The 140197-nt window shown below is 35.7% G+C and overlaps 16 protein-coding genes and 1 non-coding gene across 22 annotated transcripts; 13 read left to right on the forward strand and 4 right to left on the reverse strand.

The window, feature by feature from the left end:
• The first annotated feature begins 4384 nt into the window (after window positions 1–4384).
• Window positions 4385–10266, forward strand: LOC144573031 (RNA demethylase ALKBH10B-like). Its single transcript, XM_078322710.1, has 7 exons — window positions 4385–5150; window positions 8063–8220; window positions 8376–8493; window positions 8601–8702; window positions 8946–9061; window positions 9157–9311; window positions 9412–10266. The coding sequence occupies exons 1-7, from the start codon at window positions 4595–4597 to the stop codon at window positions 9869–9871; spliced, it is 1665 nt and encodes a 554-aa protein (XP_078178836.1). The 5' UTR covers window positions 4385–4594; the 3' UTR covers window positions 9872–10266.
• Window positions 10267–13224: 2958 nt separating this feature from the next.
• PDR2 (phosphate deficiency response 2) lies at window positions 13225–21460 on the reverse strand. Of its 2 annotated transcripts, XM_078322709.1 has the most exons (22): window positions 20856–21460; window positions 20283–20375; window positions 19882–20087; window positions 19705–19777; window positions 19446–19618; window positions 19012–19177; window positions 18577–18681; window positions 18377–18487; window positions 18212–18298; window positions 17896–18078; window positions 17773–17823; window positions 17551–17676; window positions 17381–17460; window positions 17193–17298; window positions 16964–17092; window positions 16628–16693; window positions 16455–16526; window positions 16192–16340; window positions 15952–16063; window positions 15029–15145; window positions 14453–14938; window positions 13225–14165 (listed from the first exon to the last, which is right to left on the reverse strand). In XM_078322709.1, exons 1-22 carry the CDS (start codon window positions 21102–21104, stop codon window positions 13566–13568), a joined length of 3540 nt encoding a protein of 1179 aa, XP_078178835.1. In that variant the 5' UTR covers window positions 21105–21460; the 3' UTR covers window positions 13225–13565. The 2 variants fall into 2 exon arrangements, with proteins under 2 accessions (XP_078178835.1, XP_078178834.1); XM_078322708.1 differs by having other exon boundaries at window positions 14453–15145; window positions 20856–21436.
• A 7048-nt stretch (window positions 21461–28508) lies between these two features.
• On the reverse strand, window positions 28509–30826 carry LOC144573147 (pentatricopeptide repeat-containing protein At1g03540-like). Its single transcript, XM_078322847.1, has one exon. The coding sequence runs from the start codon at window positions 30788–30790 to the stop codon at window positions 28895–28897; it is 1896 nt and encodes a 631-aa protein (XP_078178973.1). The 5' UTR covers window positions 30791–30826; the 3' UTR covers window positions 28509–28894.
• Window positions 30827–33049: 2223 nt separating this feature from the next.
• Window positions 33050–35700, reverse strand: SYP81 (syntaxin of plants 81). The gene is made up of 8 exons (XM_078322848.1): window positions 35489–35700; window positions 35015–35146; window positions 34821–34904; window positions 34528–34632; window positions 34272–34418; window positions 33864–34106; window positions 33612–33743; window positions 33050–33345 (listed from the first exon to the last, which is right to left on the reverse strand). Exons 2-8 carry the CDS (start codon window positions 35090–35092, stop codon window positions 33202–33204), a joined length of 933 nt encoding a protein of 310 aa, XP_078178974.1. The 5' UTR covers window positions 35093–35146; window positions 35489–35700; the 3' UTR covers window positions 33050–33201.
• Window positions 35701–40021: 4321 nt separating this feature from the next.
• Window positions 40022–41659, forward strand: LOC144573208 (large ribosomal subunit protein uL1-like). Its single transcript, XM_078322920.1, has 2 exons — window positions 40022–40375; window positions 41032–41659. The coding sequence occupies exons 1-2, from the start codon at window positions 40151–40153 to the stop codon at window positions 41455–41457; spliced, it is 651 nt and encodes a 216-aa protein (XP_078179046.1). The 5' UTR covers window positions 40022–40150; the 3' UTR covers window positions 41458–41659.
• An 8713-nt stretch (window positions 41660–50372) lies between these two features.
• LOC144573671 (F-box/FBD/LRR-repeat protein At1g13570-like) lies at window positions 50373–51825 on the forward strand. The gene is made up of 3 exons (XM_078323446.1): window positions 50373–51185; window positions 51293–51445; window positions 51559–51825. Exons 1-3 carry the CDS (start codon window positions 50373–50375, stop codon window positions 51823–51825), a joined length of 1233 nt encoding a protein of 410 aa, XP_078179572.1.
• A 3071-nt stretch (window positions 51826–54896) lies between these two features.
• On the forward strand, window positions 54897–59983 carry LOC144573503 (aspartate carbamoyltransferase, chloroplastic-like). Of its 2 annotated transcripts, XM_078323287.1 has the most exons (6): window positions 54897–55032; window positions 55853–56342; window positions 57597–57736; window positions 58760–58933; window positions 59156–59392; window positions 59695–59983. In XM_078323287.1, the coding sequence occupies exons 2-6, from the start codon at window positions 55937–55939 to the stop codon at window positions 59800–59802; spliced, it is 1065 nt and encodes a 354-aa protein (XP_078179413.1). In that variant the 5' UTR covers window positions 54897–55032; window positions 55853–55936; the 3' UTR covers window positions 59803–59983. The 2 variants fall into 2 exon arrangements, with proteins under 2 accessions (XP_078179413.1, XP_078179412.1); XM_078323286.1 differs by lacking the exon at window positions 54897–55032 and having other exon boundaries at window positions 55324–56342.
• Window positions 59984–60963: 980 nt separating this feature from the next.
• On the forward strand, window positions 60964–61034 carry TRNAG-GCC (transfer RNA glycine (anticodon GCC)). Its single transcript has one exon. It is a non-coding gene; the product is annotated as a tRNA-Gly (tRNA).
• Window positions 61035–62646: 1612 nt separating this feature from the next.
• LOC144573385 (AWPM-19-like family protein) lies at window positions 62647–63985 on the forward strand. The gene is made up of 4 exons (XM_078323164.1): window positions 62647–62834; window positions 62978–63197; window positions 63401–63446; window positions 63567–63985. Exons 1-4 carry the CDS (start codon window positions 62708–62710, stop codon window positions 63681–63683), a joined length of 510 nt encoding a protein of 169 aa, XP_078179290.1. The 5' UTR covers window positions 62647–62707; the 3' UTR covers window positions 63684–63985.
• A 436-nt stretch (window positions 63986–64421) lies between these two features.
• On the forward strand, window positions 64422–67722 carry ABCI12 (cobalt ion transmembrane transporter). The gene is made up of 7 exons (XM_078322713.1): window positions 64422–64823; window positions 64917–65033; window positions 65367–65603; window positions 66346–66510; window positions 66957–67032; window positions 67113–67177; window positions 67339–67722. Exons 1-7 carry the CDS (start codon window positions 64455–64457, stop codon window positions 67483–67485), a joined length of 1176 nt encoding a protein of 391 aa, XP_078178839.1. The 5' UTR covers window positions 64422–64454; the 3' UTR covers window positions 67486–67722.
• A 1798-nt stretch (window positions 67723–69520) lies between these two features.
• LOC144573034 (pyruvate dehydrogenase E1 component subunit beta-like) lies at window positions 69521–73115 on the forward strand. The gene is made up of 3 exons (XM_078322712.1): window positions 69521–69851; window positions 69943–69983; window positions 71878–73115. Exons 1-3 carry the CDS (start codon window positions 69645–69647, stop codon window positions 72848–72850), a joined length of 1221 nt encoding a protein of 406 aa, XP_078178838.1. The 5' UTR covers window positions 69521–69644; the 3' UTR covers window positions 72851–73115.
• A 3738-nt stretch (window positions 73116–76853) lies between these two features.
• On the forward strand, window positions 76854–80247 carry LOC144573032 (glutamine synthetase leaf isozyme, chloroplastic-like). Its single transcript, XM_078322711.1, has 13 exons — window positions 76854–77148; window positions 77553–77592; window positions 77720–77823; window positions 78284–78332; window positions 78418–78524; window positions 78649–78736; window positions 78820–78948; window positions 79055–79129; window positions 79224–79277; window positions 79373–79410; window positions 79528–79687; window positions 79779–79839; window positions 79926–80247. The coding sequence occupies exons 1-13, from the start codon at window positions 76898–76900 to the stop codon at window positions 80063–80065; spliced, it is 1296 nt and encodes a 431-aa protein (XP_078178837.1). The 5' UTR covers window positions 76854–76897; the 3' UTR covers window positions 80066–80247.
• A 1894-nt stretch (window positions 80248–82141) lies between these two features.
• LOC144573037 (uncharacterized) lies at window positions 82142–84555 on the reverse strand. The gene has a single exon (XM_078322716.1). The coding sequence runs from the start codon at window positions 84455–84457 to the stop codon at window positions 82421–82423; it is 2037 nt and encodes a 678-aa protein (XP_078178842.1). The 5' UTR covers window positions 84458–84555; the 3' UTR covers window positions 82142–82420.
• A 5494-nt stretch (window positions 84556–90049) lies between these two features.
• On the forward strand, window positions 90050–95006 carry LOC144573038 (uncharacterized protein At5g19025-like). The gene is made up of 2 exons (XM_078322717.1): window positions 90050–90821; window positions 94726–95006. Exons 1-2 carry the CDS (start codon window positions 90151–90153, stop codon window positions 94763–94765), a joined length of 711 nt encoding a protein of 236 aa, XP_078178843.1. The 5' UTR covers window positions 90050–90150; the 3' UTR covers window positions 94766–95006.
• Window positions 95007–99842: 4836 nt separating this feature from the next.
• On the forward strand, window positions 99843–102749 carry LOC144573039 (putative serine/threonine-protein kinase PBL7). The gene is made up of 6 exons (XM_078322718.1): window positions 99843–100190; window positions 100286–100527; window positions 100974–101368; window positions 101448–101580; window positions 102259–102348; window positions 102464–102749. The coding sequence occupies exons 1-6, from the start codon at window positions 99893–99895 to the stop codon at window positions 102611–102613; spliced, it is 1308 nt and encodes a 435-aa protein (XP_078178844.1). The 5' UTR covers window positions 99843–99892; the 3' UTR covers window positions 102614–102749.
• A 3659-nt stretch (window positions 102750–106408) lies between these two features.
• Window positions 106409–113322, forward strand: UVH3 (5'-3' exonuclease family protein). 4 transcript variants are annotated; one of them, XM_078322719.1, is made up of 15 exons: window positions 106409–106664; window positions 107016–107266; window positions 107349–107473; window positions 107808–107919; window positions 108157–108234; window positions 108332–108385; window positions 108474–108658; window positions 108737–110417; window positions 110587–110781; window positions 110898–110983; window positions 111241–111457; window positions 111531–111667; window positions 111742–111826; window positions 112029–112376; window positions 112643–113322. In XM_078322719.1, the coding sequence occupies exons 1-15, from the start codon at window positions 106577–106579 to the stop codon at window positions 113120–113122; spliced, it is 4122 nt and encodes a 1373-aa protein (XP_078178845.1). In that variant the 5' UTR covers window positions 106409–106576; the 3' UTR covers window positions 113123–113322. The 4 variants fall into 4 exon arrangements, with proteins under 4 accessions (XP_078178845.1, XP_078178846.1, XP_078178848.1 ...); XM_078322720.1 differs by having other exon boundaries at window positions 107813–107919; XM_078322722.1 differs by lacking the exon at window positions 106409–106664 and having other exon boundaries at window positions 107081–107266; window positions 107345–107473.
• A 614-nt stretch (window positions 113323–113936) lies between these two features.
• LOC144573041 (putative E3 ubiquitin-protein ligase LUL4) lies at window positions 113937–117363 on the forward strand. Its single transcript, XM_078322723.1, has 3 exons — window positions 113937–114584; window positions 114999–115500; window positions 116982–117363. Exons 1-3 carry the CDS (start codon window positions 114088–114090, stop codon window positions 117093–117095), a joined length of 1113 nt encoding a protein of 370 aa, XP_078178849.1. The 5' UTR covers window positions 113937–114087; the 3' UTR covers window positions 117096–117363.
• The last annotated feature ends 22834 nt before the right edge of the window (window positions 117364–140197 follow it).

Below are 140197 nucleotides of genomic sequence, written 5' to 3' on the forward strand. Positions count from 1 at the left end.
CGAGTATAACTTGAGATGGATGTTTTTTCTAACTATTTGAAGTTTATTATTAATGCAAAGTCAATCAAATCAGAGCTTTCAAGAGCTCAATTTATTAAATTCATCTTTTTTTTTAAATTTCAAGTCAAAGAGCTCTTCTTTAAAGGGCTTAATTTATTTTATTATGTATTTTTATACGTTATTTTAAATCTTTAACCGCTAAAATGTAAATTAGTATCTATTTTAAAATAAATGAAGGTCAATTAAACCTATATGTAGTTAGTATTTCTGTCCTACTCTGTTATAAAAGTCTGAAAAAAAAATATGTATCTAGAGGTGCATTTGAAATTATTTTTGTTTTCTTATTATTTGTTTTTAAGAAACATAAAACAAAAATTATCTCAAATTTATAAATGGAGATATCACGAACGCCTCATATCCAACAAAATTTCCAACGAAATCAAATGATATCATTTAGAGATTTTAAAAACATACAAATATAAAATCTAGTTGAAGCTAGACAATGAATTATTGTAAAAGAGTTGGCCCCATTGCCTACCACATTAACCCATATGAAAACGAACAAGTATCCTCTGCATTAACTTAATCTTTTGAGTTAATGCATTTCGACTGTCCGATATTAAACGAAACTAATCCGACCATCTTATTTTAATACAAGGGCCTTTTAATATTAGTGCGGATCTAGTCTGTACAAATATTAAATTAGATTGGATGGTCTGTATGCAGTAACTCAAAAGATTTCCTTTTGAGTTAATGTAGATGATACAAATTCTATGAAAACAAGAACTAGCATTTGGTCTAGTGGTAAAAATACATGATTTTTATGTGAGAGGTCATGATTTCAAAACTCAAATGAGATAAATCATTTATTGTATTACAAGGGTATTAAATAGTTGGATGACTTGACTTCCAACCTTTACTAAAAAAAAAAATTATAAAAAGTTAAAAACTATATTAAACATCATCTCCAAAATTAAATATAAGAAATTGTCTTTGGTCTAATGGCAAAGACACATAGTTTCTATGTAAAATATCATGGATTCGAAACCTATAGAGTAGAAAATTTCTCTATATTAATACATAGTACTTGAAATGCGTGAATGACTTGACCTTCAACGACATTTCAAAACATCCTACAATCTAAAATAAAAAGAAATGATACCAAAAAATGGGGGTAGATATAAAGATTTGGGATACCAGCTTTGACAAATTTTACAAGTCAACTTTTTTTTCAATTCAAGATAACTTCCTCTGTTAAAGCCAAATTTTCTTTACAGTCAAATTTCATGCAGCTTTGACAAATTTCATGACCAGAAAAACATTCCTCTACAATAAATAAATAAATAACATCCCAGGGTTAATTTCTTATATACCCCTCCAGTGTAAGTGTTTTTCTTATTTCTCCATGTACTCTTCTAAATTTCTTATTTGACATCTAACACTTGTAAATATTTTTTATATACCCATCAAATCATTACTGTAAGTTTAATTACAATTATTCACTCAAACAAATATTATTCAATCTTACATCTAATACGAAATGACAAATATGCCCTCTTATTTCCCTTTACTTCTCAACTGCACTGGATTTGGGCAAAACTTCATTATTTTCTGACTTAGATCTTGCTTATAAATTTTAAAATGTATTAGTTAAGTGTAAGGGTAAATATGAAAGTATTGAAAGAGTTAAGAGGTAAATACAATAAATTAAAGTCTTGAGGGATAAATAAGAAAATTAATAAGAGTTGGAGGGTACATAAAAAATTAACCCTTTTTTTTATGTTTACCTCTCTATCTAATGGACCTTTCCATTTAAATGTGGCCCCCTTAAATTTCTAGTCAACTTGTTTTGCATTGAGAGGAGAAATAAAAGATGGATAGCGCTTTAGGAAAAAGAGCAGAAAAAATCAATCGCTTGTGGGACCATCCGTGGACAGTGACGTGCGTCTGTGTGTGCGGCAAGAAGACTGTTTATTGTTATTATGGGTTAATTTTTTTTTTCTCCTTGAGAGAGACTAGGGTATAGGTAATTTGTTAAGTTTTTAAAATGAGATTGCAGTGATTTCAATTGTTACAATAAAATTTAGTTAGATGTTGATTATCTTAGTAATTGTAAATTTAAACACAAAAATGTACGCCCTATTAATTGTAATGAATAAATTTCTTTCATTAACAGATAAAAAAAATATCTCCCTATTATTGATTATCTTAGTATTTAATGTTGATCGATCGTAACAATTATAATGATTAACTAGCGAATTGATAAATATAGCAAAATTATTGTAAATGTTAGCAATGCAAGATCTTTCTTAAAGATTAGTGCAGATGCACTTACACTATATGGGGAAATTAATTGACCTCATTTTTTTATATAATGGTTTTCTATATAGTTTAGAATAAAATATTATCAGTATAGTAAAATTGATCTCTATTATAGCATGAAAATTTTATATGATTGACTCTCATAACTCGAATGTCCGATTTCGTCCCTACTAAAGATGACATATACTATGAAATAATATCCAAAAATATAAACACAAACTTTCTATTATTGTTCTATTTTATAAGTAGAAAATTTTATAATTATTACACAAGCATTTCTTTTAACAACTAAAAAAAGCTAAAAGATAAAAACAAATTATAGTCAATTAATTGTCGGTATATTGTAATATTTACTTTATTTATCTTTTTCACATATTATTTGCTTACGTACATGGGCTAACTACACTCGCTTCCGCATAGGATCTTAAATAATAACCAATCACCAGAGGGCAGAGGCAACGCCACACGACTTAACGGCGTAGCAGAACCGAGCGCAGGTAACGGGCTTCTCTCAGCAAATAGTTCTCTAGGTTCGTGCCAGGTGACGTCACTCAAACGCCACTGGCCACGGGAACACCAGAACCGCGCCTACCTCCATTTCTTATACAAACCCCCCCCCCCCGGTCACCGCAACAAGACGAAAAACCGGGTCTATATAAAATTCAACCCCCTTCTAATAATAGCACAGTAATGTGTCAAGTAACCCGAGAACAAGACCGTATTATAAATTTATAATTAACCTCAGCTGTAACAGAACACAGATGAATCATTAGTTTATTTGAACATGACACCTTGGACAATGATTCCATCCGTTGGATCCGGTCTCGCGGATCTCTCATCGGTTTGATGAGATGGACCCACCATTCAAAAAGAGCAAATGAAGTTTGCGTCTTGGGTCCCGGTAAATGGACGGCTGCGATCTCTGGTCAAGAGAAGGTCCCGCATTGATGAGAATTGAGAGCGACTGGTGGGCCACGTGGATCGCCACGGGAAATGCCGTATATTCCATGGTTTTATTTAGAGTCCACATTGTCTGAGGTAACAGAATATTTCTGGTTAAATCCAAACCGTCCAATCAGAACCCGGGACAATCTGGCCCAAAACGGAATGCACGGAACTTTTTAAATTCCGTGCGGATTCTGATCCGACGGTCCGAACTGAGCAGAAATATTCTGTTACCTTACATGATATGATATAATTTCTCGCGGGATCGCGGTCCGATCACCTCATGTGAGGTGGTGAATGATTCGGTCTTGTTTCGAGTATTTGCAAAACTGGCACCTTATACTTAAAATTTTTGTAAAAGATTATCTTATTCGAAGAATTCTTAATTGTTCATGTGACGTCGGAGCACCATTTTTATATAGTAAGCAATTATGCATTTGCCTTCTGGACTGAATTTGATTAATGGATGAAAATGCCTGGCTGGTACAACGGATTAATTTGTCAAAGAAGGGGTTGTTGAAAAGCAAATTAATACTTAATTTTGTTAATAATTTATCACATAATGAAAATATGAATTCATATCTATATCTATTAAAACAAAATCAATATACGACCTTTTGCTTTGAAAAAAAAAAACATATATATAATTCATGTAACTTCCCAAAAGATTTCGAAAATCTGTAAAATGTTCTCAAATATGAAATACCATAAATTTATATAGCAAGATCTGTTTGAACTAAGAACTATAACAATATTATAATTGTCCGAACAATATTTTAACGAATCTTTAATGACAGTACAGATTGATTTTGACATTGTTTAAATTTAAAACAGTACAACGTGTATCATAACTTCTGTTTGAGTAGTCAATCAATCCTCACCTGAAAATACATGATTGTGGTTTTTTTTTTTTTAATATGCATTTCAAGAAGGTAAAAATACACGAGTAACCGTGTTCAGTACAGAAGAAAATGTCCCTGGTTAATAGTTGCTCGGAATTCCGATCTCTCTAGAACATTAAAATATATGGTGACAATGAACCTCATTTATTTCATTCTCCTCGGATCCAGTTCGGACTCGGATCTGAAACTCCTCCCGATCCGCACTTCGAGCTCTGTATTTAAACAGATCCCAGGTCTCATTTTGTTTTGAACTCAAAAGTTTAAAGACTCCTAAAAATATGCTCACAGCTACCTAGAAGAGAGAAAAGAGTAAAAAAAGGAAATACTAAACAGAGAGCAGAGAAGAAGAAAATAGCAAAGGACGCGAAGAGAGCTGTGATACGATTCATATCTCATCAAATCTACTATCAAACGCTGAGGCGGTAATGGCAAAAGCGGCTCCACCAGCAGCCCTGCCAGATGTCTTCGCAAGAGACGCGATCATTGCCTGGTACAGGGGCGAATTCGCGGCTGCGAATGCAATAATCGATGCACTCTGTGGCCATTTGTCAGAGATCGGAGCTGGCCGTGGGGTGGAGTATCAGCCCCTGTTCGGGGCCCTCCATCGCCGGCGCCTGAATTGGTTCCCAGTGCTCCATCTCCAGAAGTTCTACTCCATTGCTGAGGTCGCTAATGAGCTCCGTCGAGTTGCTGACGCACACACTGCTGCCGAGGCCGCCATTGCGGCTGCTAATGCATATCAGGAGGAGGTGATGGCTATGGAGATCAAGGAGGTGAAACAGGTGATTGAGGAGGTGCCGGAGGTAGAGGTGATTGAAGAGGTGCCGGAGGAAGAAGTGATCAATCCATTGCCTTCCCCGATGGAAGAGGCTGCTACTAATGGCGGATCAGCAGCGGAAAGAGATGCTGACGTGGATGATTCCTCCGTTGGATCGCCAGATCGCAAATCAGCTGAAGAAGAAGAAGTGACAGCTGATGGAGGTAATTTTTTTATTTCATTTACTTAATTTTAAAATTGCCATCTGATTACTTCTAGGAATTTCGCCAATAATCGCAAATTATTAACTTTTCTGGAGGTTGCCAATTGTTTATTTTATTTATTCAAAAAAGTTATCAATTGTTACCTCTTAATTTTAAAGTTTACTTTTTTCTTGGATCTGGACGTACTGTGAGATCACTCTGTTTCAGTCGAATGTCAAACAACCCCGTTAGGAGCTGGATTTGGTTTTAATTTTCTTTTCACCGATATCTGGCAATCGCCACCTCTAAGCCGTATTTTCCGTGATATCACGTATTATTGTATTGTATCATTAATTAACCAATGATCGGATGGTTGAGACATCTCCACGTTTGCTCTTTTATTTTTCATTAATTCATTTCACCGATCGTGCGATAGAAGGCGGCTGAGCCCCTTAAAAGAGGTCACGGACAGCTTGAAGCTCTCCCGTTAACCTTTTTTAACGACGCTCGTGCAGCACTGCAGCTTGCCTGATTCTGTACGATGCTTCTTTTTCAACAGTCGTGCTCCGTTGGTTGCATTTCGTTGTTTTCTCATTGTTTTTTCTTCGTTCATATAAAAGGATATTGAATTTTAGAAAAAAGTACGGGGTAGCTTTAAATGTTCTAATTAAATATAACTTTTATGCAAAACGTGCCAGACTGCCGGGAGAAACTTCCAATTAGACCATTCTTTTGTGTTGGATTTCCTACTGTCACTTCGCAGCAAGTCAATGTATAGCGGGTTGTTCTGAAAACATTGAACTTTTTGGTTTTCAAAAGTGGCAAGCTTTAATAGAATTGCAGGCCAATAATTATAATTCACCCCACAGCGTACATCACTATATAGTTATAAACAAATACAACTGGTTTGTGTAACTTTAGACCATTTTGGAGGAAGAAACATCATTTTCCTTGGAGTTAACTGGAAAATATCAAAGGTAGTTATGTGGAGTGTAATTGAGTTGAAATATTAATACCGTAGTATCTCTTGAAGAAAGTAAGTAGGGGACACAGGACACCTTTTGCGTTGTTGGGTAAATGGGTACGAATGAGGCTATAAAAGAATGGCTGTCCTCAAAATTTAATAGTGGAGGTTGCGCAATGCTCCAATAGTTTCAACTTTCTGATTTAATTGATGAAATCTAACATGGTATCAAGGGAATTATTCCATTGGTATTTTGTCGTGTGTGAAGCAATATCATCATTTATTTGCGATTTCATTTCCGGAGAAGAAAACAAGTCTAGAACGCCAGGAGAGCACCTGACAAATTTTGTCTATCCGAGACTAAAAACGACAAAACTATTTATCTCAGATGTTGAAATTTTACTCAGTTTTCTAAACGCATACTGTCAGCGATAATAACTAACATGTGTGTTTAATTCAGCAAAAACAAAAAATATAACATAAAAAACTTTTACAAACATGAGAGGAATAGCTGAGAGAAGTGGAGCGACTCTGAACGCACACATTAGGATCAATCTCAAATTCTCAATACATGTGTGTTCCAAAAATACATTATATAGTCTGCTTTCAAAATTCAAATCGTTCTGATTTCTGAACACTTGCACTTTTATTGAATTCAATGCTTATTGTGCATTTAGTACTTTAATTTTTTTTAAACACATGCATTTATACTCGCTTTAATGTTATTACTTGTTTAATTCAAAAAATATTGTTTTATTTTTTAACATTTGAGGTAGACAAATAAAAAATTCGCACTCTACCGTTGAGGTTTAAGCGCCGCCACGTGTCGTTTTCTGAATAACCCTGTTGGAGTAGGTTACAGCAGCTGGCGTAGCTTGGAAGGGCGTGGTCCGCGTGGAAGTCAGTTGTCCGCTGCGGCTTAACATTCCCACCGTCGGATCAAAATCTGCGGTTGTTGGAAAGGGCAGCTAGATATGGCGGCTTTTAAAGGACCTTTAGGTGGCATCTCTCATGTAGGTTCGCCGCTTGTGGTCTATTAGGCCCAAAAACGGGGCCCAATAATTGGGCCCAGTCTGTGCCCGGTGTTGGCATTTGGCATGGCACAAGGCACATGTAATTCTGCTGAGCTGTCGACATGATTGACCCATCCTTTTTGGGATTTTTTTCCCGTCTCCTCAATGAAGATTTTAATATTCAATCTCTAAAATATTGTTCTTAGTTGTCAAATTGATATTTGGTTTGTACTTTGAAGTCTAAGCTAATAATGGAGTTTGCTTCAATGTATACTAAATATATATGGGTATTATTTGCAAGGGTATATTGAATTCTCTCTGTCAGCTTTTGAAGGGGCTGTAGCAAATTGTTCCATTTAAAAAACACCACTTGGCATCTAGAGTGGGGCCTGCTTGCAACTACTTGCTTTTTTTCAACTGAATAATTAAAAAATGGACGGTCAGGAGAAAAGTATTTTCATTTCAAAAAGGTGTTGATTGTGGTATCATGTGCCTCAAATTTTGAACACTATTCGCAGGTGTAGGTAGAGGTAGGTTTATCATTCCCATAAGAGATTAAGCTTCTGGATTTTTTTACTGTAGCTAGAATAGGATTCAATTAACTGAATGGTTCGGCTGAACAATGTTTGTATTTGTCGATTCTAGCCGCCTCTTTGGCTCATTAATTTGACATCTTTTCATAGATTGCAGATTCTTTGCTCTGAAGCATCATATCTATTTCCTCCTGCAATAATTAAAGAAAATAAAACTTAATCGAGGAAATAATCACAGTTTCAGTTAATAAATGGTTGTTATTGAGAAATGTTACTTCTCTTGTCACCTTGAACTTTGCTTGAATTCCAATCAAATCTAATTAAATGAGAGCATTTAAAATGACTCTAATATGATCATATCCTGCCACTATCAAACTTTATAATTATTTTAGTGTAATAACCCCTTTCTTTGTGTTCTTGCAGGATCGCAAGGGGAACACAGTGTGGTTGAATCTCAAGGCGATCAGAGCATGACCGAGAATTTCCACCTCTGTACAGACCATGAGGATTGCATGACCCGTCCAGAGCGCATCAAGATCTTGAAAGGCTTTGTCGCCAAAGAGTCTGTCAAGGGCCACATGGTAATTCAACTTACAATAAGTAATCTAAATTTCAATTGTACCAATTTCCTCTTTCCTTCTTTGAGTTTTTTTTCCTATTTTTGTTGTCTTTATTTAATTGTACCAGCTGGTATGGATTTTGTACAAAATTTTAGTTGTTTTGTTCTTTGAATTAGGTCAATGTCGTGAAAGGCCTGAAAATATACGAGGATATCTTCTTAAGTTCAGAACTTGTAAAGCTTGGCGAATATATCAACGAACTTCGTCAAGCTGGGAGAAGAGGAGAGCTTTCTGGTAATTGAATATGAATTTGGAAAGCAAAACAGCTCTCTTATACAATGCGCATGATCTTATCAATAAATATTATTACAAAAATTTAATCAATATTTTTTGTCTTTCAGGTGAAACCTTCATATTCTTCAATAAACAGATTAAAGGAAACAAGAGAGAGATCATTCAGCTCGGTGTTCCTCTGTTCCAGCCAACCTCAGAGGAGGCTACAAGTACATTCCTCTATACTGAATACAGATTGACAGCTGCTTATATTTAGGTTCTTTATTTTGTGTTGGTTGTTCTAGATTTACTGAACTATATTTCATAAATAAAAGATTATAAAAATACAGTGCTGGAATCCCACAAAGCTCCTTGAAATCATGCTTTTGAACTTTTAAAAACTGATGAAGCACTTCCACTAGGTGAACTATCTCAATTTTGACTAAATTAGGAAACTTTCTTATCTTGTACAGCTAACATAGAACCAATCCCTGGAGCTCTTCAGGATGTCATTGACCACCTTGTACTGTGGCGCTTGATACCAGAGAGCCGTAAACCAAACAGCTGCATCATCAATTTCTTTGATGAGGTACCCACAAATTTTACATATAAGTTGCAAATGATGAATAATCTTAGCAATTAGCATCTAGGCAAAAGTTTAAATCTGAGAATGTTAATTTTCAGGATGAGTCGTCGCAACCCTACTACAAGCCACCACACCTGGACAACCCCATCTCAACTCTCCTTCTTTCAGAAACCAGTATGGCTTTTGGAAGGGCGTTATTCAGTGATCAAAATGGGAATTACAAAGGCCCCCTTTCTCTTGACCTTAAAGAAGGGTACAATCATTTTCTGAAGATACTGACTTGAACATTTTTATAACTATTATGATTTATTTAGTCAATATCTTCATATTGTAACACGATATACTTGATGCAGGTCACTCCTTGTGATGCGTGGGAACAGTGCTGACATGGCGAGGCATGTGGTTTGCCCTTCCTCTAATAGGCGTGTCAGCATCAGCTTTGTCAGAGTCAGGCCACCACCAAGCCTGTCTGATATCTCTCCCATGGTTTCTTCACCAACCAAAGCTATGACACTCTGGCAGCCTGGTACTCCCCCTCCACAGAATATCCCAAACGGAGCAATGATTGCCGGATACGGGCCCCATGCTTTGATACCCTCTCCATATGGGATGGTGCTAAGAGCGGCCCCCCTTGTAATGGTAGCCCCCACAAAGCCAATGGGGCCAGGTCCCAATAGGAGAATGACAAAGGGAGGTACAGGTGTTTTCTTACCCTGGACTGTGGGGCCCAAGAGGTATAACAAGCACCTCCCACCTCGCATCCAGAGGAGGCGCTTTGCCTCTTTGCTGCCCACAATTGAGGCACAGGGCTAGTGATAAGTTACATTTAACAACATTGCTTTCAATTTATGTGTTTTGTTTTGAGTTGTACCCGGCATGATAGAGTTGACATTAGGTGTTCAAAGTGTTTCTTCGGGAGAGAGGCTAGCAGTGTGTTGTGGTTTACAGGCAATTGTCATGAATGCCTTTCTTCAAGAGTTGTGAAGAAGGCGTTGTGTTCGACCTTTCCTTCTGTTAATATGGCCAAGTTTCTTGTCTGGGGAAGTTTAATTAGTTAATGAGTAGAGTTTTTTTTTTCTTCCCTTTTTTTTTCTACTTATTTCGGCAATAGACAGAATTTTGTAATATCTGTCGGTATTTTGTCTGGAAAGTTGTGATTGTGATATACGGGTGCTTGTGCTTCAATGAAGGTTCATCTAATTAACAAATTAAACGTGATAAAGATAATTTCTTTTATCTCTTAATGGTTATATAATCGTATCCCCTGGCAGTTCAACTCCAGTGAATAAAAAAAAATTGCTCTTGCTCTAATACAATAATTCCTCAGATATTTTGGGTAGGAGGAACAATTGTATTAGACGAAAGTGTTATAATAAGGTGCTTTAATATATTATATGAAATTGATAGTGACTTGAGTATCCCAAAGGTGTTTTAATATTTAATATATTAAACGAAAGTACTTTTAAGGTACTTTAAGAGTGAAGTTAAAAGTTTAATTACAAAATTTCTTAACTTCTATCTGCTTTTATCCTTACCACTTCATTTTTTATTATGCTACAGGAGAACATTTTAATTTTTTAATTCAAAATTATTTCATCTACCTTACTATTATCAAACCAATGCTTAAAAAAATGATACTTCATTTTATTCACTTATCAAAGTCAAGGATACGCACTAATGGAAGGATACACAATATTAAAAGCTCGAGATGGGCTATGGTGCATTGCAATGCATGGAGGGGTTTGTGCATTAGACCATAAATCTAAAATTCAAAATCCAAATGACCAATTCAAACTGTTCATCTTGTTCTTCATATTAATATATGCTTGGAGACCAAATTTTACATTTTTCTGAATTTTTTTACTATTTATTAAGTATTTTACAAAATTGTTGATCCAATGGTGGCTTAACAAAACAGTAAAATCAGCAGCCACCGTTGGATCAACAATTTTATAAAATACTTAATAAATAGTAAAAAAAATTCAGAAAAATGTAAAATTTGGTCTCCAAGCACATATTAATATGGAGAACAAGATGAACGGTTTGGATCGGCCATTTGGATTTTGAATTTTAGATTTATGGTCCAATGCACAAACCCCTCCATGCATTGCAATGCATCATAGCCCAAAGCCCAGTTAATCTTCGTTTAGGTCCCAGGTCCCGATCCCCTAAAGTAACCCAATTTTGGAGTTTGCATCCTCACCGTCCAATTAGAATCCGAGTCAATTTGGCACAAAGTGGAATGCATGAGGCTCTTTAAAATTTGTGCCAAACACAGATTAGACGGTCCGGATTCAAACTAAAAAATTGGATTACTTTAGGCGATACGAATTAGTTTATCAGGGGGGTGCCACTAACGGCTTGTATCCCGATCTGCTTGACTAATGAATTATGCTTACAATATATTTAATATACGATCAGAAAATTTCACACCCTCATCATGCTTATTCTTCCTTAACTTTCTTTCTTCCCTCTTTGAGTTAAGTGGTCCATGGGCACTTTTCCATTAACAGGGAATAGTTGCTACATACACTACAAACGAACTTAGTGCCTTCAAAATGCTAAATTCCCCCCATTAAATTATACTTCTCTCCAAGACTCCAACCCCTACCCTACTGGTACCGTTTTAAAAGCATCAATTGTAGCACGATCCGTTCCAACATGCTCAACACGAAAACCAAGGTGAATTAGTAAATTACTAGCTTAACAAAATTTTATGATCCAAAGATATGGTACCCGGAAACAAAGGTAATATTTCTAATAGTAGATTACAGTTTAATTGGCTTTCTATTTTAATCCTGTTGAAAATAGCTAAGCAAAACACCAACGGACATGCACATCTTGAGGACACATATCAAATGCATGCTATGTGAAAATTTTCAAATTATATATTAAGATACGAATTTCCCAATCTCTTAATGTGGTTGAACTTGCTCCATTTACAGAAGCTACTCAACTACTACATAATATTTCCGATAAATACCTCTGTATTATATTGTAAAGTGTGATTCAACAATCAATAAAGAACATAAACTCTTTTTATCAGAATTTTTCAAATCATAAATACTAAATAGTATATTACAGTGTAATTGGCTTTCTGTTCTAAACTTCTAATAACATATTACAGTCTACATTTTAAAAAATATATAATTTTGATCTTAAAACTATCCAGTTGGTATCAAATTTATCCTGCCTTGACATTCATAATGCATAAAAATAACATTTTCATCCCAGTGTCTGTTTATCATTGGAACAAGCATGAATGTAGTCACAGAAATAATAGAAATAACGCAGATATATAGTAATATTACTATCCATATCACGTACTAATTACAGGAATACTAACATCAAATTCTGTGTCATTATAATTAAATTAAATTACGAGGAACCACATGACAATAGTTATTTTGATCAATTTTGACAATAAATTTTGAAAAATAATTAAAAAGTAAATTTACAGATATGTTATTGAATATAAAGATAGCCTAACAATTAAATTTCATGTAATTTAACTATTGTTTGATAATGCACCAACGACCGTCACTTTCAGACACTTGATATTATATTGTTTGTAATTTAAATTGTTTCGATAAAACATAAACCAAATTTGATCATGTTTTATGAACATAATGTTTATATAAAGTATAATATAGTTCATGTCTATAATATTAGATTTCAGATGTAAGCTTCAAAATAAAGGATTATCAATAGATACGTATATCTCCAGATAAACACGAACAAAGATTTTCATCATACTTTTTTATTGGTGCAAATAAGAGTAACTAATGTTTTTTTAAGCTCATCAAAACTCTTAACGAGCTTAACTTCAAAAACAGTTAAATTGACTTCAAACGACAAATCCAAACCATTATTCACATGTGATACATTTACATGCAAAATTTATAAATATTCAAATTAATCTAGTATAAAGTATACAAATTATTTTAATGCATTCATTTTTCTTCATTTTTTTTCTACTGCTTAATACATCACTTGAAAAATAGATTGATTTCAACGATTTACATCCATGTTTTAAAACCAATCCGATTGATGAGCATGAGAACACGCTGGACCAACACCTCATATAAAGTTCAGGATAAATAATATAGGGCCAACATCTCAAATAAAGTTCAGGATAAATAATATAGAGAAAACGACAATTGATCAATATCAAATACAGTTTATTACTGGCTTCACCAAATAATTGGAAATGTAAAATACAACTAATTTGTCAGAATCTCCAAATTGGACACTAAAGTACATGCCATTTTCAAAATGTATAAAAAATTATGCTTTCACAGTTAAATGAAAATTCAAACAAAACTACAACACAAGCCCCACGTGCCTGTCCCCATTATAAAAATTTAGGCTAGTAAAATTAAGAAAAAGGTACAAAAAATTGCTTACCTATATGTTAAGAACAAAATAGCAAAATAGCAAAACACCAAAATTGCTCTGAACCACTAAAGGAAAATGGAAAAGTACCAGTATAACTCTGAAAGAGTGTTTACAATCGCTTCTTATCCAAAGCTGCAACAGCCTGCTTTTGACGCCTTTTCCAAGCCGGCATCTTTCCAGGGAAGGCCCACCGCAACAGTCTTTCCCATCCATAGCAGCCCAAAAACATCAAGAGAGCCCATAACAACAGTTTCCCTCTCATCCCCTCCGGCAGAGGCTCCAGCTTCAAATAGTCATTCAGTCCCCGAAACACGTCAGATGTGATCACCACAAAGAAAGCCACCGCCCCATACAGCGCAATCTTGAACGGCCTATTTTCGGAGATGCTCATGTTGAACGGATGTCCCATGTAGTTGACGGCAAATGTAGCCACCTGGATCATCATGTTGACCATGTATGAGACAGTGTTGACCAGGTTTGGGTGGAACGCCGAGTCAGGCTCAATGCACTCCTCTGGCATGTATTTTGAGGCCTCATTCACAGATGTAACTAGAAAGCAGATGTGCATTGCAAACTGGCCGAGGAGGGAGAGTAACACATAGGCACAGAAAATATTAGGGTGGGGTCGCTCAGCGGAGAGTGTTTGGAGAGGCCGTGCATGGGAAATGAAGAGGAAGAAAGATGCGGTGAAGATTCCACTAATGGTTGCCTGCACAGAAAGATAAAAACAGATTTGACGTAAGATTGCACGCGGTAAGCATTTTTACACAAATTCTTTCAGCTCTAATTTCAGTTTGATTAGCACTTTTGCTGTAAGTTACAGTATAATGAAACTTATTTCATCAATCTGAAGTAACATTCACAAATTTTCAACTAGAAACTTTTACTACAGCTAAGTTAGTCCAAGGTCATTTTAGCTCAAATGAAGATTTTAATGTTAGATTTGATAGCTTACTTCAATAAAACATCATCAATTTAATGTTAGTTTGCCAGTACCTGCACATCACCGAGCTTGACACCATCCAAATACATAACACTTAGAACATAAGCAGTTGCAAGGCAGTTGAGACCAAGGATCTTAAACATCTGAAGGGTTGTCACAAGAGTGCTCCGTCCCTGACGAATGATATCAAGAGTGGGTGCCACTGAGGCGTGCTTGGCTGTAAAAGGGGATGCCATGGAGGCATCGCCAAGCTTCACAACTGGCGCAGAACGTCCATCACCCTCATCATTATTCATCTCCTCCAGCATTTTCTTCAGCTTCTCACGCTGCTTGTCAGCTGCTGTCATGCGGCGGTTGGTCGATGGCCCGGCGGCTGAGCTGTTGGCTGTTGGTGGCAGCAGTGGCTGAGATGATGACTCGCCAGCTTTTGGCTTCTTTGACTTTCCTGCCTTGCTTTCAGATTTGGAGTCTTTAGATGCCTCATCGTCCTTTTTCTGAGTTGTGGGTTCCGCGTTCAGAAGAGCTATGCCCACATGAGCCTGAGTAGTAATTACGAACATGTACAGAACGTAAGTTTTATTACTAGAATAAATTACAGAGATGGAGAGAGAGTGCGGAGGTTGCTTCACCTGTTTAAGTGCACCAACATCATTAGTCCCATCTCCGCACATTAGTGTCATCCTTCCAACAGTTTTAAATGTGGTAAGGACAAGTTCTTTCTGATCAGGAGCAACACGTGCAAAGACCTGAAACAAATTACACACATAAAGACTTAAGCTTGAAAACAAATAAATCGTGTGTGAGAGTAAAGGATTAGAATTGCATATATTACAGTCATACAGGTCACAGCATGTTTTGTCTGTATGTAAATTAGCACTCGTATCAGCAATTGATGTAAAAGGGTAAACTTCTTTTAGGTTTAACTTTATTTATCTTAGGTCCTTAGTTGAAATGAAAATATGACTTTGTTAGTCAATGAAGTCCACCCCAATTGAGGCAATTCCTCAACCATCGAACACAAAAGTGAGTTTACAAAGTAACCAACTGGAGTGGAAGTGCATATGAGAAACTAATTTCAATCTGAGGATTTGATCTCATTCTTCCCTTCCTTTCGCTTTAAACATAGAGTCGAGAGAGCTCCAACCCCCCAATGACCAAATCTTGAGTTCCGACAAGGGACCCACAACTTCTCCTCTATTCTTCCTCTTCCTTTCTGGTGCCTTCATATCAGCATCACCCTTTCTTTCTTTCTCCATGAGACACTTGAAGTTTCAGTGAAAGTGCCAATAAATTCTTATAAATTGTTGATGGTTTTCAATTAACTGCTAATGAATTCCATCCACAAATTTAGACTTTTCAGTCGAGCAATTTCAGCTTCAAACCATTTAAATTCAAATATCTTTCTAGCAATACCATTGGAATCTTACGAGAATAGTTTCCGATCAGAGTGTTCACCTTCTGCCACCGATATATATAGGGCATCAAGCTCCCAATAGTTTGTAGTTTATAACATCTGTCCTTTTACATTAAAATAAAAAAAGGGCACTGGTACCTTCACATAAGGAACAACACATATAACAGCCTCAGTCCTCAGCAGCATTTCAAAGCAGTCACCGCCAACGCAAAGGTCGTTAGATTCTGCTAAATCTTCCACCTCTTGCGCACTGACAAAAACAAAAATGATTAGTTTTAAAAAAAAAAATTAAGGTCAAACTCATGGTGCAGACAGCAAACTAATTTTATGAAGAATGGAAATGATCTGGAACTCTGGATAAATTAAATTACAAATTACCTAAAAGGGACTCTCTCTGATTCATCAGGAGAAAGCCAATCAAAGCCTCCAGTGCTGGAGCGCGTCAGAATCAAAGCAGGTTTGGAAATGATATGCACTTGGCTCGCAACATGACAAGCAGTCAGTGCCTGGTCACCTGTAATCATCACCTAACCCCACAAGAGCAATCAATGTAAAATACACCAATTTTGAATCCTCCAAAATTCAGATTAAGCAATAACAAAATGTATGCAACTTAAGAGAAATAAAGGCAGATAACTTACCAAATCATGAGATGAAGCTTTCAATTCAAGTAAAGCAGGACCAGAGTCGTGCCTGATAGGGCAATTAAATACCTGCAAAGAAGAAACTTAAATACCTAAATAAAGACAATAGAGTTTGTAAATTGTTATTTTATATATATAATTATATATAAACTTTTGAAGTTGTTAATTACCGCAAAACCAGCAAAGATCAAGTCAGCCTCAACGAAGTCCCTGTCAAGGCTCCTAGCTTCACTAACCTGAAATAAGCCCACAATCAACTCATGTAATCATGCAAAACAAGAACACCAGACTATAAGATCGAATATGGTCATACATGCTATCATGTAGGCCTATAAACTGACATAGATGATTAATAAAGCAATATTACATCTCAGTGATTCATAAACAAGCTAAAAGCAAATTCTACCATGAGAACACAAGTATGATGAAGTATAAAACACTATAGTAGGAGAATGCACCCTATGTCACTAGGGAGGAAAAAGAGAAAGTAACTCGATATCACTTACAGCCATATCTGGAAGTGACTTGTAGGCAAGAGCCAAGACACGAGAACCTTGGCGTGTATATTTCTTGTATGTATCCACATAAGTTGGAGGCAAATCAACCAATCTCTCTTGGATAGTTTCAGGTGCACCCTGTACAGATGAGTTACTAAAAATTAAAAGTTCTTACAATAATTGGCCAAAAATCAAAGTGAATGTCAACACAAATCCACCTTTAGCGGGCATAATTTACCTTAGCAAATACTAGAAACTTCTCTTGAACCCGTACAATGACACTCATCCTTTTCAAGTGAGAAGCAAAATGGTATCTGTGTACAATCTGCACAGCATTTCCAGACCTGGAAAACAATTTCATAACTAAAAAAATTTGCAAAGCATTTATTTTTATGAAACACATTGCACCACAAAAGACTAATATACCTTTTTGGCATGGCCTTATCATCAGCTGTGTAGTTCCAGTCAATTCCTTTGAGCGCTGCTCTTTCAAGAGGATCACCGACCTGAAAATGAAATGTTGTTTATGATGTTACTTGCGAATTAACAGCTCATTCCAAGCTGATCATCCGAAGCTCAGATAAAGTAAATATTACCAGCTTGTTTTCAACAAAAACCAACGCATGGCAGGAGGCTAGCACTTGAACAGTTCGCTCAGGCAACTTGGTTGTATCAGATACCAAATCTTCACTCTCATGCAAACCAACTACACCTTGGAACTCCTAAAATACAAAGATAATTTATTACAATGAACAATCACTAAGAATGAGGGGCTATAGACAAACACTTTCCATTTTGCAAAATCCAAATATTCATACCATGTCATCTGAAGTGAGAGTTCCAGTTTTGTCGAAGCAACATATGTCAACCTGTACATTGCAAAAGTTTGTGACCAAAACATAATTGGTAAAGGAGAAACTATCCTATGAAATGACATTCACCTTCCCAGCAAATGGTATCCTAAAGGGCTCTGTGCAGAAGATACCACGGCGAGCCAATGCAATAAGGGAGGTGTTAACGGCTATAGAAAGCTCCATTGGCAGTTCAGGAGGTATAACAGAGGTGATAATCAATGAACAGCTCAACATGAGCTTGTATCTGCTCCTTGTAGGGTCCTCCAGTCCCTATAGAACAAAGTGAAAACAAGATATCACTAAACAAGAAACTAGTCAAATGAATGCAATAAAATCATTCCATGGGGTACTTGTCAAATGAATGTAATAAAATCATTCCATGGGTTTATATCAGAAAAAATACCTTAACTAGCACATAACCAGCTGCAATTATGGCAAAGAAAACCAAGAAGAGAATAAAGAAACCGCTCTCCCTACTATTGGCTGTAACCTGTTAGAACAAAGAACATGTGACATGATGCCATGAAAAAGGCCTATCTGCCTAGAACTAAATCACAACAGAGCTTACCCTCTCAGTTGAAAACAATATTGTTCTCATTAGTTTGCCTTGACTTGTCTCAAATCCCGTCCTTAGCACATAAGCAACACATCCTCCATCAGGTGCTCTCAGATTGAACGACTATATTCAAGGGGTAAACAAGTTAGATAAATCATGCACAAAGAACGTACCAAGTCTACCACTCACTGTTTATGCATCATCAGTAGTACCTTATCAGGAGTGTGTTGCAGTATCTTGGTTCCACCAAAAAGGATGTGATTCTTGTCACGCTTGGTAGATAATCTATCATCAAGAGATCGCCCAGCAATTGAGACCTGCACACAGAAAACAGCAATTTACAACTAGAATGCAAAATTCATCACCCCTGGTTCTAAGTCTTCCTATGATACATCAGTTTAACTTGTTTCTTCAAACAACACGAACAAAAAGTAAAAACCAGACACAAACACATTAATCCAATTGGAAGTGGTTTTGTGAGCATAGTAACATGCATTTTAACTGCTTAACTCGGTGAGATGTAGTCTGACCAAAATCTTTAAATTGGAGGTTACAACGAAACCAACAGTCACTAGTCCTTACTGGCACGGTCAAGCACTCAATTCCTATATTTGTAGGCATATGAAAAGATGGAGAAAACATAAAACCTTCCACTGAGGAGTAGACTCGCCGGTAAGAATGGCTTCATTGACGATTGCACTTCCTGCTAGTAAAAGCATGTCAGCTGGTATGGATTTGTCTTCACCACCAGATGAGCGGCCGACAGATACTATGTCTCCTGGAAGAAGCTCTGTTCCTGGAACTTTCACCCATCTGACAGCCAAAGTTTTTGCTCATGTAAAATTCTATTTCTTACCTTAGTAGAGACATATAAATTTTATTGTATCAAAAAGAGAACATTACAATATAATAATTACAAAAGTTCATGGAGACTACTTATCCAAATTGACGGTTCCAAGCCTATGATAAAAGTTTATATACTTTGAAACTCGAAGTACCAAAAAATGAGTTGGCTAAAACACAAAACTCGAGGATGATTATGTAACAGCGACCTAAAAAAAAACAAAGACAGGATTCATACTTTCCACAGCGGTGCACCAGCCAGATTTGGTTGTCAACTCTAACACGTCTAAGCTCAGTCAGAGTCCTCAACCTATTTTTGGCCATAGTTGACTCAAAAAGGAATAGCATAAATAGTGTAAACAAGCTGTAGTACCAGAATTCGTCCAAGCACCACAGGCCCACACAGAAAACCTAGATATGTGGAGGCACAAAAAATCAGGAAAGACGAACAACATCATTTGGCTCAAATTCAGATAAATATTTGAAAATCTACTAACCTGAAACACGAAAAATGGCTCCATAATTTGCTCCTTCATTAACTTCTGAAATGTGGGTTGTGGATAGTCAAACCTAGAAATACAAATAAAGAAAATTATTAAAAGATTCAAACCATGAGATCGTTAAAATAATTTTTAAGCAATATAACATTCTTGGAAAAAGTAACAAGAACTTACGCATTTCTTCCCCATTTATCAATGGCGGCAGTCACTTTGGCTTCTGTACCATGACCACTGCTCTTGAGGTATTGGGCAAAAGATTCTTTTGTAGGATAAGAGAGCTTCCTGAATGTATCGTCAGCCTCCGAGAAAAGAAATCGTTGCTTCCTAAAGTCAAAATAAATCTCCTCTATTTCACTACTTGACGACGAAGAAACTCCAATCTGCATAAAGAAAAGAAAAAGGTCAAATCAAAATAGATCTCTTTTAACCATGTATGATGCCATTTCATGTACTCAGTCAGTTAATTCTTCTGAAAGTTACTTTATAATGTTACAATGTAGAAATGAAAGTAGCATTGCAAGAATTTATACTAATATGACACTTATCATGAACCGGTAATAATATAACAAACTCACAGTTCTGCGAAAATGAAGTGGCACTATTTCTTTTGATCCAGAGAACTTGGCAGGAGTTATCTTACATGCAGATGCAGAGTGTATATCTTTCACCTATCAAATAAAGTTGTCAGAAAGAAACTTCCAAAGTATAAAGCAAGACAACTAATTATATCAGTAACATGGTACCGTTCTTTTATTGAACCCATCCCTGGATATTCACATTGATCCCTTCATTTTGAACAATTCCAGTTTCAATAATAATAGTCAAACTAGTAGAAACAAGACCATTAGCATTATAATTTTCAGCGAACTAGTGAAATTGTCAACAATTCTTCTTCCTGTAAGGTGATCGCTACGATGTTCAAAAACTGGTTTAATCTGTTACAAGACATTAGCACTTACAAAAACATAGAAAGGATTATCCGACTTCAAATACTGAAAATAATAGGCAACGATCAATTATCCATTCCAACTTCATATTCCTTCTGCTTTCTCATTCTTTCACTATATAACATTCAGCTGTTTTCGAGTTCAACATTCGTCACAACTAAAATTCTAAAGGTTGTTGACGAGTCAAGAACAGAAACACACCTTACTGAACTGCACGAAGGCCCCAAAATCGACAGACCAGGCAGTGAAGAGAAGCTCGAGGATGTGGGCCACCGCCAGCCCGGCAAGCACAATCAAGGCGTCGGTGAAGTCGAGACTAGGCACGACGAGCAACAACCAGAGCGCGTATATGATGGCGAAAGGCCAGACGTCAAGTCGCCACGGCCAGTGCCGCCGACGGAGCAGGTCCACCCCTTGCACCACCTTCCCGTTCATATCGAATCGCGCCATTCCAGCTCTGGTGCGCCAATTTGGCCGATCCGACAGCGGGGGATCGAGAGGGGCTTAGATCGAACGGATGGGAGGGATGGAGGAGGTAAACGGTGGATCTGGGAAAGCTTCGTTTTGGTTTTTGCGAAGTGCGACTGATGAGAAGGTGATAGAGCGCGCAAGGTTCAGGCGCCAGTCGCCGTGGTTTCTTGGTCTACGACTCTACAAGAGCAGGGAGTAGAGATTTGCGAACTCACAAGTCGGACCGACTTTTCCTTCTTCTTCTTTTTTTTTCTTTTTTTTTTCTTTTGAGAGAACTTCGCTTTGGGCTTTGGCCAACGAACTGATTGTAAGTGTGTGGGTTTTGAGGGTCTTAACTGAAAAATAGAAGTAATTCAGGGCTAGGTTGACTCTTCTTGTTTTAGTAATTTTTTTTTTTTTTTTTTTTTTTTTTGGATAGATTGCGCCCTTTGGCAAAATTTTCTTACACAGAGGGTAAAGATAAAAACTCAGGACCTATACAATATTTGTCTAATCTGGCCCTATTAAAGATACTGAAAAAACCCTCTTGAGAAAAAAGAAAAACAAAAAGCAGTATAGAACCTTTCATTCTATCCTATGCTAGGCATCCCTAGTATCTAAAAAGATTGGGTAGGTAGTCCCCTTGCAACTTCATCCTTCCATACGTCCCTTCTTTGTCAGATGGTCAGCCATAGCATTATGGCTTCTACTGATGTGAATGCATTGGAACATATGGTTATGCTTGACCATTCTCCAAATGTCGAATACCTCCTTGTAAGCCTTCCAGTCCGCCTCTAGGGGGCGGTCCCAAATCCATGCTCACCTTTACCAGCATCTCGTTGTCTGAGTAGAAAGTGCATGACTGTATCCCCAAATCTATTGTCGCATGTAAAGCCTCCATGAGTGCCCAAGCTTCAGCCTGCAGTGGGCTGCAAATCATCACCCTACCAGATCCAAACAACACTAATTGTCCCATTTTGTGTATAATGTAACCTGTACCTCCATTCCATTGATTTGCCCATGAGCTATCTGAGTGACATTCGTATTCTGTCTGCATTACCTCTTGCAACTGCGCACGCTGGCCTTTTAGCCCCAGCTTGTAGGATGCTTTCATAGCAGTTTCTGTGTTAATATTATGTAAAAACAGGCTGAAGTTTTTGTACTCTGGTTTGACCCCCGCATAGGCCATGCTGTTGCGACACCTCCAGATTCCCCATAAGCAGTTTGCCATCAAATCCCAATACGATTCAAGTGCAGTTTGTATTATGTATTCCATCAATTGTTTGATACTTTGGAATCCTTCCACATTGATTCCCATCTCATAGGTCAGCCAGCATAACCTAGCAAACGGGCACTTCATCGTCATGTGTAGAACATCCTCATTCAACCCTCCACAATTAGCACATTCCCCACTTCCTCTTCGTAACCTTGCTGCCATAACTCCCCCCAATGGTAAACCATTCTGCAGAAGCTTCCACATGAACAATCTAACTTGAGGCATGACATTCCCCCTTTTCCACACGCATTCCCAAATTTTTGTTTGACCGGCGTCTCCCAGCTGCAAGTGCCCCGCCAAGTGCTTATACATGTTGCTGACCGAATAGGCCCCATTCGGAGATAGCTGGAAGCGGAGGCTGTCCTGCCCAACACCCAGAGAAGGCGGCTTGACGTGGCTGATTATGGTGATGCTTGCTTGATGTCCGAAACACTCAATTAGCTTATTGACATCCCATCCCTGTGCCCCTTCAAGCAGAAGGTCTGTCAATTTCATGGTAGAGTTTTTCCTTGATTGATGGAAGAACTCCTCCGCACCCGGAAACCATGGCTGATTAAAAACCTGGCATTTCTCACCATTTCCCACACTCCAACACAGTACTGACAAGAGTTTGGACCTAACTCTCATCATGCTTCTCCAGAAAATGGTACTGTTTGCCACTCGTTTCGTTAACCACAAATCTCCCCTTGGAAAATACTTGGCCTTAATGACCTGCACCCACAAAGCTTGCGAACCAGCCGCCATATACCAAAGGTATCTCATGAGCATAGCATCATTAACCAGTGACAGATCTCGCAGCCCAAGTCCACCTGACCTGATTGGTGCCAGTATCTTGTTCCAGGCTATGAGCGCCATGTATCTGTCTTGATCCACTTTTCCCTAAAAGAATTTCCTAATGCACTTAGTGATCTCCTCAATTACTTGCCTCGGTATAGTGGTGGTGGACATGAAATAAATGGGCAGTGTTTGTAAAACTGATCTAATCAAGACCACCCGAGCTGCTTGTGACAATAGGTTACACTTTCATGCCTGAATTTTGTCGGATACCCTGTCGATCAGGAAATTGTAGGCCTCCCTGGTTGGTGCAATCGGAACTCCAAGATAGGTTTTGGACTGCTGTTGAAGGGGTACCTGCAAAATAGAAGCAATAGTTAGTCTGTCTTGGTGGGGGGTGTGCTCCGAGAACCAGATAGTGCTCTTTTCGGGACCAATGCATTGTCCTGATGCTGATGAGAATTCCTGTAAATTGAAATTATTAAATTCATCGATTGCAATTTTTTTAGTTAATAAGCATATTTTTATTGATCAGAACAAAAATCAATTGTATCTATCCGTTCGTACTGGTACATAAACATACATATAGCAATCATATCAGTACATTTAATTTAACGGCTGAATTCTTTTCTACAGTGTTCTAAATAGCGCACTATAGCGGCGCTGATATCTCGCATATTTAGCCTATATTTGACTTGATTTCATACCAAATTCACGTTCTAAATTGTCAAAATCATGTGCATTTCATTGATATATCCTTAGAATTTGGTACTGCTGAGAGTTTGTTTGTTTTCTGCAGGATTGGAGCAAAATACACGAATAAACGGTGTTTTTGGACTCCCTGGTACGACCCTTACCAGGCTTGGTACGGGCCGTACCAGACTTGTACGGCCTAACCGTACCACCTTGGTACGGGCCGTACATAGATGCCGCCTGACAGAATTCAAATCTTGGCAGAGGCTATTTAAAGCGAGGGATCTCTCCATTTTCGAGGATTCCATTCCATTCCAGATTGAGAGCTCAGAGAAAGAGAGAAAGAGAGCAAAGGAGCAAGGAGAGAAGAAGAAGGAAGAGGAAGAGGCGAAAATCGACGGATCAACCCCTTCTCCACTCCCGATCTTCGATCTAGTTCTATCATGCCTCTCTTTATCTCTTTATTTGTATTTCTGGACAGATCTATGACTTGTGAGTAGTTGATCATTGTTTCTAGGGTTTGTAGATGGATTTTCTTGATTTGTGTTGCTTTTCTTGATTTGGATCTTGTATGAACTCTTTTGCTTGTCTTGATTGTGTATTTGCTTGTCTTGATTGCTTTGTCTTGCTGTGATTGCATGTGGTGTACCTATAGTGGTAGATCAACCCTAACAAGGTCATGTGACCATTGCCTTCTCTCAACCAAACCAATCTCTTTAGGTAGACTTGTTCGAATTGAAGCCGAAAGGTTGAATTCTCCCCTAATTGACATATTAGAGGATACCTTAGATCTCCAATCAATCAACTAGAGGATCTGGACCAAAACACGAGAGTTGAGGTTTAGAAACCCTAGAAGGTGAAGAATTGACTCCCAAACCTAGATCTTGAACCAACAAACGAGAGTTGAGGTTTAGGAACCTTAGGTATGGTCAATTGAACCTTTCTCAAGAGTTTAATACGAGGTACCAGCAAGAAATGCATCAACTCGAACTTGTAAGCTCTGTTCTGGTAAATCAGTACGGGTCTTACAAGAGTGGTGCGGCCTACCCGTACCAAGCCCCACACGGCTTGGTCGGACCAGGTTGGTGCGGCCTAGCCGTACCAACTTGGTAAGACCCGTACAACTAGAGGCAAATCAGAGATGAAGTCTGAAACCCTTGAAACATCTTTTATCCTAAATCAAAACACAGTTTATACCTTTCCTTGCACAGTCACTATTCTATTGCATTGTTTGATTGCTTGAATTGATTCTTTAGGAATATTAAATACCAAAACTCCTTCTTTCTCACTTCTAGTCTTTAGTCAAGATAAGTAGATTCTAGACAAGGAAACCGTCACTGTGGATCGATACCCGATTATACTCCTCGATAGGGTTGTGCACTTGCAACCCTAATCGGAAGGTGTAACCGCGGTTTTAAAAGGTACGCTCCCAAGCGTACCGAAACTTGCGTTGCGCTTTCACGCGAACAGGCGCTATAGCGTTTTTGGACTCTAAACGCTACGCTATGGTATCAAAACGCGCTATTTGAGCTACGGGCGCTATAGCGGTAATAGCGGTCTGCTATAGCGCATAGCGTGTAGCGGAAATAACGAGCGCTATGCAACATGAGCTGTTTTTTTTTTCTTTTCAATTTATATGAGTTTTAAATAAAGGCTCAGATTGAATTTTAACCGTGATTTTTTTTTTTTGCAATTGACGTACTAAGTTTTATAGTAAACTATTAATTATTAAATGAGAGATCCATCAAACGAAATCAAATAAGAAAGCTACAGCGCGATATGCAAAAAATAGACAACAAAAAACCACATGGTTGTCTCTTAGAAGAGATATTGATAAACTCGTGGGTGTTATACAGAATCCCTCGATACACACTGTTATTTTCTATTTCCTGATACATGTGTTAAATACTGTCAGGGGCACCCTGTGCTGATGCATCTGACAAACTATTTGGCTGAGTTGGCACTGCTAGAGTACAGCTTCCTCAAATTCTTGCCATCAGTGATTGCGTCAGGTGTTGTTTTTCTTGCTCAGTGGACCCTTGACCAGTCTACTCATCCCTGGGTAATTTCCTTCGCCTCCCCACCCCTCTCTCTCTCTCTCCAAACTTTTTTTCTTTGCAAATTTACTGCCTCTTTTGTTTGCATTTTCTTCTCTTCTTTATGTGCTTGAATTTTGCCATATCTCCCCCCTTACAAGGCTGCAATTTGTTGTTTTTTCTTTCTTTTCATGCTCACCTTTTAGTCCTCTATACTTACGGTTCGATGGGTGGGGACCGGTGTACAGATATAGGAGGGTTTAATGGGTGGGGGAAACAGGTGTACAGATATAGGAGGATTCGATGGGTGGGGACTGGCGTACAAATATAAGAGGGTTTGATGGGTGGGTTCTTGCGGTAGTCCTGCTGGCTCTCCCTCACATGTGCCTTTTTCATGTGAGGGGGTTGCATTCTTGTGATCTGTTTGCCTCTTAATTTTATTCACTTTTGCAGTTTATTTATTTATTTTTTGCTAAGTTCATCTTACAATGATACATTTGTTATAGAATAGAACTAGGGTGTTCCTAAGTTCACCAAGCTTTTTTTGTGAACTCAACTCTAAAATCTATCGGATTGACTTTAAATGACAAATTCAAACCATTGAAACCCGTCTACCTTACAAGTGATGCGTCTACATGCAAAAAAAAAAATACCTTCAAATTAATTTAGTATAAAGTCAAGCGATCGAAATTAGAATGTTTATAAATTAATTTTAATGCATTCTTGTGTTTAACGTCTTTTGACCACTTGACTCTATAACAAATTAATTTGAAAATATAATTTTTTTGCATGTAGATGCATCACTCGTAAGATAGACGAGTTTCAACGGTTCGGATTCATCATTTGAAGTCAATTCAATAAGGTTTTAGAAAATAAATTTACCTTATTAATAAATTTAACTCTTGAAGATATTTTCACTTGGCAACCTAAGGATTGTTTTTCTTTTCTGTGTACTGCAAATAATACTCGGCATTTCATGTACATGCACTGAGCACTGAACTTTTGGTGTACCTTTGTATTTACAAATTTGACCCTTTAATCTAAATATTTCCAACAAGCTTCCTTCTATTTTTTTTTTTCATTTGCCAATAATGAATCACTAAATTCCAGGAAATTACATTTCTTACTCCTGTCAAGAGGGACCAGTATACATTTCTTAGTTCACAGTTAGATTCAATTTTGTTAGGGTTATTCACATGTAACATTCCACAACTCAACCTAAGGTTTTATCAGGCATAAAGCTAATAAGTTTCTTGTTAATCTATGTATTACTCAGTGTGTTATCGTTCTTCCCTTTTGTTATCTGATAGTAGTAGGATATTTTACTTAAAACATTTTTATTTGGTTTTTATATATGCAGAACAATACTCTGCAGCACTATACTGGCTACAAGAGCAGTGAGATAAAGAACTGTATTCTCAGACTGAGAGATTTGCAAGTCAACACCAAAAATTGCACTTAGAGAGGAATTGTGTACAAGTATCGGCAGGATAAGGTAGGTGCATATGCATCAAAAATCTACCAGTAAATTCAGTGGTGTTGCGTAAAATAATGAATTAATCGACTTTCATTTTTTTTTATGTACAATTTTCCTCTGTGGCGTTCCTCACCTCACCAGAGCTTCCTGACTACTTATTCTGCTAGTGGATGGTAGATGCATACAACCTCCGAAATTGACTCTGACAAGTTTTAGTTTATTTTCTATATACCTTCCAATTGTTTGTGTTAGAAACATCAAATTTATTAGAAGTGATGGTGTTATGATTTTTGTCAGTATGTATTTTCTTTATTTTCTTCCTGTGTTTTATCAAGCCATCTGATTGGCGAAACAGATGCTTGTTTTATTTATCAAGCCATGTGTACAAATGCTTGGTAAATTTGTTCAATCCCTTTTTCGTCAGCATGTCGGGATACATTTTTGGATTAGATAGACCGTATTAATTCTTTTCAAGTAATCTCAACCTCTGAAATTAGAGGGAGCAATCCAGGCTCATTTCGAACAGCTTTAGATCATTCGATGTCTACTTGGTTGTAGTACCAGTTGGGAAGTCCGGTATATCAAAAGTTGTAGTACCAGTTGGGAAGTCCGGTATATCAAAAGTTGTAGTACCAGTTGGTATTACGAATACTTCTTTCCAAATTCCTAATCCCACCGAAACCTAAGTGTGCTTTGAAGTCTGATTCTTTGGTTTGAGGATACTTTTGTTTTTCCAGGGCTGTAAATAAAAGATTGCTTGTATAGTAGTATTTGATGTAAAACAGGTTGTTTCAACTTTAATAAAACAATTGGTTCTCTATACCCCCTTTTAATTTTTTCTCTTAAAAAATAAAAATGAGTTGCGTAACTTGAACAATAGGTAATTAAATCTGATCTTAAAATCCTCACCAAGAGATTTTCTTCTAAATAATACTCTAGTAAAAACAGCAACCGCGGTACTACAACATTCCAAGTGCCATGTTTATACAACCATTAGTCACAACTATTGGCAGTCGATAAAAGACCGCCTCCGAATTCAGTACAAGTACAGGCAGGTATCTTATGCACTGCAGCAGCTTATTCCAATATTTGAGACAGTAACAACCTTTCTCAAAATCTGAACTAAAAACTAGCAAATAAGTTTGTAGTATAAGATGATATGTTTAATTCAATGTCTAATAACTAGCAAATAAGTTTGTAGGATGACAAATTTGTTTACCATATTGTTAAGTTCAATAACAGCAAGAATTAACTAGGATGAATACAAGCTAAATGACCCAGTAATGGTCTACAATTGAGAAGAAACAGGTATATAGGTTTTATCAACACAATTGAAAGTATCATACAATACTTACAATTAGAATCATTTGTGAGCACAGAAAGGTAGAGACTGGCAACATCAAAGAAGCCTATGACATGATAATTTTCTCAAATATCACTGAAAGACACACATGCTCGTCACGTTCGTATATGAAGTTCACCAGTAAACTGTTGAGTTCTTGCTTCAACCTTCCATTGCAGAATTTAAGATAAGCTAGCAAATAACAACACAATCTGAAGGACCCTTTTCGGTACTTGAAATTCCAAAACCTTCTTGTTCAAATTTATGTGAAACAAAAGAACTTTCAGGCTGTTCAACTCCAACCCAACTTGTTCCAGTTGTTTTTTTAACACTCCTATCTCTCATCACTTTTCTAATCTCCATAGCTTCTTTCCACCTGCCAACCTTCTTATAGATATTACCCAATAGAACATAACTAAGGTGGTAATCTGGGTCTAAAACCATAATTTTCGATGCAACCCGCTCTGCAGTGTCCGGGTCCAAGTGGGTCACACATGCTCCTAAAAGAGCAGCCCAAAGGGAAAGATTATCCCTGAAACCTGACCCGTTAATCAAGTCTTCGGCCTCTTTGAGTAGCCCAACCCGACCCAATAAGTCAACCATGCAACTGTAATGTTCTAAACGTGGCAAAATCCCATAATTGCTTTCCATAAGCTTGAAAAGTTTCTTCCCTTGCTTGACCATCCCCGTATGGCTACACGCAAAAAGAGCGCCAATGAAGGTAATATAATCTGGTGCAGTCCCTTCTTTGGACATTGTCTTAAATAGCTTAATAGCCTCATCTCCCAGTCCATTTTGTGCAAAGCCACAAATCATGGAATTCCATGTTATTGTATTTCTCACCGGCATTCTAACAAACACCCGACGGGCATACTCTATGAGCCCACATTTTGAATATAAATCAACTAGTGCCGATTCAACTGCCACATGGTGTAAACCACCTGCGGTCTTGAGAACCCTAGAATGAACCTCCTTTCCGGGCTTTACAGCAGCTAATCCAGAACATGCACGAACTACCGTGCCTAGGATATACACATCGAGTGCATTATCACCCATACCTCTAAACAAACTTAAGACTGTCTTATAAAATCCTAGATTGCAGTATCCCCCAAGTAAGGCACACCAGGAGACTGCATTTTTCACAGCCATCCCGTCAAAAGTCCTTCTAGAATCATCCATGGCTTGACACTTGGCATACATGTCAACTATGCTACTTTCCACTATTATATTGCCGCAACAAATACCACTTATTATGGCCATAGCATGGAACTCTCTGCCTTGCTTGAGCCTACCCAAGTTACCTAAAGATGTCATCACACTCCCGTAAGTGTGTCCATCAAGTGCTAGTTTAGATCTACTCTTCAACATAAGAAAGAAATGTTTCAAGGCATCTTCATACTTATCATTTCTTGTTAAAGCAGAGATAATAGATGTCCAACAGATTGAGTCTCTTTCAGGCATTTCGTCAAACACCTTCTGTGCATCATTGACTAATGAACATCTTCCATACATATCTATAAGCGCACTCGACACCACAAAGTTTTTAGATAATCCACATTTCAAAACCACTGCATGTACGGACCCACCAACTCTTGGGTCAGCCAAGGCAGAGCAAGCCTTGGCTGCAGCTGAGAGCGTGAATGCATTGGGCTCTATTGCAAACCTAGGCATAACAGCAAACAGTTTGAGTCCCTCTTCAGGCTGGGACGCGTGGATGTAACTAGACAGCATGGAAGTCCAAGACACAACATCGCAAAGAGGACGCAGTTCATCGAACAAAGGTCGTGCGCTCATCGGTCGGCGAGGATATAATCTGAGATAAAACGAGAGGAGGCTGTTCACAACTAGGGGCCAAGAAAGGAGACCGGACTTGATGACGTGGCAATGGATGAGGAGGCCGAAGGAGGGATGAGCTGACGGGGCAGGGAGAGCCTGGAGAAGACAAGAATAAAGGAGAGGCTCAGTAGACCGAGCGGTGGCGGGTCCCACGTTGAGGTGGCTGAGAGCGGCGGAGATGGAGAGTTTGCCACACTTGAACAAAGAAAGGATTTGGGACAAAGGGAGGCGGTGAGCGGCAGCCAATGCCATTGCGCGAACACTATTCGCGTCCTCCGGAAATATTACGTACAACTATTTTTGTGGGTCCGGGCCATCCGGCTACTTGCAAAAGAATTCTGATTTACACGAATTCGCATCCTCTGAGTTATCTCATATTTTGCATGTTATTTTGGAAATTATCAACTGTTCAAATATGGTCTGCACGAATCACAAAGAATAATAACACTGGCCCCCACTCTATCTTCTAATAGGCACTGGACACGTCGGTCACGCAAATATTGAGGTATCTCAGAGGATACGCACTCGATTTACACTTGTTTCAGCAGTCTTAAGCTTAATTCCCTTTTTCTTATGGCATTTCTTCCCTTGAGTTCTGACTTCTGATAGTAATTTAGTAGTTCAAAAGTTCGGAACAATCCAAGATTGGGTTAATTTCTTATCTCTGTATAATCTGTATAAGAGAGTTTGAGAGTCGCTCAACTTCTTATTTATTTCTAAGCACTTAAATATATTCAATTTGTTTCTTAGTTTTTAAATTCTTTTTTTTTATTTATTACATAATAATTTTGAAGTTAATCGTAATTAAATCTCTGGTTAAAATAATAAAAGATAAAAATACTCTTTCTTGTTAAAAAGTTAGAATAGTTGATTGTTCTCCGTATTTTCCCACACTCTCATGCGCTCTTTTTTATTTTTCCTCTTTGTTCCTTATTTTTCTTCTACTGTGTTCTCTCATTCTTGCCTGCTCCAGCAGTTTCCAGCAATTTCCCGTTCTTATTAGATACTTTTTACTTTCCGTTACTAAAATTTTCATTTCATTGGATCTCTTGTGACCTTATTTACATTTTCTAGTGTATTTTTTCTTGAATAAAGATTAGAGGTTAAGTCATCCAACTATTTAATATCAACATTTTTTTTTCTGGATTTCGAGCTTACGACTTTTTTTTTTTCATTGAGGGGTCAATAAAACCTTGAATTGATCGCTTCCTTCCGAGAAAAGTACATACTACAAAATTAACCAACTGCAATTGTCATGTTTATATGTTGGATCGGATCATTGAAATAAAATGAAGTCAATTTGTCTTTAATTTCTAGTGTACCTTTCCTTGTGTAACTTTTATTTTATTTTGCAAATAACTAACAACTCACTTCTTAAACCCAAATCAGATGGCACCTTTTGGGCAATTCTCAACTAATGTGTACATATCTAATTCGATTTAACACCCAGTTTACAGCGAGTACAGACTGAGACGTCATGTGCAGAAATTGATATGACCGGTAAACACAACAATGAGAATGAGATGTAAGAGAGAGAGGTGTTATCTTCTAGTGAGTTCCTTAAATCTTCACTAAAAACAAGTTGATTCTTGAAATTCACTTATTTACACAACACAATTTCACTACGGGTAATAGGTTCATATATATGACCGACACAACTCTCAATAGTCTATTCTTTCCCAGCACTCTGATTAGCAAGATAAAGAGGCCAGAATCATTCTTGGTTTGGTTGAAAGCATGAAGTGTTGGTTTGATATGTTGGAAAATAGTTGAAATAAGAAAAGGTACAACGGAAAAATATATATTTTGACAATGAATAATTAATTCTAGAAGTAAATAGAAAATATACAGAGTTAAAGAGATATATTGAATATAATAATAATTTCAAGGAAAAATAAAAAATTGAATAAATTATTAAGTAGACGTTGCTGTTGATTTAACAAAAGTACTAACTATGATTGCTACCATATATAACAGGAAAATTGAACAAGAAGAATTAATCTGTTGCTTTAAAGGATCCCTATATTTCAATTTAGATTAAATTAAAACTAATACCCCACATCGAATTTAACAGGCGAGTGAAAGGTGTAAATGTTTTTTAATTCTTCATTTTTGTTATTTTCAAGACGGGTGGTCGCTTGAAGGGCACACCCTAACCAATTTCCATATTTTCTTTCGAACCTTCATATCTCTCAAGCCCATTCATCTTGAATTTCGACACAGAAGTACATATCTCGACCACACCAATCAACCAAATAACAAATCAGAATATTGGATCACACAAAACACTTGCGACATTTTTAAGAAGATAAATGACACAAAAAAATTAGGGGCTGCCTCACCTCACGCAACTCCGAGTCCTGAAAGGTTTCTTATATCTAGGAATAGACTGATGTACATAACTGGGATTGTGTAAAGATCTGATTTCGTAACTATAATCAGACATAAATTACAATGTACAAACCAACACTGGTAATTAATTATTTAAAACCATTTGAACACAGCCAAACACTCAGCACATAGATGCAAGATAAAAAAATTCGGACCTCCTTATAAATGGGAAGATAAGAAAAAAAAAATAAGCCACAAATATATCTATAAATACAAAAAATTATCATTCTCAGGAATAACTAATTAGGGTTTTGAGGTATAGGGTTTGGGCTCTAACTGTACCAGTCAAGAAAGAGAACAGAGAAAGTAAGAACAATAAAGAAGAGCAAAAGAAAAGTTCTACTGCTGCTATTCCGTTGGATTGCCTGCGACAGCTCCTTGTTACCCTTCTCCACATTATTTGTCGCCTCCACTGCCTAAATAACCAATAAATTCGAACTTCAGCAATAATTCATAATAACAAATATCACAATTGTAAAGCCGTCGCACTGATTGAAGAACAAATAGATACCCAAAAGCATCTAATTTAAATTTTTTTCAGTAGGCACAAAGTTGTAAAATTTCACAGATAACAACTGAGGAACTGATGTAGAAGTTGGAACTTCAGAAAATTTGCAGTTGCACTAGTAAGCAACCCAACTCATAAGAGAGTGGCCAAGATTTAAGGGGTAAGGTCATAAACCTGAAGATACAGCTGTTCAATCTGTTGAGTTTGCTGTTGGACATGTGTCGAAATCAGATGATTCAACGCTGACATCTCCATCATCTTTCTCTCAGTTTCCTCAACAGCATCCAGCATGCTTGACAACTCTATCTGATATGTGAGTAAAGCATTATTAACTCAATAACCAATCAATTAATAATTTAATATATTACTCCATAAGCAAGATCAATTCCATTTCAACAAAGAAAGAAAAAAAGAAAGAAAAGGTACCTGAAGACTGCGGGTCTCATCATCCAAGAGTTGTTCCTGAACTCTGACAGTTGCCCTAGTGGATGTCTCAGCCTCAGCAATTTGTGGCAATTCATCCACAGACAGTTCCACAGGTTTCGCCTCAATTTTCCTCTGAACCTTTCTCCTAGGCATTGCTCTGTTGATTGCATCTTGAAAGCGCTCTGATCGAAGCCTATCAAATTGTGATGTAACTGAATTCAGCCGCTCGCTCAAAATTAAAACCTGTAACAGTAAAAAACGAAAGCAACTACATCACGCAAGGCAAATTTCAAGGACAGTTGTGACAGAAATTACCTAATGTTCTATCTCCTGAGTTGAGTGAATAACTGAGAGAATTCCACAAAAGATTTGAAAAAACAAATTAAATTTGAGATCAAGTGCAAATACCACGCCATGCTTGTGAGCAACCAGATCAACATGAGAAGAATTACTCAAGCGAAACCATGTTTTTGTATTCCTATTCTCCTCTTCTTCATGTATTCTATTCTGCAAAATATCTATCTGCTCCTTGCATGCCTTGACAAAAATCCCAACCTGGGAAAACATTGATACATAACAAGAGATCATTCAGCAATGAATTAAGCATTCTACACGTTTATTTCAATAGAATAGACCAAGGAAGTACATTTCAAGCTGAATTTACCTCGTGTTCAATGTTGTCTCTTTCCTGTTCTGTAGTTCGATGCAAATCCTTGTAATCTTTCTTATGCTTAACAAGGAAGCTTTCTAGCTCCTTGATACTTTCAAGCTGAAATAAATGGACAGGCTCAAACTTATATTCATTAAACAAAGAATTTCTTCTTAATCAAAATTACTGTAATATTCAAGAGTATATGCAACGTCTCAGGCAAAATATAAACTTATTTTATTTATTTATTTATTAATTTTTTTTTTTTGTGGGGGAAGGGGGGGGGGGGGGGGGGGGGGGGGGTTTACCGTTTTGATTGCAGATTTTATAAATGCCGACTTTGGCAATGACTTATGCATGATGAACGAAGTCATCAGAGCCGCCAATTGGGCCTGTTTTCCAGTGTACAACCAAATATAAGTAAAGATTTGAGATTTCATAAGAAAATGAGAATGAATTTGTGTGACTGGAATGAACTAAACCAAAAGCTTAAAAGATGAACCTCAGAATAACCATTGGAAAGAGCTGCAACACGAGAAGCTTCTTTGAAGTCTTCAGTTCTATCCCTTACTCGTGCCATCGTAAAGTGAATACCTCTCACTCAGTGCTATATCTCCCTGTAATGTCCTACAGACTACAATGAAGAGAGAAAATTATTCCCCCCATTATATAATACAAAGGGGAGATAAATATATTAAATTAAGAAGAGATGCCGAGACCAGGAGCTGAACTTGCCATGGTAAGCAACACAACACACTATTATACCAAGCCTATACAATTTTTTATTTCCTTTACAAATTTCTTTTCTTCAAAATTTTTAATAAAAACGTGCAAATCAGTGGCTTGCTACTGCTTTTATGGCACTTCTCTAATCGCCATTAAATTAGTATCGTTAAATTGAACTACAAAAACAAAATTGTCAAGAATAAGTGTTTACAATTTACAATTCAGTGACGGTGATCCAAATTGACTCTACCTGAAATGCGGGAGGGTCCGATGGAGCGAGGCAGCCAGCGCTGTAGCGAAGTATGTCCCTGACGAGATAAATGGTAGAGCACACGTCGGTACCAATGACGCGCACGAGCGGAGGCAGCGGGTAATGGATCTGCGAATTAGTCAAGGTCGGAGACAATCTCGACCGGAAGTGAGTGCCGCACGCGCGAGGCGGGGTTTTGGTTGAGAGAGAGGAGAGAACGGGTTTGAGATCGCTGTTACGAACCATTTCGTATCCTCTGCATTAACAGAACGTACATTAACAGATCTAGTCTGTCCGATTGAGATCCGCACTAATATTTAAGGGTCCCGTGCGTCATAGGCGTGGGCCGGATTGGCTCCGATCCTGATCAGACGGTCAATATTTATTAAACTCAAAAAGTTCTCTTTTGAGTTACCGCAGAAGATGCGGACTAGTTACGAACTGGAAGCAGATAGGAAAGCGTTTCGTTTCGTGACTTCCGTAAAATAACTTCCGACCAAATCCGTCCGACATGCTTCAAGATTGTGGGAATTAATTTAGAATTCAATAAATTTAAACGACTTTGTGAATCTAAACTGTTTATGAAAATTATAACATGGATCGGACGGTTTAGATCCGGATTTATACAAGGCTTTCTGAAAAGCTTTTGGGAAGAAAAGAAAAAAAAAATAGAAGAATAACTATTCAGTTTAGATTTGAATTTTGTTTAGGATAGTTTAGATCTACATTTTTTTAGGTTTGATATTTGGTAGTGGCGTAGTGCTTAATAGCAAAATGTCAATGTGGAGCCAAGAATTTTCCGATTGTGTTATTTTTATTGTTGCCTGTTGGTACATACAGGAGTAAGGCCTTTGGATTTTTAGATATTACATAAGATTGGACTGAATTTTTCAAAAAAAAATCCTAGGTCTGTTCGGATGGCCCAATTTGACTTTTTTTTTTAAATAGAACTTTTTTTAATCCTTACATGGGATTGTTATAAAAATAGTCTCCATCTATCCTAGAAATCGGTTGAGCAAGAAAACTATTTTCTCCACCGATTTTTAGGATCAGTGAAGCTATTTTTATAATAAATTTCACATTTATCCCTAGAATCGGGTGCAAAAATGACTTCATCATGAATCTCTAGGATCGGTGGAGAAAATGGTTTTCTTGTTATACCTATCTAGGATTGGTGGAAGCTATTTTTTCGAAAATCCCGCATAAGGTGCTTGTTCCGTTAAAATGATTAAAAAGAGTTTTATTTTTAAAAAAATCACCCAATTCATTGCAAAAATTACTTATAAAAACCTCCAAATACCATTCTATTTCAGTGTAAAATTTTGGGCTCTAATTTCCGAGGATTCTATTTCAGTGTCAACTGTAAAAATTTATACTGGCAGTAGAATACAATTCTGTTTGTGGAAATGAGAGCCTAAAATGTGTTCTAACACATTCATGTTTGTGGGAATTTTTTGTGTTCTCTAAATGGTAAATCCAATACAATGCAAACAAATATACTGGAATTTAATATACACTAATATTTATTAGACCAATTTGAAATGTATAGATATATTTTTATTCAGCGTAATCTCTTTGGTAATGCATTTATACAATCTGTTGTGTGCATCATAGATATTTTTTTTTATTAATTCTAGAATCATTTCAAGTAATTAAATTATCAAAACTGAAATTTATACTCCAAATGTAACCCAAGCCATGTACAAATGCGTTGTGACTGCCGATTGTCATTTTGAGTCACATTTTAGATCATAAAATCACCAAAAATATACATATAAGGTCCAACTTTTTTTTGTGACACTTGAATAAATATATTGGTGTTAATTCCAACAGATATATCGTATATTATGCTTCAAGTTAAGATAAAAATACATTTAGTGCATGGCGAATGCCTTTTATGTTTTAAATTAGTTTGGTTCATGTTTATAATCCTCAAATTAATATAATCGACAGATAGTCTCTACTTTAGTGGTTGTTGTTTGAAACCCTTACTTTTCTAAAAGAATGACTGAATGAGGGTCCGACCCTTATTCCATTTTAGATCAAATTAATATTTGCAACAAATTTTCTACCCGCATTTATCCCTCCGATTAATAGCTAATTGTTCTCCATGCATAAATTTGTATGTATTAGATCAAATAAGTACATAAAAACCTATGAGTGAGACTATGGTACTATGCATAGCACGGATTGGTCCTTATTATGAATGAATATTTTGTTTTCAATATCCTAATAATTGATTCAAACGGTTCAACATGATTTCTATATAAATAAGTACTTGTAAACTAAATTCTATATTTTAAAAAAAAAATTTACTATTTTTTTAAATGAGTAGAAAATCATTTAATCTGAAAATTCTGGACCATCCAAAAACAGTGATTTTGTACTCATCTAAAAAGTTAGTAAAAAAATCTAAAAAGATAAAATTTAGTTTATAAGTACATAGTCATATATGAATATAGAGAATTGAAAATTATATTGAACTGTTCGGATTGATTGTTAAAACTTTCAAATCAAATATTTGAGTTCATAACGCAGACCAGCGTTATACATATTACCATAGCCTCACTAAAAAACTGTACATAGAATTTAGTTATGCATAAAGTTATGTTACAGATATTTTTTCAGAGGAATTTATTTAGCTAGCAAAGAGTTTACGTGTTACAGATCCGCAAAATTTTCATGCTCCTCTCCAGGGAACGCTATCCTTTGCGGAGTTTTTAATCTGGTCCGTTTGTTTTGATCAAACAGATCAGATCTCAAAATTTGGACCTCTTTGATCTGTCCGATCAAAATAAACGGACCAGATTAAAGGCTCCGCACAGCTCCGCAGAGAATACTCCGCAGATGATACTCTCCCCCTCTCCAGGAGCATCGCAAAATTCCCTCGGCTGCTTGATATTTTGGACCGATACTTTCAATTCCAAATTTCCAATACAACCCCTCAAGGAGAATTTGGACTGATATTTTCCACCCTGGACCGGCCCAATTTTTACATAGGGAGCTCTAACCTAGGGGTGTCAGTTCGGTTTAAACCAAACTAAAATAATCAAACCAAACTTATTTTCGGTTTTTGAAAATCCAATCGAACCGACCGAACTAAAGTACCAAACTGAATGGCCTTTGTGATTTATTTTCGGTTTTTGGAAATATAGCCTTTGTGATTTATTAAGAGCGACGACGACATCGTGCAGAGGCCAGAGAGGTGGTTCAGCGATTTGACAGGAGTAATTCGGCGATTAGACATCAAATTCAGAGGGTGCGTATTAGAGTAGAATGGATAGTCTAGGTTTAAGCATGCCGCACCGCATGCGTACTGAGTAGGCGTGAAGGACAAGAAAGGAGCAAGTGAAGGCACCGATTCAATCAGTATTCACGGTGACGATTAATGAACCAAAATAATACTCAAAGTCTCAACCTATCAATAAAACTGGTCGGTTCGATTTAATTGGTTTTGAGAAATCAAAACCAGACCGAACCATTTAAATCGAACTAAGTCATAAAATCAACTGAACTGAACCAATTCAACCGAACAACCGAATCATTTAAACCAAAATTTTATGGTTCGGTTAAAAATCAAATAAACCGAACCATTTAAACATCCCTACTCTAACCCACCTTCTCGTTGGGTCAGTTCACGAGTCCAGATTCTCTAAAGTAACTCAAATTTTGAGTTTAGATTCGGACGTTTCGATCAGAATTCGAGGCAATCTGGTGCGCGCTAGAAGACACAAGGCTCTTTTAACATTCGTGCTAAAGCAGATCAGACGGTGCATTTTTATTTTTTTTAGGATAAACCCGAATGTAACGACGGTGCACTTTTAAAATCAAAATCAGAGTTAACTTAGGTGGGACGTGGCTACGGTGCTATGGGTAGCTAAGAGGCTTCCGTACTACGGCTCGGATTTCGAGTTTTCAAAATTCTAACGGTCGATCCGAACCGTTCATCTTGTTCTCCATATTAATATGTGCTTGGAGACCAAATTTTACATTTTTCTGAATTTTTTTACTATTTATTAAGCCACTTTGAAAACCCCTGATCCAATGGTGGCTTAACCCAACAGTAAAACCAGAAACTACCGTTGGATCAGCGGTTTTCAAAGTGGCTTAATAAATAGTAAAAAAATTCAGAAAAATGTAAAATTTGGTCTCCAAGCACATATTAATATAGAGAACAAGATGAACGGTTCGGATCGACCGTTAGGATTTTGAAAACTCGAAATCCGAGCCGTAGCACGGAGGCCTCTTAGCTACCCGTAGCATATTAGCCAAAACCAACTCAGGTGATATGACTTCCCATTGGATGGTCCACAGAGATCTTACCTCAGGGCTCAGGTGATAATGATATGAATTCACATTGCTTTCTAAAAATAAATAAAAAAAAGAATTCACATTGGATGGTCCACAGAGATCTCGAATTTCCTAAGATCGAACGGTTCAAATAAAATCTAACATGATAAGTCGAGACTGTTCTATCGAAAAGGACGGCTTAGATCTGAAATGATATTATGGAGAAATCCTTGCGATCGGAGGAGACTAGGGTTTTGCATTATTTTTAGTTTCTTCAGTCCCAGCTCGTCAAATAGGGTTCTGCGCCGCCGCCTTTTCTTTCGCGCTTGAAGGATCCCTGACGAGAGGTGAGAGGAGCCTCCGATATTAGCCATGAGCAAGCTACAGGTGGAAGCTCTGAAGGAGGCCATCTCTGGAATCATGAACGATTCCAGAGAGAAGAAGAGGAACTTCGTGGAGACAATCGAACTTCAGATCGGGTTGAAGAACTACGACCCGCAAAAGGACAAGCGTTTCAGTGGCTCAGTTAAGTTGCCTCATATTCCCCGCCCAAAGATGAAGGTGTGCATGCTTGGTGATGCTCAGCATGTCGAAGAGGTATCCCTTTTTTTTGGGTCTGATTAATTGCTTCTAATACAGAACTGGTGGTTGTTGCTTCAGTGAAAGTGGTCAACTGGTCATGTATTTCTTAGGCATGGTAGTAACGGTTTTTGTTCATATTAGAAATGTTGCAGTAACATGGAAAAAGCATACTGAAGTAAATTTACTTGCCCTATAGTGTACATGTTGATATTTGCATAAATTGGTTTGATTAATGTGCTGTGGAGCGTATATAACCTTATGGGTTAAATGGTTTGATATTTTAATGCCCGTATGCATAGTGTTTTTATTCTGGTCTTTTATCTACTGATGATGGTTTGGTTGAAGTATGTATTGTTTTTAATCTACTAACAGTGCTGTATCATTTTAATCAAGAACAGTTATTCAATTCTGACGCATACTGCAATGTCTTGTTTTTTTAATTTAGTGTTAACTTTTGTAGTTAAGTTACTAAAGGCAGCATAGAATTACTTATTTATATGCTTGTTGAGTGCATAAATTTGCTAAATATGTGTTGACATGTAGTAGTCAGACTGCTGTAGTTATTCTTTCACTAAATATGTGTCTGATAATTGCATAAATTTGCCAATACTATGCACATCTACAACTGTATTTTATGTTGATGAAAATTTTGGTTCATTGACACACCACAGGCTGAGAAGATGGGGCTGGAATATATGGACGTGGAGTCGTTGAAAAAAATGAACAAGAACAAGAAGCTGGTGAAGAAGCTGGCAAAGAAGTACCAGGCCTTCCTTGCCTCTGAGGCCATCATAAAGCAGATACCACGTCTGCTCGGTCCTGGCCTCAACAAGGCTGGTAAGTTCCCGACACTAGTGACCCACCAAGAGACGCTCGAGTCAAAGGTCAATGAGGTCAAGGCAACTGTGAAGTTCCAGCTTAAGAAGGTGCTCTGCATGGGAGTTGCTGTCGGCAACTGTGCCATGGAGGAGAAACAGATACAACAAAATGTGCAGATGTCTGTCAATTTCCTTGTGTCACTTCTTAAAAAGAACTGGCAGAATGTTAGGTGCTTGTACCTAAAGAGCACCATGGGCAAGGTTTACAGAGTTTTCTAGGCTTGTCTTTTGTTACCTACCAATTTTATTTACTACCGTTTAGGAAACCTTTTTTTTTTGCCGGTTTGGGGACCTTTTCTTTTTAGCATTGGCTGTCGTGTGTTTTGTCAGTTGAGCTGTTTGGTACCTTATATATGGAGAAATATGTTTTGCCACTTTGTCAGAAAATGAATCGTTGAAATTCATGTTATATTTCAGTTCTTGTGTTCGTGTTACACCTTTACTAGATGAAATTTACTTTTGTAAACTGCTAAATTCTCAGATGTACTTGGTATGTGCTATGTTCTGTCATGGCAACTAGCAGCTCTCAGTTTCATTCTTTACTTCAGCCCGTTTTTACGGGCGCAGAGTTAGTCTTAACGGTTTTGGACCATTACTTGGCCAAATAGCTACTTCACCGTATGATGTTTTTTTTCATTTCTGATATCATAAAAGCGTATTAAACCTGTTCAAATTGAGAAAAGGAAGTACATTGAATACATAGCCACTGGATTCAGTACCTAAGCAAACAGAGATCTCCATTATCTCTTTCCGAAAGTATTTTATAACTTTTCATAATAATCTCCTCCCCTCAGCTTTGTTGTTTTCTTAACCAAATTCAAAAGAACATTTAAACCATTATTAATCTTTTATATATTTGTTTCAAAGGAGATATAAATGTTCCACTCCTGAGAAAAAAAACGCCACCCTTCAAGCAGAAAGAGATTTTTTTTTTTTTTAAATAGAACTGTTTTTTATTTTTTTTAACGGAACAAATACTGTTTGCGATAAAGTTATAAAAAAAAAAATCCATCGATTCTAGGATCGGTGGAGGTAAAAAATCATTTTCTCCACCGATAGTGTTGATTTTAGATAAATGTGAAATCTTAGAAATTATAATTAAAGGTTATGATAGGATTTTGGTTCTTATATTATATTTTATTTCCTCGATAAAAAATTGAGAAAGTGATCTCGGCCTCTCGGGCATTAATGCAGTTTCATTGATATTTATTTTTTTCCAGAAAAATAATTTATAAATATAATTATTTGAATAAGAGTAATAATAAGATTCTGAATTTTATTAATAACACTCAGAATATAAAAATAACAAATATTATTTTATGGAACTGCAGTAGTCCTAGTTAATACACCATGCACCCTGTACGTAGATGTAACATTGGCCGTGTTCAGCAAGTTGGATTAAGAGAGTGAGGCTTAAACATTTAGGGCCTGTTCGGCCAGATCACTATTCACGTGGGGAAAAAAAAATTCAGTTCAACTGAATTTTTTTTTTCCCACGGGAACAGTGTTTTTCAGTTCAAATCCCGTGCCCGCGCCCATTCCCATTTGTCGGCCGAACAGGCCCTTAAGCTCTACTAAGGAGCACATGTTAAGTGTGAATAAAAAATTATTATAGTATTATAAAAGAAGTAAAAGACTATATTACCCATCACATGAATTGTCACATAAGAAGATAATTAATCAAAGAAGTATACTACTGTACCAGCACATATTCAATGGAAATTTTCATTAATTTTAAAAAAGAAAATTAAAGTAAAACATTGATAGTATATATTACACATTATAACCAGCAATGAATACCAGTAAATAGTTGCACTGGCTGAGACTCAAAACTCCCTATTAATTGTTAATTCTGAGTGATCCGAAACCTACTGACAGCCTCACTGGTAATTTCCATCTGCAGTGCCCTCACTGATTTAGCCTCTTCCTTGAACACACATCTACACGGCTACACCTCTCCCTCCATTTGGAAGCGTATCCTCTGCGGAGTTGTTTCGTGCGGAGTTTTTAATCTGATCCGTTCGTTTCGGATCGGACGGACGAGATTAAAAACTCTGCAAATTTTGAGAATTTTTTTTTTCAATTCGGGCACGATCTGATCTGTTCCGTCCGATCCAAAACGAATGGACCAGATTAAAAGCTCCGCACGAAACGACTCCGCAGAGGATACTATTTCCCCTCCATCTGCCGTGTCTTCACTGATTTCGTTATGGTCCATCCTTACCTATAAAATTACATTAATTGATACTTGAAATTAACTTTAGCCATGCTTTCAGTAAATCACAATAATTGATTGCATACCCAACTTTATGGTTTCGATCAAAACCCCAAAATCCAAACAAATGATGTCATAAATTTCTCAAAACCAATCATCATTAATCAAAACTCATTGATGAATATGCCAGATTTCAAATTTTCATTTCCTTAATTAATAGGAAATCGAACTATTGTCTCAAAATGCAAGGTCCATAAATCAGATTGAAGTCAAATATGGATCCTGCTCGACACATTTTCAAAGTTACTAAAGAATAAAAATTCAACATTCATTTTATTTGAATTAAAGGAAAAAAAGAGAGTAGATTTTCTAGAAAAATGAAAATCATGTTGTCCTACAGAAAAAAAAAACTCCATTTTCCTAAATAAAATTCGAATGAAGAAAAAAAACACAGCAATCGCGAGTCATCTAAACAACATATATAACAAAGAGAACCAACTAGAATAGAACAAAGAAAACCTCAACAATGAATTTTATCGTTTCTCCCCCCACCGAGGCACCGATGCAGTAATAGAAAAGGTGTCAAGACTGATGATCAGTACATGAAACGGTGCATATACAATTTTAACTAGATTCTGATGTAGATATAAACATTAATTCAGTAGAGTTATATATATTCCAATGGAATTGTAAATTAATTTTGAATTAATGAAGGCATCTCCTGGATGAAACCATCATCGTATATATATACATATATAGAGTTAGGCTGGGGTGCTATGGATAGCATAGTGGCCTCCCGTGCTATGGCTCAATATTCAAGTTTTCAAAATCCAAACGGTCGATCCGAACCGTTCATCTTATTTTCCATATTAATATCTGCTTGGAGACCAAATTTTATAATTTTCTGAATTTTTTTACTATTTATTAAACCACTTTGAAAATCGCTAATCCAACGGTTTTACTGTTTTGTGCAGCCACCGTTGGATCAACAATTTTGTAAAATACTTAATAAATAGTAAAAAAATTCAGAAAAATGTAAAATTTGGTCTCCAAGCAGATATTAATATGGAGAATAAGATGAACGGTTCGGATCGACCGTTTGGATTTTGAAAACTCGAATATTGAGCCGTAGCATAGAGGCCTCTATGCTATCCATAGCACCCAAGCCTTACTCTACATATATATATATATATATAGAGTGTGACTAATATGCATTCGGTAGCACTTCGACCGAAGTGTTACCGGTCCAAATTTCAAAATCCAAAAAGTCAATCTGAACCGTTAGATGTGATCTCTATATTGAAATGTGCTTGGAGACCAAATTTTAAAATTTTCTGAATTTTTTTACTATTTATTAAGCCATTTTGAAAATCGCTAATTCAATGGTGGCTTCTGATTTTACTGTTTTGTTAAGCCACCGTTGGATCAGTAATTTTCAAAATGGCTTAATAAATAGTAAAAAAAAATTCAAAAAAAAAATGTAAAGTTTGGTCTCCAAGCACATTTCAATATAGAGATCATATCTAACGGTTCAGATCGACTTTTTGGATTTTGAAATTTAGACCAGTAGCACTTCAGTCGAAGTGCTACTAAATGCATATTAGTAACACACACACTCTCTCTCTTTCTATATATATATATATATATATATATATATATATATATAACAAATTAGTTAATATATAAACCACCATATCAGGTATACAACCATTAATTGAATTGATTTTCAGATACAATTTTAATTATATGTGATATATACATCAACGTGTCAACTTGAATAGTTTGTTTATTATTCTGATCTTTAATTAATCACCGATCAGAATTTTTGAAAATCAAAATGATAGTCTATAAAATTACTATCCGAATTATGGAATTACGCTTAAGATAGAATGAAGATAGATTTTCAAAATATATTGGATAGTTAAATAAATTTTACAAAAAATAAATCAAGTTGAAAATTAAGATAATATCCGGATCGTATACGAGACATTATCCTTAAGCGTATTCCGTCTCTATCGTGTAATACTTGAAATTGCCACCAAAATGATCCAGAGATATTACTCCTTAGGGCCTGACTATAGAAGCGACCGACTAAATTAATTAATTGAGATAAATGAAATAATATATGTGGGAAAAAAATAAGGAAATAAAATATTGTCCTTTTTTTTGTCGGAAATTAGGAAATTACGAGTATGTATATATAACCACCGGCTAAAAGAAGTGAAAGGATGCATTATCAAAAAGTGCAACGGTATCAAAACTGAGTTGTTTAATTATAGTTCATTAACAACCGATTACCAATTCATTAAATGTTTAATTAATTAGAAAATTTTCAGTTTAGACCTTAATTAAATTAACCAATGTTACAAATGAAGATTTTATGTAAATATATTGAACTGTAAATTTTGAGTTTTCAATATAAAGTTCCAACAAGTAGTACTTTATATATATGCTCGCTGAGTGCATAAATTTGCTATATATGTGTTTACATGCATGTAGTAATCGGACTGTTGTACTTGTTCTTTTGCTAAGCTAAATGTGACAGATGTCTTGGCAGAATGTTAGGTGCGTGTACCTAATTAAAGAGCACCATGGGCAAGGTTTACAGAGTTGCATTTGCTGTCGTGTACATGTTTAATTTGTCATGATCAGTTGAGCTTTGGTATCTTATATTTTTGAGAAATATTGTTGGGCCATTTGTCGGAAAATGAGGCATTGAAATTCATGTTATATTTCAGTTCTTGTGTTTGTGTTACAGTTTTAGCCTTTTAATTAGGAGATGAAATTTACTTTTGGAAACTGCTAAATTACACTACTACAAAAATGGTCATTGTATACTGCACATTGTACACGAATTTGATAATTTTACCTAAAAACCGTGGAGAAATTGTAATTTTTTGGAAGCCCGAAATATCTGTGGGATCTCTACACGGATGTTTATTAAAGAATCAGTGTAAAAAGCCTTGAGAGAGCTACACGGACTTTTATTAGGAATTGTACACGGATTATTATTTAAATAACAGTGTAGAAAGCTTTAAGAGAGCTACACGGATATTTATTAAAGAACCGTGTAGAAAAGGTAAGAATTGTACACGGATGTTTGTTTAAATAGCAGTGTAGAAAACTTGAGAGGGCAACACGGACGTTTAATAAAGAGCCGTGTAGAAAGGTGAAAATTCTACACCGTTTTTTGTTTAAATAACAGTATAGAAAGCCTTGAGAGAGCTACACGGATTTTTAAGTAAAAAATCCGTGTAGAAAGGTTATTCTAGGGTTTTGGTTATATAAAAGACCTCTTTCTAGCAGCGCCGTTTTGATCAATTAATACTCTCTCTCTCTCTCCTTCCAGAAGTGTCATTCTGATTGCTGTGCACAAAGAGCTAGGATCTGAGATCTTTGAAGTTAATTTGTATTTCTCCTCTCTATCTTGCTAAGCTTAGTCATGTATATATATATATTTCTCTTTTCTGTTACTAGCTTATTATTGCTTATTTAGGTCAATTATTAATTAATGCATGCATGCTTGATTTGTTAAGATAATGTAAATAATTAGTGTAATGTGGACCATTTTTTGAAAGTGAGAAGTAAAGAAAACGCCTAAGGTCTCCATCATCAGATCTGAGAAAAACCGTTGAAGATCAGTACTAACGCTTCCGCCTAAAGATGTCTGCACTTCAGAACTGTAAGATTTAAATTACTTTGCTATTTTATTTTGAATTTACAGATTCTGGATTGCTTGTGTTTTTTTAATTGCAAAACACGTCATGAATTATTAAGACTATCATTTGGTATCAGAGCCATCGTAAATTCATATAAGATGCAATAATTTTTTTTTACGAAATTGATTTTCAATGGTTCGTATAAAAGCTAGACAGATTCAACTAATTTTATATATAAACATTTTCTTATAATTTTGGATGAAAATTTTAAAGGAGAATTTTTATTCCCTATTATGTATGCACATATATGTTGATCAATGGATTCTTATTGGAGATGCAATATGTTGGAGACCTTTAACCAAGAGGCATCATGTCATGGATCACATGGGAGCTCCTTTTTTGATATGTTGGATCTAATACGCCTTAGTTTGTATGAAATTTCGGTCCAAACTAGATCATAACCAAGAGTTTTGGCAATTTGAGCCCAACTTGACGAATTTTGGGCCAAAGCTTGATCATGTGATTACTAAGTGGTAAGGATATAACTTTTATACAAACATTGTATTGGATCCTGAGGAGTATATGTTATGTTTTATCACATGAGATTGCATGTACAAAAGACTTTGTATATATATATGTTGCATGAATTGTAATCTTCTACCTTTTCTTGTTACTAACTAATACCAAATTATAATTGTAGTATGGACCAGAGCAAAAGTGTTACATCAAGGAGCAAATTGACGATGTCAGATGTATGTGGACAAGGCAGTTTCAATTTAAATTTTGTAATGCTCAATATGGATTTGTATAATTTTGTATAATTTAGTGTACATAAATTATTTATACTGTTGTATAGTTTTGGAATTATGAGTTTAAAAGACCTCTGTTTAATGTTTCTCTGTTTTGGAATTCTAATTTTAAATGGCTAACAAAATTGGAAGCTAGCCACAAAAAAAAATGGGAAAAAAAGAACAATTCTACATGAACATTTAACTAAAGTCCGTGTAGAAAGGTATTTAAACATTAAAAAAAATTGAAAAAAAAACAATTCTACACGGACATTTAACTAAAGTCCGTGTAGAAAGGTATTTAAACATATAAAAAAAAAATAAGAGAGCTACACGGACATTTAGCTAAATATCCGTGTAGAAAGAGTAATTGTACACGGACATTTAGCTAAATGTCCGTGTAGAAAGGTATTTAAACATATAAAAAAAAATAAGAGAGCTACACGGACATTTAGCTAAATATCCGTGTAGAAAGAGTAATCGTACATGTACATTTAGCTAAATGTCCGCGTAGAAAGAGTAATCATACACGGTTGTTTATGTAAATATCCGTGTAGCTTGGTTATTTTGAGAGCGACGCTGGCAAGCGTTTGTACACGGTTGTTTATGTAATAATCCGTGTAGCTCTCGATAATCGCACACGGGTAAATATCCGTGTGTAAATATTCAGGGATTTCTAAACCCTCACATTCCACACGGTAGGAAATCCGTACGTGTAGCTCTCCTATTTATGTCCGTGTACAATCACTTATTCTGTAGTAGTGTTAATTGTCAGATATATTTGGAATATATATATATATATATATATATATATATATATATATAGGCTGTGGCTAATTTGCTGCCGGCAGCATTTCTGCCGGCGGTGCTGCCACTGTTTTTTCTATTTTTTGATGTTCAAACGACAAATCTAAACCGTTAGATGTTTAATCTATATTATAATCTACTTGGAGACCAAATTTTACATTTTTTGGAATTTTTTTACTATATATTAAGCTGGTTTGAAAACCGCTGATTTCAATGCTGCAGAAATTTACTGAAATCAGCGGTTTTCAAACCAGCTTAATATATAGTAAAAAAATTCCAAAAAATGTAAAATTTGGTCTCCAAGTATATTATAATATAGATTAAACATCTAACGGTTTGGATTTGTTGTTTGGACATCACACGGCTAAATATAGCCCCGACAGCACCTCTGCCGAAATGCTGCCAGCAGCAATTTAGACAGACCCTATATATATATATATATATATATACTATGTTATTTTCTGTCATGGCAACTAGCAGCTCTCAGTTTCATTATATATTTACTTTAGCCTGTTTTCACCTCGATCCCTGTTACATGATTAAGCAATGTTCCAGGTTCCAAAACATTATGATATATACCTATATATAAATGGTATTAGAAGCATCATGCATATATATGCTTAATTATGTGCAAAATGTATAACTATTCTAAAATGAATTACATATAGCACCAGGAAGCAAATTAAGCATAATCTCCACTTTTTTTTATGCCATAAAAAGAACCGTTGTTTTTATACTTAGATTAAAATACATAAATCTGATTGATTGGATATTTCAATACATTTAAATTGCACATCAGAAATAAATGATCAAAATTAAACAAGGCAGTATATTTTTCAAGAGTTTTCGTTAATTTTTATATTTATTTATTTTTAGATTATTTGTTGTGAAACTTGCACATACACCTCCATAAAAAATACGAAATACACTACTATATATCTATAATAGATCTATAGTTCGAATACGAATCATATATTTTGTCGATTGAGTTCTTAAATTAGACGTGGCTAAATTAATCAGCTGGTGACCTGACAAAAGTTTTCTATGTATGGTTGTCTTTCTATTTTTATTTTTTCATTTTCTATTGTTGGACGTTGGTTCCTAATAAAATAATATCGTCTACAATTAAACTTCGCTCGACTTCGCAGCTTCTGTGAAGGTTTTAAAAAAAAAAAATTAAACTTTGCTCCCTCTCCATCATTCGTTCTCCTTTGCTCTAGCCTATAAATTAAATTATATATACTTTCCTAGCTTTTAGCCCTCAACCGTCTACAAACTTCGTTTAGTGTTAGCTCAAGGTATGTTTTAATTTTCACTATATCCATTTCATTCCCAACAAGCATACATAATCCTAACCCATTGTTATGTACCTTCTTAAGAAATTTGCATTCTCTTCTACGATATCGCTTTTAATAACTATATAATCTCATGTGATATATTGTGTATTTGTGACAGATCGAGTCTAATACTGAGTCCTGTCGTTCTCCCTATCGAAAGAAACAAAAACTATTTGGGACATATTATGCATGGAGTAGAAGCCTAATCTTGTTTTTCTAAATTTTTTTCTCTCTGTAAAGTATATTAATTTGTAGTAATTTTGCATTTTATGTGACTCAAATATGTTGGCAGAATCAATAATTAAGAACTGCAACTCGGGCGTCAACGATGGATGATTCTCAGCCTAAAAAAGAATGTGATTCTAGTTTTGATGTATTCAACAACCTTCCAGAATGCATGAAGGAGAAAATCCTTGAATATTTGCCAACAAAAGAGGCAGTAAGAACATGCATCTTATCAAAAGAATGGGAGCACACGTGGTGTAAAATACATAATTTATATATAGATATTGAAAATAAAAGCTCAAATTCTCATGCAATGATAGTACCGACCCATGAAGAGGATTTAAAGAGCATTAGATTTATTGATCAAGTTCTTAATCTTCATAATGGCGATGTCCATACTTTAAGGATTACCGGTGCAAAACCTGACGAAGAGGATTTCGAACGATGGATGCTTAAATTATCACAAATGCAAATAAGGAAACTCATTTTAAAATTGGATTGTAAGAGAAGATGGTCAATGCACCCATGTAATGTCAGCGGTCTTTGTGCGATCAAGCTACCTGAAGATTTTAACGGCCTTAAGCTACTACAAACGCTCCATTTTATCGGTGAATGTAAAATCAACGAGACTGACATGACAAAGCTAATCTCGAGTTGCCCTCTCTTGAAGGAACTCAGGTTACATGGATTTTCTTATTGTGTTCTTAAAATTAATGCCTTGAACCTTCAAAGAATGGAGATTACGGGTCATTTGGGAGATTTGTATCTACAAACTCCTAAGTTGGTGGCAGCTTCGATTGTTATCCACGATTTGACGACCGTCGCTACCTCAAAAGTGGTAATTGGACGCAATCTTGTCCAAGCTCTCAGTTCCATATCTCACATTCACTACCTCTCTATATACTGTCAACGTCCGGTAAGAAGGCAACAATTAATTAGCTAACTTGCATTTTCTTATTAAACCATCTTATTTTACTATGAATTTTATGAAAGATTTATCTTTCTTTGTCCTTTTATATGTAGGATTATTTGGTTGAATCTTTGCCGACGAAGAATCTTCTGTTATTTAGGAACTTAACTGATATGTGCATATATTTACCACTATTTGATGCGAAGTTGAAATTTACGCTTTTCTTGCTTCGGAATTCTCCAAAACTACAAAAACTCACAATATGGGTTAGTATATATAAAATTAAACATTTTTATCTTTTCAATTTTGTAAGTATAATGTACTTTGTAACCATATAAATATCCACTTTTATTTGACTTCTAAAAATTTGCCGTCCCAGTCACTTTTATCTTCATGTGCTTTTGGCGTTTATGAGGTACTTGAAAGCAGGCAACATGAATTGTTTTCTTGCCTTCGAGATGTTCAACTTAAACTTGATCATCCGAGTTTAGATTGGTCAGATATATTTGCAAAATTCATACTAAACAATGCACCTGTGCTTGAAAGGCTGACAATATGGGACAAGAATAAAGACTGCAAAACTTCAAGGTCACGCAAGCTTAAAAGACTCTCAGTTACAGCTGAAATAATATTCAAACAAATTTAGTTACAATGCAAGAGGTGTAATGGAACATTATTCTCATTTTAAATTTGCTTAATAAATGCTATTAGAGTGTGTGGTAATTTATTGATTTTATTTTCTTGATAATAATTTTGCTTAGAATTCTAATTGCTGCCTTTCTTAATTTATAATGGAGTGGTATTAATTAAATGCTAAGCTCAATTTTAGTTGTACTGGGCCAAGCTTTTTTTCTTTTTTTTTGAAGGTTGTCAAGCAAAGCCCATCCAACGAATTTATTAAAAAAGTGAAAGTTATTTACATCCCCACACACTGAGTCTTAATTCATATCACAAGTCATAAATTATAATGTAAACAAGAAATATATAAATTCCATGAAAATCGATTCACGGAGGCGCCTTCTCGTAATCTCTTGCGGTTGTCTATACATTTTGCTACAAGTTGCATGTTGTCCCAGCAACGTATATGGTTAAGCGGTTGTCTATACATTATGATATAACTAGGGCTGACAAAAAATTTATAGTTCGTAATTTGATTGACTTCGATTTGAAAAATATGTAGTTTGCAATTAATTTGATTCGAAATTAGTTTGATTCAAAACAAATCAAATCCAGTTCGGTTCAAATATCTTATTCAAACTCAAACTCAAACTAGAGTAAGTTCGATTCGGTTTGATTCGTTGACACCCCTCATATGTCTTTTTTTTTTTGAGAAAAATGGCAGAAGTTGCCACCTGATCAATTATATATATATAGCACCAAAAAAAGGTTTGTTGTACAAGAAATTAAATTAAGTGAAGCAAAACTGCATACAGAGTATTAAAACAAAGCAGCATGGATACGTAGTTAACAGATGTTGGTAAACTAGAGGCTAAAGAGGTTCCAGAGCATTTCCTTGTATGTCGGTATGGTCATTTCACTATGCCTTTTATTCGAGTGCTTGTCTGGATGCTTTGTGTTGTGTCTTAGCAATGATTCATAACCTCATCCCATCAATTATCCTAGAAGCTAGCAGTGGTGCAGGTAATCCCTGATTTCGAAAAATAATGCAATTCTTGTTTTTCCATATGTTCCATATGGTACATACGAATCTGGATACCCAATCCTTTTTACTCATGCCTCCCAGAGATTTCACCATCTCCCATAAATTTTGCCAAATTAATGTTACTGTGCCTGCCACCTTCATGATATGTCTTTTTAGAGATGCTGCGACATGGAACTATACCTCAACTGCAAATGGGCAAAGGAAAATTAGGTGGACTAGTGATTCAACTGAGCAGTTAGAGCAACATACGCACATCATGGGTGTTTGCATTCCTTTGCTCCTCAACCTTTCTCTTGTCATGATCCTATCTCGTAGTGCCAGATATGCAAAGATTTTTGCCGAAGGTGTAATTTTCGCAGACCATACATAATTGAAAGCGCATTTGGTTTTCCCTCCCATACACAGTATCTCATACACCTTTACTATCCCATTTCCATGAGATGCGATCTTCACCATCTGAAAATTGGATGAGTGACAGTCTTGATTCATTCGGGTTAATAGCATCCAATCGTGGCCATGCCTCTTGGAGAGATATGTTTGGTTCATGAACCAAATTCAGTGTTGCTCTTGGATATTCATTCCACACGTCAAACCAATATGAAATCTTTCTGCCATCTCCAATCAACCATTGGGTACACCATGTGAAGCCTTACTTTTCCCATTATAACACTACAAGCCCTTGAAATGATCGTTTCGGATCACGTCCCTTTAATCTTGACATGCAAAAACAATGCCCGCAACCGAAAAATTTCAAACTGGAAACATTTTGGTTCTAGTATGAAATGCCCAGACATATGGTAGAATTATTATGGAATGCACCACTCTCTGATCCCTAAGAATATATATCCCAATTCCAAACAAAAACTGAAATCCTTCATAGAGCACTGACAGCATTAAATTATTGCAAGATGGCAATTCTATTTTTTGATAAGATTGATGAAAAAAGAAACCTGGCCACCCCTCATATGTCTTGATTCTATTTTGCAGTGCCACCCAGATAAAAACAATTACCTTCATAGGTGACCTTAGCTTCCATAGTGCCCTTTGGTGATTAATTAATTACCTTCATCTATTTTGCAGGGTCAAGCTTTTTAAACTGACCTTCTTGAGAATTAGTTTTTTATTTATTAATTGTAGATTTTGTTTCTACATACTTTAAACTTTAAGAGAGAGAAACAAAAGCTTTGACTTTATGTTAAATATTGTAGGATAAATGTTCTATTGTAAATTTATAATGAAAGCCAAAATATATATGCAGACATCTCTCACGTGATAATATTATATGAAGGGACGATTAGTTTAGGAGTGTAAACGGAGCGAATTCGGAGCAGATAATACTAATACGAAATTCGTATCTGTCTTGACCCGAAATCAAATCCGCCTAAATGATTCGGATACGGAACGTTGCGCTAAATTCATATTTCATTTTATTTTGCCACATTCTGATTAAATTTTAAGGGCGCGTCCGGCTTCCAGGTGAGAATTGGAATAGGTTTGGGTTCGGATTCAATTTGAATGACTGAAATACCTTGTACGGTGGGGGAAAAAAATTACTCTTATTGAATTTTTTTTTCCGCAAAAACAGTTGCATGTTGAACATGGCATATCGCTCTTGAATTAATATGTCCAATTTAAGGGTATTTTTGGTATTTGTGGACCTTTCTGAAATCGAGTTCAACAAAAAATGAGTTTCGCTAGTATAATATATTAGAATTAATGATTCATAAATCTTAAAATTATACTGCTATAAAGTGTTCAGATGCATTATAAAATATTTTTCTATTTTTTTATATTAGACACTATTATTGTAGATCTAAATTTTTATGTAACTATATATCATAAAAATTAACAGTGTGTTATAAACTAAACTGCAGTTACTTACAACTTACATATATTATAAACCAAGATTTAGAGACAAAAAATATTAAATGATGGAATTCATTGCAAAATTTTAAAATTTGTTGGAAAAACACAAGTACTGATCAATGAGTCGCGTAAATTATCGGAGCTATCTGAAACGAATTTAATTTAGAGATTCAGAATTTCAAACCCGATTACTGATTTAACCCACACCGACTTCTTACCTCCTCTCACTCTCTCTCGCCGCGTCGCCTGCTCCCTTCTCTCTCCCGAGCGCACAACTCCGCGGTCTCTCTCTCTCTCTCTCTAGCACCGCACGACTCACTTCAGGTTCGCAACCTAGAAATCGATATGTTTCTTATGCTTCTCTCCTTTTTCTCTTCGATTTTCTAATATTTCTGGTTCTTTTTATTTTACATTTGGGAGTTGTACGCAATAAGGCAATATCAAGGTTTTAAGCGGCCATCTCAGGGGCTGCTCGTCAGTGGTTCTATTCCAAGCAGGATAGAAATTGAGTGCCCTTGACAACTGTACCAGTCTTACTGTAATTCCATTTGTGTTTGGAAGATGGATTAGAGAACACTTTTGCATTGAAAATCTCACCCCCCCCCCCCCCCCCCCCCCGAAACCACAAAATTGTAGAGCTATAGCTCAGTACTTGATAATGCAATTGATATAGAGAACTTATCAAATCTGAAATTGATTATTGAAGACTGCAATAGTATGCATGAAGCATAACATACAATACCTCTATCCTCATAACTGAAACTGATACCAGCTGGTCCACTACCAAACCCATGGTGCAATACAACCTTCTGCTCAAAGCATATTTCAGTGATACACATTTTTCCTTAATCCTAACTTTCTTGACCAAATCCACATTTTGCACTAATCATCCCAGTGATACACACTCATACATAGTAAATATGTTCTTTTCTATGCTCTTTTTATTAGCATATTAGATTGTATCTTCATTGTCTTTCTGAGTGTTTGTATATATGCTGATGATTACAGAAAGTAAAAATTAGCTAACTCCAAATAATTAACTCCTATAGAGCACGAAAGTCATGAAAAAAACACATTATAAATTTATAGGAAAATTTTATAGAAAAAGATTTAAGTGATGTTTCAGCTTCCATTGCTACAATAGGTCCACAAGATATCTAATTCACTCCACTAAAACCCCTCAATTGCTTTACCTCAATTACCAAACCCTCTCTGCATACATATTTCAATGGCGCTTCGCTCATTCGCTTCTCCAGCCTCTTTTGTTAAACCCTACAAACAGATCCAACTCAACAAACCATTTTTCTTTGTCCCCTTTTCTGCTCTTAAATGCCATGCCCACCCCATCAAGACCAGCTTCCAGCTTGAAGATGTAATTGAATCTCAACAGTTCAATCGAGACCTCTTGAATGGAATTTTCGAAGTGGCGCAGGATATGGAGGAAATTGAAAGAAATGCAAGCTCTCCTGGGAGTAACATGCTTAAAGGGTACTTAATGGCCACTCTATTCTATGAGCCTTCCACAAGAACAAGGCTTTCGTTCGAGTCTGCCATGAAAAGGCTCGGTGGAGAGGTACTTACAACTGAAAATGCAAGAGAGTTCTCTTCAGCTGCCAAGGGTGAAACCCTAGAAGGTAGGTACATTTTGTTAGCTCCTAGTATTTTGAGTAGTTGAAAACTAGAAATATTTGTAGGAAACTTCAATTTAGTGTTTGCAAATGTGAATTATATTTGGAGTGTTGTAAAATAAGAAAAAAAAAATTATATCTGTTTAAAATGGGGCTGCCACGAAGGGAGAACCAGAAGAATAATTTGCCTTTCTTTTTTAAGGCCCCAGAATAAAAATGGGCTGGTTGATTTTCTTTTTCAGTCCCCAGGTTGTCTTTGTTTTTCATTTTAGCCTTCCCAAAATTACAAAGCGGGTAGTAGGATGAACTTGTATGCAAGATGCTATCTTTGCCAATATAAACTTCAATTGCTGTGTATACTCTGCGAAATGAGAAAAATGCAACCTCATGAAGAGACTTAATAGGAACAGGCATTTATGTGTAGTGACTAAAGTACCTGTACTAACTTTTATTTAATATTGCTCTTCAAACCATTCCAAACATCTTTCTCATTTTTGGTTATTTATGTGTAGTAACTTAATAGGTGCAGGCATATGAATATTTTGAACAACTTCAGGAAATATGCATTGAACTATCTAATTTAAGACAATTTCACAACAGGTGTTAACTTAAGTTTTCACAATACAAAGGATCACTTGTGCTGTGAAAATGTGCATTATGGATAAAATGAAGTCAGTGCATAAGTACTTTTGTATAATAGCTAATTAGGTATTTACAATTAATCTAGAACCCCCCTAGAAATTTTGCCTATTCATTGTGGGGTGGCATGTTTGGTACTCAACATTTTTATGGCATATGTGGTATCTTGGCAATTTATTGGTTCAAGATGAAACTGTCTTTTCTTTAAAATGTCTTAAGCGTCCAATACAACCAGTGTTTTTAAATGTGGTAAAGTTCATGCATGCAGAAGGCCACCACATCCGCTTATGCGGATTTTAATTCGGAAGTACATATGCGGTTTTACTATGATTTGTTAAAAGAATATACATAAAATAAAACTAATTTATAATATAATGGTGTTCTAGCCTAGACATTTTCGGATTTGGGAGGAGCCGCTTGGATCGCGTATGCGGCCCGTATGTCCACCTATACAGTCGACATATCCGCTTATGCGGTCCGCATATCCGCATATGCGGATCGCATATTTAGAACTGCATAAGAGGGACTGCATGGAATTCTAGATGCGGCCGCATTTAAAAACACTAAATACAGCACATCACATTAATTTGTTTCGGGTACTTATGTATGGCCATTTTGTAGATACAATAAGGACAGTAGAAGGATACTCTGATATAATTGTTCTGAGACATTTTGAGGGTGGTGCTGCTAAGAGAGCTGCAGCTACTGCAAAAATACCTATAATTAACGCTGGAGATGGACCCGGTCAACATCCCACACAGGTAAATAATCAAATTACATTTTGCATTGTATATTTCATTTGAGTTTTGTAATTGATTCTTCTCTTCGCTTAAAAGAGGTTAGGCTTGTATGAGATTCCTCCGGTGTCTTTTTTGTTGTATAGTACATGCTACTGATATGAATTATCCTGGTACTTTTTAATAAATTGGCAAAATCTACCCATGCCATCTTTACCAATCAAAAGATAATGAGGTAGTCTTGCGGTAGTAATTAAAGTCCTCACTACTTGGTCATGTGAGACTGGAAGATAAATCCTTAAATTACTGGAAGATAAATCCTTAAATTACTGGAGGATTTAGGATAATCATAACACTAACTAGGGTTTCTTTTCGAAACCAGTTGTACACAGAATAACTGTGAATTTATTTGGTCATGTGAAATTGAAAATTATTGCTTACATTATGAGAAAATTACAAAAAGCTCCCAAATAAATCGACTTAAAACTTGTTTTAAGACAATTCTTTTTAAAGCTCAAAAAGCTAGCATGGTATCTGTTTGCGGCAAATTCTTCACGTTAATTTGGGTACATGCTCCTAATTTAGCTAATAATTTCAAAACTACTACTCACCTTGGTATGAAGTTCAAAACTTGTGTCAGTGTAGTTAATTATTTGCAACACAGATTAGTTGATTTGAATAACTTTGTATTAGAATGATGAAATTGCCTTGATTAAACTTGGTTTTTGACTATACAAATTTCGATTAAAATTTAAACAGAAACAAACTTAATTGTTGTTTTAGTAAGAACTATATCTCATTTTGTCAATTAATCTTTGTTCTATGATTGAAGAGTATTGGTCGGTGCTGCAAGAGCAGCTTACTGCATGGGCTTAATATTTGATATATGCACGCGGTATGCTATATTTACAAATAATAGTTTTGTGCTGGGGGGTGTCTATTCTGCAATTTCTTAATAATGGGGAGACTTTTGTGAACTTTCAGTCTATGCATTGCAATTATGTCTTAAAATCACCTCTTTTTTTATCTTTTGTTATTTTGTTTCAGGCTTTATTGGATGTGTACACAATAAAAAGAGAACTAGGAAGATTAGATGGGATTAAACTGGGATTAGTAGGGGACCTTGCCAACGGACGAACCGTTCGATCCCTTGCTTACTTAATTGCCATGTACCAGGATATTAAGATCTATTTTGTCTCTCCCGATGTGGTCAAAATGAAGGTACAATTGTTCAATACCACATCTTTGTGTTTCCATTTTGCATTTCCTAAATATCAAATTTACATGTATGCCTCATGCCTGTCCTTAATATTCGGTAGAAAGGAATCAGAATTTAGGGTTCATTGAAATTCTTCTAGTATGTTTGCAACCTTTGATGTACCATCAAGGACAGAAATAGTTACTACAATTAATGTGCTTTTAATTTTTTTTTAATTTTTTTAGGATGATATAAAGGACTATTTAACAAGGAGTGGGGTTGAATGGGAAGAGAGCGCTGATTTATTGGAGGTGGCCTCTATGTGTGACATAGTTTATCAGACTCGGATCCAAAAGGAGAGATTTGGAGAGAGAATAGACTTATATGAAGCGGCTCGAGGGAAATATATAGTTGATACAAAGGTGCTAAATGTTATGCAAAAGCATGCGGTGGTAATGCATCCGCTTCCTCGGCTAGATGAGGTAATTCATTTGTTAATATTAGTATTTTCCTATATTAGACGATCAATGTGTTTCCAAGGAATATTTTTTTGCATGTTACATAGTGGCATGAGTATACGTATTGGTAAAGGTACTTGGTATTTTTTTTTGTTTTATTATGATTAGCCTTTATTCGAACCATAGGTGTAGTTCAAATGGTGATAGACCTCACACAGTAAAATATTAAAGCAAAATTATATAGAAGATTGAAACTTAAACCAAATTAATAATGACCTATTGCACTTCTTTACTTTTTGAAATTGACACTGTTCCTATACTTATAGATAACTGTGGAAGTGGATAATGATCCAAGAGCGGCATATTTCAGACAGGCAAAGAATGGTCTTTATGTTCGTATGGCCTTGTTGAAGCTTCTGCTATTGGGTTGGTAGAAATTTTGCAAGTAGAAAACTTATAATGGATCCAGTTTTGACATTTTAGAGAGCAAATAATTACTATGGATTTAGATTTTAGACATTTCAGCCTGTAATTTCTAGCTGACAAGGTAAATCAGACAGAGGACAAAACTATGTTCCTGTCAAAACAGAAGGCATCGAAGATTTGTTGCTTTTGCAAGTCGCTTGTGTTACTATTAGTTTTTACGTTTTAGATCAAAATTTCACAAGCCATTATAGCATGCTTGGTGTTTGTCTCTCATTATTTATTAACCTTAGGTGGTAGAAGTTGGGTAAAATTTGAATTTATTAGTTTCTTGGGGATGAATTCCATGGTAAAAGTTTTAAAAGTCTGAGGTAGACTAGATGATTGTATGTCTTGTGGGGCTGATATGGGTGCAAACCTAAAGTGTATTCTTTGCTAATCTGATGGATACTGACACGTTGATTCACATGAACAAATTTGATGAGTGTAAATTTGTTAATTAAATTAATCCATTTTTCATAGACAGTTGAGGAGTTCGGTCCTATGGACCCTTTCCTCTCTGTGAAAACAGATGGATGTCACCTGAGCATTTAGAAATAGTCTACTTTGATTGTCCACGTCTGTATATTTTTTATAAAATATTGCCTAGTGATGAAAAACTTTGATAATTTGAGGACCTATTATAAAAAGAAGTAAAGAAAAACACAAACACATACTACATTTTATCCGAGAAACAGGAGTCATTTGAGAGAGGCTCTGTAGAAGATAGAGGCGTTGTACAGACTATGGACTTTTTCTCGTTGCGGAGAGCATCTCCATCCATAAAATTCATTACCAATTTTAAATAGTTGTTAGAGAGTAAAGAAAAATTAATTTTAAATTTAATTTTACAACTCCTACATCTATACAATTAATTAGCAATTGTTTTTAACGTTTGAACAATGAATTTGATTGATTGTGAAAGAGTGAAAGCGGAGATGAAAGCTTTTAATTAGTTTTCTCACTGACCTTCGATGAGTTTTTGTTTTCACTGTCATTCCGAATCCAGGTTATAGACTCTGTTACATTATGAAAAGCTCCACGTTAGATCACTCGAATTTGTTAGATAACTGAGGTGATGATTATCTGTACTGTTCATTAATTAATATAACATTATTACTGAAGAACACAAGGCACCAGTGGTCTAGTGGTAGAATAGTACCCTGCCACGGTACAGACCCGGGTTCGATTCCCGGCTGGTGCAAATATTTTGAAAAGCTCGAGACAGATTATTAAAATAGAACTGACAGCCCAGACTCTTCCAGACTCTAATTAACAAAAATATATGTTGGTTTTATGTAAAATGAAAACAGATAAACATATTTAAACGTATTCCATGCTCTCTTTTTTTTTTTATAATTTCCCGTAGGAAAACGATACACTTCTAAAAAAATGATATGGCGGAAAATAAAATACATATATATGTATATTATAAAAATCAAGAGGAAAAACCACAAAGGGATTGAATATTTTCAATAATTGAATCAATGTGAGAGTGAGATTTGAAAATGAATATACTACACGTGGTCTTATTTAATTTGAAAGAGAAAATCAAGTAGTTTTAGATTGAGTGAAAGAAATATATATATATTTTTTTGACTTGGAGGTAAATTGGGAGGAGTTATCACTATTAAGACTAATTAAAAGAAATGATAAAACACTATTAAGACTAATTAAAAGAAATGATAAAACACTATTAAGATTTGTTGATTTTCTTTAATCTGATCGGTGTTGACTTTTTTAAATACGGTAAGCGTCAGAAGTTGCCTAACCGTTAAAGTCTTTGATTGTTAGAGTTGGAAGACTGTTATCACGTCTCTTTTTTTTTAGCTGAAATCTCTGTCTTAAATAACGTTTAGACTGAACGGCATACCGATTAGATGTCTTCTCATTTTAAAAAATATCAAAATTCACTGTATTATGCTCCGGATAATATCTCTTAACTTACAGAAACCATCGTAAAAGTATTTATTACGCCAAAAATAAGAGCAGTATGTATGGCATTCCCAGCATGTTAATATTCGTAATAGATACTTTCTTTAGATTAATTCTGGGATAATACGAAGTGATTGAACCTTGAAAATTGATCGTCAAACCTCAAATAAATGCACTAATTTTTACGAAAAAAAATGATAGTAAAACGTTTTACTTGAAAATGCAAGCTTAAAATATGATTACGCTAATTAATTTTAGAGTCATTTCAAGTAATTAAAACATCAAAATTAACAACTATACTGCAAATTACTATTGGAACAATTATAAAATAATACACTCAATTTTGTGCAAACTTTTTTTTTTTTTGAATAATAGTGGATAAATCTACTGATTTCTATTAAAGCCACATCCTACTGTACGAAAGTCCCTGAAAATAGTTCTTGCATATCATAGCCTTGCTTTTAGAATAAAATAAAAAAAAAGAAAGGAAGAAAACCCAGCTGCTCTTTGAGAAGAAAAGAATCTACTAGTTGTTGCTTTTCCAATTTTACGAAAAGGGAGCAACCGACTTAATTTAGCCCACTAATTTAACCGTCTCTTCTTGATTAATGGATCGGATTTTGGTATGGTCGATATGAAGCTCCGGATTGTTTGCAGTTCACCAACCGATAAATTTATAATAATCTATAAATCAATTTCTAGCCAGCGCACGAAGGAAGGAATTGGACTACATTTGTTCTAAACCAACTTAATTGTCACATCTAGAATGAAGGATAACTGTATAGTTAAGCAAGGAATAACAGCAATTCAAAACCCTCAATTGGAGTTTTCCTCTCCACCTTTTTCAAATATATAAAGAGCAACATGAGTTGCTCAAGCTTCAGACCAAAGGATTTTTTCTTCTTCCTTTGTTAAATCAAAGTTCTCTCTTCTCTATCCGTAATGGCATCTAAGGGCCCACAATCTGCTGCTACTTTTCTTCTATTTGTGAATTTAATTATGTATGTTGCCGTGGCGGTGATTGCCGGCTGGGCCATCAATTACAGCATCGACAAGACACCTTCTTCTTGTAAGTATATTTTCCAAGGAAATCTAAACCCTCCTAATTTAATTAATTGAATTAATTTTGAAGCTTTTGAAATATAATACGGGATCATTAGCACCCGATTTTAGCAAATATACTGTTTGTTTATTATTTTATACAATGAATAGTGTCAGGACTTCAAGCGCCGGCTCGGATATTTCCAATATACTTTCCAATCGGCAACCTTGCAACGGGATTTTTTGTGATATTTTCGCTGTTTGCTGGGGTAGTAGGAGTGATGACCTCGCTCACAGGATTGCAAGAAGTTATGCAAGCGAGGCCGGCCAGCATTTTGTCGGCTGCTGCCTCTTCGATCATCACTTGGGCTCTCACAGTTCTTGCCATGGGGTAACCTCATTGAGACTTTTTTTTTTTTTTGACATATAGCTTTCAAATTGAACAGTAAAATTTAACAATCTGTTTTAGCAAAGCACTACACTGATATGACTATTTGGTCTTCTATATATGAGCATGAATTTGTCGTCGAGCCAAAGTGATATCATTTGAAGTTCATATATTCCAATTGATTCTTAATTAAGCTTCAAATGCAGGTTGGCATGTAAAGAAATAAGCATAGGTTGGAGGCCAGCAAGCCTAGTAAGAATTTATTTCATTTTATTTTAATCTCATTATCTCTGTTTCAAATCCAAATTCATTATTTAAAATTCCAAATGACTATTAAGTAAATTAATGCATTATGTTTGTTAATTATCACAGAGAGCTTTGGAGACATTGACGATCATTCTAACTGGAACTCAACTCTTTTGCGCCGGATCCATCCACGCCACTGCACCTTCAACCCTAACTGGATCCACCCTCATCGGAAGGGTATAAATTGAATCTACACGCGTGCACACACCCGCACAGATATTCCATTTATCAGCTGTAAAATCTGCTACATGTTGTGATTATTTTGTACAAATGGTGAATGTGAACGGATTGATTTCTTATGCCATGCTGGTCTTTCCTATTCACTGTTCTTGTATTCTTTCATTGTTAAAGTGTGTTGTTTGATTGTAATTAATTTGTAATTATGATTGGTGAAGAATGAAGATAATTAGATGCTGGTAATTGGTCATAAAAGTAATTTCAACTGTTTGTTTCCGTTCTTTGAGTGAAATTTGTTCATATTTGTGTAATTAATTTAGCTTGAAAATTTGTTTAATAAATAATAAGCCCTATTAGTTACCTAGCGTTCTCTTGCCTATGAAAAAAGCATGGTTTTGCCATGGTGAGGCACTAAGAATCCCCTTTTTAAAAGAAAATAGTAGAGATACCATTACCACCTGTTTCATTTATTCATGATACAACCTTTACAACATCATCCCTACCAGTGGCACCATCAATCCCCTTAATAAAACATTCAATCAATGATAAAGTGAAAAAAGAAATTGTAATAAGAGAAATATGAACCTGCTATCACTATGACAAATTATAAAAAGAGAAATCATCACTATCCTAATAAAAAAGATAGCATCTGGGCTGGAATACCCGTTTTAAGCTTGCAATGCAGCTGACTGGAGATTGGGCCCATGGGCTTCCCACCAAAAGAGACGAACAGTGAGCATCTGAGTCTCTCAGAGGTGACTCGCATTTTCTCCATCCATGACTAGCCACCTACTCTACCTCTCCAGTTCGCCTTTTATCTCTACCAGTGCCACTCTCCTCTGCTCCCGACCACCGCGCCACCTCATTCCTTCCCCTTCTCTACTCTCCAATTCTTCCCCTAACAAACCGACCCGACCACTCAAAGTAACTGGACGAAGATGCACTTTGCTGGTAAGCTGTTCGGCCTCTCGCAGCTCCGGCGATGGCAGAGAAGCGCCGAAATGGATGTCTTGGATCCCTCTCGGCGTCGGTTTCTCCCCAGAGAAAATTTTTAGGCTAATCTCTGGAGCCACTTCGGGCCCCATTTGTCAGTTCATTGACGCACCTCGCACCTTTCTCCATTCCCTCGACCCTCGTGTCAAATTGGTAAAGATTAAATTTTTATTTTGTGATTCTTCATGTTACGTATCGTATGTTTGGCGTAATTGGAACATTTTGAAATGATATGCATTTGTGTAGGTATGGCTTTTGGGTCTTGTCCTCATACCAGCTAGGTCACATTTCTACATGCGCCTTGCTTTGGTGTTGTTTCTTTCTCTACTGTCAATTTGGACTCTTCCAAGCGATGTCTGGAAGGTAAGATGTGATTTTTATTTGTGCTATCTGTTAATTTTCTTTTAATATTGATATTCTATTCAAATTTTGGTTTATTTCCTTTTAAATTTTACTAGAGTAAGCATTTTACGGATTAGCTCCTATTTTCTTTGTTTAGCAATAAGAGACAACTGCCTGAGTTGTATCATTTTCTCTCTCATCTTTAATTTTGATAAATTTAATCACAAAATGAGGCTTCAACTGTGTGCATATTAAATAACATGAATGAAACATAAAGGAATGTACCAAAACAGTGTTCCAATATTAATACCAAACCAATATAAGGCTAACTCTGAAACCTTCAATGTGATTTAGGATCAACTGGGAAGGGTTGCATTGCTATCGGGGATACTGTTCATTATGCTGGGATTAGGGTCTGACAGTGTGGCCCCAATGGTCCAGACAAGAACTCCCCCTTCATCTCTTACAGGATTGCCAAACCTTCCTTCCTCCATTCAAGGTTACTCTTACTCCATTTTTAAGTTGGGACCGCTAAAGTTTACCAGGAAAGGCCTATCAGTGGCGACTACTTCTGCATGCTTGACCTTTACAGTATGTTCTCTGTTTTTTTTTTTTTTTCCTTTATATGGATAGTACAATTTATTTTGAAGATTATGTTGTATGTTAAAGTAAATTTGTTTAGATAATCCACTCCCTTAAATGGTTAAAGAATGAACCTTAAAAAAAATGGTTAAAGAATGAAGGGAACGAGATTGTTCTTGTGGTTTTGCATATAAGCATGCGTTTTGCCATCAGAACCGGGGTCAGATGCCTGATCGGAGCCGTTTGATCCGCTTTGAGATTCGCGCAGACGATTTATTTTTAAAATCCGCCCCTTGAATCTAAATGAATACACTAATCTTAACGCTGATCGGACGGCTCTGATCGGACATTGGACCGCCCCCTTTCCTTTTGCCATCACGTCACAATATTTTGTTCTAGTTACATCTTTGGTTTTTATTCACTCAATGAGATTTCTGGAGATGATTCAGGTAGTCATTGCATGGTCTTGATGCTTTATCTAACAACACTATTCTGTGGCCTAGGTCCTAGAACATAAAACATTAGTTTACTTTGATTCTGACTTTCTGAGAACAAGATAGGTATGTCTATTCCATAAAATTTCACATCAGCACATAATGTAAGGCATCAGTACTACTTGTACTTAATTTTTGAGACTTCAACCAAAGAGCAACTACATCAAAAGATATAGTTCCTTTTGACTGATACAATACTGAGCTTGAAATTAAATCTCTCTCTGTTCCTCTCTCTAATTAAGACACTTTTGGTGCAGATATTCCAAAGTGCCAGTTTATGCTTGTCAACAACTCCTCCTGAGATGTTTGCTTTTGCACTATGGTGGTTCATGGCTCCTTTGAGGAATGTTGGTGTACCAGTTTCTGAAATAACACTAACTCTTCTTCTTTCTTTGAGATTTATCAGTCTAGTATTTGATGAGGTGAGTTTTTGTATGCAAGCCACTAAAATCCAACATTTTTTGGTTAGACATGAAAAAAATGTGTTCTGTTAGTTGTGGAGAAATTTTGTCTTTTCCCTGATAAGGTTTCTCTTCTTGCACATTCTAATTGAATCGAAACTTCAAAATCAATATAGCATTTGGACCGACAAATTTTGGTTTTGAAGATGCATCAACCAATTGGGAAGCAATTTTATCTGAGTTGAAATGAGGAAGGACAATTTGGACAATTTTATCTCAAACCTCTATATTAGTGTTGCCTATTATTTGCAAATAACTAAAAAATGTTGGCTCTCGGATGCAAACATGGAAAATGTTATTTGTGTGGGTGTGATGTAAACTATTATGTAATTTCAGAACCCCAAATTGGTAATATTATTTAAAGGATAAAGTATTATGAATTTGATTTTTTGACAATTTAAATTTAGGTAAGAGATGCTGCCGTAGCAATAGTGGCACGGCGTATAAATTGGAGTCGGTTGTCAAATTTGGAGACATTAGATAGTGAGTGCTAGATAATTTGATTTTCAATTGGCACTTGTTGTGGAAATTCAGAAACAATTGACTGTGTTTGATTCATGCAGTTTTCGTATCCTATATCCGAAGGATATTTGCAAATATTTTTAACCACTCGGAGCAGATTTCCCAGGTGAGTTGTTTGATATGTTACTTTTGAAGTTCTCCAAATTTTGTTTTAGACAGCAGTATTTGATTTTGACATTAGATATCTAACAATAGGTAGATTCCGGGCCAAACTCATACTAGTGTATATAGTGCTTGTATCCTATGACAATGTATTTTTCCTGGCAGGCGATGATTGCCAGAGGATTTGATGGTGAGTGTGACAATCACAAATTTTACTTCCAAGAGCCTTCAGTTGGTGCTAGAGACTTTGTTTCTTTGTCATGCTTCTTTGCTTTACTTGGTGCTGCCGCCATATCAGATAGGTTTATGTGAAAGGTGAGAGTTAACTGATACCTTTGATGCACCAGTGTTCATAAGCCGGTGCTTTTTGTTCAACTTCAACTCTTTTAGAGTCTCAAGGTTCTTTGATTTTGTCATGCTAACGTAGATTAGTAGATACGAGTATAACAGACACACAGGTTATGATTGTACTGAATACCGGTGGAAGGAAACATCACAGAATTGACAACATTATTGTCGTAATAAGGTCTTTTTAAGAGAAAAAAGAAACTGGTGGAGCATAATGTCCCACTTTTGTTCAAAAAAGTCTAAAGTGGCATGATACTTTAAAATTAGCTATTTGGTGGTAGTGTAGAATTGTAGATTCTGCCGTAAAGGGAGATTCTTTGATAATCACTGGTATCAAACCCGGGCCCGAATTGATTCCGGTTTGGTTCATTAGTAAGATCGGATATATGTATATCAACTGGAAAAATCTAATTAATCCGGCCTGTTTAATTTCAAAAACCGGACCGAGTGAACCATAAACCCACGGTTATATTGGCATAACTTTCCTATTTGAGCAACGAAATGAAAGCAAATTTAAAGAATCAAATAAGAAAGGAAGTGCACAAAATCTGCCAATATAATTTAATTTAGATTTTTTTCTTCATATATAGATTCTATGAATTTGAAAGACACAAAAAATTATGAACGTTATCTATTCAAATGGAAAGTCATTGATTTTGATTATACCTAGTTTCTATTCCTTTTAGATAAAAGTTGATTCATTTTAATATACTATGCTTAACATATAAATTGAAATGTTTAATGAACGTACAGTACTATAAATTTAGTTTTTAAAATATGAGTATTTTTCAATGGAAGCATAGGATATATTTTTATTTGATATAAATCTTAGGTTTTTTTTTAATTCTACTGATTAACGATGACAAGTGACCCTTGTCTTTTAAGTATGCTAAAGCTATAAAGCTATATGTATCAATATTATCACAGCTTGTAATTATAAAATTGTAGTAAAAATAATATATTTTTTGTTATTGGAAAGACAACGGTCCAACCGATTAATGTACCGGTCTGATAGGTTTAATTGATAAACCAGTGATCTGAGGCTCAACCGGATTGATGTCCGATCCAATTATTATAACATTGGATATACCTAGTCCCATTAATGTACTAAAAACAGTAACACACCGTCTATAGATCCGTAAACAGCCGAGATTGACCTTCTTTTAAAACCCAGTCAACTATTTTTTGCTTGTGGTTTGTTAATCTTTTCTAATGTCGAGGCTCAACGAGATGAGAACTCCTTGCTTCACTGGTGCTGATATGCAAAATAAGCCCGCAAATGCTGCCTTTTATTGCTTTTTATGGGCCAGTTCGAATCCTTGAAGGACAAGTATTTAGGTTACAGATTTCAATTTTGCCTTCTAATATCAAGTGGAGCATGGTCACTATCATATTAGTGTTATTTTAGTCTATATAACATTAATTTTAGAATTTTTTAAATCAATGATGAATCTAAACGATTCAAATCAATTTATTTTATTAGTTGTACATTTAAATGTAATTTTATTAATTTTTCGAATTTATTTATAACTAAATTAAGCGGTTAAATGTGAGTATTTTTAAATTAATTTTAATACATTTATTTTTTAATATTTTTTACTGTTTGACTTGATAATAAAATAAATTAAAATTATAAAAAAATTATATGTCAAGTAAATCAGTTTAAATAATTTGAATTTGTCATCCGAAATCTATCTCAATCGGACTCTATCAACTGCCAATTTTGATTTATGTAAAATTCGTAATTTGATTTTCTTCTTTTGATTATAAAATGTTTCTGTAGCCATCAAGCGCTGAATTCGCATCCTCTGAGATATCTCATATTTTGCGTGACTTTTTGGAAAATCTCAACCGTTGCAATACGTTCTGCGCGAATCTCAAAGCTCAAATAATACTGGCCCCCTACGTCACCCCCGAATAGGCACCGGACACGTCGGTCACGCAAAATAAGAGATATCTCGGAGGATACGCACTTCTCAAGAGCTCTCCAATTCCAGTGAAACGGAGAAACTATCCTAGTACAGCTCGCCTCACACGGCAGTTCTACCTCGTAAAATCCGTCCCCCCCTCTCGTTAAAACCAACTCTGTTAAATCCCCTTGGCGGATTTGATCTTGACAAAGCATGGCGTCTCTCCAAATGGCAGCTCTCCTATCCGCTCCGTCGACTCCGGTAGCGTGCGATCGGGTTGGGGTTCGGGTAGGAACTGTGAGGCTTGCCGCTTCGCCCAGTACCGCGAGAAACGGAGGCGCACTGGTTGTGCGATCTGAAGCGACGGTTCATGGCGGACTGCCCGCTAGAGGCGTGAATTTGATTACTCATGCGGTTGCGGTAAGTGAAAGGCGTGAATTTGATTAGTGGAGTTAGCATTTTGCTTTGTCTTTCGTTTTGATGTACAATCTCTTATATTTTCTTATTGTAGGAGAAGGCTGCTGCTACAAATGCTACAGATTCGAAGCCTGGGTAAGTAAAACCTTGCTCAATTTTGTATTGATCAGCTTCATTTCTTTGCCAAATATGCCAAGTTAATGTCTATTCAGTATTAACAAAATTGCTCATCCAATTTCATTGACTAGCTGCACAGTTGTTCTTAATTGCACATGATTTTATTGGATATTCCATTTTATGAAATGAGCATGGCTGTTGAAATTGGGTAACAAGAAGAGAAATTAACAGATTGCGTTGATATTTAGATTTATATTTCTTTTCCTTAGGAGGTTTGGCTGAAATCAGTTAGTACTTTTTTTGAAGGTCTAAGGAAAGGTAGTAAAATTTAATAGAAGGTAAAATATGGCCTGACAATTTTTTTTTTTTTTTTCCAGTCTTATATTTATGCTTTTTTTCTGTTTCTGGATAAGATGTTCTTTTACGGCATTCTTACAGGAGCCAAAATGTTACATACTAGTTTAGTATACAAAATGTGCTTAATCATCAAAGCTGTTCAAATTTGATTTGCTGCACAGAGCTGCATGTCTGTAGTTTTGCCTTTCTGATTAGGTTATCATTGTTGCATCTATTTGTATAAATATGCACTCTTTTGTAAAGGGTAATTATTAGCTTATAGAGCCTTTTCCCATCAACGGTTATAACCATTGAAGTAGCATTAGATATTTAGATTATTCAGACACGAGCCTGAAATTATAGCTTGTCTCATATGTGGTCAACTAAAATCAGAAAGCATCTTTTCTCGCTTGCCACGTTAGTACTTGACTTATTAAATCGCAATTTTCCCAAGGACCCAACTCAGTCCAGAATAATTGATTGAGATCTAAGCTAAGCACATATTGACTATAGTAAGTTGGTCATCTTCCAAATTTTACTTTTAGTAACTAGATAATTAAGCAGTACTCTTTCTGGTATTCTTTTGGGCACTTCATCACCATATTAGCTGTGGCTTGCTTAAAGCAAATAAAGATAGTAAAGTTGTCATTACAGTATTACAAATTTATGAGAGGATTTAAGTTTTAATAAGGAAATATTAATCTTAGTGAAATTTATTTAAAAGAGATAAACAACAACAAATGGTATCGTTTGCCTTTGTCCATGTTTCCACTCTTCACCAGACCATCTTGTTAGAGCATATAACCTCAAGTAGTCCCATTGGAAGCAACACAGTATCAAACACAGGCAAGCCAAAAATTAAATGGAAATATCACATAAGTCCATTATATCATTTCACCAAAATATATATTGAAGTGTTGGAGTTGGGAGAAATTGCAAATGATTTTGTATGTTAATACAAGTACTCGGCTTATAGTTAAAAGCAAGAACTCAGATCCATGCTAATCTAGTGGTGGTCTTATCTGGCAGCAACAATTAGCTTTGCCTTGCTAAAATTTTCTGAAATGGATATGGGCAACCTAAAAATTAATGATTGCAGTTGCCATTATGATGGTCTGTCCATTCATTACCAAACTCTGAAATATACTTAACTATTTTTGTTGTTTATTTATATTAATAGATTATGTTTTAGTTTTTCTTATCAGCACAGAAGTTGTATTAATTTTGTATTACAACTTAGATTTAGCATTTTTTTCACACCCATCCAAACATGATACTTTTTGCTCCTGTTTACTGTGAAAGTTCTGTTACATTTTCACTTTTTGAGAATTCTTTTCCTAAAAAATGCCACCGCTGTCATACTGGATCAGCATTTGTTATTAAGCTTATGACATAGTCAATAGTGCACATTAAGCTTGTTTCATGCATCGTTGTGTTGCAATGGGTTATCTGCACATAAACCCTTATTCTCAGATGACATATGCATAAGATAAATTTGGTTAGACATACATACAAAGCCCATGCAAACTTTATTGAACAACTAATCTAACTCCCGCATATCCTGCTCATGTGCCAGGCATGAGGTACTACTTTTTGAGGCGCTCATGGAAGGCCTGGATGAGGAGATGGAGCGGGATCCGACTGTGTGCGTGATAGGTGAGGATGTGGGCCACTATGGTGGGTCTTACAAGGTGACCAAGGGCCTTGCCACGAAATACGGTGACCTGCGTGTTCTCGACACGCCAATCGCTGAGAACTCCTTTACTGGGATGGGCATAGGTGCTGCCATGACAGGCCTCCGGCCCGTTGTTGAGGGCATGAACATGGGTTTCTTGCTTCTCGCCTACAATCAAATCTCCAACAATTGCGGGATGCTCCACTACACTTCCGGTGGCCAGTTCAAGATTCCAATTGTCATCCGTGGGCCTGGTGGCGTTGGCCGCCAGCTCGGTGCGGAGCATTCGCAGCGTCTGGAATCCTACTTCCAGTCTATCCCAGGTATACAGATGGTTGCATGCTCGACCCCATACAATGCCAAGGGTCTCATGAAGGCGGCCATAAGAAGTGAAAACCCTGTTGTCCTTTTTGAACATGTGCTGCTATATAACCTCAAAGAAAGGATTCCTGATGAGGAGTATGTGCTTTCCCTTGAGGAGGCTGAGATGGTGCGACCTGGCGAACATGTCACAATTCTGACGTATTCCCGCATGAGGTACCATGTCATGCAAGCTGCCAAAACCTTAGTTAATAAGGGGTATGATCCTGAAGTGATCGACATAAGGTCGCTTAAGCCATTTGACCTGCACACGATTGGCAACTCGATTAAGAAGACACACCGTGTGCTGATTGTGGAGGAGTGTATGCGTACCGGTGGCATCGGTGCGAGTCTCAGAGCAGCAATCATTGACAATTTCTGGGACTACTTGGATGGGCCAATCATTTGTTTGTCATCTCAGGATGTACCAACACCATATGCGGGCACGCTTGAGGACTGGACTGTTGTGCAGCCTGCACAGATAGTTGCTGCAGTTGAGCAGCTGTGCAAGTAAGAGTAGATAATGCACTCTTATAACCATCTTTTTAAAAGAAAAATTATTGTCATATTTTATGGTGAGGTGTTCTATTTTGAGATAGGATCTTGTGGGGTTTCTGTATGGGAATTCTTGGTGTTGCTCTCTTACTGTTGTTAGATTTTATAACTGCAGATATATTTTTTTTTATTTGGGGATCATTTTACTTTTTGTTGCTTCTGAGACACGGAAGGCTGTTCTCCGGAATAAAATCGAGTCACTGAGGGTTTAGGCACTTGAGTAATAGAGGAACTTCTAAAAGCATAGCTTTTGGAGAGGTCTGGGCACTGTATCTTAAAGGGCTCTTGTTTTTTATGATTTACAACAATCCTAAGTTTGGTGCCCCGGTCTATGTAGAAGCTTACATAAATTTACTATTGTTTTGGCCGTTAAGTATGAAAGTTGAAAATTTGGAAAAGCTGTCAATGACAGCTGGAATCATATTTGGTAAATTTTGTTTCAATGCCGAGGGATAATTTGTAGAATGTCTTTTGCTTCTCTCTTCAGAACACTCTGATGCTACGATTGATGTGTGGTGTCACCTGTGAAATCTGACTCTTTGTAAGGGTCTAAATAAAGCTTGTCACTGTTTTATTTTTAGAAAATATTCTCTCAAGAGCCGCTAGGTCCTGTTCCTCTCTCTCTCTCTCTCAAGAATCCCGTTGTTCATTACTACCATCATGTATTGATTTGCTGAGGTACTTGAAGTTTCATTATTAATTACTACTGGCGTGTACTAAGAAAACATGCAAGAGAAGGTTTGTGAGGGCTTGGATTGCTTTCCAATTGTGAAATAATTAGATAATTAAGAAAGATCTGCAAAATATAGTTATCCATATTCTCTTAATTTCTTACCAATGCCAACATTGCCTTAAAAAGTTATTTTGAAAAAAAAGAAAGACTGTAAACAAAGGTTCTGGTGCCTGCTGGCTGCTAGTATTTGGGTTATCGGACTGATATTTAGAAATGGCTTACTTGTTGGCATTACCAATTAGGCAATTACTGAATGTAATACAGATTAAAGTACAGACTTATTCCAGAACATATTTGAACGGTTTTGATTTCTCAAAAGGTCACGCAAAATATGAGATATCTCAGAGGATGCGAATTCCAACTCGATCACCTTATCACTTTACGTTAATGGAAGAATCTCAACATGCAAAGTGATGTTTTTTTTTCAGACAACAATTACTTATTTTATACATTTTATTAGACAAGACTTGTACAAAATGGGATATAGTGTTTTAAAATGCGGTTTTGTCCATGCATGCGGAAGGCCACTGCATACCGCATAAGCGGTATGTGGACACATATGCGGATTTTAATGCGGATTTAAAAATAAAAATTCACGTATATATATATTCATATTCATATAGTTGAATTTATTTCCACATAACCAACATGAAATGTGTCTTATTGTATATAAAAAATATAATAATTTGGGATGGGATGGTAAAACTCCGCATAATGCATATGAACTTTTAATTATATGCGCTGCATATTACGTTTTTAATCCGCATATCCGCATATTCGGACTGCATATGCTCAAAACCGCATGGGAGGGACTGCATGGCATTCTGAGCATAGCTGCCGACTGCATAAGCATATGCTGTCGCATTTTAAAACACTGGTTTTAACAGTTGCATGTTTGATATTTAGTCAGAATTTTTTTTTTTTTTGTATATATTTATAGTTTAGAGACCTGACTCAATTATATCTCAAAAAAAAAAAAAAAACTGTTTAAAAGCAATTTCCAAGACTATAAAATCAAGGTCGAGAGAAAACAGGGAATGCGGCAAGGGCCTTCTTTTTTTTTGTCTGACATGCGGATGGTATATTTTAAGCTTACAATTCCACATTAATGATAACTGCTAATTATGACGGTGAATTAATTTTACCCAATTAAGTAGCTATCTTTTTAATTTGGGAGAGTAAGTGTGAATAAATAATTCTAATATTTAATAACAAGTAAATTGATTTAGTAAATTAGTCTAATTAAATAATACAGAGAATAAACAATATGAAATGTTTTTTATTAGTTTGGGTGGAGAATTATTACCATGTAAGTTGGATTGAGAAATGAACGCGCAATTTTGTTTTGATTCAGAAATAAGAAATGGAGAAAACTTTGATAGGTAAGCGGGTATTTGTCCGGAAACAAAAACATATTTGGTCCATGTTTTCCTAATCACTTCTTGTCCAATTATTGACTAGAATGTGACAACATCCAAGCAATCCATTATCTTTTTTGGAAGGCTGCTGTCTGTCGCTCACAAATTTTCTCAAATTTCAATCCAAACCCAAATTAAAAAATATATACAATTTTTCTGTCGGAAACATTTGTCAATATATACAAATAAGTTTTAGGGGGTAGTAATTAGGTACATTTTCAATTGAACCCGTACAGATCTTACAAATAACTAGTACATTTTCAATTGAACCTGTAAAGATCTTACAAATATCAATCCAAACCACATTCTTTTAACAAATAAATTTGAAGCAAATTTATTGCGGCAATAAACCACATAGTAAGATTTGTACACTTCAACTTGGCAGAATCATACACTACAAATTAGGTACATTTTCACCGAAAATTGTAAGATAGCATAGTAAGTTCACTGAATTAATCTCGTAAGTCGTAAGAGAAATTTGCATATGAGTGATCTTTTATCCGTTTTTTTATGTTTACACTTCATGATAAAAGTATTCACATCTTATCCGTCTCTTATGTGCATTATAGATATGCTTATACTTTATAATAAAAGTATTTATATCTTAGTTATCACATTTTATCCGCATTCTCGATATGTTTGTACTTCATGATAAAAGTACTTGCATTTCATTTTATTAGAACTAAAAAATTTAAAAGCTGCATTTTTCCTTATTCAACAAAAATTTTAAACTTGAATTTTTTTATAGTCATTCAAAGAAAAGTAATAAACATAAATATTTTAGGATTCAGATATATAAATATAAATACTTTTAGACAAATAAATAGTGCGTCACATGAAATTTTAAAACGAAAGAAAATTTAGGTGCATGTAGCCTTTTCCCTTCATGTAATGTTAAACTAAAGAAAACTAATACATGAAATTTTATGTTGCGGATAATTTTATTATATAAGATGAGGCGAAGAGAAACCATATCTGTTTTATGTGCCAAATCGTTAGTCTTAAAGGACGAATGCCCTCCACTCAATTCCAACCCTATCCCGTTACCAAAAGGCAACACAATTTCGGCCTTTATTAAATCTCTCTTATTTTTATATAAATATTACTCTTTTAAAATATTAAGCCTTTGTTTGGGCCTCTCTCTCTCTCTCTCTCTCTCTCTCTGTGCCTCTTTTGTTTCGTCTCTTTGACTGTCTCTCTCTCAGCCGCTGGTAGAGATACTCCAGGCGACGATCTCCGCACTGGTTAGTTGACTTACAGTAGCCTGAATCTAGTTTTGTGTTTGTAGTACTGAGAATACAGACCTACACTACCGAGTCCTTTTTGCTGAGCCCCAATTTTTGATCTACGATCAAAGTTTAGATGTCCGGGTTTATTTAGTGAATATGAAAATGTGGCGGACATTTTAGTTTTTTTCTTTTCCTCAACTTGATATGATTTTAGTACCTTTTTGTTGTTTGCAACTATAATCACTTAAAGTGAATATGGGGATTTTCAGAAGGTGGCACATGTTTCTTTTTTGAGAAAGGAAAAAAAAAAATGAATATGATGGTTGGTTCTCAATTTTAGAATCTAGTTGGGAACTAATTTTAGCTGATATATGAAACTATTATGGAAGTCATCTTTGCTCACCATAGAATTAGATTTTAATAACCTCCAGGTTTTTCTCAAAAATTCGTCTCAGTTGTAAGTTGGAGAAAGGGGGGTCTCATAAGGCAAATGTAATAAATTTTGGCATGCAATTTGCAAAACACTTTTGAACATTACACATGAATGTACACTACTTACAAACTATTTACGACTTCGTGCAGATTTTATAGAGAGTTAGAGAGGAGGTATACTATCTCCTCCTATTATGGCTCAGACACTGGTGCCATCCTTACATTGCCCAAAGGGAGTTGTATGCAACTCAAGGCGCATGGTTAGCACCAAATTATGGAATTCTCTATTGGTACCCCCTCAAGGACCAAGATCAAGGAAAGTTGGCAATGCTTTCAAGGTGTTGGCTGCAAAGACTGACAGTTCTGGTGTGGTCTCTAGGCTTGAAGACTTGCTAAATTTGGATACCAAACCATACACTGACAAAATTATTGCCGAGTACATTTGGTAAGGAAGATTCAAATTTTGTTTCATGACAACGCCCTTCACTTTGATGTATTTCAAATGGACTGATTGAAAAACTAAATTTTGTTACACAATGCAACATTTTGTGCTACCTAATAATTAATTCTTTTATAGAGCTCAAATGAAGCCAAAACTAGACCAAGCATGTTTCTGGGATTATGTTTTTTTTTTCTTGATTGACCTTTGTTTTGAATTGGGGTTTTATCAGAACTTTATCTGTAATTTGCTGTTAATTGTAAGTACAATAATTGTTGGTTCTCATGTGCAACTATAGCGAGACATGGAGGGCAATTTGCAGAAACTCAACTTGTGTAACTATTTAGATTTCATTGTTATGTTTCAGATTTCCCTTTCAAAATTTTGAAGCATTCTTTTGTCATTTATAGGATTGGAGGAACTGGCATTGATATCCGAAGCAAATCAAGGGTATACATTTTGATTGATTTTTTATCATATATTGAAATGATAAAAGGTCAAACAGATTTTGTGGATTTATTATCTTACACTTGTTTTAACTTAAGAATTTTTATTTTTTTATTTTTGGTGACATCAGACAATTTCCAAGCCTGTTGAACACCCATCAGAGCTGCCAAAATGGAACTATGACGGATCCAGCACTGGACAAGCCCCTGGAGAAGATAGTGAAGTTATCTTATAGTAAGATATTTACAATGTTTTTTTTTTTTATAAAACTGTCGCAGAAAGCTACAAAGTCATGAGGGGGAATCGAACTCTCGACCTTTGGGTAACCAACAATCCAAGGACTTTTCTCCTAGCCAACTGCGCTACCTCCCCTTTCAAGATATTTACAATGTCAATGTCCTTTTTCAAAATATGTATTACATACATATTGCATACTGGTGTGATGCACTTGTGCAGACTTATTTCAGAACTATACCGCTTCAAGTTATCCCTTTTTTTGTTGTTGATGGTATCATGCTAATAGTAAGAAAAGTCAACAACTAATACGTGTGCTTCAAAATAATTGTGATCTTTTTTTTTTCTTTTGTAGTCAAGCAATTTATAAGGATCCACATGGTACCACGCTAATAGTAAGAAAAGTCAACAACTAATACTTGTGCTTCAAAATAATTGTGATCTTTTTTTTCTTTTGTAGTCCTCAAGCAATTTATAAGGATCCTTTTCGTGGAGGCAATCATATATTGGTTAGCACTTCTCTACTTCTCATTTCTGTTTATACCTTTCTTTTGTTTAATATCTCTGATGGGAATTTTTATACCTATGTTGAAGGTAATATGTGATTGTTATACACCAGCTGGCGAGCCAATTCCCACCAACAAAAGAGCCAGAGCTGCTCAAATATTCAGCAATCAAAAGGTCATTGATGAAGTACCATGGTAAGTTTTCACACCTGTCCTTGAAGTATATTATTTTTATTCATAAGATTTGCACTTGGTCGTTCATAATCATATCTGAAGATTCTGAACTGATGGTAGCTTCCTCACTCAATATATTTTGTAGGTATGGAATTGAGCAGGAATATACCTTACTTCAAACTGATGTTAAGTGGCCTCTTGGTTGGCCAGTTGGTGGTTATCCTGGTCCCCAGGTAATTAATAAGCATTTTTCATGTATATGTTTGTAAATTTGTTCATATTTGCCCTTTCTTTTATTAACTCCACAATTTTTTAGGGGCCTTACTACTGTGCAGTAGGGGCAGATAAGTCTTTTGGTCGTGACATATCCGATGCTCATTATAAGGCATGCTTATATGCTGGAATTAACATCAGTGGAACAAATGGAGAGGTTATGCCTGGGCAGGTAATACTCTTTAACTTCTCATTGTTCTTTTGATGGATAGCATAAAGACAAAAACTCAAATGATAATTGTTAATTGGTTAATTTTTTTTTAAATAAAAAAAAATAGTGGGAGTATCAAGTTGGACCAAGTGTTGGAATTGAGGCAGGAGATGATATTTGGTGTTCTAGATACCTTCTTGAGGTATTGTAAATATGTCAATTTATTAGATTTATTTGACATCTGCTTTAAAGTCATTATTGTTTTTATTTTTTTCTCTTGTATTGGTCTTTTACAGAGAATCACAGAGCAAGCTGATGTGGTGCTCACTCTGGATCCAAAACCAATTGAGGTACTTATTGCATGTAATTTCAGCTAGAAACATAAGCGTACTTGAATTCTTACGTATGGAACCCTGGAAATTGATTAGCAACTTTGCATTGTTAGGGTGACTGGAATGGTGCAGGTTGTCACACAAATTACAGGTTCCCCTTGAATTTCTTTTTTCAGTCAATCTTCTAAAAAGCGCTTTGTTTGGCCATTGAATTTTCAATGTTGCAACCTTACTATATTATAAATTAACCACCTTACTGTTATTTCAGTACCAAGAGTATGCGTGAAGATGGTGGCTTTGATGTAATAAAAAAGGCCATCCTTAATCTTTCGCTTCGCCACCCCGAGCACATCAGTGCTTATGGAGAAGGTAACGAGCGGAGGCTGACAGGGAAGCATGAGACAGCCAGCATTAACACCTTCTCTTGGGTATAATTCAAACTAAATGACATACCTCTGTTTCTCTTAACCCTAAAACTTGATGGATGAAGTAAAACCAAATTTGTTTTCTCACTTGCAGGGTGTAGCAAATCGCGGGTGCTCAGTTCGTGTTGGACGAGAAACTGAGCAGAAAGGAAAAGGTGATCATTCAGCCATGACTTATATTTGCGGTGTTCTCTAGTTGTAAATTGAAGATGTCTGACATATTCTTTTTTCTTTTTTCTAGGTTACTTGGAAGATCGTAGACCGGCTTCAAACATGGACCCCTATGTTGTAACCTCTCTACTTGCCGAAACTACACTTCTGTGGCAGCCAACGCTTGAATCTGAGGCTCTGGCTGCTCACAAGCTCCAATTGCAGGTGTGAAAATTTGGGCTTGCTTGAGAAGGTGAATTCAGGAAGGCACCACATTGCTTCAGGATCGCTTCTGTTTATATCAATGGGACTAGATTGATTTTTCAACATTTTTCTGTGTGGTACATTGTTTTTCTTTTCTTTTGTTTATAATCGGACCATGCATCTGGAATTGTAAGGGAAGTTTGCTTGCATGTTTCACTTGATTTTTTATATATACTATATTACATGTTTAACAGCCAATGAATCTCAGTTTCACCTGAAGATAGGAGCCTAATTTTCAGGGGCACGTTATAGTCAAAATGGATTCTGATTCTTCTTCATTTTATAAATGAAATATAATGACAAAAAAAAAAGCCAGAAAAAGGTAAGAAGAAAAGGATGAAAACTTTAGTCCGATCGGCGATACTAATGACTTCTGGTGCTCCCACCCGAATAAACTATGAGGTTTCCACATTATCTCAGATATATGATAGGAAAAAAAAAACTTGCAGTTTGTAGCTTGTTTGGGATGGCTCGTTCTGTTGTGAGTAGTTAAATTTTGCTCAGGTTAACTATGAGTTGGTAGTTGGTTATAAGAAGATGAAACTCTTTCTTGATACTTTCTTTTCCTCTCTTTTTGTCCACCATGAAAGCATTCTTTCAAGCTCTCAGCAATCCGTTTCACTTCAGTTACCTCTTCAACTATCCGATCTATTCTCTCTTCATCTTCGCCTCTTCTCTGTCCAGAAAGCCTCTGACTCGGGCATTCGTTCAAACCCCCGATTTTGACAGTTCTGATTACACCTTTATGTAAGGTTCCTTCTTACCCTCTTCTTAATCAAACTCTAGATTGGACTCATACTAGTGAGAGCTGATGAACCTCTATTCGGTATTTCGGTAAGAAAATTTAATTCCTGTTGCAACAACAAGAAGAAGAAAGAGATACAAGACATTGGAGGAAGGGGGACAGGGCCACAACAGCAGAGTGGGAAGCCGCACCGACATCAGTACATCACGGGCTTCATATATGATTGTGATCAAGTCTCTCTACCTAACTCCCCACAATACTGGTTTCTCATACCAGATCTGGTACCAGTTGTAACTCTTTGCACTGTTGTGCCACACAAACATCCTAACAGTCTGCAAAATACTGAAAAGCAAACAAGGAAAATAAGCAACCCCCTAGTTTTCATTGAAATCCTGTACTTTGTACCAGATTTTCTCTAATGTTTACGTCTTGGTCAAGCTGCTGTCATGGTGGCCCCCACCATGTCAGTAGACATCCCCTTGCTTCCATGATCTGCACTTTTTCCCAGTCCTCTCCTATAACATTTATGTTTTATTTGCATTTCTAAGTAGTAATTCTAGATCACTAAGTGACAGGTGAAGAAATATTATTTTTCTTTTGTCATCAGGAGGGAAAAGAATGAGGCAATGACGCAGCATTGAAGTGATCATCAATTCTAAATAAGCAACAATTTATGAGCATTTATGCAAAATTGTTATCAGTACAGCAACTGTTCTCAGGACATAAAAAAATAGTTGGTAAAATTACAAAATTAGCCCACCCCCTCCAATTCCACGCAAAAATAAAAGGATTAAGAAAATAAAAATAATGGAAAACAATAGAATTCATAGACACTGATATTTGTTGTCCCTAAGGATTTTAGGTTATTAAAAGTGAATCTAAAAAACCTGAAACCATTTGTCCTGGTTTCAATTATTGTCTCATACTGATGTACTAGATGCCGGTTGCAATAGCGCTGATGCTTTTCCTAGAAGATCAGCAACAGTATATGAATGCTGAGATAATCCGACGCTGCCAGAGAAAAGATGGAAGTTTTCTAGCTCTGTTGTAGTCTCAGCCACTGTTTCAAGCATTTTTTCCATGTCAAATTTCTTAAATAGCTCAATGTGGCCATCTGAAGCATTCATCATCCAGATCGAGAGTTCGATCACATATCTTCTCAGTCTAGGAACTTTGATGTCTGGGTACCTGTATTCTTCTAGTATGTCGATTAATCTCTTTACAATCATAGTAAGGTCAATCTCAGTCTGTGCCAGTTCCTCGTGAAACCTTGTATGATTCATGAGCTTGCATATCGCTACGAGCAATCCAACTGACACCTCCAGTAGCTTCCCCTTCTCAGCGATGGTTCTCTTAAGTATCTACATTGATAATTGCAGGGGAGAGATGTTAATTAGAGAGGAAATTGATGACAATGTATTTAGATATCATTTTGATATTTTGGTTCTATTGATAATTGCACTGGAGGATTTTGATTTTTGACTCTGGGATTGAAATTATTATTTGTCAGAATACATTTGCTTTCACTTTTGTCCTGTGATCCACCAGTGTTACTGATATTAATTCAATTAGGGTACCTAATTAAAGTCTGAGAGAGTACTTACAATAGGAAAGACTTCTTTAATAGCCTCATCAAGGCAGCTGTCATTGCACAGGGTAGCATAAACACAGACATTACGCAATATCCTAGAAGCATAGGGACCCTGTAGCTTTTCTTTCACCATTCCAGCTAGCTGCACCAAGACCTTGCACTCCTGCAATATCATATTGCAACTCTTCTTACTCTTAATTGTCAGCATCGACAATGCCTCGCCAGCTTCATCACTAACTGACGTCTCCTCTGAAACCCCGGGTTGGAAAAATATCTTCAGTAAGAGATTGATGACTCCACCGGTGCTGGCAATCCTCTCTGTCGCTTCTTCATCCATTGCCAGGTATGTCAGTATCTCAATGGATATTTTCTGTATAATCATGTGTGTCTTGCCATGCTTCAGTATCTTCCTTATGTAACCCACAATAAAAACATTCTTGGATATCTGTTGGCGTAGTGCATTCCCGGTATCCCCTTTGCTACTTGCTAGTAACCAAACCACCTGCAAAGCCCGTCTAACTAACTTGATCTGAGAATCCACTGGATGTTCATCCAGTAGGAGGTTCGGGCTAGTGCCTGTGGACTCAATGCTCTGGAGGTTTGGGTTAGTGTCGGTGAACTCTATGATCTTTGAAATGAGGCCTGGGGACTTCCTGATCTTTTCGCAATTTTGATGTTCGCTAGAGAGATTTCTAAGGATTAGTAGCCCTAGGAGGTTCAACTCAAGGCCTGATTCATTGTTGTGGTTTCCAGTGTGGAGCAGTGAAGCTATCGCCTCAAGGGAGCCAGGTATTTTGGCAATGCGGATTGAGCTTTTCCTCTTCCCTGATATCTTGGATACTACCTGGGCAGCCAACTTGCGGATTTGTTTGTCGGCTTCATTTTTCCAGCTCAGCATCTCGACCAGCCTCTCCATTGTCTTCCCTGAGGTCCCAACCTTACGGATTGTATCGAAGGAAAATTGCTCATGATTAACAAACCGCAATAAGATTTGTGCACCCATAAGATTCTTATCTGGCTCTGCGGATTCAAGTAGTTTTTCTGCATAGCTGACTAAATCCTTCTTCAAGCCACCAAATATGCTTTCGTTGATACACACAGAGTACACATCATAGAAGAAGCGGTTCAACAAATCTGTCGTCGCTTTGCTAGATTTGAATCCGCACTTCGTGCTGACACTCTCTAGCAACTTGGCTTGATTAATTTTCCAAGACCAATACAGCTTCTCCATCAGGAAAAGCAGGTCATTGGCTAAAGCTAGTGCATAGAACAGGTTGAGTGCTATATCTCGGTTCTCAATTTTAGTATCCGCCAGGTGGCCAAAATTTTGACGTGCAAGTTGGTGAAGTGAGAGAGCCATGGAGCCGAGGGCAAAGCTCACTTGTAGCCAGACGAGAACTTCACCAATATTCTTTAGCAAGAAGACACGGCCCCAAAATGAAAGCAGCGGAATCTCATGAAAATTCCATGTCCTCGAGCTTTTGTCAAATCGACCCGGGGCGGCTTGCATTTGATCCCGGCCTTCAACTTGTCGATCTCCCTCGATTGCCGAGGTAGGGTTGAAGAAAGCACTGACTCTACGCAGAAGCCCCGCGTTACCTTGAGGGCCATTGGCAAATGTCCATGTTGACTGATGCTGCCACTCGATCTCGCCACTGCGGCTGTAAATGCGGGCACCCTCGATGACAAGGATTACGGTGACGAACCAAAAGTCTTGTCGTGACAACACAATTGCGAAACCACCAAGGAGGACGACAGTGGCCCAGACGAAGGCAAGCGTGCCAAGCCCGCTTGCCAACTGCTCCAAAATTGCGAGGCGTAGCGCAAAGAGGGTCAGTTCTTTCTCTGGCGCTTCTGCATTTGGATTATTTTGATTAGAGCTCCCATGCCCACTTGACTTGTCGCTCTCCATCGGGTCAGCTTCCCAAATTGTCAGGTTTGGGCTGCCCATTGTGCTGCTTCCACGCGGGGATCCATGGATGATGTCGACGCTGTGTTCATCCCTATCTCTCGTCTCACTCATTTTATTTAACTACTTAAGCACAATTGAATCTCTTCTCACTTTGATTGTATCTTAAATTTACAATGATAGGGTATATATATGTGTCTGACTCTCTGAGTCTAATTAAGCTCAATAATAACTTTGGAACTTACGACCTGAAACCACGTTCGAATGTTTAAATTTGGAATGTAAGTAGTTGAGATGCACTAATGTACTTCCAAATGTTTGTATATCCTGAAAAGATCTGTATGCCCAACTGCCCAAGTAGTAGTCGTGTATAGCTGGTTGTGAGACAATTTGAATAGGAAATTGCATGTAAATTAGAGAAAAGTACATTCTATCAAGGATATCTTCACATGCCCAATGATATGTTGAATATGGTTTACTTTGTTAAATTGTCCAGCCAGCTGGTCCTTTTAAATAATGTTTGACAGTTTGAGGCATTTATTTTCATTTCTCCTCCAAAAAGAAACAAAAAACAAGAAGAAATCCAGCCGTTATTTGATTCGGCATCTAGTGCTCATCCTCCAGTTTGGCCAACATCCATTATACAATTATGGATATGTCTAGGTAGTTTTGGTAATAGCTCACTGGATGTTAATCTTAACTAGCTAATATATAGTTGAATGGATCAGTATATTCGTAAATAATATTGCAGCTTACAATTTATAACTTTACAATTATAAAAAAGTAAAAAATAAAAATCATACTATTAAATATTAATAATAAATAGTTCTATATTTGTAGGTAGTACATATTTGTTAACCAAACGCTCACATAATTATATATTAGTGAAAACATCATATTTGATTATACTAGAAAAAAAGTTTATTCCAATGAATTTTGACAAACAACAGACCCAAAAGAGGCTAAAATTGTTTTTTCATCAAATTGCCTAGGAGCAATGATATGTCCAAGTATATGATGTTTGTAAAACACATTAGTAATTATATTTTCAGTTATAAAATTTAAACATTGTATAGTTGACAAATATGTTCATCCCATTAACAATTAGTTAATTATTAATTAGCTCTTAACATTTAACTACCCAGCTACAATGAAAAACAATTGAGATATCCAGAGGGTGCGTAGAAGAAATGATGACCGAAAGGATATGAATAACCAAAGCTTAATGTTCGCTTACAAAAGTATGCTACAAAGTTTCAGGTACAGCTAACTGTACCAGTTTAAAACCTTGAGTTACTCTCGATTAAGGCTGCAAGTGCACAGCCCTGCTCGTATAGTAAAATTAGGTATCGATCATCAGGGATGGTACAATTCGAGTCTAAATCACTACTTATCCTAGTTAAGTACTAGAAGTGTGAAAAGTTGGGTTTGGTTTGTTTATATTTCCTAATTTCGAGCGACAATTCAATTAACAGTAAATGAAAGCGATTAAAGGTTTTGGTTTTGAACAATGATAAAAGGCATTCCCAGGGTCTCAGGTTTCATCCCAAACTTTGCCTTCTCTGGACCTATCATGCGACTCGCATCATCTCTGATGCGACCCGTATGATGCGACTCGCATCATCTCTGATGCGGGTCGCATGGCCCTCGAGCAGAGCTGACATGTGTTCGTATCTAAGTTGATTTCTTGTGCGAGGCTTCAACCTGTAGCTCTCACCTACTGGGATCTAACCTAAATTGATTGTCTGGTTTGCTAGAAGTATCCACAACCTTTCGATAATGGAAAGTTCACCTCTCGGCTACTATTGATCATAAATCTACTTCAAATACTCAATCACAATTGCAAGAAACATCAATGTCAAATTACTAGAAGAGATGCTATAGACATCTAACAGTAGACAATCAAGAATCAATCAAGCAATCAAAATCAAGCAATCAAAGAATACTCAAACAAAGAATCACACAAGTTCAAACTTAGATCAAAACAACATGCAACTCAAAGACAAAGTTTAGAGACTACATCCTAACCCTAGGAACTAAAGATCTACTCAAACATGATAAAAGAAAGCATAAAAGAGAGAGAGAATAGGCAGATCATAATGAAGCTCGAAGATCCAAGGTGGATTGGAGAGGATCTTGCAATCTTCTCTTCTCTTCTTCTTCAAGCAAGCTCCAATCTCCTTCTTCTCTCTTGATCTCTGCTCTCTAAGTGTTCTGGAATGTAAATGGGGAAAAAAAGCTCTCGAAATTCTGGCATAGGACCTGCTTATATAGGCAACGGATCTGACTTGGGGCTTTGCTGTCTGCTCTGGAAGCTCGCGATGCGACCCTCATCAGGTCTGATGCCACCTGCATCGACTCTGATGAGGGTCGCGTCAGATGTGATGAGGGTCGCGTCAGATGTGATGAGGGTCGCGTCAGATGTGATGAGGGTCGCATCAGATGTCTCAGAATTCAGTAACTTCCCTGATTTCGCCCGCTTTCTGCAAAATAAGAATGAAATCGCAGCAGTACCACATTCTATGGATATTCAATGTAAAATACGCGATTTGGTGGTTTAAAACGCAGATTTTGGTACAAGAATTGGTCGGAACAATAGATCAAATATGGAGATATCACTTAATAAGCAACAAAAATTAATTAAAGAAAATTATTGGGGGTCCCTTAATACGTCACGGTATATTGATGCATGCATGTGTTGGCATCAACAAAATAACAGTTACAACAAGTTGCATGCTTAGTCTCTAAACTAGTACATGTACATGTCTAACAGTCGAGTGACAATGACCTATATTAATTAGTCTCACATTATACTAAACATGCCACTTGTTGGGAAAGTGACAACATGAGATTAAGATATATATGGTTAATATGCTAATAAGTAACAAAAAAAGTTATAACATGTAAAGCGTTAGGTGACAAAAATGTTAAGTGACATGATTAAATTTGTGTTAGTCTAAACATTATATTTTTCGAACCTATATAAGAAGGTAGGAGATCTTTCAAATCACCGTGCAAAAATAACAGCTAAAAACAAGTAGCATGTTTAGTCTCTAATCAAGTTGACAGCTAAATGATCATATATGTTTAACGTGTCAATAAATGACATGACAAAATTAAAATTAGAAGCATCAAGTGACAAAATGAAGAATGATATGATTGAACTTGTGTAATTAGTAAAACCATACCAATTCAAGAATCTATACAAGAAGGTCGGATAACTCTGAAATCAGCATGAAAACCATATTAGACCGTATATTAATTAAGCACTTTGTCATCAATTCATATAGTCAAACCATTTATAAACATGCCACTTGTGTATATATTATTTCAGTGACTTGTATATGTTGTCCACACATTTTAAAAACATTTTGGGACCTGACAAGTGGTAATTATGCTTGGAATTCCAATGTCTTAACAGGTTGGCTCTTTAATTATTTGCCCTTGAAAATGAAATGAAAACTACTTAATTTTACATATTGGTAAGAACTGATCAGTGAATTAAACCTGGGTTTGTCTTTCAAAGTGAACTGCTACCATCAGTCTCATGCGGAACCGAATCGTCTGCCCTGGCTGCCCCCAGAGTCACTGCAGAGTGGGTACCTATTAAAACCTAAACCCAAAACTATTTTAACCCTAAAGCCTTTAACAGTAACTGGGTCCACCCCGCAGTGACTCTGGGGGCAGGAATTTCCTGCACCCCAGGGGGCAGAAGATCTGATTCCGTCTCATGCGTGTTCCTGCCAACCAGCTGGCAATCTGTACTGGGACTGGGAAGTACATGAAATTTACAGGAAGGGGCATTTTATTTTATTTTATGCTATTTTTGTTTTTGTAGTAGTAGGCAAAGTGACTGCTAATGATTCATTAAGCAGGGACTGTCATTTTAGCTCTAATTAATAGTTGAGACTTTAAGAGGACGCATTTTCTCGATTTCGATGATTCCAGCTGTTTTCAAACCGCTTGAGTGCTCGAAGAGATTTTTTTTTTTTTTTATCACTAGTGCTCGAGATTCGAGAAGAGATTGAATCTCTGAGCAGCGTCTCTGATTTGGAACTAGCCGTAGCGGATTTTGACCAGGTCAAGCGATCGTACGGAGAAGGAGAAAGAACGGTCTGTTTGGGCAAACTAATCGGGCAGCAGACATTAGAGACAAACTCTGCGCTCGGGACCCGCTTAATTAAACTGACCGAAGGCAGTAAAACTCTGCTAATCCGGAAGCCTCGGTGTCGTCACGTGAATTGATCGGTAAATATTTTAACAGAGAAGTTTTTACTTCATGCAGCACAGAAACTATATGTAACGCTGTTTTGATTCTATAGTTCGTGCGCTGCGTGAAGCCAAAATTACTCTCTTAAATTTTTACCCAAATTGATCAATAGGATTGAAAATTAATGGGAATTTTTGTAAACACATCGCCTATAAATAGGCAACAATGATAGCCATAGGTTACCGGACTAAGTTCCAAACATATAAACAAATTTGTGTTTAATGTAAAAAAAAAATTTGTTGACAATCAAATAAAATAATTAGCCAATAATATTTGTATGTTCTTTTGACTATATTTTTTGGAACATGGCATAGTTGTCCAAGTGTGACAAAAGCATACAAATTCAATAAATCAAAAGTTTTGAAGTTTTAAATTTGTGATGCCTTTTTGAAGGAACCAAGATTTCTTATAAATTTTCCTAATCACATCCTTTTTTAAGGTTAGCTAGCTAGCAATAATTAGCCAATAATATTTTTTTTTAAAAGAAGTGTTACAACTTACAAACATATTTACATTACCACATGAAATTATATAGCGCACATTATTGTTCATAATTTTTTGTTCTAATGAGCATAAACTAATTCCTATCATATTCAAGAACAAAAATGGGTTGGGCAAAGAACCCTTTCCCATTTACCTTTTTTATTAAAGGATTCCGATACGCTTCAGTATTTTTTTAAATGTTATTTTAAAAAAAATTGAACTTGTATCAACGAAAATTTATGTCAGTACAAAAATTGAACCTTTATTTTTGAAAAGTTAATCTGTGCCGATAAAAATTCATGTCAGTGTAATAAGCCCGCAATTTTTTTCCATTTACCATCTAGACACAAATTGTAATAACTTCGCTCAAAATTCACTGAATTAGGGAGTCTTAAGTGCAAGTGCATTTTGCCCATATTTATCGGTCATTTTTAACGTTGTATACATTACTATAACATCTAATTTATATATATATTTCGTGCCGCCTACCTCTTTTCGATATCAAAGCTAACTGCAGCGACGAGGTTTGAGATCCTCAAAGAATCTCAACAACGTTAGCTGGAGATACATGGAATTATTATTCATTTAGGCATAATTAAATGTCATAAGTCATATCGAATGGAATATTGATTTAGGTATACAATAATAATGATAACAATTAAGTATAACAAGCAAGTCATATGATGAGAAGTTTGTGCAATATAACTCGAAGACGACCCAGAAGTCTGTATGGACCAAAGCCCACTAAGGATCAGGCCCAAATATGCCTTTTGATTTTGGGCCGGACTTAGTTTCTACTAAGACTGAACCGGATAACAAAAGGAACTCAGTCAGACGAGTCATCAGTCATTAAAAAATAAAAAGTTTAGCATCCAATCAGTGACCAACAGTAATCCGCCACGTATAACAAAAAACGCAATGTGAAAAAGAATAATCAAAAGCGAAACTTCCGATTACCGGTTGTGGAAGTAAGCTTTTTTGCTTGGTTCGTTTGGTCTCATCTCCTCTCCAGTCCGAGTCTCCTTCCAAAGAGGCTCTGAGCAGGAGCATCGTCATGCTCCGTCGCTTCTCTCTCCCCTCCTCAATCATGCCTCTCCGCTCCTCCTCCTCCTCCTACTCCAAGCGGATCCACTCTCACAAATCCAACCCGTATTCGTACCCGTATCCTCCTTCCATCTCCTTCTCCGCCTCCTCCTGTAAGCATCCTCCCTCCGCCACTCTCGATCTCCTCATCCTCATCCTTGTTCTCTTCTCCTCCGCTTTCCTCGTCGCCTCCTCCCTCTCCCATATCGCTCGCTCTGTCTATCCTTTCATTTCCCCTCTCCTTCATTCCCTCCGCTCCATTCCTCTCCACTACCTCACCCCCATGCTCATGTCCTTTCCCTTTTCCTTCACCATCTGCCTCCTCTGCTGCAACCTCCCCCGCCGCAAGTGCCGCAACCCCCGCTGCCGCGGCCTCAAGAAAGCCCTTGAGTTCGACGTCCAGCTTCAGACTGACGAACCCATCAGCGATCCCGTGGCGGCTGCCATGTGGAAGGATATTGATGCACTTCCATGGAAGGGAGGACAGGGTGGGAACAATCCTGATTATGAGTGCCTCCGTGCTGAGCTCCGCAAGATGGCCCCACCTAATGGGCGCGCGGTGCTCCTCTTTCGATCTCGGTGTGGCTGCCCCCTAGCTAAGCTTGAGGCCTGGGGACCCAAGCGTGGCCGTCGTCACAAGAAGTGAGACTCTTCATCTATCTCAATTTTCGTTTTATTTGTTTTGATCTGATTAAAACTTGATCTATGGATGTTCTTTTCTATTGATTTATGGCGAGTCTCAAGGGTTAGTACCTCACTTGGAATATGAGTTTTGACTAGATGGAAAGTACTAGTGCGTGGCGTTTAGATCAGGCATGAGAGGAAAACAGTGTTTAGAGGCACAAAAGGGAGAATGGGGTGGGAATAGAGAGGAGGAGGGAGAGTCAGCTAACTACCAGTTAATTTCTACTAATTCACCAAAATTAGCCAATTTGACTGCATTTTCTTAACAGTGTATAGGATTAATTGCCCCTTAAATCATATTGTGCCTGCCTAAATATAGTTTTTTATTTTTTTTATTTTATAAAATCTCATTGTCAACCATAAGAGCGCCACAGACTCCATTTAGAGACGACGAAGATTGTTTCTATTTGGTGGCGGGGTCTGGGTAAATCCATTTAGAGACGACGAAGTTGATATCTTGATTTTTTTAGGTCAATTTATCCTGAGGTCCACTCTTTGGTATTGATTCTAAATTGTTCTTTACATCTTCTACCGGGTTGTTGGAGACTAGTAGTGTCTACTGTCCTTACTCTGGGAGCTACTATATGCTTTATATAGGTTGTATGGACAAAAATTGACTGCCATTCTGAAAATTCTCAAGTGAATAAGAACATTACAATAAATAAAACTATAGTTTATTGAGTACTTGTGTGATTTATCACATGATCATCCTTTCATTTGTTTTTGTTCTATTTCAAAGACTATGCTCTCCCTCTTGGTGCTCTTCATTTATGCATATGATCCATTCTAAAGGTTATGTTGGGTCATTTTTCTTCAATGAGCTGAATAACTTAGACAATTTTACACTCGAAAGCAATTTATATGTCTTGCTCGGAATTTAATCAACTTAGAGCATATTCTCCTGTTTCAGCAAAATGTTCAGGCATGACCTAAGTCCTATTAGTCGTGTAAAATAGATGTTTGGGGTGGGGGTGGGGGGGGGGGGGGAATGACGACGACTGGGCAGTTAGCCTAATCTTTCTGATGCTTACTGTTTATGCACATCTGAGATTTTTTTGCCTTTTTAATGTTGTTTATAGAGTGAATTTAAAAGTGTGATGTCCTCTCCAGTGGGGAAACATCTCTTCCAACAAAATGGAAAATAAATAAAATCAATTTGAAAAAACTGTTCTTTGTTCACTTAGCTTGGTTTTTGTTTGTTCTATTAGTGTGAACAAAAAGGTAAATAACCATAAGCTCCGCAAATTTCCAGTAATTGAATGCCTTCGAGTTCGGGCTATGGGGTTCAGAACTGTGTATTATGCTTACCGTAAACTGTAAATTTCACAATTTTCTACAAGGGCTCTACGTTGTCAACTTGTTGTCTATTGACCTATTCTTGTGCCAATTTTTTTTTTTTTAAAAAGAAAAGTATCAGCATTGTTGCCCACCTGTTTCTATTAACAACAAAAAAAAACTGTTCAATACAACAATAAACCTAGGATGGGAACATAAAACCATAACACAAATGCAAGACCCCTCATTTCTTCCTCAAGCTGCCTTTAGCCTTTTATAGGAATACCAGTACCAGCCTGGTACGGCACTCCCTGTAACCACCCCTCCCACCCCACTTAATAAACTCAAATAGAGCTGCAATCGTGTCTATATCCTAAACAGTGGGCTATATGAGCACATTTGCATCTAGATACCTGGAATGGATAGGAATTGCATCAATTAATCTGTCGGCCACAGCTCCAGTACATCTTAGAACTCAGTTCCACCTCCAATCTGCAAAGGCAGACCTTCTGTGTTTTATATGATATCAGTTTTTTGTTGCAATTAATCTATTGATCTCCTAGTTGGTCATCCAAAATTTAATGCCTGCAATCTTTTCAAACATTTTGCTTAGTGGCATGCAGTGTCATATCCAGACATTTTCCCTTTATACTCTGAAAATTATTCCTAATATGCCAGATCTCATTAACAGAAGAAAATTTTAAAGAGTTAATATGCTATTGACTGCCAACTATAAGGACAGTGGACAATGAGGCTCAGAGACGACACGTGGAAGAAGGGGGGGTGGGGATGGGGTCTTTAACATATCATTAGTATTCATTAGCTACTCTGTGTTGGATAATTTCCCTCTCTTGTAGCATATATTTAGGTCAATGTGCTTTGCCATAATGTGGTAACTCTTTTGGTTGCAATCCCAATTAGGACAAAAAGTTCTCTACAAGGTCAAAGTTGCATGCTCGTAGACTCATAGTTGAAGCAAAGGTTTATTGTGCTAAATTGGTACTAGTTCAATACTAATGCTTCTTTTCTGGTAATTAATCAGTGTGGTCTGTGAAATGTATCTTCTATTGTATATCCTTAATTATTTACTTTGTCATATTAATTTTATTTTTTTTACTTGTATTACGTGTTAGGATGCAGTTAAATACTTTCCTTTATTTTTTTTGTTGTATTACATTTTTTTTTTAAATGATAAAAATGGGTGGTATGGTAAAGGGGACAAACTGAATGGTACAATTTAAAATTTCAAAGTCTCAGTGCGAGTCTCTTTTGGGTTCAGTTGAGTTGGGTAACTAATATACAAATATCATTCAACTCCTTTCAGATCTGTTATGGAACTGATAGTCTTGAGCTATTTTTTATGCCCATTTGTTATCAAAAATCAACTTTGGCAAGGAAAGTTCTTTTGTATTTTGCTTAATTGCAAATTTCTAATTTTAGGTACTTCATGATTTCCAATTTAAAAATCTATCTAAGAATTGAGAGCCAACTACTATGAATTAAAAGAAAAGGACGGTTCTGCTGCACCTCTCGAAACATTACAACAACAATAACCAAACCTTTAGTCCCAAACAAGTTGGGGTAGGCTAGAAATGAAACCCAGCCGGAGTCACTTCGGGAGGGTTTCATTTCCATAAAGAGGCTGTATTTTACGTTGGCTCGCCATGCCTATCACACCTCTCGAAACATTATCATTTTTAAATCTAAAACCAAATGAACAGTCAAACCATTGATCCTGTTCTTTTTCCAAGTGATTTGTTCAAATTAAAAACTGAAATTTTGATTCGAGTATTATTTGATTCATTCGTTTTTGGGCCGCCTGATTTTGTACCAATTGAGCTGTAAAAATGTACGAATTTTCTGTACGCATTTGGTGTGAATAAGATAAGGATCAAAGGTCTGGATTTTATTTGTGGAATTTCTGATTTTGAATACTAATGCGAAAGAAAGACTGTGGCTGATTGACTTAGCAACAACCTGAAATGTTCCCAACCTGACAAACATGACTTATTTAAATAAAACAAATAGTAACCAGTGAAAACCTAATCGCACACGAATATTAGTTAACTCAAATTACCTGCAGCACAAGTCCCAGCTTTGTGTAATCATGATAGAACTATGGACTTGCTTAAAAGACAGTCTCAAATACAAACCAGACAAATAGGAGAGAGTACAAAATTACCATGTAGCAAAACCAGTGATAGTAGAGGGGATGACACCTGAATCACAATTGGTTTGCAAACAAAGCAAGGAGCTACCTTTAGAGTTGAGTAAGTGACTTAGGGAAAGGTGTAATGTCAATAGAATGATCATGTCCTGAACATGCGATTTATCTGGCCTGAAGCAAAACTGGGTTCTAGTGTACCTAAATTTGAAATTGGCATGAACCAATGTTAGGTGACTCAAATTCTAGACTTGTTACTAATTTAAGTATGGACCTTGATGCATTTCATTTTCTGTATTCAACTTTGTGTGCATGTGGTGTAAGTATATCTTAAGGTTATCAGATATGTAATTTATTTAATGATGTCAGTTATGTTGCTGTTTTATAAATTCAAGACGTTTCTGTTCTCCCGTTGGGTTGCAGGGGCACACAATATTTGGCACTGGATGGTGGAGTACGATAAATTCCTGCGGGCCCCAATTTTTTGTTTGCTTCACTCAAACTTTGATTTGTAATCTGAATAATGTCATCTGAAGGACACTGTATGCTCTGTATCAGAGATGGCATGGTGAGGTTGGCACCTGGATCATGCCAAGTAATCTTTCTGTGACGATAGTGATATTGTTTATTCTCCTTTGATAGACACACGTCAGACATTGTAAACTCAGTAAATTGGTGAAATAAAATATTATGTTCAGTTCAAACCCTATGTCTATATTCATCACATTATACTTTTTTAAAATAAATATTTCATAGTTGATATGAAAATATCTTATTTCGCTTGTTGAGCATGTGTTACTGGTAAATTGTAGCTTACAGAGAAAAGCCTGGTACATACTGTGCATGATGCGAGACAAATAGTTGTCCTATTTTGGGTCAGAAAGGTCAAAGAATGTACCCATACAGTGCTGGTGGTTCTGGTGGGAACAGTAATTTTAGTACCTTAATTTTCATTTCATTTAATTTTTTATTAATTTAACTATTGGGGAATAGGATAAGTGCTGCCCAGCATTGTTGACTTGGTTTCCATTAGCATGGTGGATTGGCTGGTCCTCGGTAGTTACTGATTCACATGTGAGTGCCCTATTGGCTATCAGCTATTCTCCACTTGGCCTATAGAGCTCAGGAGCGACAAGTCAAATTATTGTGGTATTATTAGATCCGGAATTGTGCTTGTGGTTCACTCAAGAACAAAGGATGCTTTGTTGGTTTGTTAGGCCGAGCACTCTTTACTTGGTTGGATAAGGCTCTGGAGTTCCAGAGTTTAGATCAAAGAGATTCTCTTTTATTAAATGTTGTCTTTTACAAAATAATATATATTGACATTAGATTTAACATGATAGCTTTGCCAATCTTACAAAATAACTTGAAATTTTAAAATCTAACTTTGAGATGAAATTCATTCAAATTATATTGTTCATTATTTAAGTACTTGAAATTTACAAATGATGCATATATAATGATTTTTAATGAGTTTTAATTCGTAAGACCCGCAACACGTCTATAGATTTCTTTTTTTCTACTTTTTTTAATTTTCTTAACTTGATTGGAAAAAAAAATACTAACCCTTTATTAAAAATGCAATTAAAATAGTTTAATCAAATTAGACCGGATTGTTTTAAGACCCATAATTCTCTCCTTGTGCTTGCGGATAAGATTTGCCCAAGTAAAAGGACTCCGAAATCTGGTAACCATTTGATTAACGCATGAACAGTTATGTATTAGTCATTCAACTTTGAGATTGGAATTGTAGTCTTAACTTTTTCATGTTCTATTGGCCAATTTGGACCAGTATTTTAAGTAACTAATTATAAGAGTTTTTAATCTGACGTGACAGTTTCTATTTCAATTTCAGGGATATGGGAGAGTTTTTTTATTTAAAAACTTGCAGTAAAGTTTTTTTTATTAAGAAACTGTTTATGATTAGCTCAAATTATTTATCATTTTTAATTTATTGCTGATGTGATTCAATAAATTTTTTAAAATTAATTTTAGAGATATGAGAGTTAGAAACCTAATAGACTTTAATTTCTAAAAATTGGTTAAAAGTTATTTAGAAACTTATTTGAGTTGATAGGATGTAGGTGCTCTAAAAGTAATATCTGAGATTGCTAAAACAAAATATTGTAACATAACATTTGAAACCTGAATATCAATTCGATGTTAAGGCATCATGACTGACTCGAAATTTGGAAAACAGTTTTATTTATTTTTTAGTAAAGAAAACAGTTTTATTAAAATTAAGAATCAACTACTTAAGAGATGAACAAATTTTATTTAATTACAATGAATTTATGTTCTCGTCATAGTTATAGTGCTGTGACTGCTGTCTCACATTTAAAATTTGGTAAATGTTGGGTGATTCTTATAAAAGATGTTCTCATCATACACAGCAAAAGTGTGTCAATTGGATGCACTGAAAATTTGAAATGCGGATTACAATGGATAAGCTGTAACACAAAAGACATGCATCCAAATATTTCCTTTTAATAATAGCGGTTTCCTTTGACACATTTTGTTATGACAATTATCTCAGCCAGAGAGGTACCTAAAGCAATTTCATCATGACATTAATAAAATTGGTTGGACAGGTAACGGGAGCAACCGCTGTCTATTCATATTAGAAAAAAAGTAAAATGGATTGCTAGCTAAAAGCCTAAAAGAGAGAGAGAATAAAAAGAAGATATTATCATGGCATTATTTCCGGTGAAGGGAAAGCAGCAGATCAGGAATTTGCTCACGAGATTTGGCGGAGAAAGTGGGCACCAAGCACGTGAAGCTTCTTGGATTCATGTGGCCGTTTCTCTTTCTGGACAAGGGACCACAGGTTGACCCCTCCAAGGGTCCCACCTGTAAGTCTGAATATTCTGCGGCGCGTACGGTGCAAATTTTGGTGTGGCGTTTATCTGACATGTGATAATTTTTTTAAGATAGGTTATTCTGGGAATTTAGTTATTTGATTGCTAGGTGTCAGTGACATGCCACACGGAGTTGTGTATGCATAGTGGCTAGAAGATCTGGGTTCCTGACCGTTCTGGGATACTGTCCCCGTCTCACCAAAATTTTAAGGTAACTCTGGAAGGAGAGCAGACTTCATTAATAATGTATAAAATATTAAATATGTAATATAAAAAAAATAAGAAAATTGATGTCAAAAAAGGTTGGGTATGCAAGCAAAAAGTCCTTCAAATTTCACCAAATATTCTTGTTTCCATCTGCATGTAATTATATGTACTCTTATAATTATTAATTGGTGAGGATATATATTGCGTAGCCTTTATCAGGACTTGTTGTTGTTGATGCAAAAATATCATAATTTGGTGAGGCTGAAGTTGTTATCTTTTAGAGAAATTATTGGTTGTATATCCTGATCCATGTGTCAGTGACTATGGGGACTGAACATGAAATATGAGCATTTGATAACTCTGTTTTGTCCGCCGTAAAAGGACATCTGCGCACCATTACAGTCAAATAATTTATTCTTTCAATTTTTTGACAAGAACAGAAATTGAAATTATGTAAAATGTAAATGTCAGACTTTCCATTTAACTTCTTTATTAAGAAACATTGATAACTCAAATTATACAACTTTAGAATGTGAACGACACTGACAAATTAGAGCATGCTAGAAATGAAACCCAACCGGAATCAGCAACACAGAAACTTCCCAAGAGGTTACCCATCCTAGTACTACTCCTGTCCCAATTCGTGAAGGTTTCATTTTCATAAAGTGATTGTTTTTTTTTACCGCTGGCTTGCCAAGCCTATCACGAATCATCCTCCATTTTCCTAACTTGAAACAGACTGGGTAGAAACTACATAGTTGGAGTTGAGCACATCACATGGTAGTGAGAAAAAAGAGACTAAAACCTCCCTATAAATTAAAAAATTATAATTTTGTTCAAAAACTTCATACTATTTTGTATGTGTTAATGTTTTTTCTTTTAGCTTATTATAAAAATAAAATTACATTATATTAAATTATTCAGTTCCCTCAATCTCAATTTTCTAACTATGCTATGTAAATAACTAAAGACAACGTTCTTCGAATAGAAACGCCAGTTTACACCCGACTTAAAGGTCGTGTGACGACTCTGATCTAAGATTATTTTTTTTCCTTTTTGGTGTCAAAAGAAAATAGATGTTGATGAACTAAGTCCGACCTTTATGTTTATCAAATTCCCAACATATATTCAAAAGTTTTAATTTCGGAATTAAACTTGATTATTATTTCCGTATAAAAGATGGAATTATTTAGTGAAGGTCAAAATATTGACAACAACCTCCGTTTCATTGTTAGTAACAATATATTTGTGAATAAGAAACAAAATATCTTAATAATATAGAATTGAGTGAGGCTATTACGTATTCAAAACTTCATTTTCAAAATTTAAACATTAATTCGAATTTCTTAACATAATCTCCATATAAAAATTACTTAAAATTAAATTTTACACTTTTAAAAAACATATTAATTTTTAAATAGATAGAAAAACACTTGATTTAAAGATTCTAAGATTTTGAAACATTCAAAAGTAGTGATTATCTAGAAAATAGTTAACAATTCTAAAAAAAAATATAAAATTTTATTTCTACATACATTTATATATAAGATCATGTAAAACAGTTCGAATTGACTTTTTAAATTATAAAAGAAAAAAAAATCTAAACCTACATTAATAAAAAAATATTAGTACTTCGATATGGTTGCCGACTCCCGTACAATCTTGCACACAATTAAATGAATTAATCCATAAAAATTTCAGCGAAATAAAATAAAGGGGGAATTTCACGTATACCCCTCAAAAACTTCAAAATTACGTATTCCCCCCTCTAAACTTCAAAAACTTTAAAATTACGTATTCCCCCCTCTAAACTTCAAAAACTCACAAATTTATCCATTTTATTGTATTTTATATTAAAACTCATTCTAAAATCTTAAAATATCCATTTTACCCTTTATTAAAAGCATATAAAGCTCATCAAACTCAAATTTAAATCTAAAAAGTTCCTCTACCGTTTGATCCGTATACATCGCATTAAGATATGTGCATAGTGCTTCAATTTCGTGTTGATCTAGCATGCACGGATCTTAAAGCAATATTGATTGGTGCACATCGCATTAAGATATGTGCATGTCACATCAATATACGTGCGTGTTCGCATCAAGGTTCGTGCTGATCTTGCGCACGCATATTTAAAAGCAGTTTGGATGGTAAAAAAAATGTTCAGATTCAATTTTGAGTTTGATGGGCTTTATATGCTTTTAATAAAAGGGTAAAATGAGTATTTTATAAATTTAGAATGAGTTTTAATATAAAAAGACAATAAAATGGGTAAATTTCTGAGTATTTGAAGTTTAGAGGGGAAATATGTAATTTTAAACTTTAGAGGGGAAAAAAATATGTAATTTTGAAGTTTTTGAGGGGTATACGTGAAATTCCCCCTAAAATAAATTATGAGGGATGGGTCCACAATTATTGTTTTATACAAAGGGTAGTGATATAATAGGCCACCTCTACTGCCTCCTCTTCAAAACAGAATCAGAACCATCTTTGGTAGCGCCACTACAAGTCTAATCAGAAAACAAATGGCAGTTAATTTCTTGTCTCCACCTCCCCTGCTCCTCCACCAAAGCTACGCGCCTCCCGATACCGGAGGCAGCTTTATCGCCTCCAATCCAATGCTAATTATAGCCCCGGCTGTTATAGCACTCCTATTGCTCATCTTCATTGCTTGTCTCTTGGTGTACTGTCGAGAGAAACCGAGGAACGACATAGAAATAAGCAACAAAAGTCTACATGACAGATTTGGAGAAGTTAGCTTTGGCACTAAAGGGCTCTCCAAATGCGGCAGTGATGTCACCTCCAGCACCGTATACAGTCCCGGTAATAAATGTTAATTATAAACATTAACAAATCTCTAGCTCTGAACAAATTGTGTTAAATAATTATATTGGTACCTTTCTTTTATCATGATGTAGATGTAAGGAGTTGCATATATGGTGGGAAATTGGGGTTCTCACTTCAAGCGAGAAACAGAGGCGCGCAGGTTTTTACGTATAAGGAGCTCGAGTTGGCCACAGATGGTTTTAGCACGAGCAATGTGATCGGCAATGGAGGGTTTGGTATCGTCTTTCGAGGAACACTTAATGATGGTACCGTGGCCGCAATCAAGAAGTTGCATAGGGATGGGAAGCAGGGGGAGAGAGAATTTAGATTAGAGGTAAAAACACATACTTTTGTTTAAATTTAATTTTATGTTTGCTTGCATTTCTCTCTTTGATAAATTGAGGTATGTGTATAACAAAAAATGGTTAGAGAGAAAAGATATTGATAATTCAAATGTGTAATTTCAGGCTGGGTAAAATTGAATAATTGGCAGCTATATATGGTCCATGGTCAAGGAAATTCTTCTCATTCTATAAATGTATAATAGTTAACAAAAGCATGGAAAATAATTATGAATTTTTTTTAATGCACAACTTGTTTTCATTCTATTTTAACAAAAATATCACGCCATGTTTCTTCTAACAGTATCATGTGCTCTGATAATTAGTTCACAGTACATAATTTCTAGATGGTTAAAATATTACTGGCAAAAACTAAAATATGCAATTATCTTTGACTTTTTGTAACCAACACATTTTTTTTTTAATTTATGTCAATCAGGTCGATCTCTTGAGTGAAATGCACTCTCCCCAACTAGTAGGATTACTCGGCTATTGTGCCGATCAGCACCACCGCCTCCTTGTGTTTGAGTTCATGCCAAACGGCAACCTACAACAGCATCTCCATCAAATTCCACAATATGGCGAAGTGTATCAACCCCTTGACTGGTGGACCCGGCTCAGGATAGCCTTAGATTGCGCTCGGGCACTCGAGTTTCTTCATGAGCATTCTTCACCATCCATAATTCATAGAGATTTCAAACCTAGTAACGTGCTATTGGATCACAATTTCCGTGCCAAAGTATCAGATTTTGGCATGGCTAAAGTTGGGTCTGATAAGCTTAATGGTCAGGTCTTAACTCGAGTTCTTGGTACCACTGGATATCTCGCACCCGAGTGAGAACCTGTTCTTTCCACAATATTTCCCCTCATTTTTTATATTCAACACTTTCTTATTAGGAATATCATGATGTAGGTACGCCTCGACGGGTAAGTTGACTACCAAATCTGATGTTTATAGCTATGGTATGGTACTTCTGGAGCTTCTGACAGGTCGGGTACCAGTTGACTCCAAAAGGCCTTCAGGAGAGCATGTCCTTGTATCATGGGTAAACTCCTTAATTAATTAAGTCCTATATAATGTTTTGCACATCCATTCCTTTTAGTATTAGTTGCTAACACTCACTTGTACAATGTTAATTAAATAGGTTAATTTCATCTGACATGTTTTGTTCTTACTAGTAGAATTAATTAAGGGCAAACTTCAATCAGTAAGACTAATTAAATAAACAGGAAAGAACAAAATGCTTCCAAATAATATATTTTATTCTGAGTTATTCACTCAGGCAAGTACACATGTAACAGTAATTTATGTCTAGGAACCCTCCATAAAAAAAGTTCTATGTAGCAAATGGAACTGAACAAAAAGAAAAAACTGTACTCTTCTGTATACAATGTAGCAATTTTTGTGGACCCAAAATTTGAAACAAATTGTACTCTTCTCTTACTCTGGCTGTCTGGTCCAATTGGAATTCATGGTCCCAATTAAACCCAAATTTCTACAGGCTAAGATTAAGGCCATGTGATTTTCATAATTCAAGGGTTTGCCAGGCATGCGTGTGAAATTGGTATCAAACTGTAGAACACAGCAAAAAAATTAATGATATTTGGAATTATGAAAATGGCTCAAAAAAGATTTCCGTAATATCTTTTAAACCGATATTGATCATTTGGGATTTCCTCTGTTCTGGGAACTATATAATTAAAATTGCTTTGGTGTATTACAGGCACTTCCGCGTCTCACGAACCGTGAAAAGGTTGAGGAAATGGTTGATCCAGTACTGAAGGGCCAATTTTCAAAGAAAGATCTTATTCAGGTTTGTTAACAGTACACTGAAATATGAACGCAATTTTCTTTTTGACAGAATTTATGCAAACACAAAAACAATGAAAATGGACTTGAAGTTGATTCATTATATAATCATTGGACAGGTTGCTGCAATTGCTGCCGTCTGTGTGCAAGCTGAAGCCGATTATCGGCCGCTCATGACTGATGTCGTACAATCTCTTATCCCTTTGGTTCTTAAAACGCCGGGAGGTTCTCTACCGGCTACTCCTGTTAGAAATTATGACTCATTCTAACTTAGAAGTTTCAGAAAGAGAAGAAAAAAAGGATGAGTTTTGAGGTGAAGAGACGGCTCAGAAACATAGTTTTTTTGCACATAAAGCCATGTAAAAAGCCTATGTAATTTATTCAGAATTTAATCACATTGCTTGGTTGCTGTAAATTGAGTTCCTCGTCAGATTATTTAAAATTGATGCATTATAACTAAGGTTCTAAATAGCGTTTATAGTGGCATAGCGGGGAGACAAAAAAAAAAATTAGCGAATAGCGTAGCTATAGCAAAAACTATCGTACATAGCGTTTTTCTTTTCTTTTCAAATATTATATTTTATATTTCTATTAATAATAAATATTATCTAAAGTATCATAGAAAAAAAAACACCAAATTGATTAAGAAGTTCTAATATTATCTCAAGGACTAGATTTTGCTTTAATTTCTGGAGAATCCAACGCACAATGCATGATACAAATAATTTAATTGATATAGCCCGACGCACAATGTTCAAATTTAATGATATAACTTCTTAAAAAAAATTTAAGAAAAAACCCATGTAATTTAATTTCAGTATGAACTTTAAAACCCATTTAAATTGCAAAATAATAATAATAAGTCCATGTAACATAGCTGATCGTTATTACCACTATAGTGGCCGTAGCTCGATTAGCTCAATTTTACTCCGTAGCTTAGTTTTTAGGTCCAAAATCACTATAACTAACTATTCAGAAGAATGATTATAACAATAATAAAGACAAACTAGAACCTTGTGTTATATTAAAAGTGTTGCTTTTTAAATTGTGGAATGTACCGTCGACTTACACCAAAAGCAAATAGCTTGAATAGTCCAAAAATCAGACCGTAGGACCGTAGGCTTGGCTACTGTCTAGCTATATAGAAATTATCGGAATATTCCCAATGATTTGGATCATCCGATGCAGATCAAACGGTCTAACTTAGGATCTAGCTAGTGGAAAAAACGTGTTGTGCCGTGCCGTGACAAACACGTCATGACTTTGGTCTCGTGCCATGCCGAGCTGTGACCAAGTGAACAATGATCTGTGCTATGCCGTGACCAAAATGTCAAAGGGTGGTCACGGCACGCGAGTCACGCCGTGACTATTCACGTGTCGTGTCCAAACGTAACTAGTCACGTTTTTCACGTTTAACTATTTTTTCATAATTTAAATTAGTTTCTTTAAGATTCACCATTTGATTAAAGACCTAACGGTCCTAATTACACGTGACTTGCGTGCCGTGCCATGACCCGCGTGATTATGTGCCGTGACCAAAATGTCAAGAAGTGGTCACGGCACGGAACAGTAACACGTGCCGTGCCGTTCCGTACCGTTACCGTGTCATTCCGTGACGGAGCCGGCTCCGCCGTGCCATTTTTCCCACACTAGATCTAGCTCTAATGGTTGGAATCTGGTTGGGATGACAGCTGCGGAATAACCATTTGGTCAAGCCTACCTACCTTAATCTTAAATGACGATATATATTTGCATGTGACATTTTGTAATTCAGATTAATTGCCATTTGGTCTAACCGGATTGTGCTTGTTGCATGTGAATGTGATTTGTCAATCACATATTCACATTCTTTGGATACTCTTGCTTTCTCATTTTACTGGTACTTTTAAGCCAACAAATAACAAAAAGATAAAACACGGAATAAGAAGTGCTAAACTTGGTTGGTTGGCATGTATTGTTTGACTGTTAAATTATGTTAAATTCAAAGATTTAGTGTTTTTATTTTTAGTTAAAGTTGCTTTTTATTATGTATTATTTAGAACTTTCGCCTTTAAAAAATTTAAATTGTTTAAAATTTAAATATTAATTAGTCTTAAGTCTTAACAAGTTACGAGTCAATTCGATATTATCTTCTCAATTCAAATTGATTCGCTCATTAACTTAATAAATCTAACACAAACATACCCCAACTCGTTCAAACTTGCTTCATTAATAGTCATAGCCCGGTCAGATAAATGAATAATTATATGAAACATTCCACTTCCATCCCCCCATCTCTTAAATAGATTTTAACTTCTATAAACTAACTTAACTAACTAGTTTAATTAAATTTATTCAAAACACTGTAGTATTTCAAGTTTAATTAAATTCATAGGTATAAATCAAGGTTCTAAATAGCGATTATAGCGGCATAGCGGGGAGACCAAAAAAAAAAAGCTATTGCGAATAGCGGAAGCTATCACACATAGCGATTTTCCCTTTTCAAACTTTATATTATATATTTTTACTAATTATCAACATAATCAATATTAGAGAATTGATGTAATAACTAAATGACAACTAATTTAAGTCTATATTTTTTATCAATTACGCAAATAAGAAGGAAAAAAAATCTAAAAAGTAACATTATTTAATAGTTTATACTTCATGGTATTACATATTATAATAGACAAAAAGCAATTAATTTTATAAGGTAAATGAAGTCAATATACATATTTAAACATTTTATAATTATAATAATAATCAAAATCAGCTTTCAATTGAAACGAACGATAATAATTTTGCAAATGAATACTATAAAAATATTTCTCGATATAGAATGATAGTATAAATCACAAATAAAAATAGAAGCATATAGTTTGGTTTAGTATTTATCGTAGAAGACCATGTAGCATTCGAAATAAGAATAGAAGTACAGAAGTCCATATAAATTGTAAAAAAAAAACCATGTAGCATAGCGGTAGCTATAGCGGGTCTCATATAACGGTAATAGCGGTCAGCTATTATAGCTATAGCGGTCGTAGCTGAGTTAGCGCAATTTTATCTCATAGTTTAGCGTTTACGGTCCGGAAAAGCTATAGCGCCGCTATAGTTAGCTATTTAGAACCCTGGTATAAATACTTGTAAGATAATAAATTAATACTTGTAAACTAAGATATTAATACTTGCATATCTAACTTGATATGACTATATGGGGGATCACTCAAACTACATGGGGGAGAAGAATCATACACGTTTTTAGAAGTGAGTTTTTTTCTTTTTCTTTTTTCAATGTCATCCACATTTCTCACGATCTATAATGAATTTTGCGAATCTAAAACCACGAACGTACTCTACGCAATTTTATCTTTCAAATGAGATCCATGATGACATACTTCCAGGCTCATTGTCACATAAGTATTTATACCTCATCGTGCAAGTATTTATACCTACACTTGTAAGTATTTATCCCTAATTGTGGACCCCGCATCACCGCATCAACCTTCCCCAATCGTCATTGCGTCAACCTTTCTCTAATAAAAATAGTTGACCACATAGGTATAAATACTTCAGTGCATAGGTATAAATACTCGTAATACTTGATATTAATACTTTTAAATGTAAGCAGTGTCATATGTAGAAAATATTAGGTATAAATACTTAAATGACGAGGTATAAATACTTGTGTGACGACGAGCTCGAAAATGTGTCATCATGGATCTCATTTGAAAGATAAAATTGCGTAAAAGACGTTCGTGGTTTTAAATTCAAAAATTTCTTATAATGAGAAATGTGGACGAGATTGGACAAATAAAATTAGAGCAATAATGGAGGAATGAAAGTGGAGGCACAATTATCAGGCCCAATAAATAACACATGTTAATAGCACATATTAAATCTCACCGAACAGGCCCTCATTTGATGATTTGGTTTACCCGCAAAGAAAAATGTATGGCACCCTTAAAAATGGTGAGGATTAATCTACCCCTGCCTGGGTTAGCAGCCCGTCAGATATCTGGCCCATAAAGCCCACATTAGCTTAGTAGTTTGACTACCCATTTTAGTCATTAAAAAAATGTCCCGCGGGAAGGGAGAGACCAGTGGACCACCTCTCGACTCGATGCCTCTTTGCTCCCTCGCAACTGGCAACGAAATCTCCGGCGAATGAAAAGAAACAAAAAAAAAAGGGTATAATATTGCGCCTAATCAAATTGGACTGAATACTAGCTTTAGCTTTATCACTAGCATTAGCCATGGGTGTACATGGTCTTTGGGAACTGCTAGCTCCGGTCGGCCGCCGCGTCTCTGTCGAGACCCTCGCCGGGAAAAGGCTCGCTATCGGTCCGATCCTCCTCCCCCTCCCTCTCTTTCTCTATTTCTAAATTATATTGTTTTTTCAAGGATTAGATTTGGTTGGGAACTCAGTAGGGTTGATTTAAGAAGCATAGATAGAAGTGATAGAGAGAATGGAGAAAATAGAGAATCAATCAAGTTAATATTTCATTTCATTTGACTGGCCATGAAATTAAAATTTTGTTTTTGCCTAAGAATCACAAAAGCGAGTTGTCGTCTGACTATTCTTTGCAATTATATATGATATCAAAACTCAAAAGCCGATATTCTGTTCGTTCATTAAAGTACATGTTTTGAAAACCTAATTGATGTCTGTTGTGATAAATTTTGACGAGGCAGATGCGAGCATATGGATGGTGCAATTCATGAAGGCGATGCGGGATGAGAAGGGGGAGATGGTGCGCAATGCTCACCTGCTTGGGTTCTTCAGGCGCATATGCAAGCTCCTATTCTTGCGCACCAAACCTGTGTTTGTTTTTGACGGTGCCACTCCCGCACTCAAGCGCCGCACATTGGCCTCCCGGCGCCGCCATCGGGACGCCGCTCGTGCAAAGATTCGCAAGACTGCTGAGAAGCTCCTTCTTTCTCATGTAAGTTTCTGCATGTTTTGAGGATAGGTATCGGATTTTTAGCTAGTTCTAAGCTTATTGCATTTGTGTGAAATGGAGGCAGCTCAAGGTAAGGAAGCTTGAGGAATTGGCAGCAGAATTGAAGAAGAGTAGTGAGAGGAAGGAAGATTTTAAGGGTAAGAAGGTTGAGAGCGCAAGTCCTGCAGACCATGAAAAATTGGATGAGCTGTAAGTTCTTTCTCAATGGTAGTTATTCTCAAGGATTGCGATCCTGTATATGCACTCCAAATGAACCTGACAAGTAACTAGTAGACTTCAGTAGAAAATTATTTATCCCAAGATAATTGAATAGCTGGGAAAAAAGAAGCAAAGTTAAAGTCAATAAAATAGGAAAACATTAGCAAACAAAAGTGTATTTAGTTGTGAGGCAGCCCATATGACATGACAGTGTATGTACCAGCTTTGATTGGTAACTAAGAATAAAATTTGCAATTTGTTCTTGATAATTTTTGTAAATTTTGGTATATAGTTTCTTGCTTCATGTTGTAAATTTATAAAAAAGGTTAGCTGCATCCCTTGCTGCTGAGGAAGAGATGGACGTGGCTGGGGGGGCATCAACAAGTGCTGCTTTTGAGGAAGAGATGGAAGATGATGAGGAGGAAGAAATGATTCTTGTGAGTTTTGTTGTCTTTTGTGATGATTGAAAGTGACATTTGGTTAACATCTAACTATACAATTGAAGAACTTCACAGCTTAATTTATATGAGAACTCACATGAAGAATTTGTTAGAAGTGGAGTTTAATGCAAACACATGATAATATTTTAGAGCTACTATGGATTTTCCTTTTGTCATATGTCATATAAGATATCTGAAACTAGAATGCATTAAACTAATTAGAAATTTTTGCAGCCCTTAACAAAAGATAATATCGATCCTGCAGTTTTAGCTTCTCTTCCTCCATCTATGCAATTGGATCTTCTTGTCCAGGTAGATATAACTTGTGTGTTTATAATTATGTTCTAGTTTAGTCAATCTTTCTTAATGTAGAAGTAACATTTTCACTTTTTTAATAATCCTTATGTAGATGAGAGAACGAATGATGGCTGAGAACAGACAGAAATACCAGAAAATTAAGAAGGTAAGTTTAACAGTATTTGCTTATTGACAATTGTTTATTATTAAAGTGCAAATTGCTGAACAAATTTAGTTATGCTCTAAATTTGCAGTCTCCTGCAAAGTTTTCGGAGCTACAAATCCAATCTTATCTCAAAACCGTCGCTTTTAGACGTGAAATAGACGAAGTGCATAAATGTGCTTCTGGCAAGGGTTTAGGAGGTGTGCAAACATCAAGAATCGCTTCAGAAACCAATAGAGAATTTATTTTTTCATCTTCATTCACTGGCGATAAACAGTAAGCATCATTTTTTCAACTTTTTTTCATTTTATTATTAATTATTGAGGTAATTATTTTCTTTTTTGGCCGGTGCAGGGTGCTAGCAAAGCAAGTAGGGAGTAATGGAAATGCAGACAGTAACATAGTGAAAAAGTACACACCTGTAGACCCCAGTATATTAACTGCTGCAACTACATCTAGTACTGCTACAGTTGCTCCGATCAAAGAGCTTGAAAGCAATTTTGGTTCCGAGATTGAGACATATAAAGACGAAAGAGGGCGTGTTAGGGTAAGTCGATCGAGAGGGTTGGGTATTCGTATGACTCGTGACATACAGAGAAATTTAGACTTTATTAAAGAGTATGAACAGGAGGGTAATATGGGAGAAGATTCTTCAGCCATGGAAGATACCCCTTCAGTAGAAGCAAGTGATCTAACAACTGATATTTCTTTATCTAGAAATGAGGCGTTGGAGATCTCTTTTTTAGAAGATCCAGAAGAGAAGGATTCAATTGATGACATATTTTTGCATATAGCTGCTGGAGTTTCACCCAATAAAGAACCAGTGGTTTCAGATGACTCTGAGGGCATATGGGAGGATGGTATTGTTGGAGAGACTGGTGCAGTTGGAAAGGAAAGAGATGGTAAAAAGGAGAATGATATTGTATGGATAGATAATAGCTCTGAAAGAGATGATGTGGACTGGGAGGATGGTGCTAGTGAAATGCATGCAACTGTTTCTAATAGCCGATCTGAATCGGCTAAGGTATCAAAAGGAGCTATAGAAGAGGAGGCCCTTGTGCAAGAAGCAATAAGGAGAAGTCTGGAGGAAAGTGTTGTTAGAGAACCAAGAGTTGGTAAATGTGACGATAAAATTGGCAGTAATATGCCAGAAGAAAAAGACAGTGACAAAGAAGAGGTGGATTGGGAAGAAGGCACTTGCCATAGTCCCATTAATGCTACAATAAGTCTACATGAAGAACAGGATACCCTTATGCAGGAAGCAATAGCGAGAAGTTTAGAGGATTTGGGTAGAGAGAAATCCTCTACTGAAATGGCAGCAAGTACAGATGCTGTAACACCTGGCCAGATTTGTATTGATACTGATATTGGTCCTGTAGAAAGTAGAGGTGGCACTTATAGTGAAGAACGTTATAATGAAGAAATTATAGTGGAGGGCACACCTAATGTTTCTGATTTCTCTGTCGACTGGAAGTTATCTGAACCAAACATCGAGAAACTTCAAGGGTGGGCTGTGGGTCCCAGATCAAATGAAGTAAGTCCTGAATTTTTGAAACAACAACAGGCTGATGAACTTGGTAATATGAAAGGTCCGATTGCTTCCTCTGATCTGGGTCCTATATCTGAGATAGGAGTAAGTTTTGATTCAAATCAATTTGATAAAAGTTCTCAAGGTCCAGTTGCTTCCTCTGATCTGGCTTCTACATCTGACAGAGGAGTACATGAATTTAACAGGACTTCTGATTTGAATCAGTCATTTGTGGGTTTAAATGGCAACAATAATATTGTCAAGGAGAATGCAGAGATCAATCTAGTGTCTGGCATGGCTATAGATGGTCATGCAGGTGTATCAAATCCAACCATGGTGGATGCAGCAGATGAAAATCTCATGGATGACCTTAATACCATTTCTGATGCCAATTTACAAGAAGAAATATCTCTTCTAAGACAAGAACAGGCAGAACTTGGACATGAGAGGAGAAAGCTAGAGAGCCATGCTGAAGCTGTCAGCAGCGAGATGTTTGCCGAATGCCAGGTTGTGTTCTGCACCTAAGTTATATCATACTTTATCGAACTTTATTTACCATTTTACTCTAATATTAATATTCGAATCCCAAATAATCAGAATTCTGCCCTTGCGACCTAAGGAGACTGAGCAAGTTTTTGAAAGAGCTCTGTCTCAGTTTTATTTTGATGTCTTGTAGGAGTTGCTTCAGATGTTTGGTTTGCCATATATAATTGCACCGACGGAAGCGGAGGCACAGTGTGCGTTCATGGAGATGAACAATTTGGTTGATGGTGTGGTGACAGATGACTCTGATGTTTTCTTATTTGGGGCTCGAAGTGTCTATAAAAACATATTTGATGATAGAAAATATGTTGAAACTTACTTCATGAAGGTCCATTCTCACTTCCTTGTAGTTTACTTCTTAAACTGTGAAATAATGTTGCATAAGCTCTTATGAAAAGTTGAAATGAATTTGGGCTGTGTTCATAATTTAGTTTCATGTATTAGGACATTGAAAGTGAACTCGGGTTAAATAGAGAGAACTTAATTCGCATGGCCATGCTTCTTGGAAGTGACTACACTGAAGGAGTCAGGTATCCTTGTTACATAATTACCTCTTGATTATTAAAGTTTGTCAGAGCTGTATTAATCTTAGTGTGTAGCCAAAAGAAATTATTGGGAACTTGAAGATTCTAAAAATTGTTGTCTTATAAATATTAAGTAATCATTACAATAACTATGGTCTTGCAAATGGTATGAATTTCAAAATATCTTGTTATTTTCATTTTCTTTTAATTAGCTAGTTGGTTTTAAACTTTTAATGATCATTTTTTTCATAACATTTCTGCAGTGGAATTGGAATTGTCAATGCCATTGAGGTTGTACATGCGTTTCCTGAGGAAGATGGCCTAAAGAAATTTAGAGATTGGGTTGAATCACCCGATCCAGGTATACTGGAAAATTTTAACCTTGGTTTGAAGAAGAAATCATCAAAGGCTGAAGTTAAAAATGGGGAACCACCAACTACCAACAGTGACGACATAAAAGAGATTTTTATGGATAAGCATGTAGGTACCAAGTTAAAGAACCTTTGCTTAAATTTATATGTAGCTTGTTAGCTAATGGTTTTGCAAATCACAGAGAAACATAAGCAAAAACTGGCATATACCTTCTTCATTTCCAAGTCAGGCAGTTGTAGAAGCATATTATTCACCGCAAGTTGACAACTCAACGGAGACGTTTTCATGGGGCAAACCAGATTTGAATTTACTTCGCAAGTGAGTTGCTTAAAAATGCATTTGCCCAGCTTTAAATTGGAAGGCAATTCTCATTTCCTTCTAAACTTGCACAGGTTGTGTTGGGAGAGATTGGGTTGGGATAAGCAGAAAGCTGATGAACTTCTTGTACCGGTTTTGAAGGAGTACAACAAACATGAGGTAAGTGCTTCCATAAGAACTTTATTTTTTAAGTCAAGTTGGTGCTGTGAATAGCCTGTTCACTAGCTGGTTTGAGTGTTGGATTCTACTTGAAGAGTGTAGGGGTCCAATTCGCATTAGCTTCATAAAGTGGATTGGATTTATAGCCTTCTCCATTTTAGTGGAAAACTGTGAGTGATGCTTACTGTATTTTCCTGTGCAGACTCAGCTACGGCTTGAGGCATTTTATACATTCAATGAGAGATTTGCTAAAATTCGAAGCCAAAGGATAAAGAAGGCAATTAAGGGTATTACTGGGAAAAAGAAGGGAAGTGCTTTTCTGGATTCAGATGGTCCTGTGCAAGAGAAGAATCTAGACAAAGGAGAATCATCAGTTGGTAGGGGAACAAGGAAGAAAGGTAGCAGTATTAGTCAAAAAGGAAGAGAAAAAAGAAGGAAAAGTGCAGCTGTTCATCTAGAAAAGTCTGATCCAGATACCTCTGGTGAAGAAGGTTCAGATAAAGATGAACCACAAGATGTTGCAACTCGAGAAATATCAAAATTGCGTAGGGTAAGGTTCTATTCAGTGCCTATTACTTTCTGATAAGTTCTTTTGTTTGTTTGATTTCTGGATATCATGTTTGGTTTCACATTTCTTTTTTGTCAATTTAGAATTTTATGTCATTTTAGAAACCAACTATATGCCAAACAAATAGGTACATTATTCATAATTGATGCAGTGGCCCATGACTACTGACAATGTGAACAAACTTCTACCTTATGCTGATATTGTTGTAATTTTTTTTTTTTTTTTTGTATTTTGTGTTAATGATCCAGTCAAAGAGGCAGCGGAACCAAGTAAAGTACACTGAAGATGATATTGAAGCCAGAAACCCTGACAATCACACAACTAATCAGTCCGAAGCTACTGATGTTGATGATGGAGCAATTGATGAAAACCCCAGTTATGCTGACATCGATCACACCGAAACAGTGCAAGTTGAGGATACTGAGAGAGTGGTAAATTCATCCGAGGCCTCCCCAAATGCATATTTATATAGTGGTGGTGGGTTTTGCATTGATGAAGGCGACGGAAATAGGGACCCAGCCACAGATGAACCTGTTGAACGAGTGAATGAAGCCCAGGATGTTTCTTTGAGTCTAAGCACTGACACCGATGAAGACATGATTAAGACTACTACTTCTGGAGGAACAGATCAAAGTGCATCTCTTGATGCAAACACTGATTTTCCTATTGGAGAGAGAGTATCATGGGGTTTGACTCCTATGCCTTCCCTGAAACGTAGAAAGAGCTAGGCTTTCAGAAGATTGATGAATATAGTTATTTTGGTTTCCTCTTTTGTTGTTCTTCCCCTTGTTTTTTGTTTCTTGTGCTCGTTGTAGAAGTGATGCATATATTTAGTCTGTAATCTTTTGTAAAAAGAGTGAAGAGAGAAAACTGGCTGAAGCCAAAACATATATTCCTTTTATGAGATGCTCTTGCTTCTTCTGCTTTACGGGATTTATTTTTGTTATAGTTGGTCATAACTCATAAATTGTTCACTGAGCTTTGATTAGAAGCGGTCAAATCTAGTTCATTCACCAATTTACGACTTTAGTAGTTACGAGGAAAATTAGGACAAAAATCACAGCTGCTTCGATCATCCTTTCACTGCTCTAAATATAATCTCGGTATCTTCTCTTCGCTTTATTGTTGGTTTTCTAGAAATTTGCAACTTCTCTTCGCTTTGTTTTTGGTTTTCTAGAATTTGGAAGTAAAGACTGCGCTTAGAATCCTGCACAAATCTAGAACTTCACCTCAAATATGCGTTCATTTAAATAACGTCCTCGTATTGATCAGTGTCTAAAGATAGCCTGATCTTATCATACCAGATTAAGAGTAACATGAAAGTCAAAGCAAATCAGCCCAACCGAAGATGATTTCCATTTATTTACTCGGCCCATGTGATGAACCGCAATTTCAGGTGCGATCATTTTATTTTATAAAAGTCTTACCAGCTCAGTCTTTTAATCGACCGCGTTACTGCGTACCAGCGTCTGAGGAGTCGAGGCTTCCAGTCAAAACGCTTTCTTAACCTCTTTACGAAATAGTCAAAGTCGCACCACGCACGCTCCATTTCAGAAAAAGGAAAGGACGAAAAATAGACAATATCGACAAAGAACAAAAGAGAACAAAGAAAGAAACTTCCAAAGAGGAATATAAATTAGAAAGCAAGGTTACCCAAAAAAAAAAACAGGAAAAACAGAGAGCCGCTTAACTCATGGGACAATCTCCAAGCACGAGCGGCCCTCGCCGGAGAAGAGACGATTACCACCAGACTCAGCCACCTCCGCCTCCTCCGGCGACTACAACACGACCTCTAGCGAGGCCTCCACAGGCTCTACCCCCGCAGATTCCGCTGCCTCAGGTCGCCTCCACCTCCTATCCGCCCCCTCAACAACCTTACTACAACGGGTCGTACCATCAGCAGCCATGCGCGTACCCGAATCCAAATCAGCAGCAGCGCTACTACAGCCCATATTCGGGGCGGCCTCCTTACACCCCTTATTACGCCCCGCCTCCGGCCTACTGGGCCCCTACGGCGCCACCACCTGTGGCCCCCGTGGTGGTGCCACCGCCTTTTGTGGAGCGCGAGAGCACGAAGAAAATTAAGAATGACGTCAATCTGCACAAGCACACAATCAAGCTGGTGCCAGATGAACAAAACCCCGATCAGCACCTTGTCTCGTTTGTCTTTGATGCTACTGTCGATGGGAGGTAGGTTGATGTTTCGATTGGATTTTGCCTATGTGTGGTCCAACTAGTTAAAATTTGGTTCAGATTTTGTTATGTTTGACTAATTAAATTGGGCTGAATTCATCTCATTTTATCCCAAATACTGTCCCTTCTGATTTTTTAAGTAAAAATCAGCAATCTATGTAGTCCAATTTGCAAATAACCATTTCTTTTTCTCTGTGACGGCTTACTGAAATTATCATTGTGATTGATTGGTATTGGTTTCTCATAAATTTTACTCATCTGAGGTCAACTCGAGGGAGTTATCTCTGAGAGATAGCCTGTGTATGATAAGCTCTAGGGGCCAAATTACAATTTTGGATTGATGTCTCATGTCTACTTTTTTTGTAATCTCGGACATTTAATACCATGTTAAATCTTTCTATCTTGGAGCAGTGTCACAATATATTACTTTGCAAAGGAAGGACCCAATTGCAGCTTCTCTCCTGTAATTCCCGGGATAGGCACCTCTACAAGTGTACCTTTCCAGAAGGGCACCGCACAAAGGTTCATTCAGCCACCCAGGTCAGGTATTGATTTGGGTTTCTTCTCTATTGATGAACTCTCTAAACCATCAGATGAAGGTGTGTTCCCAATGGTAATTTATGCCAATGCAACCCCAACATCGATGATTCAACCCGAACAGCCCCAAAAAGCATCTACGCATGCACAGATCACTCTAGCTGTTATCGAGAGGAGTAATGAAGGGGCATTTGTGGTCAAGGTAGTGAAGCAAATTTTATGGATTGATGAGATAAGGTATGAGTTGCAAGAGATTTTTGGGCTTAGCTCACCTGAACCGGAGGTAAAAAATGTAGAGGATGATGACTCGGGGAAGGATTGCGTTATTTGCTTGTCAGAGCTGAGAAATATTGCTGTCTTACCTTGCCGGCATATGGTGAGTACATATGATTCTATGTTTAGTTCAACAGTTTCAGTTTCGGTGCTGGTATTGTGTACCAACATTGTGTTTGCATTCTTTTCTTTTTTAATTAGTTTGTTTGATCTGGTGGTGTTTGATTTAGATTTTATTGGATTTAAAGTTATGGTTAACCATCAGGATCTAGCATAATAGTTCAAGAATAGTTGAGCACTGGGTTCTTAGCGTAACAAAAAAATCATAGCCTTGGTATCATCGCAATAACAGCCTTGGTATCATCACAATAACAGTTGGCTCTTGTTCCGGTATACATAGAGGTTGTACTGGTATAATCTTTAGGTCATGTTTGGTTGTGGAGTAAGTGGTGCATTAAACTCTCTAATCTACCTTTAAGGAGCCAAGTGAGGAGTAAATTTGAAAGAGTAAGATGGAGTAACATTTGAGTTAATCTGGAGTAAGATACTCCACCTCTCTAGGTTATACGCTTACTCAATCTGTGGGTCCCACAGTTAGTGTAATATCATATTGCAATTTTCTCTATTCATGAGCTTACTCCACCAAGCTCCAACTAAACATGATTATTTTAATCCATCTTAGCTCGGAGTGAGCAATTTAATCCGGAATAATTTTACTCGAGAACCAAACATGACCTAGGAAGTATGGTGCTTTTGACTATGTAATTGCAAACTTTTATCTTATGAGTTAACCTTGACATTGAGATTTACTTAAAACTTCACTATTTCAATTTCATGTCATATTGACTTGGATATCTTGCCGGGTTATATTCACTTGGATATCTTGCTGGGTTATAAGACTAGACATTTCTTTGTGTCATCTACAAAAGAATTTGCATTTGTGACATCAACTTGATCTTCTTGTGCCTGCCACTTGTTAGGTGCGAGGGTTGTAGCAAGGAGAACTTGTTACTGTTGTTGATGATTAGGTTAACTTAATAATTTTTCATGAAAACCAGTTGAACACTTGTGTGTCAGCAGCTGTGAACCCTTCAGTTGGTTGCAAAGTCAAGAAAACAAAATTTCAAATTATGGTTCAGATGATCGGTGTGCAGTGCCATTTTTGGTCCAGTATCAGTGTTATACAATTCCACCATGTATTTTTCTCTCGTATTTTGGTGTGATTATTTATTTATTTTGCAACTGTAGTAAGGCTCATTTGAGCCAACAAAGGCATTCCTTTTTTACCATTGATTCCATTCTTATAGTTCCAAGTTGTTGTATTGTACTGTTTTCTGGCATTTTGGGGTGAAATTGGGATTTGAGCTTCCAGTTTTAAATCTAATGGTTAAGGGGTTACATAATCTCCTACTTGCAATTAATTTACCATTTGCGCTTGATGCAAACAACATCCATCTTTGACTTGCATGTTGTCTTTTTCTTTCTTTCTTTATTTTTTATTTTATTTTATTTATTTATTTGAGGAAAGCTTGGTTCCCAGGATTACCTTTGTCGTCTAAATATTGCTCTATTTTTTTGGTTCAGTGTTTGTGCAGCGAATGTGCAAAGGCTTTCAGATTGCAGTCAGATAAATGCCCAATATGCCGGCAGCCTATTGAAAAGCTAATGGAGATCAATGTTAATAATCAGGGGAGGTGATTCTCAGAGTTGCTTTGCCAAACCTTTTCTGTTTGCTGATCTTATTTGTGTACAGTTATTGTGTAGATTTTGGTGTTGTAATAGACTGAGCACTGCGGTGTTTAAGCTTAGGTAGGTGCATCCTGTACCAGATTGTTGTGTGCCAAATTTTTTTTATTTTTATTTTTGAAAAAAAAAAAATTGCCTATTTCTCGGTAACTTGAGGATCTGTTCTGGTAAATATTACTGTGGTGGTGAAAAAAAAAAAAGTTTATTTTGGTTTGCGATAGCAGCTTATGTTGTTTTGTTGTACTTCTTGTTTACTTCAAGGTTTATTCCAATCTCATCGCTACTGCTATTTTTATCGATTCTGAGATTCCGTTACCATCAGTTACCATCAGAGTCAGTTACCATCAAAGTTTTATCAATGAAACCTTAATTTAGAGTCTGCTCTTGAGTGATATATCCAGCTTTCAAAATTTAGATCAACGTATCATGACCCACTCTTGAGAGATATATCTTTTGTAATCCTATTAATCTTCTTTTATTTCCAGCATGAATTCATAGCTACGGTTTGAATGTTAAAACATAATGTACAAATTGTGAAGATAATCTCCATAGAAATTGCAAGTACAATACTTTTTTAAACCATGTTACGATGAATCAAAATTCATCTATTTTTATAAATATATCCCATGTCACCAAAACAAATGTGAGAGAGAGAGATAGTAGAACTTAGAGTGGAAGGGAGGTGCTAACAAATGTGAGAGAGAGAGAGATACTAGAACTTAGAGTGGAAGGGAGGTGCTGGAAAATAGGAGAGGAAACGATGAAGATCCTGGGACTGATAATCAACGAAGGAGAGAGGAAGGGGGGCAACACAGTTAAAAAGTAAGGACAAAAAAGTTATTTTATTATTTTGTTAATATTAATTAGTATTTTAAATTGATTACATCAACAAATGGATATATTAATATATAGGTTAATTTGGATGGGTAAATAACTATTTTTGTATTTTTGATGGGTAAACATCTAATTGATGAAGTTATGATGGGTATATATCTAAATTTATCTAACATTAGAGGGAGGATGGTACTATGTATAGTGCATATTGGTGTACGTTATAGATTTAAATTTTCAATTTGAAAATCCTAACAGTTGATTCGAACCGTTTAACATGGTCAAATATGTACTTGTAAAATAAATTTTACATTTTTTATGATTTTTTTTACCATTTTTTTTTATATGGGTTGAAAATTACTTAACCTAAAAATTCTGGATCATCCAAAATAGTGATTTTTTAGCCATCTAAACAATGATAAAAAAAAAATTATGAAAATGTCAAAATTATATGAAGATTATGTTGAACAGTTCAGATCGATAATTAAAATTTAAAAAACAAAAATATTAATATGTAATATGAACTAATCTACGCTATGCATTGTACCATAGCCTCACTCTTATTATTATTATTTTGTTATGTGCATGCACAAAGTATATTGTAATTTTTTGTGTGTATGATACCGATACGCCCTTGAATATTTAAGATACTATTTTAAAATCGCACATAAATTAGTGGAAACTTTCCACTAACCCTAAAAAAAAAAATCGCACATAAAACTCAGATCGGCGAATCCATTTTAGATTGTTGCACTATAGTGCTACTACAAAATGGTAGTCAATAGTACGGGTGTCAATGAATTTTTTTTTTATTTGTTTACCTTTCAGTAAGATGGATCCGAATATTATTTTCTTCATTAATTTAACGGTAATGGTATGAGTAAGAAAAGATTCCGATAACTTAGGGTGTGTTGGATAGACAGAGAATATACTTATTTTCAGAATAGCTCTACTATTCTCACAGCAGAGTCATCCCAGCTTGTGTTTAAACATTGAACTTTGAAAATTCACTACAAATTGTAGAAAAAAAAATCAAATAGCGTGAAACTTATTTCTGTGTGTTCATGAGAATGTTATCTACCAGTGAGCAAAACAGTTTGGCTTAAATCTATTCCTAACCATGTTTTAATTTCAGTTTGTATTGTGACAAATCACAAGTCGATATCAGTTTTTGTATTTTAAAAAAATTGAACTTTGAAACTTCATCATTTTCAGATAGATTACTCAAATCGAACGATTCTTTTTTTGTTTTTTCTATCTTGGTCTTGTCTATCTGCTGGTACAAGGGTTTGACCAATTTCAATTTGGTTTGACTATTGGTATCAGTTTAGTAACAAGAGGTCGGAATGGGCAATTTTGGTGCCATTATAGTACTAGTTTGGTGCTAATTCTGATACTCACTATCGGAAATTTTCAAAAAAAAATAGTACTAGTTTGGTTTTGTTTTGTTTTTAAGCTGACTAGTAAATCATACCCACAATACTTTGAGACCATAGATCAAGATATCAACTCAAAAAATGAAATATCAGCTGCTATCAAAATGTTGTTTCTTGCATTATAGACCTTGTATCTTTGCATAATTTATTTCTCACATGCTCTAATCTAGATCAGTGGGTTTTGTTTTCATGTAATGAACATGACCAAATATACATGAGGCGATAGCAGGGAGAGAGGGTAGTAGCAGAGAAGTTCAAGATGGTGGACGGCAGTAGGTTGTGCAGGTATCATTTCTTTTTCCGAAATTTTTAAATATACTATAATCCCAAAAATAATAAACTAAAATGCCATGATTTTCTGAAAATTTAAAAAATGTTATGGCCGCATCCTCTAGAAGCAGCCACCTTTCAAGTGGCTATATTTTTGTTGTTTTGATTTTTTGTTTTGAAAATAGTTGTAGTTATAGTTGTGTATGGTATTTAATTTGAAAAATATTTTACGTTTGTCAGAAGAAATATTATGTTGGCAATGTCGTTCGTTAACTGCATATGTACGAAGAAGTAATTTGATTTTGTTTTGATTTAGAAATATTAAATTAAGATACGCCTAAAAAACATGAAATAAATATTCAATACAATAAAAGTACTCATAAATAATATTTTTCAAAATATTACAACAAACAAGCAATGCAATCACAACATAAAATTGACTCATAGATAAAAATACATTGCTTGCCTCCTTCTCAACCTGAAAATTGACAAACAATGTATTGTTATTATTAATTTTTTTAAAGTTGGAATTTAATTTAAAAATATGAGTTAACTACCTCGTGCATCTCAAGCAGCTCTATTCTGTTGTTCCTGTGTATCTTGGCTAGCTTGATGTCCTCTCATTCTATTATGCAGTAAATCAAGCCACATCGAAATCCTATTGACTCACCTTCGATCCAAAGTAATATTTTTGTCATTTGGAACAAGGGTTGGGCCTTCGTTTTCTGGCCAATCAGACTGATTGTCATACACATGTCATTCACCCATCCATGTGTTGATCAGTGTCTGGATGTCGTAGTAGTAATGTACGAACTTGTCAGGATCAATGCCTTGGAGACGACACACTGTCAGAACATGAGAACACATTATTCTGTTTAATTGCGACTTATGGCATGTTCATGTTACCGTGTTATTATTTGTGATTACCACCATGTATTTGTAATTGGCCTTGGTAAACCGGCCAGAAGCGTCAAACATGTATGCATTAACTTTCTATTGTGTGGATGTTAGCTCAAACTCGTTCCAGCTGCCAAATCCACTGAGCGTTGTCATAGATTGTGATCATGCACAATCTTCAAAATTCTTTGTATTTACCAAAGAAAAAGCCAACGGGAGGAGCTGATTTTTTGCATCGTACCTGGTTGTAATTGATATCACTTTATTAGACCTATTATTTCGACTTGTTTCCATACAAAAATCTATGTTTTGAACCAACAAATGGTGCCTTTTACATTGAATATCCATAGAATGTGGTACTGCTATGTTTTGGTTCTTACTTTGCAGGAATCAGGCGAAAACGGGCAAAATCAGGGAAGTTACTGAAATCTGAGACATCCGATGCGACCCTCATCAGAGCCGATGCGACCCTCATCAGAGCCGATGCGACCCTCATCAGAGCCGATGCGACCCTCATCAGAGCCGATGCGACCCTCATCAGAGTCGATGCAGGTTGCATCAGACCTGATGCAGGTCGCATCGCGAGTTTCCAGAGCAGACAGCAAAGGCCCAGAATTGAAGCACTCGTTTTAAAAAGCCTATAAATAGGCCACCCCTGCTACCAGAGAGGGAGTTCCGAAATTTAAAGATTCAAAGCCTCAAGGAGAGAGAAAAGATCAAGAGAGAAGAGAGAGATTGGAGATCGCTTGGAGAAGAAGAGAAGATTGCAAGATCCTCTCCAATCCACCTTGGATCTTTGAGCTTCATCATGATCTGCCTATTCTCTCTCTCTTTTATGCTTTCTTTTGCTATGCTTGAGTAGATCTCTAGTTCTTAGGGTTAGGATGTAGTCTCTAAACCTTGTCTTTGAGTTGAATGATGTTTTGATCTAAGTTTGAACTTGTGTGATTGTTGTTTGAGTATTCATTGTTTGCTTGATTGTGATTTCTTGATTGATTCTTGATTGTCTACTGTTAGATGTCTATAGCATCTCTTCTAGTAATTTGGCCTTGATGTATCTTGTAATTGTGATTGAGCATTTGAGGTAGATCTAAGATCAATAGTAGCCGAGAGGTGAAATTTATATTATCGAAAGGTTGTAGATACCTCTAGTTAACCAGACAATCAATTTAGGTTAGATACCAGTAGGCGAGAGCCACAGGTTGAAGCCTCGCACAAGAAATCAACTTAGATACGAACACATGTCAGCTCTGCTCGAGGGCCATGCGACCCGCATCAGAGATGATGCGAGTCGCATCATACGGGTCGCATCAGAGATGATGCGAGTCGCATGATAGGTCCAGAGAAGGCAAAGTTTGGGATGAAACCTGAAACCCTGGGAGCGCCTTTTATCATTGTTCAAAACCAAAACTTTTAATTGCTTTCATTTACTGTTAATTGAATTGACACCCGAAATTAGGAAATTGAAACGAATTCAAACCAAACCCTTCACACTTCTAGTACCTAACTCGGATTTGTAGAAATTTAGAATCGAATTAAACCGTCCCTGAGGATCGATACCTTAATATACTACACGGATAGGGTTGTGCACTTGCAACCTTAGACGAGAGTAAATTCAAGGTTTAAACTGGTACAACTTGTTGTACCTGAAACTTTGTAAGCACACTCTGAGAAGCGAACAGTAATCAACATTTTACCTGTATTAAACCATAAAAAAGGTGAATAAATAAAATGACATATCAATTTTGATTTTTATTACCTTTGTACCGGTCTGATAAGAAACATGCATCAATAGTGATGACAGGTCTCAGGTGTTGGAAAACCTCTATGCACGGTCTAAATGCCCAAGCCGCCCTATAAAAGTACCTGTAAGGTCCAGGCTCACCAGTTGGATATGAGGTCACATCAAACAATGCACCTGTCAATAAAACAAATTATTTAACTTCACATTTTTTGTGTTCAATGTTGTTGAAACAAAGTAAATAATATAATACCTAGGTTTTTTCGCTTAATTGCCTCCAACAAGGGGACTATAAGTGCGTATGACCCCTCCCAACTACCAAATTGGCGGGCAATTGCCAACTCCCTTCCACACCATAATTTGTTGTACGCCGGTACCTGACCGTTGTACGTTTGTTCAATTGTGATTATGACAGCATTGATACTCAAATTCACGTCATTTCTCATGTGTGCGGTGATGCAATCGGCAACCATAGCAGACGTCAACTGTGCATGATCTATTCTTGTGGCATCCGCATGACTAACATGTTTTGTTGGGCACCTAGATACTTTTCATTGTGTACCAAAACCAATGACCCTTCCTAATATGTACTAAGCACATCTGGGGTCCCTGCACTTGAACCTAATCCGTTGTTTGTCGCTGTGCGTATTTGTAATCTCTTTATTACAAAGAATATGAAACTTGTAAATTGCAGCTTTCATTTCCTCCTTTGAATCATAGTTTGTCCCTCTGACAATTCATTCTCAAAATCTGCATGTCTACCAAACAACCTCACATTTGCTTCCTGAAATCCTGATAGGTCATTGAAAGCTGCAATTGGGTGCTCAATCTCGCGACCCATTATCCGAAACCCTTTATCAACCTTGAATTTTTTTTTCTCTGCCCGAGCACAGGCCCGGTATCTTCCTGGTCATAATGATCGCTCATGCAATCAGGATCAACAACCCCCTAATTTTCCTCTGCCTCTTGTATTTCTGGATCCACTGTCTCCTCAGTTTCATCCGGATCACAAGGCTAACCCCAATGAGTGGTTCGACTACTACTAGCAATTTGGTCAGGCTGGGGTGGGGACCGACGGGAGGGCTGACTACTAGACGGTTGGTCCCTCTGAACTGGGGTTTGACTACTCTTAGGCATGTCAATCTGTAAAGGGGTTCAGGACCGACGAGAGGGACGACTAATAGACCATCGGCCCTCCTGAACTGGGGCATTACTACTCTTAGGCATGTCAATCTTGAAAAAGGGGTTGGGACACTGGACTTGAGGAGGTTGACGCATTACCCCGAGTAGCACTTCGGATTAACCTCGCAAGGGGGTTTGGACGCTAGACTTGGTTAATCTCCACAGAGAGTTTAATTACCTTGTATCCACTCCCAGGAAAACTAATGGTTTGGTTGTACAGTACCTACCAGACTCCATCATTCTGAACAGGAAATAGTTGGAACCAGATTTGTCCTGAACCAGTGGGCATGCTAATTTTGGCTTGAATATCAAGGTCATATCGATCCTGATTCAATCCAAGGTTCTGATAAATAATCAATTTCAGAACCAACAAATCAGTATCCGGCATTACCGGTATCACAAAAACAGGCTCGATACTATAATAAATCCCATTAGGGCCTGTTGAGACCTCGCCACTAGTGTAAAAAGATATCATAACAACCATTTTGGTCTGAGTAAATAAGGAAACCTAAAATTACAAATTAACTAAATTAATTACAAATATTGAAAAAATAAAAAATTGAAAAAGAGAGAAAAAAAATTACAATTTAGCTGAGAAGAAGAGGCTCGGTAAAAACTCAGTGTGAAATGAATCTCTCTCCAAAAATAGTTTTTATAAAAAATGGTGACCTGGACCGCATCCCCTAGAAGCGGCCCATATTTCTGCCCGCTTTGCCTAGATGTGGCCATGACATTTTGGTTTATTATTTTTGGGATTATGGAATATTTAAAATTTTCGGTTTCTTTTTTGACAAAGTATGTTGTTAATTTTTTTTCTTCTTGTTTGCTTAAAAGTAAGAAAATGTTGTCATAAATTCATGTTTAAACGAGGATTGTAATGGAAAATTATAGGAGGTATCCAAGACCGAGAGCACTCTGTGTATGTCCTAATTATGGAGAGGATTTTACTAAACCTAAAAGCTTAGAGCACCATCAAGCAATTCATGATGCTGGTAATTTTAGTAATTTACCTTTTTTTGTAATTTTGATTTTTTTTTTTTTTTTTTTTTACATTTATCACTCTTGTTGTGTTTTGTCATGCTTTGGGCTTGTCAATTTATTGCTTCTTTCAAGAAATTAATTGTATTACAGGATAGTTTAATGAGGGCTGTAGCCTGTCAGATCAATGTAGATTTTAAGTTTTGAATGCTATTAATAAAGAGGAAATGTACATCAGCATCAATTATGAATTTAGATGATTGTCAATTTATGCTACTATGATTTATTTTTGTATCACTTATTTTGAACCAATTATGCTAATTAAATGATATGAATTTAGATTGTCAATTTATGTTACTGTGATTTATACTATTGTGCAAGTTAGTTTAATTATATTTGTGATTTGTGTGATTTAGTTTGAAATTTGTTATTAAATAGTAAAAAAAATATTTCAAAAATTGTTATTAAAGGGTGATATTGTTTCATTATATTTTAACTGTGATTAGATTGGTATTAAGTGAGATAATAAGAAATATTTTATAATCGGTTAAAAGCAATTGAAGTATTATTGAAAAAATATGATGCTTTATATATATTTAACAAGTCATTATAAATATAAAAGTTAGTTGAAAAGATAAAAATAAATAAATCAATATTATATTCCTTTCCTCCATTACTATTTCAAATATACAATCCAAACAATATTTCTACTATTTTGAAATATAAAGTTATATGTGATAATTTTTTTGTTTATACGTATAACTATATATTTTTAGTTATTACGATTAGATTGTTTATACAACTTCAATGTTATTATTTAACTAATAAGGAGGGTTCAAATGTCTTTATTCTTTGTATCTCTATCATGTCTTCATTTTTTTAAAACGTTAATAACTCAAAATTTAAAACTTAAAAATTAAAATAAAACCGTTGGATATGATCTACATTATTTTATCTATGCACATGTACAAAATTATGGCATTTTAACTTTATTTTAGTTGTCAAGAGCTTGTAAAAATGTATTAATATGGATAATTTCTAAATGTTGAATTTTTAACATATTGATTCACATAAATGCAAAATCAAAATTTGATAATTTTTTTATTAACATGTAGAGAAAATAACATAGATTAGATCACATCTAACAATTTTATTTTGATATTTATGATTTCAATTTTTAGATCTTAATATTTAAAAAATGAACGCATAATGGAGGCACAAAAACTGGAGGCTAATGATCCCTCATCTTAATAAATAATTAACAATTATAAAATAATGGGACTACTTATTATAATTTGTGTTAAATTATATACTTATTAATTTATTTTATTATTATTCATTATTTGTTCTTTATTTGTAAATCTTCTCGGATAACAATAACGTGCAGCTAAATTTAATTTTAAATGAACACGGATATGAAAATACCTCATTCAATTTATACCGTGCCCATTTGACACCCCTAATAATTAGTAAATAAACTCTTTAACCCGTAAGCCCCAGCACAATGCTGCCATGCTCAGTTTCCCACCTAATAAAACTGTAAGTCAACTATTACTGCATTCAATTAATTAATTACAAATGTTGGGTGTTAGGTGTGGGAAGTTGACTTAATTTACGTCGACTTGACACAAATGACAGAGCTATAGTTTTAACATTTAAGATGTTACTTTGACTTGACAGAAATGTAGTTTTAACATTTAAGATCGGTGGTACCGATTTTAAACCAGTCTATATGTTTACAGTTGTATATTTTCACATACAATTGGTGTCTAATCTTGTGTAACAGTTAATTTATATTTATTTTAATTAATACAATTGCTTACAGATTATCTACCAACGTAAAACTTAAATTGAATATTGTAACACAATTGTCTCTCTGTGTATGTATAGATGAAAAAAAAAATAGATCTAGACTTTCAGATTTCATTTAATGTTTTTAAAAAGAATTTTCAGATTTTAGACTCGCGGTCTTTCACACAAAAGATATATTATTTTTTTATACAATGATCTTACATATCGAAATGGTGGATATTCCTCTGCAAAATAGGCTCTACACTTGGTCTAGTAAGAGATCAGAACCAAGTTTCCCCAAGGCTTGATAGGATATTTATTACTCTGCATTTCATCACAAAATTCCCAGACATCTCCTTGAAGGATACGCATCTGTTATTATTCTTGTGCATGAACAATATTTCTGTTATCTCTACTTTTCTAAATCCAGTCATTAAATTATTTCGAGATATGTGCATAGAAAAGTTTTGAAAAAAAGATTGATTTGAGATTCGCTCCTAAAAAAAATTGAACAATTAGATTAAAAAAAACAGGAATAACAGATTTAATGTTCATGGGAAGATAATAACAGCGGATTTGATTTCCTCCGTGAAAGCACTAGAGATGATTGTCTCAGACTATTCTCCCCTTCTACTGTTTTGCAAAAACCTGGTTCCAATGAAAAAACTTGGTTCCAAGGCAGAAACAACGGAGGATAGAAATGTTTTGCCTCTCCAATGCAGAGGCAAGGGCCATTATCTCTAAGGTATGGTCCACACAAACTAACAATGATCATTGTTTTCAGTTTTTTTTCAAACATGTCAAAAGAGATGCACAAACAGCTAGTAGGATGGCACTCAGAAAAATATGGGAAGCTGGAAAGCCAACTTCTGTTTTGCAAGCAAGCAATCGTGTTTTTTGACCAAGTTGAAGAAAGAACACTAGTGAAGAAACACTAATTTGGATCGGTCTATCTGAATCGGTTATTATAAAACACTGATACTAATACCTATCTGGATCGGTTAATTTCAAGAATCCGATCATAAAAACAATCAGGATCGGTCATTTTAGAAGTCCGATCCTAATGTAGACACCATTAGAATTGGTTCTTTATAATAACCGATCCTAATACTATTATGATTGGTTATTATAAAGAACCGATCCTAATGGAATCGGGTTTCTAAAATAACCGATCCTAATAGTATTAGATTAGGTTGAATAACTAACCAAACCTAATGTAGAGTAGTATTAGGATCGCTTCTTTTAGGAGTTTAATTATAGGATGTGGTGTAAACTTTGCATGAACACAATATTTTTTGTAATAATTTATGATGTGTATGATATTTGATGATTACTTTTTATTGTGCAAAAAAAATAAATATTTAGGATGTGTAATAATTTAGGATGCCAGCAAATATATGGAAGCTGGTCAAATAAAAAAAATATTTTTTTAAATACAATAAAACATCAGGATTGGTTATTTGAAAAAACCGATCCAAATACCAACTATTAGGGTTGGTTTTATCAAATAACTGATCCTGATTTTTTATTGTATTTGAAAAAAAAACGTCCAAATAATCATTAGGATCGGTTATTTAAAACAACCGATCCTAATGGATAATAATTTGGATCGGTTGTTACAAATAGCCGATCCTAATAGTTGGTCATTAGGATCGGTTATTTGTACCAACCGATCTTAATGGTACTATTAGGATCAGTTATTTTAAATAATTGATCCTAATAGTTGGTCATTAGGATCGGTTATTTGTAACAACCGATCCTAATGGAACTATTCGGATCGGTTATTTCAAATAATCGATCCTAATTCAAACTTTTAGTATCGACTGTTTAATCGATTCATATTAATTTTGTATTTGTATCGCCTGGATCAGGATCAGTTATTTTCCGATCCTAATATGCGTAAATAATCGATCCTAATTTAAGTTTTTCCACTAGTGGAAGAACACTATGTGAGGCACAGTTTAAGCTTGTATTTTAATACTTTGTATCAAAGGTTTAAATAGCGTTTATCGTGTCATAGCGGCATGGTTAAAAAAATGGCGCTAAGGCCATATAGCGTCGCTATAGCGCCATAGGTTTTATGGTCCTCAATCGCTACCGCGCGCTATTTAGAACCTTGCTTTGTATGCTACTAAACATGACAACCTCTGTCATGCATTTAAAAAAAAAAGATTAAAAATTGATTTTTATAGTGCAATTGTCTTAAATTGAGTTTTTTTTTTTTCAAGTAGTTGATAGCACCACAGGGGATTGGACATTTGAAAAGCAGAAACTAGGGGGAAAAAAATGGCATTGGCCAGTTAATTGGTGTTACGAAGCAAATGCTTGAAGTCCTGAAGTCTGGTAGATTTTATGGTCGTCGTGTAGGTTTGTCTCTTGTTCATAACTAACTTTTGAGGCATTAAAAGATGCAGGAAAATTATTGGTGGCCTAATTATTCATGCAGGTATCGGTTAAAATTGAATAGAAGTGTACTCTTTTAGGTTAAATGCTCTGCTAAATGGTATCGGTTAAAATTGAATAGAAGTGTACTCTTTTAGGTTAAATGCTCTGCTAAATGGTATCGATTAAAATTGAATAAAAGTGTACTCTTTTAGGTTAAATGCTCTGCGAAATGAGAAAATTGTGCGCCTGATGAGTACTAGAGTTGTTCAATTCATTCAATTCACTTTAAGATGTATGTGGTTTCAAGGGCGGAGTCAGGATTTTCGTCAGGGGGTAAAAAAATATCGAATCGAATTTAAATATCTTATCGGATTTAAACCCATTAACTAATTAGGTACTCGATAAAAAAATAATATTTTAACTTATATTTTCTAATACTCTAATTTATAATTTATGATCCTATAACTTATAATTAATATTACCAATCATAATTCAATAAATTTATTTTGATTTTAACACTAAATTTAACTCGAATTACAAATCAAACATCCAAGGAGGGCAAAAAAATTTTCAGGGAGGGGTAAAGTCGATTGGTACCAATAAATCACTACTAAAACTCGAAATCCCCCCTGTGCTACAGTAGATCCGCCCCTGTGTGGTTCTCTTATGAGATTCATGCACATAAATTTTAAAAGAGAAATGTTCTGGTACCTCGAGCCATCATATCTGAGCATGTCCCCCAAGTACAGAAAAACCTTTCAATATTGTCTAACTTTCGTTTCCAGCGCTAATATCCCAACATTTAAAGTTATGTTTATAACATTTTAAAATATTTTTTTTGAAGTATTTACATTTTAAAATGTTACTCGCAAGCATATAAACCTATGTCTGAAAACAATTCTAGATAGTTTTAACTCTCAACTACTTTTGTCTTCAAGCCAAAAAAGAAAACATTCTTTTTACCCACTCTTTTTTTTTCTCTGATCATTATAATTTATTTTCCTAACGATCCGTGATGAATTTTACGAATCTAAAAATACGAACGTTTTCTATTCGATTTTATCTTTCAAATAAGATCCATGAAGAAATACTTTTGAGTAATTTTAAAGTCATTTATTTTTTTTAAAGTAAAACTCATGAGCACTTTCAATTTTCAAGTTTTTAAATCTCAATCTACAACTATTAAAATTTTGAAGGCTTTGTACGTAAGGTTTATATGATTTGTAAATGAGCTTTGTAAATACAGTGTTATTGTTGAGGTTTATATGCTTTGAAGTGTTATTGTTGAGGTTTAAATTATTTGTACATGAGGTTTATATGTTTTATTTTAGAGATTTAATGTGTTATTAATGAGGTTTATATGCGTGTACATGAGGTTTATATGCTTGTAAACAGAGGTTTAAATTATTTTGAAGCAAAAAAAAAAATGAAAGTCACATAGATTTAAAGTGATAAAAAAATTACGACACAAATATAACTTGAAAGTTATTCTTTATGGATCTCATTTGAAAGAGAAAATCGGATAAAAAACATTCATATTTTTAGATTCGCAAAATTCATCACGGGTCGTCGAGAAAATGAATGAGAATGATCAGAGAAAAAAATTTAAAAAAAAGTGGATGAAATGAATCTTTTCATTTTTGGGTTGAAAACAAAAGTAGTTACGAGTTAAAACTATATAGATTTAGAATTTTAATGCTTGCAGATAGAGGTTTAAATGCTTGTGAGTAGCATTGTAAAATGTTATAAACATAGTTTTAAATATTTGGATATTAGCGCTGAAAATAAAAGTTAGATAACATTGGAAGTTTTTCTTGTTAAACTACTTCGGGAGGGTGCGCTCGGAGATTTTGTTTGAGGTACAATTATCATGCTCCATTTTAAAATGCACAAATTTTAAAGCGCATCAGATAGTTTTGATGTCCATCAAAATTAAAAGTAAGTCCAAAATTCATTAAACCTAGTCCGCTCTCCAAAATAGCAATATAAGAGAAAGCAAACATTAAGATATTCATAGTGAAATGCGTTATCCCCTCAAAAAATATAAGAATAACGGACCAATGATTATGAAGATTGTACGGTCAATGTACAATTTGCAGTAATTTTGTAGTAATTTTTCAACTTGTGAATAAGTTGAAACTTGAAAGCCAAATGTTGCCGAGTTTTTTAAAAATATTCAAATTTAAAAATATTTTATCATAAATAACCACATTTTTGTCAAAATTTTATTTTTGCCCAAAACGTACTGATTATTTACGGTTTGAATTAAAAATTCAAACCGTAAATATTCCTTACGGTTTGAATTTTTTTTTATTTAAAAATTCGGACCGTATATATTCCTTACGGTTTGAGTTTTTTTTTTTTTTTTGCTTTTTTTTAGCCCAATTTTGCACTTTTGGTTAACATATCAAAACACCTTCAAAAATCATGAAAATTTACCGACATGCATTCTTGACTTCATATAATAAGACTGTGAAGTTTCATACAAAATCTCAAAACAGATCGTGAGATATCAGCTCTCAAAAATTACCCAAACTGCTAAAGGAGTGCTTCTGAGCCCAAATTTTCACCTCCGATTAACATATCAAAACACCTTCAAAAATCATGAAAATTTACCGACATGCATTCTTGACTTCATAAAATAAGACTGTGAAGCTTCATACAAAATCTCAAAACAGATCGTGAGATATCGTCTCTCAAAAATTGCCCGAACTGCTGAAGGAGTGCTTCTGAGCCCAAATTTGCACCTCCGATTAACATATCAAAACACCTTCAAAAATCATGAAAATTTACCAACATGCATTTTTGATTTCAGAGAACAAGACTGTGAAGTTTGATATAATATCTCAGAACAGATCGTGAGATATCGTCTCTCAAAAATTGCCCGAACTGCTGAAGGAGTGCTTCTGAGTCCAAATTTGCACCTCTGATTAACATATCAAAACACCTTTAAAAATCATGAAAATTTACCAACATGCATTTTTGACTTCAGAGAACAAGACTGTGAAGTTTGATATAATATCTCAGAACAGATCGTGAGATATCGTCTCTCAAAAATTGCCTGAACTGCTGAATGAGTGCTTCTGAGTCCAAATTTGCACCTCTGATTAACATATCAAAACACCTTTAAAAATCATGAAAATTTACCGACATGCATTCTTGACTTCATAGAACAAGACTGTGAAGTTTCATACAATATCTCAGAACAGATCGTGAGATAATGAAGCATAACAAAACTGAAAACTCTAACATAATAAAACATAACATAGCTAAACTGAACTAAAACTCAAACATAATAAAACATAACATAGCTAAACTGAACTAAAACTCAAACATAATAAAATATAACATAGCTAAACTGAACTAAAACTATAAAAAAAAAAAAAAAAAAAAACTCTCTATCAATGGTAATCCAAAGGGCTATATCGGTTGGGTACTTGACAGGCAGAGTGGAGGCATGTAAGCAGGACCCAGCAAGGATACCAATTAGTATCATTATATTTTATTATGCTTTGAGTTGAGCTATGTTATATATTGTAGTCGTTCTTGGGAAGTGTTTATACAACAGAAAAAACACTACACTAAAACAAGAAAATTAGGAACAACAATACGACTTGTTCAATATTGGAATGATATTGGTAAATCTCACGATCTGTTCTGAGATATTGTATGAAACTTCATAGTCTTGTTCTATGAAGTCAAGAATGCATGTCGGTAAATTTTCATGATTTTTGAAGGTGTTTTGATATGTTAATCGAAGGTGCAAATTTGGGCTCAGAAACACTCTTTCAGCAGTTCGGGCAATTTTTGAGAGCCGATATCTCACGATCTCTTTTGAGATTTTGTATGAAACTTCACAGTCTTATTCTATGAAGTCAAGAATGCATGTCGGTAAATTTTCATGATTTTTGAAGGTGTTTTGATATGTTAACCAGAGGTGTAAAATTGGGCTAAAAAAAAACCGTAAGGAATATATACGGTCCGAATTTTTAAATCAAAAAAAAATTCAAATCGTAAATAATATGTACGGTTTGGGAAAAAATAAAATTTTGATAAAAATGTAGTTATTTATAATAAAATATTTATAAATTTGAGTATTTTTAAAAAACTCGGCAAATGTTGTGTAGTGAAACTTCTTTAATTAACATAAATATTTATTTTTCAAATAAATATAGTTTCCGGAACTAAAAATGATTAAAACTGTGCCTTCAATGTCCCATACCTTGCCATTTTTTTCGTTAAATGTTTTCCTCAGTATAACTACACACACAAAAATTAGAAACGAAGTCAATTCCTAGAGGCTAGAGGTCAATACATAAATCACATTAATTTCTAGGAAGCACCTTCTCTGTCTGAGCATCCAGCGAATATCACAGCTTGTGATCTTGGCAAACAAATGCAAACAAAAATGCAAATGAATTGGGATTCCATGTCTTTGGTCACATTCAGGTACAATGTGCAATGAATTACCTCTAGTAGTCAAGATTCAGCAAAAAAAAAAAAAAAAAAAATCTCTAGTATTTTATGTACCAGTGAGACACCACGGTTCATAGCGGGATGTCGTATCCTCTGCATTAACTAAAAAGAGAATATTTTGAGTTAATGAATCTTGAACATCCGATTTGTGTACATCATGTGGTCCATGCTGCTATGAATCGTGGTGTCTCACTGCCGCTGTGGTTCATAATAGCAATACTTTGTTATGAAAATTTTTAGAACGATGTCATAGATTAAATTATTTTTTTAAATGCTACAAATAAAATAATCGACAGGTTTCATATATAAATTTAATTACAAATGTAAAAATTGTTTTTGTTGATGAATGATGAGTGTTACAGAAAATTTGCTCAGGACCCTCTTCATAGCAACTAGCAAGCTATAAAACCCTGCAATAATAACTCGCCACATCATATAAAGTATTCTAGGTGCCGCAGAGGATCCGAAACGGAAATACGGTGGAAGGGTCACATTCTGGAATTCGTATCCTCTGAGATATCTCAAACTTTGCGTGACTTTACGGAAAATCTCAACCGTTTAAATACGTTCTGCACGAATCTCAAAGCACACGTAGTACTGACCCCTACATCACTGCACCGGACACGTCGGTCACGCAAAAGTTGAGATATCTCAGAGGATACGCACTCCAGATTCTGGATCTTGCATTGCACATTATAATCGCCGACACATTGGAACATAATGATTCCCCGGAGGCGGGGGCCATGTGCTGTGTGATTTCGGATCCCTTTCTTTTTGTGGATCCGTTCCCACTGAATCATTTTTCTTTTATTATGGTATCATTTACGCCTTGAAATTTGAACAGTGCCTGGTACTTTTGTCAAATTTGATCTGCTATTTGATCGGTACGTATTTATCAGGGGCAGATTTATACATGTCGTGTCACCCTGTGATTTTAAAATTAATAATTATATATATTAAAATTTAATTTAATTTTTGAGTTTTTTTAATTTTTATATAGTCTAGCTCCTCTCATAAATAATAAATGTGTGATAGTAGTCTAGTGTTTTGAAAGTTGTCTATCGATTTTCACAAGCCACGTTTTTTTAAATGATATTGTTGTATTACATTATGGATATATATACGTATGCTGCTAATTGTGCTTAGCACTGACAAAATGTTTCGGACGCGGTGTGTTTGAAATTGGCTCGGAATAAGTTCGTCAATAGTTCGATTGATTTACAATTGAGCTGGCTCGTTCCGCTTGATCTCTTATCTGAGAAGTTTGAATTTAGCTCAGCTCAGCTCATTCTAGTTCAATCTCTCACCTGACAAGTTCGAATTTGGCTAAGCTTATTTCTCTCTTTTGGTGGCTGTGTTTTTGCACTCCATATTTCTCCCTTTTGGTGTCTGTGTTTTTGCACTCCATATTTCTCTCTTTGTTTTGTTTTGTTTTTGTTTTTGTTTTTGTTTTTTTTGTGCTCTCCATATTTCTCTCTTTTGGTGTCTGTGTTTTTGCACTCCTATAATTAATGACTGCTTGCTCACGGCTCGCACCTTTTTTTGGCTGAATTTTTACGCAGAAATGTTTTTGAACTAGTGCAAACAATAATACATTGATTATAAGTACCGTATTGTAAGTCTAAACAACATAACACTAATATAAATATATTTGGAGAACCGGTCTTTGATCTAGTAACAAAGATAACATTCTTCATGTAGAAAGTCACGGGTTCAAAATTTAAATGAAAAAATTATTTATAAATATTAAATAGTTGAATAACTTGACTCTAACCTTTACTAAAATATATATATATATATAGAGGTAGTCTACGGTGAGTTGCGAAGTAAAATGCGTTTCTACTTCACGCTGTATTTTTATTTTGAAAGTCCAAATTACCGATCCGAACCGTTAGATATTTAATCCATATTGAAATGTGCCTGGAGACCAAATTTTATATTTTTTGGAATTTTTTTACTATTTATTAAGCATTTTTAAAAATTGCTGTTTTGCTGTGAACAGTAAAAAACAGTAAAATTTTCTGAACCATCAGATCAGCGACTTTCAAAATTGCTTAATAAATAGTAAAAAAATTGCAAAAAATGTAAAATTTGGTCTCCAAGCACATTTCAATATGAAGAACAAGATGAACGGTTCGGATCGACATTTTGAACTTTAAAATCGCAAAATATGAGCGTGAAGTAAAATAGTCGCTTTACTTCGCAACTCACCGTAGCCTAGCTCTATATATATATATATATTTTTTTTTTTTTTTTTGATGTACAAGTCTGAATACTAGCCAATGCAAATTTAAATATGTTCATATGAACTAGATATAGAAATCTAGTCATGTATGTTTAAGAATCAAATAAAACAATTTCGTTTTTGGGTAATTTTTTTTGGAATTCACTGAATTTTGTCTTTTGTCACAAATTAGTTACTCAAGTTTGATATGTTTTTCTACAGCTACTAAATTTTTTATTGGTTTAAACAAGTCACTCTATAACATTTTATTAAAAAAAAACTAACGGGATATGTTCGTCTCTTATTTTTGGCGTCCAAAAAATTAATACAATATAAAGTGACATGGATGAGCATATTGCGTTAACATTTTTGATGAAAAATTATAGAGTGACTTGATTGAAACAAACAAAAAGTTTATTGGCTATAGAGGAACAAATTATACTTAAGTGACCAATTCGTGACAAAGTACAACGTTTAGTAGCCTCCGACAAAATTTACCATTTTTTTAGTGAGGGTGGAAGTCGAGCCATCCAAATATTCACAAGGGATTTTTCTATCTGGATTTCGAACTTGCGACCCACATACACATAGTGTTGGGAATTCAGGTAAAATAAAGGTGCAACAATTTGATTAAATTCCGTCAATTGTTTTTACTAGAAACATAAACCAAGTGTAAAATTAAATTCAAGATAGATTTTACCTCTAGAAGCGCAGTATATATCTTCGTCTAGTTGTAAAAGTAGTGTTCTTCTTTTCTGTTCTCGTGTATGATATACACCAACAACAACAGCTACGTGTCTATCGGTATCTACACGAATAAGTTGAAAACAACTACGAATCGGAGTGCTGACACAGACTAACAACCTCAAACTTTCTCTCGATTTTTTGAAGAAGTACAAACAAAATGAGATAGCAAAAAATAAATAGTTGCATGGATATTTATAATACTACGCACCGTCGCACCTATTCAGATAGGTTGCATCCATTAGATGAACCCATTCAGATGCACTTATTCGTCTGCATCTAATATGAGGTATATGTCCAGAAAGAGTTGAAAATTAGCATAGAGAGAATTTGTAATTCTTTTTTCATTTTCACTTTTGAATCTACCCTAGGTATTGTAAAAAAAAAAAAAAAATTTAATATAATTGTTGGCAGGCAGCCAGTCCGCTAACCTTAAAAAAACACTACGAGGAATTTTAAAGTTAATTACAGAAATGATAATGATGTAAAAATTAGTGGACGAAAATATTAAAAATATTCATGAAGAAAAAAAAAATTAACAATGGAGATACTTGAAGACCAATCAACCAAATCTATAATGAATTGTAAAGTTGCAATCTGAATCAAAAGTGTATTTAGGGATAAAAAATACATCTAATTGTACTGAAGTTTTTTACCATACCCTTTGGACGTATCAAGTTTTTGGATGTGTGTGGAGAGAGAGAATGAGATTGGATTTTGAATGAGAATGAACCTCCTCTTTTATAGCCAAGGACTATGCCCAATTAAGAAGCATAATTGTGAGATGAGTGGGGGCTATATTCAGATTATTTCCCAGGTTGTCTTGTCCATATTTAGCTGTAAAACATGTCCATGAAGCGCCAAAAATAGAAACTGTGTAAATTTGGCTTTCTGCGGGTCCAGTGCGGATGGCCTCATCCGCACTGCGTGTGGTCTCACCCGCACTGAGGCTAAGTTTCCTTATTTAACTTCTACGAATTTTCTGAGTGCGGGTGGAACTGCGGATGGATGACCCGCACTGCGGGTGGATACTGCGCTTTTCCTAAAGTTTCTGAAATCAGCCAAGTCTCGAGTGCGGCTGGGCTCATCCGCACTGCGGGTGGAACTGCATCCGCACTAGGCTCGGAAAAAATTCCAGCATAGCGCTTGGATGTTAGAATTGCGGCTAAGTACCCAGTGCGACTGCACTGATCCGCAGTGCGTGTGGTTGATCCGCACTGAGAGATATTTTCGCCATTTTTCATCATTTCCTGCAATGAAAAACCAAACAAACGCAGTAACTTGATCCTAGGTGTATTCTATTCACTTTATATTCAAAATACAAGATATTTGGTGTTGTTGTGTGATAAAAATCAGATCGAATATGTATATAATTTAGGCCTATCAAAAGTCACGGCATCCGACTAATACAAACAACACATACAAGTAACGACACGTCGTGACAACAGAGTAGACACTTTTCGCGAGGGAAAAAACGCATTTATGATAGTACTCCCTCACGAAAAGTACCGTCGCGTTAATTACAAGGTGAACAATGACAGTACTCCATCGCGAAAAGCTGAACAATGACAGTACTCCGTTGCGAAAAGTCACTTTTTTATCCCGACGTCAGAACACGACACAAAATGTTGGATGTTTCACGTATCATGTCTAGACGTGTTTCATTGTGTTCATCCCCGACAATTTCTAGCACATCATGCATGGCTAACACTACTATAAAAATATTAATCGTACACTATATATCATACACGTTTTTTTTTCAAAACTTCCATTAAATTCATATTCAGAGCAAAAAGTCACGCATTCAAAAATGAGCTCCAACCGATTTTTAATAAAGACCTATGTATAATTGTGCTCCACTGATACAGTTCTTTATTAGAAATCGTGTACAATTGGAATCAATTAATGGTACACACTTTCTAATTAAAAACCAAACCGTATATGAATTTTGTACTCGTTTACCATATTTTTTTTAAGGCATTATTCATGTAAACGTATAAAGTCTCATATTTAGATTTTTTTTTGTTGTATTATTATTTTTTAGTTAGAACATTATCAGCGGTGAAAACAAAGCGGATACGGAGAGAATAGTGGTAAAATTATATCCATATTCCTTTTTTCATTTTCTGAATACAGATACGGAGCAGATATGAGACGAATATAAATCATATATTAATTAAAATAATATTAAAAAATATTTATCTAATTATAATGGTGAATAACATAATTTTTTCATACTATATATTAAAATATATGGTATATATCTACTATTCAGATACAGATAATTAAATGTAAAACCATAACAGTATCCTTATCTAAGCAGATATTCGGATATCAGATATCTACTTCTATATTTTCGAATACAGATCAAATATTATCCATACCGTTTTCACCTCTAAATGTTATTCATAAAATAATTTATGTAATGTAGTTGTATTGATAAATGTAGGGTTTTTTTGTACGTGTTTTCTTTAAATTTGTAGTCTTTGAAATGTAGTTCAGTGAATTGGGTATATTGGTGAATGTAGTGTTTATTTGAATTTATATTTAGAATTTAATTGATATCTTTCATTATAAAAAGTTATAAATTATATACGATTTTTTTTAACTAAAACCGTGTATGATTGTTTTGGCAAAAAAATATGAGAGTTTTTTTTTTTTGAAAAAACATATATGGTTTTTCAACTGTGTACAATTCACTGACACTTTCATTCATAACATCTGCAGACACAGTTACATATCAATGTATAACTTTATTTTTAAACTGTGTATACTTAATGTTTATGTAATAGTGCAAGGATACATGATAACACAAGTCGAGTCAAAATTGGAATTAATTCATCCCATGCATATAACACACATACCTCTTTAATATGAGCAAAACTAGAGTGTGATGTGCTCATTAAGAGAGGTTGATGAGCGCCACAACAACAAAGTAGACACTTTTCGCGAGAGAAAAAACGCATTTATGACGGTACTCCGTCGCAAATAAAAAAAACACGTTTATGACAGTACTCCGTCGTGAAAAGTGCCAGTCTTTTGTAGTGAGCACACCTCCAAAAAGCAATCGTATTGACTTTGAATTACAAATCTAAACATATTGAAATCCAAGTACATCATGAGTGATGTATGTACATGCACAATTTTTAAGTTTCGAATTCATTTAATATATGGCTAAGCGGTCAAAAAAATGATGAAAAATAAATACATAAAACTATTAAAAGAATAACTAATAAAATATTAATTATTTTGACCATTTGACTATGTGCTAAATAAATTCAAAACTTAAAAAAATTTACATGTACATGCATCACTAACGAAGTATATGAATTTCAACAATTTTGAATTTGTAGTTCGAAGTCAATCTCATAACCTCCTAGAAATGTGCTCACCAACCATGATAAGAACATATATCACACCCTAATTTTGCTCCTTTAATATTAGCGCAGACTTGAATCGGTGGGTCCAGATCTTTTACTCAAAGTTTCAATTAACTCGGAAGATACGAATTCTCGCAATATCACATGTTCACATGGTGCCTCGTGCAATAATTCTATCATTCATCATTTCACTACCCCTTCAAATACTGACCCCCCTGCCACTCAAGTCCTTAATTGTCACTCTCACTGGACAAACAATATGCATATCACGACATGTTTCTGATAAGAAGCCGAATCAGACTTTCGAATTATAAAAGTCAAATATAAATAGAGATTAATTATATATATATATATATATGGAATATGCTAGCATGCTATGCATAGCATAGAGCCCCTCCATGCAACGCCTTGGATTTCGACTTTTCAAAATATTAATGGTTGATCCGAACCGTTCATCTTGTTCTCCATATTAATATGTATTTGGAGACCAAATTTTACATTTTTTGGAACTTTTTTACTATTTCTTTAGATTTATTGAAAATCGCTGTTTTTTTATGGTCCAGATTTGCTGAAAACAGCGATTTTCAATAAATCTAAAGAAATAGTAAAAAAAATTTCAAAAAATGTAAAATTTGGTCCCCAAACATATATTAATATGGAGAACAAGATGAACGGTTCGGATCAACCATTAATATTTTGAAAAGTCGAAATCCAAGGCG

Source organism: Carex rostrata, chromosome 21 (genome assembly GCF_964058835.1).
Source record: "Carex rostrata chromosome 21, lpCarRost1.2, whole genome shotgun sequence".
Classification (NCBI taxonomy): domain Eukaryota; kingdom Viridiplantae; phylum Streptophyta; class Magnoliopsida; order Poales; family Cyperaceae; genus Carex; species Carex rostrata.

What these genes read in the sequence shown, in the direction of transcription:
- LOC144573671 (XM_078323446.1), top strand. Translation starts at nt 50,373, where the DNA reads ATGGATGATTCTCAGCCTAAAAAAGAATGTGATTCTAGTTTTGATGTA. An exon ending in CTATATACTGTCAACGTCCG is followed by an intron (nt 51,186 to 51,292) that starts GTAAGAAGGCAA and finishes TTTTATATGTAG; the next exon opens with GATTATTTGGTTGAATCTTT. An exon ending in TACAAAAACTCACAATATGG is followed by an intron (nt 51,446 to 51,558) that starts GTTAGTATATAT and finishes TTGCCGTCCCAG; the next exon opens with TCACTTTTATCTTCATGTGC.
- LOC144573031 (XM_078322710.1), top strand. Translation starts at nt 4,595, where the DNA reads ATGGCAAAAGCGGCTCCACCAGCAGCCCTGCCAGATGTCTTCGCAAGA. An exon ending in TCATCAATTTCTTTGATGAG is followed by an intron (nt 9,062 to 9,156) that starts GTACCCACAAAT and finishes GTTAATTTTCAG; the next exon opens with GATGAGTCGTCGCAACCCTA. An exon ending in TCTCTTGACCTTAAAGAAGG is followed by an intron (nt 9,312 to 9,411) that starts GTACAATCATTT and finishes TACTTGATGCAG; the next exon opens with GTCACTCCTTGTGATGCGTG.
- SYP81 (XM_078322848.1), bottom strand. Translation starts at nt 35,092, where the DNA reads ATGGCACGAGTAAGGGATAGAACTGAAGACTTCAAAGAAGCTTCTCGT. An exon ending in TAAAATCTGCAATCAAAACG is followed by an intron (nt 34,633 to 34,820) that starts GTAAACCCCCCC and finishes CATTTATTTCAG; the next exon opens with CTTGAAAGTATCAAGGAGCT. An exon ending in TTGCTCACAAGCATGGCGTG is followed by an intron (nt 34,107 to 34,271) that starts GTATTTGCACTT and finishes TTACTGTTACAG; the next exon opens with GTTTTAATTTTGAGCGAGCG.
- LOC144573039 (XM_078322718.1), top strand. Translation starts at nt 99,893, where the DNA reads ATGGCAGTTAATTTCTTGTCTCCACCTCCCCTGCTCCTCCACCAAAGC. An exon ending in CAGCACCGTATACAGTCCCG is followed by an intron (nt 100,191 to 100,285) that starts GTAATAAATGTT and finishes ATCATGATGTAG; the next exon opens with ATGTAAGGAGTTGCATATAT. An exon ending in AGCATGTCCTTGTATCATGG is followed by an intron (nt 101,581 to 102,258) that starts GTAAACTCCTTA and finishes GGTGTATTACAG; the next exon opens with GCACTTCCGCGTCTCACGAA.
- LOC144573208 (XM_078322920.1), top strand. Translation starts at nt 40,151, where the DNA reads ATGAGCAAGCTACAGGTGGAAGCTCTGAAGGAGGCCATCTCTGGAATC. An exon ending in ATGCTCAGCATGTCGAAGAG is followed by an intron (nt 40,376 to 41,031) that starts GTATCCCTTTTT and finishes GACACACCACAG; the next exon opens with GCTGAGAAGATGGGGCTGGA.
- LOC144573037 (XM_078322716.1), bottom strand. Translation starts at nt 84,457, where the DNA reads ATGAGTGAGACGAGAGATAGGGATGAACACAGCGTCGACATCATCCAT.
- ABCI12 (XM_078322713.1), top strand. Translation starts at nt 64,455, where the DNA reads ATGACTAGCCACCTACTCTACCTCTCCAGTTCGCCTTTTATCTCTACC. An exon ending in TCGACCCTCGTGTCAAATTG is followed by an intron (nt 64,824 to 64,916) that starts GTAAAGATTAAA and finishes GCATTTGTGTAG; the next exon opens with GTATGGCTTTTGGGTCTTGT. An exon ending in ACTCGGAGCAGATTTCCCAG is followed by an intron (nt 67,178 to 67,338) that starts GTGAGTTGTTTG and finishes TTTTCCTGGCAG; the next exon opens with GCGATGATTGCCAGAGGATT.
- LOC144573034 (XM_078322712.1), top strand. Translation starts at nt 69,645, where the DNA reads ATGGCGTCTCTCCAAATGGCAGCTCTCCTATCCGCTCCGTCGACTCCG. An exon ending in TGATTACTCATGCGGTTGCG is followed by an intron (nt 69,852 to 69,942) that starts GTAAGTGAAAGG and finishes TTCTTATTGTAG; the next exon opens with GAGAAGGCTGCTGCTACAAA. An exon ending in GCTACAGATTCGAAGCCTGG is followed by an intron (nt 69,984 to 71,877) that starts GTAAGTAAAACC and finishes CTCATGTGCCAG; the next exon opens with GCATGAGGTACTACTTTTTG.
- LOC144573503 (XM_078323287.1), top strand. Translation starts at nt 55,937, where the DNA reads ATGGCGCTTCGCTCATTCGCTTCTCCAGCCTCTTTTGTTAAACCCTAC. An exon ending in CAAGGGTGAAACCCTAGAAG is followed by an intron (nt 56,343 to 57,596) that starts GTAGGTACATTT and finishes GCCATTTTGTAG; the next exon opens with ATACAATAAGGACAGTAGAA. An exon ending in CCGATGTGGTCAAAATGAAG is followed by an intron (nt 58,934 to 59,155) that starts GTACAATTGTTC and finishes TAATTTTTTTAG; the next exon opens with GATGATATAAAGGACTATTT.
- LOC144573032 (XM_078322711.1), top strand. Translation starts at nt 76,898, where the DNA reads ATGGCTCAGACACTGGTGCCATCCTTACATTGCCCAAAGGGAGTTGTA. An exon ending in GAGAGGTTATGCCTGGGCAG is followed by an intron (nt 78,949 to 79,054) that starts GTAATACTCTTT and finishes AAAAAAAAATAG; the next exon opens with TGGGAGTATCAAGTTGGACC. An exon ending in GCATTAACACCTTCTCTTGG is followed by an intron (nt 79,688 to 79,778) that starts GTATAATTCAAA and finishes TCTCACTTGCAG; the next exon opens with GGTGTAGCAAATCGCGGGTG.
- LOC144573038 (XM_078322717.1), top strand. Translation starts at nt 90,151, where the DNA reads ATGCTCCGTCGCTTCTCTCTCCCCTCCTCAATCATGCCTCTCCGCTCC. An exon ending in CGTGGCCGTCGTCACAAGAA is followed by an intron (nt 90,822 to 94,725) that starts GTGAGACTCTTC and finishes GTTGGGTTGCAG; the next exon opens with GGGCACACAATATTTGGCAC.
- LOC144573147 (XM_078322847.1), bottom strand. Translation starts at nt 30,790, where the DNA reads ATGGCATTGGCTGCCGCTCACCGCCTCCCTTTGTCCCAAATCCTTTCT.
- LOC144573385 (XM_078323164.1), top strand. Translation starts at nt 62,708, where the DNA reads ATGGCATCTAAGGGCCCACAATCTGCTGCTACTTTTCTTCTATTTGTG. An exon ending in CGACAAGACACCTTCTTCTT is followed by an intron (nt 62,835 to 62,977) that starts GTAAGTATATTT and finishes TACAATGAATAG; the next exon opens with TGTCAGGACTTCAAGCGCCG. An exon ending in CTCACAGTTCTTGCCATGGG is followed by an intron (nt 63,198 to 63,400) that starts GTAACCTCATTG and finishes CTTCAAATGCAG; the next exon opens with GTTGGCATGTAAAGAAATAA.
- LOC144573041 (XM_078322723.1), top strand. Translation starts at nt 114,088, where the DNA reads ATGGGACAATCTCCAAGCACGAGCGGCCCTCGCCGGAGAAGAGACGAT. An exon ending in GATGCTACTGTCGATGGGAG is followed by an intron (nt 114,585 to 114,998) that starts GTAGGTTGATGT and finishes ATCTTGGAGCAG; the next exon opens with TGTCACAATATATTACTTTG. An exon ending in TCTTACCTTGCCGGCATATG is followed by an intron (nt 115,501 to 116,981) that starts GTGAGTACATAT and finishes TTTTTGGTTCAG; the next exon opens with TGTTTGTGCAGCGAATGTGC.
- PDR2 (XM_078322708.1), bottom strand. Translation starts at nt 21,104, where the DNA reads ATGGCGCGATTCGATATGAACGGGAAGGTGGTGCAAGGGGTGGACCTG. An exon ending in GATAAATGGGGAAGAAATGC is followed by an intron (nt 19,778 to 19,881) that starts GTAAGTTCTTGT and finishes TTGTATTTCTAG; the next exon opens with GTTTGACTATCCACAACCCA. An exon ending in CTGGTGCACCGCTGTGGAAA is followed by an intron (nt 19,178 to 19,445) that starts GTATGAATCCTG and finishes TTTGGCTGTCAG; the next exon opens with ATGGGTGAAAGTTCCAGGAA.
- UVH3 (XM_078322719.1), top strand. Translation starts at nt 106,577, where the DNA reads ATGGGTGTACATGGTCTTTGGGAACTGCTAGCTCCGGTCGGCCGCCGC. An exon ending in CATGAAAAATTGGATGAGCT is followed by an intron (nt 107,474 to 107,807) that starts GTAAGTTCTTTC and finishes TTTATAAAAAAG; the next exon opens with GTTAGCTGCATCCCTTGCTG. An exon ending in AGATGTTTGCCGAATGCCAG is followed by an intron (nt 110,418 to 110,586) that starts GTTGTGTTCTGC and finishes GATGTCTTGTAG; the next exon opens with GAGTTGCTTCAGATGTTTGG.